Genomic DNA, 144,179 nt, shown 5'->3' with positions numbered 1-144,179 from the left:
AGTGCATAAAACACCATAAATGTCCAAAGATGCAATTTCAGAAGATTGTAGACGTCTTGAGCACGTGGTTCATAACTGCTCCTAAAAATCCCGATAGATTCTGACTTACGTTGCTTTAAACTCACGTTCCAAAGAGTGTTAATAAAACACAAAAAACAATTTATTAGAAGAATTTTTTAGGAAAAAGGTTTTTTTATTATTTTATGCTTTTGTTCCTGTGGACTTTTGCGAACTTAGCTATTGTCGACTGTCGGATCACCAACATAATCCTACATAAGCATAGGCCCCTTTTTATTTTTTTTTGCTTTTTTATACGCCGCAATGCCTTCACAGTTTTTTTTTTGTTTTCTTTGGTCAGTAACACAGGAGTATAGCTTTCGCATTCGCAAACAATATTCACGGAAATGATCCCGGCCATGGGATATGCAGCCAATAAGTCTCATTTTACAATCACAGCAGTTTTATTTCGAGTAGCAGAATTGGCACGCTGTACTTGAAAAGTAGACCCAATATCCAGGCTCTATGATAAGTCTACTTGTTTCCGTAATCCTACAAGATCTGTCCAATGACCGGATCGTTGTCTTCAGCATCGCCACCGTATAGCTTAGGAAATTTGCGGACGTGGCAAAACGTAAGTGAACGCTCACAAGTGGCCCACTTGTAAGCGTCCCAACTGTCCTGTCCAGTTGCGCCTATGGGTTTCTCATAATTATTGCCTAAACAAAAGTGCGTGTACCACTAGGAATATCGTGGTTTATTTTTTAGGAAACACTATGACGTGAAACCAGCTAGAGAGCAGTTAAACACCTTGCCACAGTTTTTCCCTCCAAACGTGTGCACAGAGTCCAAGGCTCAGTCATTGTCGCATGAGATTTGTGGTGTTATGTCAAACAGATCCATCGGCTGGTGGAAAGTGGTGTTATCAAGGCGTGGATGGAAACTCAGTGGGGTGACTGGCAGTCCTGCCTTTTGGCAAAACGTGAAGAGACGTACACCGCGCTGTCCCTTTTCGAGACGCAGTCCGTGTTCCTGCTGTTTCTTCTTGTTGCCGGTGTCTCCGTCGTCGTATTCCTGGCGGAAATTTTTATCGGAGGTAAATATCGAAGTTATACTTAGCCTACCCAGCTAATGTAGCCTAAATCTTTAGCCGCTGGTTGTGTACTGTATTTGATATTAGTTAAAAGTAGTCCGATTCTGGAGGCATCGCAAAACCACGTTGGATGCAGAAACCGCATTCGCTTCAAACGCGTTTTGTAGAGTTACGCGAGATCATATCCAAAGGAGCTATACGCAAGCCTAACACCCCAATTCGTTGCTAGCGCGCAATCATTGCTTCGTCCTTCCGACGAAAGCGTGATTTTTTTTGTGAGAGAAAAACTGTTAATAAAATGTGTTACAGAAGAGTATATCAGAAACCACTCATTTGGGCACTATAGTTGGCTGCTGAGAACGAAAGTCACCTAAACGAAAAAGTTTGAGAGCTGAATAAAAGAAGGTTAGCCACTAATTAAGGCAATGCTACCAGACTTTGATTCAGTGGCGCCTATCATTTAGTGAACTCTAATCAAGTGCAACTTGGCCAAAGCTACCATATCAGAAGAATAACGACGTTCAACATTCTCTGACAGGGTCTGTCAAATTCTTCAATCTCTGATGTAATAATCAGTGAACAAACCATAAACTATTATACTGACATCCGAGGAACGTTCTTGCAAATACACGTGTCTAAAATGCCAAAGTTGCGGCTGTGTATTATCATGAGGACATTATGAAGCAAGTGCATTTTCCCTGAGAAGAAAGAGATCCTTGCAGTCAGGTTCTCATTGCTGCTTCGTTCTCACGAAATAAGACATGTTATACGTCCTTGTTACCGGCTCAAAGGACGCAACTGAAAAAAGATTCTTGGTGAAGTTCTAGGCGCGGACATGAATATTGTTTTTCTAACGTACTTTACTGTTTACGACCGGATGACGAGAGGTGAAATTTCAAACCATGAGTATTATCTTCACCACGAGCACTGCGGGAATTTGAGAGTTATTTAGTACTAGGACGTGATATACACAAAAAGAAGACAAATACAACAAGCAGAAGCAGTAGAGTTTTTTTACTTCTTCAAAGTGGTATCAGAACATTTAACAGTTTGGATTAAAAAAAAATAATCATTATTTTTCGCAAATCACTTAAATAAAACATTAAACAATCGCAATACTTTTCTATTTTTTTCGACGTTTGTTTAAGTAGAGTCTACTTCTAATAAATGAGTATTGACTTTGCAGTCGTGTTTCTTATGTAATTAAAAAAACCTCGCATTGTAGAAATCTAGCCAAAACGAATGTATTATGGGTGCTTATGTAGGTTTGCTGGTTTTGCATTTCTTCTCTGGTACTTTTAACCTGGTTAGTTGGCTAGTCGTCCAGTGTCTTTCTATTGGAGCTTTAATTTTTGTAAAAGAAAAACAGTACCAAAAAACCCACCCAACTATACACTTACAGATAAATCCATGGGATCCCCCCCGGCGACTGCGTCCCGTTTAAGGGTTGCACGCATATCATATAAGCCCACTAGGGATCCATATCCTATCAGCAAGTGCATTTATGCTCAATGAAGGTTCGAAAAAGGTTGTAGATGAGGTATCGATGGAAGATAGCGTCGCTCACTTCACTTACCTTGCTTCAAAATGTGCGAAGATCATGTTTAAGCTTTTCCCACTGAAGTTTACCGGCAGTGTACAGTCTCTTCTTCAGCTTGTCTACTCCCACTGCAGGGAAAAGGCCTCTCCCATGTTCCGCCGATCAACCCAGTCCTGTGTTGCTGCTGCCACGTTATACCCGCAAACTTCTTAATCCCATCACCCCATCTGCTCACCTAACTTTCAATCTCCCCCTCGCACGTTTGCCTTCTCTTGGAATCCAGTGTGTTCCCCTAATGAGCAGCGGTTTTCTTGCCTACGCACTACATATTCTGCCCATTCGCATTTCTTCTTCATGATTTCGACTATGATGTGCTTAACACGCGTTTGTTCCCTGACCCACTCTGTTCTCTTGTCCCTTAAAGTTACACCTATATTTTCCTTTCCATTGCTGGAAAATGATAGTTGTAAACTTGAAGGAAAAGAAGAGAGCAGAGGGCAGAGTCCTCCTACATTTTAGCCACGCAATCGCTCGTGGCTGAGCTTCATAGACTAACAGACGCCACGGCCCATGACTGCGATAGGCGAAATGAAAATATAACCGAAAGTGCGACGCATCATTGAGAGCACGGTGAACAGGTTCTGCAATAATTGTATTCGCACAATTATGTCTGTAGTTCGCCAACTTCAAATAAGACACCGAAGATATATACATATATTTTTTGTGCACTTTATGACGCCAACGCTTCGATTGGAAGCTTTCCAATAGTTTACGTCTTCAGGATTCACTCATATACTGTTGGCTAAATTAGGCAAAAAATAGAGGAAAGCGAAAATGCGTGGAATGTGCGCGATAAGGAGGGAGAAAAACCTTTTCTAGCGTCCCCCTGCAGAGCACTAGGATTGTCTTGTACTCTGATAAAAAAAAAAAAGACTGAGATGTCTCGCGAGCCGAGTACGATCCGCATTTCATGAATAAACGATGTATTTAAAAGTAACGTTCTCGATAGTTTTTAGATGCAAAAGCATCTAAAACTATCGGGGCAGTATCCTTCTGCGGCGCCCGAACCCATATTGCGCATGCGCCAACTCTCCCCCTCTCCTCACGTGAGTGCGAGGAGGTGGCATGAGCGCTGTCTCCGCTTTGTTTCTCCTCTCCCGTTTCTCTCTCTCCGCCACAGCTGTGCGCTTGTATATAATGCGGCGCGTGCTCGCTCCCGTTGCACTCTCATTCGCAAAGGCGCTATGGACGCTCGCGAAGCTGAACATAAACGGCAACGCCGGCAAGCGAATCTCGAAGCTCCGAAAGCGCACGTTCGCTGTGCTTCTGTCATTCTCTCTCTGTGCAACGGTGTGCGAAACGCCATGAAAACGTCAACGTCGGCGCTAGTTGCAGCGGCAGCGCCACCGCCGCGGAGCAGAGGAAGGCTCGGAAGCCGAACATAAACGTCAGCGTCGGCAAGCGGTAAATCAAAAGCCTCGACAACCACGTCTCATAAGTCGCATAAGAGAAACGGAAACTCGATGCGCAGGCCGCGCGATGCTTTCCCCACTATTGTTGCCCGTAGGGGAGATGATGTGTTTTTTGCAATTTTGGTTTTATGGCTATCTCAGCTGCAGCTAGCTTCTAAGATGGTAAGTAATGATATGATTGTCGTGAAAACCAAGGTTGAAATTTAAGCTGCAGTTGACACGAAGCCTTTCGCGATAAGCTTTTTTTTTTCACTCGAATTCGTTACCGCTGCTGCTTTAACAGTACTTCCGGTAAGGTAGTAATGTTAATTGTTGGGATTTAACGTCCCGAAACGGCGGTATGCTTATGAGGAACGCCGTACGTATCAGAGGGCTCCGGAAATTTCGAGCGCTCGGGGTTCTTTAATGTGCACATAAACCAAGTACACGGGCATCTGGCATTTTCGCCTCCACCGAATGCGCGGCCACCGCGTGTCGGCATTTCATCCCGCGACCTTCCGATCAGCAGTCGAGCACCATATTTACTAGACCAACCATGGCGGGTTTCCGGTTTGGCAACTTGGACTATATCTTTTTCCACTGCATCTAAAAAGTGTTTTTATTTCTATTTACTTATTCTCATTCGGTATAGTACTGTAATATATGTGATAAGGCTTAAGTGGTGTCCTTATTCTTCGCAGTAAATCTTTATAGGCGCCAAAGGAATGTCAAATTGCTTTGCAGTTTCACAGTTAGGGTCTCAATTTTGTGGAAGCCTTCCGGCGAGATTTTCCCGTGAAATGACAGAGTGCCAATGAATTCGCATACAAGTCGGATCAATTAGTTTGTTCAGAGGCTCTCACACAAAAAAAAAATAGATTGCATAAAACGGTTAATGGTCTCGTTTGTATGAACAATGCACCCGAGAAAGCATACGAGATTTCACAACAGCGACATCTACGCAAGGAACAGAGTTAAAACAATTTGGATATTTCACAGCGGAATGTAAAGCGAGCGCTTAAAATGTTTCTAGAGATCCAGATAAAATAGATTTCGTATTGTTCTTGCAAACATTTTATATGCTTTATATTTTCAATCTTTCCTGCTCCTTTAGGTTGGAAAAGGCCTGGTCCAAAGCTCGTCGCATGCCCAATGTGTTGCTTCTTCTGAAATCTCCATCCACAGCAGATAATCGGCCTAAGAAAATGCCGCGCGCACAATTGTGGACCACGACTACCAGAGTTTCACATGGCAACGGGCGTCCTAACTGTTCTGGCACAGAAATCCGGAGTAAGGCATGCTGAAAGCACCGCACACAAATGTGACCATACGATGGTCTTCACGATATAACCTAATCATGCGCTACAAGTTTCCAGCATGGCAATCGTTTCGAATAATTAGAAAAAAAAAGAGAAAATCATGCAGACGATCATGTGACGATCTTGAATACAGAAACAGAATTCGTTACAATTTTTTAAGGGGGCCCCTGTTGCATGTCTTCTAATTATTCATGTAGTAGAGACATAGTATTATGGTAGTAGTAGGCTTCTCACATTGCTGTACTAGTTGGGAAAGCAAAAAAGATAGCTACTCTCGCTGACATTACCAATCACTTAGCCAGCACTAGTCACAGCTACAAAATATTAACAAAAACGGCCGTCATTTGTACGTGCTAGTGATATGCGACCGATGTGGCAGGGTTCACGAAAACTATCGCTGAATTCAATACTAATGCAAGTTTTTGTAGCGTAATTCGTCTCAATAACAGCCGTATGATGTTTTCTGCATCGTAATTTGCAAAATATAATAGATCTTATTACAGAATTTTAATGCGGAAAATATCCTTTGGATCAGGAACTGCTGCTAAAACCTACTTTACTTTTCAATACAATCTTTCTCAATAGAAAGATCTCGCGAAGCCTTAGTCACGTACGAAATGCACTGCGCTAATAAATGGCATGCCATATGGCGAACGAGCACTGTAGTTTGTTGTCGTGCTTAGAACTGAAACTTGCAACCATATCTACGCATTTAGCAAGCGTTATACTTTTAATGGGCCCCTGCAACACTTTTGCAAGTAATAATCGAATGACCTCACTATCGAAGTTTATCGTCTCTAGTGCATGACACGATTTCTAATAAACAATTGTCTTTTTGAAATACACTTGGTAATCAATGTAAGTAAGTTAGAGGCTCTAGTTCCCACGAAAAATTACTTTCTACATTGCTTGAAATTACGTGTGGTCTTAAACTCTCATGTAAAATATTCCAGAAGATGCTAATTTTGAATTAGGAATAAATTGTTCGCGTGTGCTTTAGTAGCTTATAACCTCACAAGTTGCAATTACCTGTATTCATGCAGAAGCATTTGTCAGAAATACAGCTCGACGTCTTCACTTAGAATACGAGTTTGGAGTTTGCTTTGCAGTGCGTCCGGTGTTGTACTTGAAAGCGCATGTAGAAAACATCACTGTCGAGCAATGATAATAAAAGTGTATTTCTACCATGAAACAGTATGACTGTGTCCTCGCATTGCCTCTATTTCATACGCACGTAATTAACGACTGATATCGGTGCAGTCAGTGGAAAGGCTACGTATCATAGGAGGTACGGCAGCACGTATTTCTGCAAAATGTCACAGTGGATTACTTCGTCGTGTACAATAAAATTTTAGGCTCTTACAAAGATTATCTTTCTCTCTACTGCTGAATTATACATGCACTGGAAGCTACTATAACGGAAGCGATACAAAAACTCAGCTTTTAAACTCCAAAGTCAGTTAAACCCCCTAAGGCGCCTTTTTTCACACAGTAATGGTATTAGTTCTTACGTGCCTTTCTTTGCTGTACGCCGTGCGCGCGGAACTCTCAGGCCACGAACGGCGTGTGCCCTATCGGTGAGATGACATTCTTGATAGGAAGTGGTGAGTGGCGAGTTTTCCGGACAGTAAACGCAAAAAAAAAGCCGATGACGATTCTTGCTGTGGAGCAGAAACAACCCTAAATGGCACAAACCGTTTTGAACAAGACTGTTTTGAGCAAGAAAATGCACCTTTACTGGGCAAGTCCCGGGATCGACTGCTGGCCGCCGTTCCGCCGTGAGCGCGCGAGCGCGCGAGCGCGTGCGCCCGAGCTACACATCGTCTTCGCTAAAGCCAGAGCGAGGAGCGATATCCACATTGATGTTCTATACTGCAGACCTGTGCATTTTTCACTCCATCAACACGTAGGTAGATTTCTCAGGCACCCAGAGGTTGAACTAGACGTCCACTGGAGCACAACGAAATAAATGAAACCAGTAGCTGCCGCGTCCGCGCTCCGATCTCTCCTGCGGCAGTTTCCTCGGCTCTTCGAGGCGCAGTAGTCGTTCACATCGGGCGATTCTACCTCCATCGCTTAAGTGGTTTACGCTAGTATGGCAAGGCTGCAGTCGCTGTCGAAGGATCGACCGTGCGTGCTTACTTCGGAATGAGCCGGCGCCACGGTAGAGGCTCAGCAACAGTGACATCAATGCATTCCGCTCTGCTTTCAGGATGTATAGTGTGCCATTACCAACGGATTAAGCATGCTTTCTGCGGACGTGCTCGACCGAATCGACTGCAGGCTGAGGCAAATCGCTTACAAGTAGGACAAGACATCGGGGGGCTCGACCTTGACATGATTCACTTTATCCTACACACTAAATCCGTCGTTTCACTTTACGGTATACACCAAGTCATCAGCAAAAACAATTCAAATATTTTTACAACCTCTATAAAGAACTTTACGTCATATTTTATTAACGCGCCTCAGTCTTCCTATTGTTTGCCTAGATAAACATTGTCGTGAGAGCTTCTTATTTGTTTTCGGCCACGAAGCCTGGTGCCGTTGAACGGCCGTTCATTGTTTTTCTGCTATCCTCGTTTATGATATTTGATTTGTTTGCTTCACGAGCGCAATATTCGCTCTTTTCTATTTTGTCACGTTGCAGTGCACGTAGAAGTTCGCCTGTGAATGTGCACATGCTTCTGCTGCTCAGTTTTTTTTTTTTGCTATTCCGCCGCCTCCTGCACTTCATAAACTACCCTTGTAGCTTTTCGCTCGAGGCCCATGCATTTCCTGTATTTCGCTGGAAATAAACATTCATGAATTCATTCATGTGCGGTGATCTGCATCTAAAGCTACCATCTGTGCCGGTGAAGTGTATAAACGTGAGCGGGAAAATAATTACACATATATTGCCGAAGTGAAGTGGCACCACATTCCCCACTTCATGTTGTGTCGGTGGTGCCACGAAAGGACGCCACGTTATTTGTCATTCTTCCCAAGAACAAAGACGATTTCCCCTATGAGCAGAGGCGCTTTAAGCGAATGCGGAGATAAGTCTGGGAGCGAGGTTGCAGAGGAGCGAAGCGAGCGCAATGCGCATTTCACCGCAGCTCAAAAAAAAAAAAATAAAAGGCGCTCGTATCTCATAAACAATTGCACGGGCCCGACGTGTCGGCATTACTTCTTCCTTGAAAGCATATTGGACGACTATCTGGTGCATGCCACGGGGTAGCGGTGGCACATGTGCGCCAGGAGACATCAGGATAACAGTGGTGAACAGGCTGCTGGAGAGCTGCTATAGGCTTCCCAAGCAACGCTTAGCGGCGCTGCTGCTCTTGACAGGCAGCGCCATCTCTGGCAGAAAAAGAAAACTGGGTGTGCAGCGCGCGTTTTCCCTTCTCTCCACCGCGTTGCCGCTCGCTTCTGTGCACGTGCAGAGCTCTCGCGGTGCACTTGCGGCGCCTCGCAATGTACCGCTTGCAGTGCGGCTTCAGAAGGATTTTCAAGCTTGACTGGCACTTCCGAAAAGCGAACTTGATAAAATGAGAAAGGCTAGTCAATCACGTTAACGGTGAAGAGCAGACGATCGACGACAACGACGCCCGACACAGAGCGAAATGCATTTCCCAAGTCGCGATTACACCGTGTAGGACGTATACCTCGAGGTAAGTCTCGTTCTGTCTGTCATGTTAAAGATGAATAATGGTCCACATGCACTCCAAAATGAAGCCGTACACGCTATCGATGTTCTGCGGCGTGGACTACGAATCTATGATTGTTGTTTTGATATGGCAGCTTACAGTGCAGCCGTATACTTTCGTGAACAACGTTTGCGGCGTGCGAAAAAAATATTATACGCCATGGCACTGCTTCCTGAGAAGGTTTGAGTCAAGCCCTCCGTGCCGCTGGAGAATCCCCGCCGATTAAGACGCGAGGCAGCTAGCTGAGCTTTAACCACTGTCAAGCAAGATGAACTGCTCGCCTCGTTTTTTCGGTTCTCGCGCCATGCTTGCAGTCTCTTTTTATGATATCGACTTGACAGGCCTATAACACCTGTTGCTTGAACGCGGCTAGAAAATCGCACAAAGTCAGAAGGTGGTTACTTCAAGGTTGCAATTGCAAAGCATGTATTAAGTGCCAGTTATATCTATCGGCTTAAATATATATCACCCTAATAGAGTGACAAAAACAAAGCAAACCTGCAGAACGATGTCAAAGCTTGCTGAAATGCCAGACGTCCGTTCCGGCGTGCTAAAGCAGCCTTCCCGACGCGTGAAATGCAGGCTCCGTACATCTGACAGTGCCGAGTTCAGTTGAATTCAACCAACCGCGCAACGCTAACGGTATAACGCGAATGTGAACGTTCAACAAAGACGGTAGGTCTCACGAGCACGGGAATCAAAACACAAAGTTGCTTCACCTACAACCGTAACTGGCTTTAACAATGCGAGAAGACAGCGAGTAATCATTACTGTAGTCGCTGCGTGCATGCGCCGCGTTACTCACCGATTCAGGTAGTCGAAACGAACGAAAGCGATGAACTCAGACAGCCAAAATAGAAGGCGAGACAGCGCTGTCAGCTATCCACGCTTGCCGCCTTTATTTCTCGTGCGACACGCCCGGGAACCGATACAGTTTAACGTGAATTGTGTGCCTTGTGTTGTCTGCACTGTTGTGGCTGGCCACTAAGCCGCAATACTTCGGACCACGCTGCGCTTCCGCGGGGTCGCTTCTGCCTCGCGGAAATGCGCAGCTTCACAGCAAGCCTCTCGGTTCAACGTACCCAGCCGACGGCCCCCCAGTTACCCGCACCGAGGAAGAACGCGTTCGCACGTGCGCTACTCCGCTACCGTGGAAGGGGCTGAGTCGGCCGCGCTAAGGTTCAGAGCTTTCCGACAGAGCCGCAGCGCGGCTGGCACGGCGCTGTCGTCGCGCCGTAAACTTGAGCTTGGGTTCCCTATGGGTACGTTGCGGGTAGGCATGCAAATAACCGAAGCATATGTAGACGAATCAGCCAAGCGTTTCTTTATTAGACGCAGTAAAGCCCCCTTAGAAGTGTAATGAAGGAAGAGAATTGTTTGAGGGCTCGATTCTTTGTTGGATACAGCGTTGATGAAAACCAGCAGATAATGAAGCCAAGGAAGGTCCGGGGACGTTAATTGTACTGTTTGAAGTGCACTGCAGTAAATGTGATATAAATGGCAGTTGGCAAAAGAGTGTTCCACACGGTCCGTCATGACTGCGAGCGGCGCTGACTAACACACCCAGTGTTTACATGTACATCCATACATCACAAAGTGAATGAGGGGTTGACCGCCTCTGTCGCTCAATTGGTGAGAGTATCGGTCGGGCGCGTAATCCTAAGGTTGCAGGTTCGGTTCCTGCTGGCGGCAAGTTGTCTTTTCGTCCACTTTACTTTCTTCGCATCTGTATCAGAATTCTACAATACACTTAAAACAGTAAAATTAACGTCCCCTGCGCTTTCATTACCTTCATTATCTGCTGGTTTCACTTGAAAGTGTAAGTGTTTGCTGTGCTGCAGGTGCTACAAGAGTTAGGACGTGTCCTTCAACGTTTTTCCAAGGAAGCATTACCGCCGCGAATAGCTCAAGCCAGCTGCACTGTCGTTTGCAGCTCAGGAGCTGTGGTCCGCCTGTAGCTCAATACGACCGCCCTCTATTCCTTTGTTTAAAACAATGTCCATTGGCAGGTAGCTAACAGCTGCTCGTAGTGAGCGGGTCCAGCTTTGTCTCTCTTGGCGCCGTAGCGATGACGGTCTCCTTCCGATTGCTCTCCGCGGGCTAAACGCCAGTGAGCACCTTCTTTCGTCGTAGGCCGTATTTTTTCTTTGGAATTTTAACCGGGTCACGTGTATCTAGAGGAGTTTGCACTCGTTTTGCCCTATTCCTTTTGTCTGAAACGGTGGCGCCGCGTTTGCAGTTACTTTGGCGCTGAAGAACTACTCCTTCACGAGACCTTTTCAAGATGGCGCCACCATCCTGAAAAATGTGTTCGAAAAAGATATCATTGCGGAAAAGCGCTTCGAACAGTGCAATAAATATTTGTTATCTGTGCTCTTCCTCACTGAAGTTGCCCTGCATAGTTCACAGATAACGAAAGAGAGCTATGAACTACAGTGGATCATGGCCGCTTTTAAAAGCGGCATTCCAGCAGCGCCGTGCGCAGATTACCGCTCGTAGATGCCGTGCACTCACGAAACAATTTCTTCAAAAGATCGCGCAGCTATTTGTCTCAGTTAAATTTCAAAAAACACTGCTCAGTAATGACTACAAATCGTAGAATTAAAAATTTAAAACTTTCTCTGCAGGATTTAAAACAGTAATAAGACGGTGCAGAGGAAGAGACATTTTATTTTTATGATATGTTGCAGGATTTCTCCACCGCGCCCAAAAAGAACATATCCGGCGGAAGTGAAACAAGACAAATATGTGGGCTACATAAGACATTCTACAAATCCCTCGTCTGATTTTTCTGATGAGGTTTTTGGTTTTTGAATAATCAATAAATTTTCGTGTTTTCATAAAGTACAAGAAAAGTATGGCGTCACATTTACCCATATTTATGGTTCAAACATAGGTCTAACCCCGCCTTGTAGCGCAATTTTCTCATCGTACACTGAAAAATATAACTCACATATTCTTTAGCCCAACCGCACTTTTTAGCCATTACTGATTGGTGTACATGTGGTATCTTGAATGTCATACGCTAGGTTGGGCAAACTCACTCATGAGTCGACTAACTCAGACCAGATCGGGTGGTGAGTATCAGTCCGATGAGTCCGGTGAGTAAGATTTTGCGAGTTTGAGTCCGATGAGTCCGTTGAGGAAATATTGTGATCCTGAGCCCGAGTGATCCTAAGCGCCAAATATATTTCTGAGTGCGTCTGAGTGAGCACTTCCTTTTGTTGACGATTATGCTCTATCTCATCTCAGCATTACTATCAGCCTTATCGGCTTACGCTTATACCCAAATCTATCACGCATATCTCAACACACTAGCTTTCATGCCCCACCTCAAAATTTAGGTCAGAGGCGTTGTTAGGATAGAGGTGTCATGACCTCCCACCGCAAACTCTTTCACGGGAAGTTCTTGAAGAAAATCTCGAGTGAGTCGCGTATTTCATAACAATACCCTTCTGGCTGAAACCACTGAAAACTTGTATTTAAAGGACCAAGATAAAAGCAAGTGTTGAAGAACACCGACTATGTAAACATTAGCGTTAAATAGCATTGAAGCCATGACCGAAAAAGTGAATTTTACGCGAATGGACTAATGAGTCGTCACACGGCTCACTCCGATTCAGGCCAAGCCGTGAGTCTGAGTTTTAATGAGCCCGGGTGAGTAATATGTTGGTGAGTTTGAGTCCGAGCGATTTGATGAGAAAAGTTCAGTGAGTCTGAGTCCGAGTGAGTCTGGTTGAGGAAAGTTTCGATGAGTCTGAGTCTGATTGGGCCCTGAGAGCAAATGTATGTTTTGAGCGAGTCTGTGAGCTCCAACTTTTATTGCCGACCTATCGTTATACGCAAGTCGCTTTCATCTTTGCTCAGGCCAAAATTTTCATCTGATCGCACTGAACCATTCCGCAATAATTAATACCATATATGTGGCGTTTTCTTTTTGTAAAAGAGCCAAATGCCCTTCTAGTGAAACTGAGAAAGACGCACTTTTATGCTACTGTCAATATGGTCGGGCCTGCTCCAACAATTTTTGCCAGTGTGTTCCTGTCCCTCATGTTCCTCATATTTATACTGCGGCTAAAATCTATATAGCCCACTATCGACGGTATTCAGGAGTAAACTTTGTATTGGCTTTATAGATTGGAACATTTCACTTGGGCTCGAATTAGCACGTAAAAGACGTCTAAAATGTTTCGAATGTAGGATAAAGCAATATTTTGCGATAAAATTAACACCATCCTTATGTTGCCGTCGGTGCTATCCTACGTCGCATGCGCGTAATGGCGATGACTAGACTTTAAGAACGAGTGTTCCTCCATGGCAAAAGGCGCACCATTCTGGACTGGCGGCTGCGGTTTCTTGTTCCTGGCATTTATAGAAGGCCTTGAAAAATGTTCCAGCTCTTGTTCTTCTTTTGAGCACGTTTTATGCCGTGCCGTTTCGGATCACTCTTCATCTTCAAGGAATAGATCGGTGCCCAATATCTTAATTTCATATATCTTTATGTCAAAGTATGCCGTGTTGGAGCGAAACAAGGACATGACACTGGAGTGCTAAACTCGAAAATAAACGCTAAGAGGAAAAAAAAGTAGTAAAGTCGGGCCTCTAACTCTTTATATTCGAGTTTTGCCTTACAACATCATGTCCTTCAGTAAGTGCCAACTAAGCCATAGAAAGACTAGATGTGGAATGTAAACGCGATAGGAAAGCAACGAGGACACAAATGAAGGAGATTGGATGAGGCAATCTTGATTGCTTGTGGTCACGATTGTTGACGCAGCGCTGGGTTTAATGAATGTGGTTCAGTTTGAAACAGATGCAGCATTTGGCTCATTTTTGATTAGAAACTGCCTTTTGAGTTCACGTTATTATCAGGAATGACCCCATTTTGGATTCCAACTGTTTTAGAAGTTAAAGGTACTTAGCACGCTTTACGCTCCCGTGAAATTCTGACAGAGTGTCGGTTCCTCTATTGGCCCTTTTCTCCAAAAAAAAAAAAAAACAAAAAAAAAACACCACATATGCCCTAAGTGAATTGAGGAACATTCCAAGATAGCACCCCTAAAAACGCCAATTTTTTTCCAGATTTTAAACAAATCACCTATCTTGCAGGCATCATACTAGGTTCAATAAAGGTCATTATTGGTACCATGTGTTGCGGAAGGTAAATGAATTCCAGCGATGGTATTTATTCCATGAGCAAACGACTGACAAAACGACTGCATTATTCCATGAGCAAACGACTGGCGATTGTGTGTTTGTCTGTATGGTTTTCCCTCTAAGATGAATTTTCCTCTTTTCCTGGCATGCAGCCATCCACCATGAATACTGGTGCTTGTGACATTTCCAGTAGCTTTTTTTGTGACACGTGTATCGTTTTACACAGCGTCTAAAATTCCAGCGCTCCTTTTGTGCAAACTTAATTTAGATAATGTCATTAATGTTTATCACAAAGGTTGTCAACTGTGTCTCTTCTTTCACACGATTTCTCTTGCTTAAAAGGGCTAGCTTGTCGCAGTTATCACATTTGTTATTATTGTTTGTTTAATCACAGTGGAGAATTTCTTCCCTGGAATGGCACTGATCATTTAGCTTTATTTAACTCTTCTAAATAGTTTTGTACATGTGGCGCTCCATACGTCCGAACAGATGTAGAATTTTTGCAGTCAAGCGTTTCCAGCAATAAAGGAAAAGTACGCCTTGTTTTGCCTCTAGGTATACACTTAAACCGTAGGTACGGGAGTTAGTATATTAAGCACCCTGCCCCATTTTCGCATTTTGTATGTATACATACACACGCGCACACACACCCAAACATACGTCTGAAGATACATAAAGGGGCGTTGGACGCCATTCAATAAATAGAAAATTGGCTGCGTCCCTTCGTACCGTGTGTTTGTGATTACCTTGATTTTTCTTGAGGTTTCAATATTGCTGCTGCGAACTAACGTCTTATGCCCAATTTTTTGCTTGTGACCTCATCCTCCTGAGCGCCTTCAAACATTCAGCTCAGGAAAATGTGGGCATCAAGAAGGCAAGTAGGAAACTGGAGTCGTGTGCAATCATTGGAAGAAGAAAGGCAGCATTAAGAGAACCGGCAAAAAATTCGCAGGCAAGTGACTGGAAGGTCATTACAGTGTAAGGAATCATGAACGAAAATTGAACATCTCAGCGGGAGAATTGGAGCTCAAAACAAAGAACAGGAGGACGTTAACATTTTCTGTGAGCTGCAGCTTTAAGAAATTGGACGCTAATTATTTCATTAGATATCAGCTGAATGAGGTCAATGTTAGGAATTATAGCAGTGCTGATAATGTGTCGCCCACGCTACAGGGGCATCTGGCGCCACCATAACAAAACATCAAAAGCTTGGCTAGAACATATCGGTTTCAACTTACGATCGAGTTGCGTAGTTTAAAGCTAAGGCTCTCATATACATTTTAGTAATCTTATGGAATAGTAATTAACAAGAAGACATGAAACACGCAGATCACACAAACCGTCTGCTTCTGTGCTAATGCGAACATTATCAAATTGTACAGATGCACCCTCGTTTCGAAATTAATTCGGCTGAGGGCCAATGGTCTAGAAGTAAAGGTTGTGTCAGCGGGGAAGCGACAAGATCGTGCATATGAACAATTATTCCGTAACCTTAATTAGCGCAGAAACAAAGTTAAGCAGCCATGTTGTACCTAAAGCCTGAAACTTAGTCAAGTAGCGCCACACTTTCTTGAAAGCGCGCCTACTCTCTTCTCACCCTCCTCCAACCTCTTCGATTGTAACGGCGTGTCGCTATTCGTCAACTGTATTAATGAGAACTAACAGACAATAATGCCAAAGAAGTATAGGGGGTGTTATTTGTAGTAATTAGAATATAAGTGTGAATAAAGTAAAGTGGATGTAAAGATAACATGCCGCCGGCAGGGACCGAACTGCCACCTTTGAATAACGCGTCCGATGCTCTACCACGGAGCTACGGCGGCGGTCATCCTCCCATCCACTTTATGGGGTATATATGTGGATTTAAACCTAGGAGTGTTATTCAGCGCCGATCGCAGCCATGGCGGCGAGTGTGGAACGCTCTTTTTTCTGCCTGTTGGCGTCACGTAGCCTGTGATCTCTTTTTACAAGCGGGCAGCTGACCAATAATCCCTCGCATACTACCTGAAGGCATCAAGTCTGCCAAACGAGACCCTCACTATGAATGACGCAAAGAAGGTGACTTTTAAAGGCTCGTTTTTGTTTGTTAGACACAATGATAATGAGAACTAAGTTCTCATTAATATTGTCTCTAACAAACAACAACGAGCCTTAAAAGTCACCTTCTTTCCTGCATTGGTGAACGGGCGTTACATGAGATCCGCACAGAGTTCCTCCGCGTGCTGGCGAAGAACGCGTGTACCGCCGGCAGACATAGTTGCTGCTCCGTGCGCGTTGTGTTGCGAAATATGTTTTCATCACAAGGGCGGCGTCGCTTGTCATCGCCATGAGCGGGTGCTGCGCTTCCGGTGGCCAAGCAGATATAGCGATGGTCAAGAGCTCCTCGCGACACCGCGTTGTAGGAGCGACGAGTTACGAGGAAATGCATATGAGTGCGCCTAATCGGAATGGAAAGATTCAGTCCAATATATTCTATGCGAGTGATGAGTATGAATTGGTTTCGAGGTTTGCGTAATTTTCTGCGCGCTAGAACATCCTAAACAGGCTATATTTCACTCAGCCTTTTGCTGTTTCTCTTGGACGCTCTAACACAGCTGCCGTGTGACCTTTATTTTGTATCAACAATACATGGTCTGCTTTTCCAGCGTGCCCTAATTGGAAAAACAAGCGCTGTTCCAGTACCCCCAGCGTGATACCAGTATGTTTTTGGCACTGGATCGCACTGGGAACACTGCTGCACGCTCGGATTCACTGGCACTTCGGTGAGTGCACAGGGAAAAAGCTGGGTCGCACTGGTAGGGACGCTGACTTTGCCGCTGTGATGCTAGCGCTCAATGGGAAGCACTGGAAACGCTGGAATTTTCACTGGATTGCGCTGGCGCATACGGGAGCCTGTACTGCTTCTGCCAGTGCCGCTTGCTCCTTCTAGTATTGTATGTACGCGGCGGAATGTTTCGCTATCGTTGAATATCCATTGTTTAATTCGATAGTGCCGATAAAGGCTATCCTAACAGATCCCAAACGTGTGCCAAATTTCTAACTTGGCAGTGAAAGAGGATTACATGAACACTATTTTCACTTTGTACGTGATATGTGAAATCACTGTCATTTGTGAATCTCGAGAAGAATATGTTCATAACTAAAACAGCCAAGGCTGATCATTTCGCTTTCTACCGCGCTTTTTTTATATTCATGCAGTGTCAATAACGGCACTGATTGTTGCGCGAGGTCGTTGAATGCATATTTTTGTGCATGCTCCGCGAATATATCAGTTTTGCATCCGTGATGTGTTGCTGTAATGATTCCATATTTCAGCATTTATAAGTCTGGAGGCATTGGTCTGAACAGACAAAGCAAATCGTTACATCGCCGCGCAGATGGCGAGATGAGCTCTGGCTTCGCAACCCCTCCCAACGGCGGCCAAAAAACAGCCTTCGTTCGATATTGCCACACCGGAAACGCATCTCGGGCAAATATTGCACTTCCACTTACTTCAGCTGCACTTTATGTAACAGTTACGCAGGTGCCGAAGCTAAAATGCAGAAACGGGAAACATCGCAACTGACCTGCGCCTACGTCGGTCCTACCCAGTGTGGCTTCCAGGGAGCTTTAGGTCTAGCGTACCGGCCGAGTCCATCTACATGCTAACGGCGCTTCTTGGTTTAGGTATACGCAATTCCAACGTTTAAGAATGACTGTAGAGTATAGATTAGACACAGGTTAACCCAGATGAACCATTGTTTTCTTGTGTACGGCGTCCGCACAGGAAGCGATGAATGTTGCGACGTGCGTTCGGCAGCGCACACGTGCTCACCGAAAGCTGCCGGCCACACTCGTCGGTACTTCTCAGACTCATATATAAGGAGACATACTTGTTAAACGGTACGCCGTAGTGAACTAGCATACTGGCATATTTTTTCAGCACATTGTATTGTTTTTCCCAGCCGTGTTATAGTTGAAGATGTCGATAGAACTGTAAATCAGTACACTGGCGCGCCCGCAGTACTGACATATCGTCGCTTGCACGAGAAAGCTACTTATATTCAATCATGCGCGCGCGTATTTATCGAACGAGTTATCATCAAGCTTATGTTCATGTTAAGAGTGAGAAACGGCTATAAGATCGACAGCAACATTCCGCAAATTGTACACTGCAGCTGCTCCTCAGTCTGTTTGATAGTTTTCGGAGTTAATATGCGAATTCATAAAGGAACTTAGCGCTCTTACCATTATTACATGTCATCCGTTGCCGGCCGCCGTTCACTTCTGTCTGATAAGGACGCAAGTTTTATTTGGAAAGAAAGATAACGTCTATTTCCAGTATGCGACAACTGAAGATGAAGCCATACGGTGCTTTCGTTCGTTGACAGCGATTTTTACGCAGTGACAGGCATTTTTGGCGTTGCTTAGCGGTAGCGTTTCTCAGTTGGAAAACAGAAGGTGGCGAGTTTTAATCCTCGTGGCGTAGGCGTTTGTTTATGTTTTTTTTATCATAGGGCCTTTTTTTCTTATTGAGCAAATGCGTTCCATCAGTCTTGTAGTCAGGGGGTGGCACACCGGGCCCGTGCCCTCCCTCCCCCCCATTTTTTTTTTCTCCATAGCATACAGAGCACGAAACGGCACTCGACCGCACTTGCTTGCCCGGTCCCCACTTCAGGTCAAGCAGGTGCCCTCCCGGAAGGAAAATTCCGCCTATGCCCCTGCTTTCCACATCACTTTCTTTGCTAATATATTTATGTATGGCATGTAGCACCGCCGTTTTAACGCTGTAGAGTAGTTTTGCGTTTTGAGTACCCAGCGCCTCCCAGTAAAACGCCGCTCAAGCACCCCAGTGTCCCAGCGCGACACTGGACCCATAATCAGGCATGACACTGGACGCTGGTGCCGAGATGCAATGGGTTTTTAAATAGGGTGCTTAACCTTATACATGCCAAATACTTCGAACTCACCGTTATACAGTTGTACATCGCGCGTCGTGCACAATAAAACCCGACCAACTAATTTGCGGGCACGCGTGCACTCGTGTGAGAATTTCGTTACAGAACTTTAGAAATTCAGCACAGATGATCTTTTTTTCCTTTGATAAAACATGAGGCTCGAGCCTAGACCTACCATGAGGATTGCAAATTTGTGCGTCTTTTTGTTACGTACTTGCTTTTAAATCTAATTCGGCCTTTGCTTCTTTACCGCTGATCGTCAGGCGGTGCATTCGCGATAGAGAGGTACACGTAGTATTTGTCTTTACAAGGTGCACACCCGACCGAGATACGTCGTGTGGTCGTCGATAGATTTCACGACGCACGTTGCAATTTCGCAGCGCATACTCCTCTGATGTTGACGCGTTAAATACACAACAGCCCCGGTGCCACACCATCTGCGCGTTTGTGTCTGCTTGGTACTGTTGTGCCAGAGCACCTGACCGAACGGGGAAGCGAATAAACACCTGCATGCTTTGTCTGCAATCCCGGAAAACGGCGTCTTCGCCCAGCCGGCCCCGTCAACTGACGCCAGGTTCTTCCAAGCTACCCAGCTATGGAAAGGCTGCTCAACATCCTAAAAGAGCATTAACACCTGCTACCTAAAGGGACGTCAACATACTAAAAGAGCGTCAACAACTGCTACCTAAAGGGACGTCAACATACTAAAAGAGCGTCAACACCTGCTACCTAAAGGGACGTCAACATACTAAAAGAGCGTCAACACCTGCTACCTAAAGGGACGTCAACATACTAAAAGAGCGTCAACACCTGCTACCTAAAGGGACGTCAGCATACTAAAAGTGCGTCAACACCTGCTAACTAAAGGGACGTCAACATACTAAAAGGAGCGTCAACATCCTAAAAGTGCGTCAACACCTGCGGCCTAAAGGAGGGTCACATCACAATAGACTGGGACCTTATTTAAGACCGGCCTGGTCCGTTGTTAGAGAGACGCCCCAGCCGACTTGGTCGAGCTGGCAGGCTCTGTTCTGCTATAACCTGCTATACCTGCTATAAACGTTGTTACTGTTTTATAAACGTTTTGCCTCCCTGCTCTGCTCCTCAACGATAAGTACGAGCTTCAGCTACATCGGCTCGCCATCCTCCCGGCTTTCATCGACACGAAACCCTCATTCGTAACAGTGGTTGGCAGCGCTGGGATACGCTACCTTCATCTCATCGTTCGACACGCTGGGATACGCTACCTTCATCTTATCGTTCGACACGCTGGGATACGCTACCTCATCTCGTCGTTGGACCAGCTGGGATACGCTACCTCATCTCAACACTTGGCTGCACGGGATATGCTGCACTGATCTCAGCGTTTGGAGAGCCGGATCGGATCCCTGCAGGCCCGAGGAGCGAGGACGCTCAAGACGCCGCTCGACGGCAGCCACGAGTTCGACCCGAGTCAGCTACTTTGGTTGGGTGAGAGCCCAACGTTTACTGGTCATTTCGCCAGACCTCTCTAGCACAGGCAGATGTTAGGAGAGAATTTTATGTTTTTTTGTTTGATTCATTTTACTCAATTTAAACCATGGTATTCGTTTTGTAAGAAACCATGGTATTTTGTAAGAAAGCATCACGAGGGACGAGATCGCGATGGAGAAGTACCTAGAGCAAGACCTCCTCGAAATTTGTGAGGACTTGGGCATTTCCGCCGGGTCCGCAAAAACAAAGGAAGCGATTCTCGAGGTGATGCGGGCAGAGAACGTGACCGTCGAGGAGGCTGACGAGACTTGGGAGGAGATTTGCGAGAAAAAGCGGAAGGCAGAGGAACGCGAAAGGCGCGAAAAGCAGGAAGCGGAGGAACGCGAAAGGCGCAAAAACCGGGAGGCAGAGGAACGCGAAAGGCGCGAAGAGAGTCAGGCTCAGAAGCGTCGCGAAGAGCGAGTACATGCTCTTAAGATGAAGGAGCTTGATGATGAAATTGAGGCGATCAAGTGACAGCGAGCACGATACTGTCTCCCCGTCTTCAAGTCAGGCTTCAACATTGAGACGTTTCTCGCTGGCTTTAAGACTGTCTGCGAGGAGGTTGGCGTTAGCCGAAACCTTTGGTTGGAGAAGCTTGTCACGTTGCTGCCGCGCCAAACTGCATGCGTTTTCGAGCGCTTATCCGCTGAGGAAGCGCAAGACTTTGATAAGGCCAAAGAAGCCTTGTTGCGCCACTTCGCAGCTCCAGGTCCCGCTAACTGCGAAAGTCGAGACAGTAAAGACAGCGCTGAAGCGCGTCGCAAGGCGCTAGAGGCTCAGGCGCGCCGCAGGGCCATAGAGGAGAAAGCACTTCGTGATGCGCTCGATGATGACGCGCGCCGTAAAACACTTGAAGCCGAGGGCCGTCGCGAGGCGCGTGAGGACGAAGCGCGTCGAAAAGCGCAACAGGACGAGGCGCGCCGCAGAGACCAAGAGGTCGAGAAGCGTCGCCAAGAGCGAGAGGCTGAGGCACTTCGAAGGGCGAAAGCGGACGAGGCGCTTAGAAAAGCGAAAGAGGCGCGACAACGACATGCGCTTCGCGTGGCGCGAGAAGCTGAGGCGCTCCGCAAAGAGAGAGGATAACTCGCGTCGCATGGCGCTAGAAGATGAAACCCGTCGCGAGGCGCTAGAAGCCGAAGCCCGTCTTGAGGCGCTTGAGGACGCCGAGGCGTGTCGCAAGGCGCTAAAGGACAAGGCGACTCGCAAGGCGAAGGAGAAAGAGGCGGTTCTTAAAGCGTTTGAGGATAACGCCAGCCGCAAGGCACTAGAGATTGAGGCCCATCGCCCGGCGCTACAGGCCGAGGCGCGCCGCGAAGACCAAGAGGTCGAGAAACGTCGCGACGTGCTGGAGGCTGCAGCTCCTCGCGAGGCGCAGGACGCCGAAGTGCGTCATAGTGATGAGAAGGCCGACTTCGAAGGCCAAAGAAAAGATTGTACTCGTGACATTAGTACACCGCCACGAATTGAGACACCTCAAGGCGAGCCGGCGAGGTTAGAAACCGTCGGAACTATCGTTCTGCCAGAAGGGCAGACACCGATAAACGATCCCGAGGATCAGCTGGTTGAGCAGTCTCAAGCTTTGGCAAAGCAAATCGAATGCAGCGTACTTGCGAGTACGAGGGCCAATGCTGCGAGCGTTGCGAGCCGTTCGGACAGAAAAAGGCGTTGGCGAAAACGCGTGAAGGCGAACGCGAGAGCGACGAGTGGCGTTAAGCGCACTAAAGTGGCTAGGCGCGATGACGCCATCTCTCGAGACGCCAAGCTCCACGTTGGGCCTAAGAAATCCAAAAGGCCCGCTAAGAAAAGACGTAAGTTGAGACCGCTGCGGAGAGTTGGCGTCAGGCACACTAAAGTGGCCAAGCGCGATGACGTCATCTCTCGTGACGCCAAGCTAAAGGCAACGCCTCAGATCACGAAAAGGCCTAGCAAGAGAAAGGTCAGGCAGGATATTCCGAAAATGCCTGCTAGAAAAAGTGTCAAGTGGAGACTCCTGCGGAAACCGAGATTAGGCGTGAAGCGCGTCGTGAAGAAAAGAATTTCAGTGAAATTCAGACGCCGAAGTCTTCACCTGGTCTCATCCTTTTCACGGCCTAGTCGGGGCAGGAGCGCAGCGAGGTGTCGCGTACACCTGAACAGCGACAAAGGCTGTTCCCCACAGTCGCGAAAGGGTACCGGCTTAGCCCAGAGGGGTACAATGGGCAGACAAAACCGCTGGTATGCCGGTTTGTCTGAGTTCGGCGACCGCGGTACAAAGGTAGCCGCTACTAAGTGTGTCGGACGGGTTTATTCCCTGTCCCTTTGTCGAGATTGGACCCCTCGAAATATGTGAAATGCGTGGCTCCCCAGAGTTCGTCTAAAAGGGTGCGTTTGGAGACACCCCAGGATAACCGCAGCATAAAGATAGATTGACATCTTGAAAGAACTTAGTTTGTTAATGTTTGCTAACGAATTGAGGAGTGAAATTTTGTAATTTGTCACTTTCCTCCTCATTGTGGCAGACATTGAGACATTTGTTTAGTTATTTGTTTCTTTTTTTTATTATTTAGAGCCATGACCGTCAGCGCTAGTGTAAAGAGCTGTGAATGGTTTTAAAGGAGATGTAGGCTCAGTTAAAAGCCTCCGTTTTAGATACCTTGTTTGTCTTTTTTCTATAGCTAGGAACATAGCTATTAGTGCTCGAGTAGAGCACAGCCTTTCGTAGTGGTTACAGAGATGAAGGCTTAATAATAAAAGCCTCTGTTTAACGTACTACTGATTTGATTTTCAGTACGTGTTAGTATGCGCGTCAGTGTAATTTTGGTTTCTCCTTGTTTTGAAGCGCTTTGTTTTCTTAATGTAGTACTTATTTGCCCAAGGGCAATGAGCGAAAGCGTTTCAGCGGAAAACTAGTGTCGTTTATCTTGAAATGTTTTGTTGACAAACATTTAGAACGCTTGCGAGTGGTGCCAAGGCGCACGATTTAGGGAGCACTCAGTGAAGTGTTTGTAGTTTTGGGGCAAAATTGAGTCTTCCCCAGCTGCTTCGGTCGTCCCCAATATGCCGATGTCACCATTGAGAATCGCTCGCGAAGACATTCTGATTGATTTTAGCAGTGTCACGTAATAACACTTAGCTAGAGGTACGTCCTCACTTTGTTATTCTTCCTGAGATACGTTGCTCGTGATGTTTTAATTTTAGCTTAGCGTAGTCTCTAGGAAATGTTTTGTTCTTTTATGCTGGTCTGGCGATTTGATCAGCATTCGGAGGGCACTTGCTTTGGCCGGAGTGGTTTGGCTTTGTGTTGCTTCTTGGCAGTTCCAGGAAACTGTTGCTTTGCCGTGGAGGTCACTCCTGGTCACTCACAGTTGACAATGGTCAACCAGCATCGCATCGTCCGAGCTGCGTTTGACAGCTCGAACTCTGGATGCATTGTCTTGTGGCGGGGGGGGGGGTGATTCTTAAAAGGAAGAAGGAAATGAAAATGAAAATTGGGTGTAGAGTGCACGATAACTGTCTCTCAAGTGAGGACACCTCAACCGATACACTCACGGGGGACTGGGGATTGAAGGGACAGTGAGAGTGAAGAGAGATGGTAAAAGAAGAAAAAAAAAAAGAAAAAAAAGAAAGGTATGAGTGGAAAAAAAAGGGTGAGGGGGGGGGGGGGCAGGAGAACGGGCGTCCGAGTCACCGTGGTGAGCGGCTAGAAAATTCGTTCGACTAGGCCGGCATCCTCGAGAAAAGCGAGTAGGGCCGCAAGGGCTGATCGGCGACGGTGCACGTGGCCGGTGGGATGGAGCAAGTCCTGTAGGGTCGCACACGGCAGTCCGACGAGTCGGTACTTCATGACGAGCTACTTCCGCGCGGTGTTGAGAGAAGGGCAGTCAAACAATAGGTGGCACAGGGTTTCGATCGCGCCGCAATCGGTGCAGTTCGGTGCAGCGGCGCCGCGAAGACGATGCCTGCGTTCCGCGGGCCACACTGACCCGGTCCTCAGGGCAAGAAGAAGCGCGCGCTCGCGGCGAGTGAAACCAGTGGCTGGGATGGGAGGAGGGGGGTGTCCGGCGGCGACCCGTGCGTCCGGATGCTCGCGCACCAGCTCCCGGCGAAGGTTGTTGCGTGCCGAGTCGAACGAGCTGGCGTAATCTGTCAGCGAAGTCTCGGCGGAGTGTGCTCGTTTTGCGAGCTCGTCTGCAGCCTCGTTGCCCGCGATGCCGACGTGTGAAGGGAGCCACTGAAGGACCACGTCACAGCCTCGTTCCTGGAGGGCCAGCAGGCTGAGAGCGGCGCGCTGAGCAAGAAGGGGGCCCCGTTCCTCCCTCGCGAGCTGGCGCAGGGCAGGTTTCGAGTCGCAGAAGATTGCTGCGCTAGAGACGGCCGGCGAATTGCGCAGGAGGTCTGCAGCCAGCTGGAGCCCGACTAGCTCAGCTGTTGTTGAGGATGCACAGTATCGCAAGCGGCACTGTCGTTCCGAGCTGAGCTGAGGGGCTATGCAGGCGGCCGCGGCTGAGCGATCCTGTAGGACGGACCCATCGGTGAACACTTGCGTCCTCCCGGCCAGGTCCTCATACATCCGCGCCGCGGCCTCCTGAGCAATGGCACTGAGGGGGGTGTGGCGTTTGGATCGAATGCCCGGCAGGTGCAAGTTCACTCGAAGGGGCACTCGACGGTGAGGGGGTGGCCAGCGCGAAAGGCGTGCGGGATCGTCAGCCACAACACCGTCGTACACGTCGATAAGTTGACCGACACGTGAGTTTGGCACAGCACGTAACCGCGAGAGGAGGGGACCTGCATCAGGCGCTCGGTGGAGACGCTGCAAGTGGCACAATGCGCGCAGGTCCGCCGTGAGCGACGCAGGCCACGCACGAGCCTCCGCGAGGGTCTCGGCCACACGAGAGCCACGAGGCATTCCGTGACACATGCGGATGACTCGGCGGTGGTCCTGGTCGATCAGTCGCCACTGTGGCGCCTGGAGTTTGCAGATCGGCAGTGCGTAGTGGATGGCAGACAGAGCCATCGCCTCGTAGATGGTGCAGGCGAAGGCAGCGGGGCAGCCGTTGCCACCTGCGAGTAGCTGGCGCACGGCCGATTCCACGCGACGCGTCGTCTGGCGTACACGTCGCACCGCCGGGAACCATCGGAGGCGATTGTCTATCGTCAGGCCGAGGTAGCGGACGTTGCTACTCCAAACTATTGGTGCACCATCCAGCTGAAGGCACGGAAGACGTCGTCGGGCTTCAGCACGGGGGTGGACGACTAGGGCCTCGGTTTTCGGCGCCGAGATCGTGAGGCCGATGTTTCTCACGAAGGCGGCCACACATTGGAGGGCCTCCTGCATGCAAGCGCACACCACCGAGCACTTTCTAGTTGGTCCACGCACATACAATGCGACGTCATCAGCGTACACCACTGCGCGAACAGGGAACACAGCCGTTTCTGGTAGGCACTTGACGAGCGGCGCGAGTACCAGATTAAACAGAAACGGGCTGAGGACGCTGCCCTGTGGCACGCCACAGCTGACAGATCGCGGCGCACTTGTCGCCCCGCCCACGCGCACAGTAAACGTTCGGTCAGTGAGGAAGGCCTGAACGTAGTTCAAGAGTTTGCCCTCAACTCCTAGCGCGCGCACGGCACTGAGGATAGACGAGTGGGGGAGCGAGTCGAACGCCGACTTTATGTCAAGGAGGAGTAGGATGGCCATTTCTCCATCGTGAAGGGCTTGCTCGAGGGTGCTCACGACTGCAGCAATGCAGTCGATGGTCGCGCGATGTGGCCGGAATCCACACTGCTCTGGTGGGAAAGCGTTGCGCACCTCCGCGATCCACTGTAGCCGGCAAAGGGCCATCTCCTCCATAGTTTTGCCCGCCACAGAAGTGAGGGAGATGGGCCTGTATGACGTCACCGAACGCGGCGGTTTGCCTTGTTTGAGGACAGGGATCACAGTCGCGGAACGCCATTCTTCCGGGAGGACAGCACTGGAGAAAACTCTGTTGAATGCATCCAACAAGAGTGGGCGCTGGGAGGCATCCAGGTTTCTCAACAGCTGATGTGTGATTTTGTCCACTCCAGGGGCGCTGCGCTTGCGCTTTCTGAGGAGAACCCGTTCCAGCTCGTAGAGGGAGAAGTCTTCCTTGCAGAGAGAGCGAATGTCAGCTGAGGTGATGGGATCCACGGGAGGCAGGGGAGGGAGCGGGGGTGCGGCGTTTGTCGTGACACCGCCAGCGCTCCCCGCTCTAGAGGGGGAAGGAGGCGCGAAAGAGGCGGCAAGCAGTTCAGCAAGCTCCCTTTCAGTGATGCCCTGCGCAACGGCTATGGCGAGCACTGGGTAGCGCGACACTTTCGGGTTTATCAGGACGCGCATGATGTGCCAGCCGCGGCGACGTCGGCGTGGGTCACTCAGAGAGGAACAGACGCCCGTCCAGCTGCGGTCGCGTAGACGCTGCGCGTGCCACCGGCACACAGCGTCGAGTCGGTTGTACTCTGTCCATGCGCCGGGGACCGAGGAGCGCAGCGCCCGCCGCTGTGCTCGTTGGCGCACTGCGCGGAGGTTGAGCAGCTTGATGTCAGGGCAGGGCGTGCCGGCGGGAACAACACAGCGCGTTGTCGCACGCTCAGCACAGTCCGCGATGCGCGAAAAGAAATCATCACTGCTCTGCACGCTCGCGCACAGGTCACGGAAAAGTGGCCACCGTACAACACTGTATTCACGAACGGCACCACGGCTGGGGTGGCACGGAAGGAGTGTGATCGGGTAGTGATCAGAACCAGCAGTGTCAGCGTGGCGTTTCCATTCGTAGGAGCAGCGTTCTGACACCAGCGCCAGGTCAATCACTGTCGAGGCCGCACTGCGACGGATGAAGGTGGTTTCCCCGGAGTTTAGTACGAGGAGTCCCACCGAACTGATCGCGTCGCATAGGTCCCTACCGCGCGCATCCGTGGTACGGCAACCCCAGGTGACGTGGTGCGCGTTGAAGTCTCCACACAGTACGTGGTCACGCGCGAGCACGGCGACAAGGCGCGGCACAAACGCGCAGCTGGCCGCGACGACTGGGCACCTGACCGGAGCACCTGACCGAACCTGACCAGAGCACCTGACCGAACGGGGAAGCGAATAAACACCTGCATGCTTTGTCTGCAATCCCGGAAAACGGCGTCTTCGCCCAGCCGGCCCCGTCAACTGACGCCAGTCGTTCTTCCGAGCTACCCAGCGATGGAAAGGCTGCTCAACATCCTAAAAGAGCGTCAACACCTGCTACCTAAAGGGACGTCAACATACTAAAAGAGCGTCAACACCTGCTACCTAAAGGGACGTCAACATACTAAAAGAGCGTCAACACCTGCTACCTAAAGAAACGTCAACACACTAAATGGAGCGTCAACATCCTAAAAGTGCATCAACACCTGCGGCCTAAAGGAGGGTCACATCACAATGGACTGGGACCTTATTTAAGACCGGCCTGGTCCGTTGTTAGAGAGACGCCCCAGCCGACTTGGTCGAGCTGGCAGGCTCTGTTCTGCTATAACCTGCTATAACCTGCTACAGCTGCTATAAACGTTGTTACTGTTTTATAAACGTTTTGCCTCCCTGCTCTGCTCTTCAACGATAAGTACGAGCTTCGGCTACATCGGCTCACCAGCCTCCCGGCTTTCATCGACACGAAACCCTTATTCGTAACAGTACAAACATTGGCACGTAAGCGGTACTGGAGCTGTAATACCGTTTTGAGCTTTCCGAGCGGCGGCCACTCGTGTTTCCTGTCAGCCTTCGTGCGTCTTAACTGATACACCCTGTGAATTCAGCTGGTATGATGCACGAGGATTATCTAGGTTTCAGAAGGTTCGCTGTATACGTGACGTTATAACGCTATAGCGTTCTCTCTCGAACGAGTCATTTACAATTTTTTTTTTCGCAGCATCATGTAGCGATGCGGGCTGCTTACAAAAGTTGCGCACCGAATTGTACAGTACACAGTATCGGTGGGTATGTCATGTGTCATCATTACGCAAGTTTAGACGCCTTCATTGCGGAATAGGTATAAAAGTAGTGGAAAGCGCAGTTATTATATTTGTATAACCCGCCCGCGGGAAATACTGGGCCGCAAATAAAGATGCCCGCAGCAGGAATGCAAGCGCGAATGCTTGTAGCGCGCGGCGCGAATTAACTTTGCGAAATGTCGTTTGCTGCGCTGGTAATACATGCCTGGAGACATTTAAGCAGTCCTACTCAATTACAGAATTTGGAGTAGCAACAGGGAGAATTATTTATGATATTATGCCTAAGCACATTTATAACCGTATTACTTATCATGCGGTGACACTTTCCACCAGCCCTGGTTAGCCACTCTGTGTGTGTATTGAAAGGTGTGCACTGATGGTTTTCTCTTTCTCTCTCTTTCTGCCTAGCTATCTTTTACCCCCTTATTCTTCTCCCCATGTGTAGGGTAACACACTGGACGTAGTCCAGTAAACCACCCTGCCTTTCGTGTATTACTTCTGCCTCTTCTCCTCTCATCTTCCTATCCCTCATTTAACCGACTCTAGCCGACATTAGTCATCACTCAGCGAGCACGGTTGGTTTTCTCTTTTTCTCTCTCTCTCTTTTTTACTCCCTTATTCTTATCCCAATGTGTAGGCTAGCAAAGTGGACGTAGTTAACCTCCCTGCCTTTGTTGTATTCGGTCTCTCTCTCTTGTCCTCTTATCTTGCCATTCGGCATTTAGCCAACTCTAGCCGACATTAGCCATCACGCAGCAAGCACTAGCCTTTGCATATTCGCATAAGTTAGCAGCAAACGTAGTGCATTATTATTGTTTTTGTCACAGCGCCGACTCTTCTGTTGCTACGCTTTCACACTGTTGAACGAGCATATACATCGCCGCATTTCCCTGGAGGCATGGCCAAAGAATATTGACGCTTCAAACATTACGCAAATCTCGCGTGCCCCCTTGTGTTTCTAGACGGCGCAGCTTAAAGGAACACTAAAATAGAAAATTGGCCGCGTATCTGCGTGCTTCGCTGCAAATGTCGTCTAAAGACGATAGAAGAGGCACTGCGTGAGATATGGACGCCATCTGGCAATACGTCGGGAAACATGAGTGCTGTGTTGCGGGCTGGTAGTTTCGGCGCATCAGCAGGCGAAGACCAGCGGTGACCAACGCGACCGGCGGAGACGCCAGCCACCCCGAACACGCGGTTTGGCGCGAAGCGCCGAAGCAGAAGAAACGTCCGCACTCAACGAGTACTCTCCACACACTCGTTTATGTACACGTCGCCTGGGTAAAGCAGGAATGCCAGAGCGGCGCCCCATGGCGTTCGTACAGTGCAATACTGAACCGAAACCGAAACACAACAATGAGCTCGTGCAGAGGGCACGGAGGAAGGCAAGTTTCAGCGCAGTCGCATTTTCTGCGCAGCTTAAGAAAGTGGGTCTCTAGAATTACGTATCTATGTATTTTCTAGTAAAGGAGCACACCACCTAATACCTGCCTAGTGATGTTGGGCCTGAGATATGCGTAATGTTTGCTTTTTGATCAACAATGTACACAAGTATGAACCTAGTCAGCCGTTCAAGATGGCTGGCCCTTGGGCAAGTGGTTCAACTTTGGCTGGGTGGCTGAATCGAGTGACGTGCCGACAAAGAGAAAGACAGACCAAAATTTCTGCGTTTAAGTTCCCCAAGAAAGACTGTCGTCTTTAAAAATGTAAACTATTTGTCTCTAACTAATAAATTACCGTTTAATGATACCTCAAGCAGCTCTCTTGCCGCGGGAAGACGCTTGATAAGCGTCTTCCTGCGGTAAGCGAGGAAACACACACACACAAAAAGCAAATGCAGGTCACATGGCCGTCTTGAGGTTCCCGCTGCACCAACTCAGCGTGACGTCGTAGATATTCACGGCGTCTGCCAGGAACTATAGGCGAAATAGGCGAAAATGAAGTAGTGTAGTCTTTGGGTAGCGCGCATAAAAACTATTAGGACAGCAATGAAACATGAAGTAGAGACGAGACGTAACTGCTGAAACAAGAGACATCAGCGCTTACGTCTCGCCTATTTCATGTTTCTTTGTAGTCGCTGGTCTTTTTTCGCTCTGCCACACGACGTCACGAGTAATCAACTAACCCACCAGAAAGTCTCAATGAAATATATTGTCCTCTATGGGGCGACTACCTCCGGTATCACGACAATGTCATGTTATGACATCACATAATGATGTGATCATTTATTGGATGATGCCGTCACAAATTCCAGAGATCGCCAGAAATTTCTACTGAGGAAGTAAAATTTTGCATTACGTCAGAACATGACGTCATGATAACGGCACATGGTGAGATCGCGTCATTACGTAAATGGTAGCCTAGGTAGGGTCGGCTGTGTACAACTTAATGTGCCTGCCGTGCCGCGATATATTTGAGGCTTTTGCCTTTAAAATATAACATCCTCCTTTCTGTACTACACACGGCCGGCTGGTAATAAATCGTAGCACATACAAGGCGAGTCAACTTAAACATGACTGAAAAGAGTGGTGCTCAAAAAGTTCAAGGTTGTAGCCTATTCTTGCTTGGCTTCAACATTTCTACGCACCAAGAGAAGCTCTGTCACACTTCGGGATCCATTCATCTGGACTTTGCTCATGATAGCGTAACAGCAGTTAGCAGGCGAAGTGTTCTAAATGCGACCGAAGTTTAACGCTGGTAAGTGAGCTGATAGCTTTGCATAATTTTTTCATGTTCGCGTTCGCCAGATGTAAGTTCAGGAGACCTCAGAATCGTTATGCTTATTGCTAGCAGTCGCTGGTAAAAACACCAACGACGGCCAAAACAACTACCTATTTTCTGCATAAAAATTTTGTTTTGATGTCATCCTGTAGCAATCACCATTGCAAACATAATGAAAACACCAGCTTGATGCAGTTTTTTTTTCTGCGAGCCGTCTATAAAGCCAGAAGCTTGAATTTGTGCGATATTGATCGAAAACGATACACGCCAAAGCGCGCACATGTCTCCGCATTAAGACGGGAGACACCGCTACGCCTGGAGCTGACATCTACTTGCAGTATCGAAGTAGCTCATTTCCATGTGCGCGATATCGAGGGCAAGTGAAAATCACCTTCCTATGTTATTTCTGATCTAAGTAAGATCAATAAGTACTTGGACACAGCTGTGTGTCATTGTTGGGGAACTGGGTTTTTCGAGTCATGGGAGGCCGCTGGACAGATGATCATTTGTTGTGCAGATTGCGTGCTGCACAAAAAAGAAAGATCAACTTCAGCCTAGTTTATTCGACAGTATGATGTGGTGCTTTGAATGGCAATACATTAGATTGCATACATGATCACATCGTGGCTTGAATTTGAATTCGTTTAGTAATGCGGCCTCGTGCATAGTCAAGAACGCATTCGTGGCGTTATGTATTGACACATTTTGAGCAGTAGTTACCTAAGGCCGATTTGCAACTCTATTTGCCTAATGAGTCTTAGTGCCACATGACAGTAAGTACAAAAGTTTCACAGCGATGGAGAAAACACATCGAAATGATCACATTACGTGAACAAAGCGTCTATGTGGTAGAACGGCCGATGGTCGCCTACACAACACATCACAACTGCGTGCGGCGCCCTAATTCGCGTAATCACAGTGTTTTCTTTGTAAATTCAATGGGTAAATTTAGTGATATTACAGTATTTTAATGTAACAAAGTACCTTGCGTTATGATCTTGTTATTTTTATTTCTTGTATTTCCTGTTTGTCTGATTTCTGTCCTTGGTTGTATTTTCCTTTGCTTCACTGTATTACTGAACCATATCTTCTTGGGTTGTAACTTGTGTTTTGTTTATTTTTAGAGCGCAGCTCTTTGGCGCACGTTTCTGGGTTGAGCGGCGTCGCCGTAGCCGTCACCGTTGCCGTCGCCGTTGCCATCGCCGTCGGTGGCGTAACCGATAGACATGAAAAAATAAAATGAGAAAGAATTACCCAGTATTAAATGGGATGTCAACTCGAGCCCTCTGCGTGGCAGTGGAGTATTCTACCACAGAGCATGCTGGTGCTTCAAACTGATTTGCGAAAAAAATCGGCAGATCCCATGCCTTTTGGGAATCGGTTGCATGCGAAGAAGACCGCGAGTTTCCTACGCTGCATTTTTTGGCTTCGAGCCAAGTGTTACGAGGTGGATCGAGGTGTTTTGTAAATGGAGTAGTGTGCATACCGTGGGCTTACCAGGAGCGTCCACTACGCTGGCGTTTAATGGCTAACTTACGGCATGACGTAACGTCAGCACTCACGTTAGGGCATAGACATCACTATTATCGAAATGAAGTCCACTTTACGGTGCGATGATACAAATATCATACGTAACTTTCGTTGGCGTATTTCTTCGGGGTCGACAAACGCTGTAATATAGGTTGCTGAATCATATGAATAAAATCTGGTGTTTATATATCTGCTATAAAAGTGGAGCCAACACTGGAATCAGAACTGACGTTACCTCGACATGGCACCTGTGTCATAGGAGTACATAACTAATGTTCTTCCTTTGTTATAAAATTAGATAGCCACCACTGCAATCTCAATTCATGTTGCACCGACATTACGCCTGCATATGGTATTTATCCAAAGCAGTTTATAGACCTCGCGCGGCTCTGTGGCAGAATACCCCACTGCCACGCAGAATGCCTGGGTTCGGTTCCTGCTGGGATCCTCATTTTTATTCTGTGCATTCGTGGGGTCAACGCTGCCGATGTCGGTTTTTTTAACGCTCTGGAATTTAAACTACCAATGTCTGTTCTCGCCGTTCCTGAGTAGATATAAACTGTCAATCACGTGTGGCACATACCCGTACGCCGCGGCCCGTGGTAAACGGGTATGTGCCACACGTGTCTGGAGCAAAGGGTTGGACGACTTACGTGACAGGATTTTCACGTTATTCATGCCATGACCAGACAACTATATTCGTCAAATGCTCTTACCCTCCCATGCCAATATTGGTGTACACCAAGTTAAGAAGGCGATCATGAGAGCTCCCAGACGTAGATGGATAGATAGATAGATAGATAGATAGATAGATAGATAGATAGATAGATAGATAGATAGATAGATAGATAGATAGATAGATAGATAGATAGATAGATAGATAGATAGATAGATAGATAGATAGATAGATAGATAGATAGATAGATAGATAGATAGATAGATAGAAACGCTCAAATTGCCTGGGGTTCGGAAAGAAATGTTTCGCATTTAAAAGACCCTATACATGCGTCATGTCCGGCAAGGAATCTTGTTAGGCAGTGTAATATAGCGTGGCAGAAGAGTAAAATAACAACGAGACATCAGACAATGCTAAAAGACGAATAATGGCGTAGTGAGTCCTGTCCTACTTCACAAAATATCGATTTATAGCGTGGACGATACTTCAAACACAGTTGTCCAAAGCTTCAAACACAGTTGGCCTTCCCCGAACATGAAGCTGTGCTCAGAATCCGCGTTAGGCAGTATCGTAATCGTCGCCGAATTTTTTTCCTGTGTAACAAAGAACATCATCACTGAGGTATAGATCTATTAATGGGCACTTGATGGCTACTAGATGGCAAGCCTGCTTACGAAAAGCTACATGCTTTCTGGATACATGGATACTAGATGGGAAACGTCCTCCTTCGATCCGTGCTTGTTGCGTTGCCAAACTTTTATCAATCCGGGGGTGAAGCATCCTTGCACAATTTGGCCACTTCGTCACGTTGGCCCAGGGCCAAAGTAACTTAGTGGGCAAAATTTTAAAGAAATTTCGACAACAGTGAAGGGGCTGTCCTTCACGCATGAGCTAACTACTAACGAGAAAAACTGTTTTTATATTTGAGCCTCAATCTGAGGGAAGAACACATCTACTGGGCCTACTGGCCTCGTTCGTGCAAAGAGCTGATGACCTAGGATGATGCCAATCGAAAGGAGTTAAGAGAGGTATTGGTTTTATGTGTTTGGAAGGTGCGTTGCACGGCTAAGCCTTGCCCTCACAGAATGCAGGAAAGCTTTGATAACCAGGTCAGCCGGCTATATTCAGCTGGGTATCCTCGCTGGGTCGTTGCATCAGTGCCTTAATTCCCGCTTCAAAAGATTAAATAGAAAAAGAAGGAATGTCAGTGGTTCAGAAAAAAAAAAGACCAGAAGTTGTCCCTTACGCCCATAATGTTGCACACAACCATAAAAAGTTGGGCAATGGGTGCGAAGCATCTGTGGTGTTTTCTGCGCCAAGGAAACTACCGGGCCTGTGCCCACAGATTTCAGGAGGAGCCGCGCCTACCCCCTGTGGTAACAGGCATGCGAGGCCCTACGTCACCTGTGCGATGGGAGTGGTCTACGAAATTCCGCTCTCCTGTGGAAGGGTTTACATCGGCTAGACCGGCCGATGCGTAAATGATCGAGAGAGGGAGCATGCTCTTGCGATCAAGAATAATTTTTTGGCACATGTGCCTATACACTGCAGCGCGTGTGAATGTGCGGCAAGATTTGCCAGCATCACCATCTAGGTAGAAACAAGGAGGTGATTGAGCGAGGGATGCTAGAAGCATACCTCATCCGAAAGAAAAAAAGTTATCCGTATTAGCGGTACGTCGGGGGTACTGCGTTCAGCTGAATTTTGTTTTTTGACATGTTTCTGAACTAGCACGCGCATTGAGAGTGGCTGATTGTTGGATGTGACGCATGGTGTGTTATTACGCATGTGTGGCATGATGTGCATAGGGCGGTGGATTTGCAAGAATAAAGTTAGTTTCGAGTTGACGCTATTTGAATTCGCCTTTTTTTTCTCCGTTGTTTGAGTCGTCGAATTTTCTTGTAGCACGTAGGGAAACTCAGAATGCGGTAAAAAGATGCGATAAATTGAAAAAAAAGTAATTTCTGGACAGAGGTTATGGTTTCAGTTGCAGGGTGTTTGACCGGGTACGGCTCGAAATTATTTGTCATTTCTGGGTGGTCTGCCAACAGCTTCACTGGCGATTCACCTTCAAAAAGTGGTATGACCCTGAATTTTTTTTCTTTATAAACATCTGTAAGTGAATGAAGTAAAGTAATCCGTTTGCTTTCTTTACGAGAATTTCATGAATATCATGTAGGCAGTGAAAATTGCAGAAAACAGAGACGTTAAAAGCGCACTACATCACAAAGATTTCAGCCACGTAAAGGAGTCGATAATGCATGGCTTCATCGCTTGGCGACATATAATAAGACGCATAACAAAATTTATATGAAGAACAGCGGTTCTTTTCAAATAAAGGCGCACACTTGTAGTGTTCGTACTGCAGCAATGCGTATGTTTTGTAAGACTGAAACAACAACACCGCTCTGTGTATGCAGCAGTGACCGTGAAGCTCTTGCGAACGTGACTGAATGCATTATTGTGTCAGGCTCGCGAATTCTTCAGGAGCTAAGGACCAGCCATAAGGCATTCTCTGAAAAATATCTGTACTTAGCCTTGACACGACAGCATTGGTATGCGCAGCTACATTGTTACAAGCGCAGTCAACGTTTGTGTTTCAGGGACGCAGAAACAAGCCCGCCCGCCTTAAGGCAAAGAAAAGACTGCACAACAATCATCGTAGCCGGCCATATGCAACATTACGTTGAAGACATATCAACACGTAGCCACTTTAACGTTATCATGCGAGTGATTCTTGCGTCAATCGTGTATCTTGTTTCAAGTGTACATGGTAAGTACAATGTATTGTTTAACACAAGATGCTATAATATCGGGTTTTATAAATGCGGTTAAAAGTTATTATTCGGGTGGCGCATGAAGTTCCTTGGTTTTACTTGCTGTACACTGTACATGTTATTGTAAATATATTGCACTGATTATTAGAAAATGCAAACCATTATAATTAGACCATATCCATTTTAATCACTCATACCTACGTCCGTATCACGTCCCATTGATCATGCACATATGGTTATTGTTCCACGCTGTAAAACTGTTACCTGTTCGAACTTAGTTCATCTTAAGACTTGCCGCGAATGAAATCAGGTGCGTCATAATACTTTCGTATCATGGACCAATGCCCCTTTAAATGTGTCGTAACAAACCTCGTTACACCTGAATGAGACATCTAGTTTTAGGCTTGTATTGCTGTTATTTTACTACTAGCACGACCACCGAGTTACACTCTTGTTTCTATTCCCAGTACTTCCCGTCGATCATCTATTTCCTGTTTTGCGAATATTCAGAAAAAGCCTTCTAGCATATAAGACTGGTACGATACTGACGGTTCCGATTCAAGATAAGGTGGTAGGCCACTGAAAAAAAATTTTTTTAGGAGACGCCAGCGTTGAAAAAACTTTTTCTTCAAAACAGGCATGCCTTATTTAACTTACCCAGCCACTTATAGTGCAAAATATTAAGTATTTATTTTTTGGGAGGTGACCTTTGTCAAAAATTGCATTAAAAGTTGTAGTCACGTCAGCCGTGATAAGAGACAAATGGGTGGCGTAATTAAGTATATCTTTGGTATTTGTGTAACTAATGGTTGGAGCTATGCAATGAACTAGGATAAATATTATGAAGTAAATATCAAGGAAGTAATGCTAAAAACACCAAGAAGACGGGGCAAAAGAGCCAATTTAGAGTGAACCTGTTTGAAAAATCCGCTGTAAAATCAAAAATATTCCATTGATTTCTTTTATTCTAGTTTACTGCACAGATATACACGTTGCAAAGTATTATACAACATTTCAGTTCGAAGTACGCACAGAGAAAAAGGTATGAAAGTTTGCGTCACATGATTTGGAGCAAATTCCTATTTTGCGAAAAACGCAAAGATTTCAGAGCTTGCAAGAGGCGTGCGTGCCCCTTGTGGCCGTTTTTAGAGATTTACAACAATTAGAAACACAAAGTTATATGTAATGACATCCTGTTATGTAACAGTCAAAATAAAATTTATAAAGTTTTTTTAATATTATTAATATAGAGGAAAGCACACTTACTTTCGAAAAAAACACGACGGGGTTTCGGTTTCGCTATACAAGCATAGGGTATGAAAAACTCGCTGTAACTTGCAAACTCTTGAAGATAGGAGGATAATTTTTGTCGCAATATAATTTTGAATGTTTGGGCGAGCGCAAAAAAAAACAAAAAAAACTAAAAATTTACCTCGTGAAAAAGCTCCACTTTAGAAGCTGGCCTACCACCTTAAGATTTATATTGGATACATATGATATCGGAGCAAAACTTGAGATAAAGTTAAATTAACTATCAGCGTATCTATTGAAAATTACTCGAATGAGTTCACTGAAAGACCATATGGTTTCCTTGTGAGCAGCTGGGATTGCTCCGGCACCTGGCGGAGCAGATCTCAACCACGCGCTTCATTCTACGTGCAGTAAAAAAAGTTTAAATATGGATCATTCTGCGTGGCCTCCGAGATCTGTTTCGGCAGCGCGACGTAGCACAATGTTAACGCAAGAAATACACCAGGGCACACGCCGACGTGCTAGTGCCTCTACCAGGCATCTAAGTCAATGGTTAGGGTCGCCTGCATATTCTCTTACTTGTGCTCAGGGTAATAACGTTCTACATTGCTGTTGTGTTATGATTTATTCGGTCAAGTATTCAATAATACTCTCTCCAGTATTGTCGAGTTACGATTTATTCGTGTTAATATTGCGCTCATTGAGCATGTATGCATCTGCGTAGTATCAAGTTGCCTGGGCGACGTGGCGGTCCCCATCTGCAATTCTAAAAGGCCCTGGTGCAAAAATAACTGCAATGAAATAAAATGAGGTGGACAGGTGACTATCGCACGGGTAAATGCCGGCTACATGAGATGTACCGTGGTGACTACCATAAGACAAATTTTATCAAAAGGAAAAGAAAGAAATACAGTCGGAATAATCTAGGGAGCAAATTGGCCCTGGCGTTTATCTCGTGTAACATATTATGCAGTGTATTATAGAACTGGCAGGAACTGGAGGGGGCTAACCTTAGAAAAAGAGATCAAAATAAATGAATATAGTAGATAGGCGATGAAATAAATGTACAACTCCACTATTTTTCGGATCATGAGTGTTGTGTGAAAATGGGTGCTACGGCAGGAGCAAGTTCTTTGTTGTGTTATAATAGACAGAATATTAATGAGAACTAACAGACAATAACGCCAAGGAAAGTATAGGGGGTGTTATCTGTAGTATTTAGAACATAAATGTGAAGAAAGTAAAGTGGAGCAAATTGGCCCTGGCGTTTATCTCGTGTAACATATTATGCAGTGTATTATAGAACTGGCAGGAACTGGAGGGTGCTAACCTTAGAAAAAGAGATCAAAATAAATGAATATAGTAGATAGGCGATGAAATAAATGTACAACTCCACTATTTTTCGCACTTGCCGGCGGCAAGTCATCTTTTCGTCCACTTTACTTTCTTCACATTTATGTTCTAAATACTACAGATAACACCCCCTATACTTTCCTTGGCGTTATTGTCTGTTAGTTCTCATTAATATTGTGTCTAACAAAGATAAACGAGCCCTTAGAAAATCATTTCCCTTCCTTCATTAATAGACAGAATAGAATTTCTTAATGAACTCGTGTGACAGTCATGCTCCTGTCGCGTTCGCACACACACTCTGCATTGATACGGAAATATTTAGTCCCAGCTAAAATGACATTCAAGTGCCCAGCAAGAACTAGTTAAGTAGCTTTTTTAATTAATGAGTCGAGGGCAGTTGTTGGTATGGGAGAGTTGTAGTCCTTGACAGTTTATCGCTCACGCATTTTTTTTCTAAATCACGAACGTTGCATGTAACTTGAGATATTCATCTAATTTTAACGGCTATATCGAAACGGACCGCGCTCAACGCACAGTAAATGAGGCCGCTCTATTACGTCAGTCGAGAACTTCTTGTGACAAGAAAGTGACAAAATTTTAACAAAGATGCGTCGAATCAGAATCTGGTGAGCAAAAACTACAAGCAGTGTGAAACACACAAGTAGATCGCTTGCCATTCGCGTGTGATATTTAGTGCTTACCTGTTCATCTTGAGCTGCGCGCATGTGAAACTCATGGCAGACACCGCGGCGCTTCTTCTCGCCGACAGGGAAAAGAGTGCTTTGCGCCTATTCAAACTTGAAGAAAGAAACAGACGAGCGCCACACATCGCGTTCAATGAAAGAGAGATCTACTTGTGTATGCCAGACTACCTCTCATTTGGCTAACGTGACACGGCTCCGATGCGACTTGTTGCGAATAGCGTCATTACCTTGACAAGTCACGACCCGGTCTCACGTAATCAAGGGAACGTATTTCCTGCGCGCAGGGCGCGGTCAGTGTCGATAGCGCCACTGAATTGAGATGATGAATGTCTCAAACTACGCGCAACATTGGCGATTCATAAAAATGGTACGCCCTAAATTGTCACGGACTACAAGTTTTTGTACACAAACAACTGCTGTCAAGTGAATGACTAAAAACATAATTAACAAGCGTGTGTTAATTAGTAAATTCGATATAACTTTAGCTGAGGAACAGTATTTCCATCCCGATGTTGAGTTCTCTTGCGAAAACGACAGGAGCCTTACAGTCGCACTATTTTTATAGAAGATATGTATTGTCCAAATGAACGCCCTGTACAGAATCTGCACTAAGATTTATGAGATGAACTAATGGTATTGTACTTGACGATGTGCAAAGACGTCCGAGGTTTCATGTCAGTTAACTCAGATAATATTTACGAAGAATCCTTCAAATGCAGTTACTTTTTTAAATCCCTTTTCTTGAAGAATGTATTCTAACAGGAACCTCCTTCAGCTAAGGAAATTCGAGGCAGATCTGTCATATTTCAGATTTGTCAGATCTGTCATCTGTCATATAGCAGAGTAGCACAATAAATCTGTGCGCACTTGCTGTTTCACACCGCAATATAACGAACAAACCTGTTGCCGCAACTTCACTAATTATAATATACTTTAGGACAAATATCAGACAATTGCAAGGCAATCTGGTTGATACAGATTTATGTTTTTAGGAGTGCAATCCATACGTAAATGGTGGCGCCCAGTAAGAATTCGGTGGAATTAAAATATATCCACAAAAATTTAGATCCGTGAAAAAACATCAAGAGAGGCAAAATGTGCTGGAAAAGGTTGTTAAAAATTTACCTGCCTTACAGGATGAGCGTCCGCACTCTTATGCTGATAATGATGGTCAACTCACACACATATTTATGTTTTCTTTATAATAAAGCAACAGCGGTCTCCCTTGTTCTTGGGTCATGCAGTGCACGGCAATTTAGGAACACCGCCACATTTTTAGCAGTGAGCCGACAGGGAGAAACATGGGGCAGCCTCTATGCCCTACTTAAAAATTCGCTTAAAAAATTGCTTTGTAATCTGGAGAAAGAAGGAAATCTGCACGACCTGCCGCCTGGCGCGCGTACTCTTGTGAGTCCCTGCCTTACCTTCTTATCTGCCCATCTCCTCAAAAGCGACCCTCGGACCCCCGTTTCTTGAATAAATCTATTTACCTACCTTCAAAGCCTACTGAAGATAAATACAGAGCTCGTCTAGATATAGCGTCGTCTTTCTTTTTTTGTATTCCTCTGTTCTCTCGCGCTGTTTTGCGGCTCCATCACAGTCACAGCTTAGACATTTCATTTTGTCCTGCGGCAAACGGAGGCTCCATTAATGTTTTGTGCATATATTTCGTGGTGTCATGTGTACAGGCGGGGTAGCTCATGCGGCAAGCGTAACGGCTGGAGGAGCGCCAACATAGCGTGTTCCGTGAATTCGAAGAAAATAAATACGCTAGGGATACATTCCGTACCTTGCCTATAAAATTTTGCAGAACAGCAGCTACCTATAGGTGCCCTCGCGCACCGAACGATCATATGGGCTCCGGCTCACACGGGCCTCGATGGTAATGAGACGGCTGATGCCGCTGCCGCTGCCCCACTCTCCAGGCACCATCCTCGACCCCTACCGATCCGGACCTCGAACCCAATCCCGCCTACACCTTTAAGGAGATCACACAATCTTATCAATCTAGCCATAATATCTATCCAAAACCCTGTAAAGGCCTAACGAAGGCGGAGGAGCGACTCCTCCTTCGCCTTTATACCAAAACTTTATTGTGCCCGGCAATTGTAAAACACTTTGACCCCGCTTGCACGGGGAAGTGCCCGCATTGTGAGGAAAATTCCTGACATTTTCCACATGGTGTGGACATGCCAAAAAACCCCGAACCTTACTCCACTACCCAACCCTTCGCGGGAGGACTGGGAGGCAGCCCTGCTCCTAGGCCGCGGCCCGGGCCGCGGCTATCGCCAATGGGCTCCCGTAAGAGGGAGCCCACCTAGTGTTTGTACCGGGCGGTCCCTTAAGGACCGCTCCCACCCTCCCTGTAAATATCTGTAAATAAATGTTGTCCAGCAGCAGCAGTATCAGAATGGCATTTTGAAGCATGATATCTCTACAGGAAGTCCAGCATATCAAGGTGTTGCAACGGGCCAACCTGCCCAAGTTCCTGCTCTCGTAGTTACGCCAGGAATTGTGCAAGGAGTCAGCCAGCCTGGTAAGTTTGCTGCTTGACGAAATTTACTTTAAGACCTGAACATGTCTTCTATCTACAGTGACAACATACAAGATGGTTGGGTAGTTTAATTTAAGATAAAGTAACCTAACGGCAGTGGTCGTTAGTCCAGCCTAGCTGCCGCCCGGTTGAATAAAAGAGTAGACACAAACTCAACGGCCTCCTCTCCCCCACACAGAGCCTCACCATTCCCCCTCCACCCACCTTTTTGTGCATTTGGGGGCCATAAAACATAGTCTACTAATGTCTAATGAGAAACGTTGCTTGTCTTCTTTCAAAGGATCTCCAGCATATCCTCCGGCTGCACAATATCCAACGCACATGCCCGGTGAGTGATGCTACCGTTTAATGTGTCTATAGCGTCTGCGTTGACACGATATGATAGTTGTTCATTAAATTATTATATCAAACTCAAGCTCACTGATACTCCCTGCAATTGCGTGGATTTGTAATACTAATTCAAATGAGCAAATGGTATAATATTTAGTGGGACAGTTTTCAAAATCATTCCTATACCTATACAGTTTCCTCATACGTCAGTAAAATATTTCCCGCGAAGAGAAAAATTGGTATGACTCTCTAACATATTTCATTCAAACCATGCAGGCAAAGGCAGCGCGTAAGATGCAGATGTCGGTGGCCGCCCTGTGCTAATTATTCTCCTTGACCTGTTGTTTGGTTTTGGCTGAAAGTTGATCAGCAACGCCATCGTTGAATGTCCAATGGTATACTTTGCTCACACAGGAGCACGCAAAGCCCATGTACGTGGTTATCGCCTCTGTGACCGACAGAAAAGGATGCAAGCAAGAGCCGTGTTTACTTCGGTAGTGTTTCATCATGAATTCGCTACTCAAGCGGGTTGAAGCCCTTGCACAATCTCATGGGAGGGACAGAAATGGGACAGACGAAGTGACAGCAATAGCCTACGCCAAGTACAACGTGCCCGTAGACCTATGAGAGGTGCAAACGCTTTGTTTCAACGCGACATTCTTTCTCTGGAGTTTGGACATCCGTTTCGTGTCTATGACTGTCTGTGACTGTCTGTGGTTTGACTCGAACCTCTCTGCGCTGAGAATCAACGTAGAAAAACATAGCATCGCCTAGCGAAAGCCTAGCAGCGACTTCGAAGCAACCTAGAAACAACCTGCATCACCAACCTAAGGCCAGGAAAACACCTAGAAGCAACCGCACGCTGTTTAGTGCGAGCTTCGTCAATTGTTTCTTCGTTCTGGCAGGAGATAAATTCGATTAAAATAGTGTTGCTTTGTTTCCGGCATTATGAGGTCTTGGCCTTTTCCTCTACAGCGCACGAAGCATTGGGTAGTCATCGCAGAACGAATATGAAAGAATTACACCATCTTCCCGTAGGGAATCCTGAGTAATATGCGAATCAGCATGGGGTCGACTCAAGTTCCCATTAGTTTCAGTTCGTCGTTTCCGTTATGTTGAGGTTCCAAGCAACCGTTTTATTTACCGTTTGGTTTCCATGAGGGGTGCGGAGCGTGCGCGCAGGTAATTTATACCGCCGAGCTACAGTGGCGCCCCCAGTGGAGTGTGCAGCGCTTACCGTCGCGCCTGTAACCCTTCGCAGTAACGCGCGCGGAGCCGCGGGTTCGTTGCACAATCCCGGAGAGTAGAGGAGCTTCGGAGAGGAGAGGAGCGTCGGAGAGGAGAGGAGACAAGGAGAAGAGGGGAGGAGGATGTACATGCGCAGTGGGGGTGTGGATGCCGCACTGCGGAGGGAGGAGTGACATAGCCCCGGCCATAAGCTGCTTCGCACCTAAAATCCAGTATCGAGTACCCAAATGGCTGAGAAATGCGACTAGCTTCGTTTTCGCGCCCAACAAAACATGGCGGATTGAGCTTATGATATTGCTTATGATATTGTTGTTGCAACGGCGGCAGCGAGAAGACACAGAAGCGATGGAAGGCCTACGCCAACGACGACGTGCCCGTAGATCTATGAGAGGTGCGAACGCTTGGTTTATGTCTCCGGATTTAAAGGGACACTAAAGAGCAAAACGATTTTTCCCGCATTAGTAAAGTAGTCTTCCACGATACCAAAAACACCACGCTTGCAGCGAGAAGACGCTTAATAAGCGAGAAAACGCGCAAAAAAAAATACAGGTGGTGACGCCACCTTGGAATTCCCACACCATTTGCGGTGACGTCACATATTTTTGATGGCGCCTGCTTGGGCCTACGTAGCTTCTAATCGGTTAAATCGAAGTACATTGTCCTCTTAGGGGGCCAGAGACTTGACAAAACGAGTTTGTGGAAATTTCGTCGAGCCAGTGGCGCCAAAATACGTTAAATGCTCTTTGAAATCTTTTACGTCACGAATTACAAAGTTCGGCACGAAATTTAAATATGAAACTTTGAACTTGATTTTCTGCGCTAATAATAAACCTATGGTGGTGAAATAAACTACACAAGAGTTCTCCGAGCACACTCTATTAATCTGAACCAATTCATTGTTTCTCTTTAGTGTCCCTTTACCTGCCATGGTGGTCTAATACTTATGGTACTCGACTGCTGACCCGAAGGGCGCGGGATCGAATCCCGGCCGCGGCGGCTGCATTTTTGATGGAAGCGAACATGCTAGAGACCCGTGTACTTACATTTAATTGCACGTTAAAGAACCCCAGGTGTGTTAAAGAACCCGCGGTGTGTTAAAGAATCCGCGATGTGTTTTGGGACGTCAAGCCCCAACACTTATATTATTATGTCTCTGGAGTTCGGACAACCGTCTCGTGACTGTGGCAACAGCGGTTTATGTCGAACCTCTATCTGCGCTGAGTATCAATGTATAACAGCCTTGCATCGCCTAGCTAAAGCCTAGGAACAACCGAAAAGCAACCAAGAACCTGCATCACCTAGCTAAGGCCTTGAAATAACCAAGAAGCAACCAGACTAGTCTTCAGAGTCGTCCAGGTTCACTCTTTCAAGCCTTTCGCGGCTTCGTGCAAGCTGCGGCAATTTTTTACTTGTTTGGGTGGTAAGTAGCGTATGTAATGCGGTCATGTACATAGGGTTGGGGATAATAGACACCATTTTCCAAATTGTTTACTGGTTGTACGGATCACATTGTTGTGTTCTCGCAAACATTTCTGGTTGATCTCATTTGACTGTGGATAGCGGCTCTGGCTTTTGGCTCAAGGTAACTTGAAGGTCGCCAACAACAGGAGCTAAAAGCATTTTATGCCTAAGAGTGGCCAGCACCTTTATTCGCCTTGAGGGCGGGACTTCGTCTTTATGAGTGGGACATGGCATTGTGCTTGCCATCTTGTTGACCAACTGTGATACAAAACGTTTGTCGTGGGTGGACGCGGTTAAACCAAGTTTGTCGAGTGATAGCTCGGTTTCGCATTGTTTTGGGAAATTACGAGACAGATGGTTCACCAAGATTTAACTTTATTTCATAACCTCGCTTTGAGCGGAAAGCCGCTCTTGCAGCGGCAACTGCCGCATCTACAATTGTACCACACAACACAGACGCCGCTCGGCGCCGTCGGCACTCTCGGCGCGACTGCTCAATGAACTTGCATGCAGCTAGCCCCTCTGGTAGCCACGGCATGAAAGAATGACCTGAAGCCATTGTTCGTTCACGCGAACGCGTCGCACTGGCGTTTTGTTAAAGTTCTCTCTCTGCCCGGAGTTGCGACGAAGCACTTGATAAACGTGCTTATATGCTGGGGAAATGTAGGCGTATACTCGCTGGCGGGAACTTTCTGCCATCTCGCGGACAATACACAGAATGGCATGACATTGGCTGGGACCTTCGCTGGTTAGGTTCATGGAACCAGATATTTTGTGGGTTTGTACCTGGAGGAGTAGAGCTATCTCTCTAAAAGCGACATGCTTGTGAAGCATCAGTACAGCGAATTCAGGAGTCATTCTACTGTGTGAATGTAGACGATTAGGAGAGCTATTTAGCACAGTGGACTAAGGCGACTCGGCGGGGGGCCAGTTTGGTTTGAAATATCAGGTCATACGTCAAGCGAGATGCCACTGTTCTGCTGACTACAAAAGAAAGCTATCTGCTCAAGTGAAACGTGCAGATAAGCCTTCGAATAAAGAAAAGAAGCGTGCTGCCCTGCATTACTAATATAGAGGCTATTATTCGCGTACACCATCACAAATTATTTTTCGAGACATTAGTGAAGACAGAAAATATAAATCCGTATATAATGAGAAAAACAGGGATTTCTTTAGCCAGCACAATAAAGAATTTTTCCATTAGTGGGGTTATCTGAATTGATGTTCTGAGTAGTTCTCTATGCATTTACGCAAGCACTGAAACCTTACCAGAAGTTGATGCCACACAGCTGATTAAACAGTACCTCCATCAAAATATCGTGTGTCTAAACGAAGGCGCAGTACGTGTTTGCCCTAAAATATGTTTTTTTTTGCATTGTGCATAAGTCAATATTTTGCTTCCCCAGAAAGCTCCCAATCATTGACGTTGAGCATTTTCATCCGCTATCTCATCAACTTGCTAGCAAAAGTTTATGCAGGCAATTTATTATGGCAAAAGTTTTCACAAACCTAACCTGTATTTCTTGCTATTTTCATCAAATCGCAGCCGCAGGAACTTATCCTTCTCCAATGCCACAGTTACCCGCAAGTAAGTTATCACACATATTGGACATTCGCCCTTGATGCGTTATCTGATTTATGTTTATAATAACAATGATTTCAGCAGATTCCCATGCGTATCAAGTTTTTTTTACTTTCTTCGAATTCTTTTTCGATTAAATCGTCTTTTCCATTCTTATCGCATGTATTTTGATGAGCATGTGAGGCGATATGCGCGCACGTGTTTGCGACCGCTGTATATGTCGCTGATGTTCCGAGAATAAAGTTAATTCCTAGTGGCGCCCTTTTCTGTTATGTCTTAAATTTTTCCTCGATGGTACGTGTCATCCATGTATTTCGGTAAATAAAACGTTAACCATCTTTTTCTGTTGAACCGGTTGCAGAAAATGCTGGATCCATTAGAATTAATTTCAAGGGACGTTCTAATATGGCACTGGTGAAAACGTACCATCCCTTTCCATGCAATCATGGTTTTTGCATTACGTGGTTCACGAATTCACTGTCTTTTTGTTGCCCTTGACTGCCCCACTCTTCTAAATGCGAATCATTTCTTAGCGAACCCAAGGCACCTTAAGCGCTTCTATCTACGTATCTGTCTATCTATTTAGCCAGCTGCGTCTGTGTGTTCTCGTCGTCGCCTCCTCCCTTAGTGTAGACCAAAGCTGGCATAGGAGAGTAGCGGGCTTTGACGAATTTCACTGCACTGTCTGGTCATAACATCAATAACGTGAGTATCCTGTCGCGTACGTCGTCACACGCTTTCATCCAGACGTGTGTGGCGCTTACCCGTATACCACGGACCGTGGTATGCGGGCATGCGCCTCAGGTGATTGACGGCTTATATTTTCCCAGCAACGGTGAGAACAGACATTGGTAATTTAAGTGCGCGAGCATTAAGAAAAACCGACACTGCCATGGGGCATACTGGCGCCAATAAAAAAAACAAAAAACGTTATCCCAGCAGCAAGTAGACCAAAACATTCAGCGTGGCAGTTAGGTCAAAATGGGCAATGGACCCTGTCAAGCCTTGCTGGCTTTTAGTTCATTGTCCACGACATCGCTTGTATGTTGAAATAAAATTTGATTTGATTTGATTTGATTGATTTGATATTTTAGCACAGAGCCACGACACGCCTGGAAACAGCTTTGGAAAAACACCCGATGCAGGCGTAATGTCGGAGCAACGTCAATTGTGGTTGTAGTGCTGGCTATCTTATTTCATAACAAAGCAACTAACACTGCTCCTTTGATAAAGGCACCATGTCGGGTTAACGTGAATTGTGGTTAAATTGTTGCTTCCGCTTTTATTGCAGTGTAATAAACACTACATTTGTATTCCTATGATTCAGCAAGATCTTTCAAGCGTAGCTCTGCCCTGGAGAAATGAGCTAACGAAATTTGCGTATGATATTCAAATCACTGCACCGTAGCGTACACTTCGTTTCGATAACACAGATGTCTGTGGTCTAACGTGAGTGATGATACTATGGAAGACCATATATTACCACTTAATCCTAAGTATAGTCGGCGTGGCTCATAAGTCCACTATGTGCACACGACTCCTCCAATTATAAAAAATTCACCGCCATATCCACGAAGTGAATGATGTTAGAGGAGCTTGCTCGGAGGTGATCGGCTAACCCGCGAATGCTCGTACACATTCCTCTGCCATCACATATAGACGTGACAACGTTGTTATATATGCATTACATACACAATGTTTATTGATGTACGGTTGGATGCAGTGTATACATTTTGAGGTAGCAACCGCTTTTGGCGCTTAGCCGCGGCATCCCGCGCCCGCACTTCGGGGTTCTCTTGCCGCCGCTTCCGATCTGCTTCTGCTTTTCGACCTCTCACCGCGGGGTTCGCTCGACGGCGCGCGGCGCTGGCCCGCACCTCCGGGTTCGCTTGACGGCGAGCCCTCTTCGCTTCGGCCTCCCGGGCTCTCACCGCAGGGTCTTGGCGTCGAGCCCGAGCTGCTTCTGCTCTGCGACCTCTCACCGCAGGGTCCGCTCGACGGCGCGCCCTCTTCGCTTCGGCCTCCCGGGCTCTCACCGCAGGGTCTTGGCGTCGAGCCCGTCGCGCTGCTGCCTTGGCTGGGGTGTTCATGCTGCGGAGATGTATCCAAGCGGAGATGTATCCTAGAAGAGTCACCTAACTAGCGCTTGCGCCACTTGCACCGAGCGTGGTGTGCGCCGCCTTGAGTGGCTGGCGGTGGCGCGCCATCTAGTGAGCATTCTTGAAATCACCGGAGAAAGCGCAGCTGCGCCGAGCGTAGTGTGTGCCGCCTTGAGCGGTGGCGCAATCTAGTGAGCATTCTTGAAATCACCGGAGAGAGCGCAGCTGCGCTCCTGGCGGGACCCATGAGAAGTAGGGAGCCGACGGTCACAGCGGTGTGGACATGGCGCGAGCATAAGAAGCTTAGCGAGCAAGCTCCTAAAAAAAAAATTCGGCACATTGCACGCGTTCTGCGAATCGGTTTCGTGCGAGGCATTCAGCGAGTAGTTCTATGCTTCATTTTTTGGCTTTGAGCCAAGCGTTGCTAAGTGGATCGACGTGTTTTTGTAAATGGACTAGTGGTGTGCACATCGTGGGCTTACCAGGCACGTCGAAAACACTGGCGTTTGACGGGTAACTTATGGCCTGATGTAACATAAGCACTCACAATACAGCGCAGACGTCAGTTCTCTCGAAATGAGGTGTACGCTACGTGGAGACGATGTGAATAAAATACTTAACTTTCGGTAGCATATTCCTCCGGGGTCCACCAGCGCTTTAATATAGCTTGCTGAATCATAGGAATACAAAGGTAATGTTTATTTGACTGCTATAAAAACGGAGCCAATGCTGGAACCACAATTGACGTTGACCCGACATGACGCCTGTATCATAGGAGTACATATGTAGTGTTTGTTGCTTTACTGTCAAATTAGATAGCCAGCACTGCTGCCAGAATTTACATTGCACAGACATTGGGCCTGCAGACGGTGTTTTTACGAAGCAGTTTCAAGACGTGGCGTGGCTTTGTGGTAGAATACCTGACTGCCACGCAGAATGTTTGGGTTTGATTCCTGCTGGGATCCTAATTTTTATTCTTTGCATTCTTCGGGTCAATGCTGCCGGTGTCGCTGTTTTAGGTTACCAATGTGTGTTCTCGCCGTTCCTGGTTAGATATAAACTGGCAATCACCTGTGGCACATACCCGTCTCTCACATCCCGTGTTATACTGCTATTGCCACACGTGTCTGGAGGAAATGGCTTGACGAGGTACGCGACAGCATTTTCACGTTATTCATGTCATGACCCGACATTCATATTTGTCAAAGCCTCTTACCGTCCCATGCCAATTTTGTCTCCACCAGGTAAAGGAGGCGATCCCGGGAGTACCCAGACGTCGGTGGCTAGATAGATAGATAGATAGATAGATAGATAGATAGATAGATAGATAGATAGATAGATAGATAGATAGATAGATAGATAGATAGATAGATAGATAGATAGATAGATAGATACGTATATAGAAAGGCTAGAAGTGCTTAGGTTTCTCTAAGAATTGCTTCGCAATTAAAATACTTCGATCCATCTCGTAATCTTTGGCTGAAAGCCGAAAATTCAGCATAGAAATACTGGCTGCCTGCTTCGCATGAAACCAATTCCCACAATGTGTTGGATCTGCCGAATTTTTTCAGTAAGTCTAGAAAAGTTTCAGTGGTCGAACGGCCTTCATACATTCACACAGGAAGGAATACATTTTCAGGATTGCATCTTTAGTTCATGTAATAAAGGAGCACTGGCATCAAATTTACGCATGTCAAATTTCTGCATCCACGAATAGTTACGAAACCCTAGTGGATATTCGCGACCCAGAATGGAACTGAGGGACGAATAACTGTTTCTTTTATTTAGTTATATCCCCGGTATCTAGCATGATTGAAAACGGTCGGCAAGCCCGCCATCTTTTAGCGGTGGCAGCACTTCCTCACGGTCCCCTCCAGACCGCGCCCCAGCTCATCACTTGTCCACAGAAAAGAGTTACGTGAGGCTCAGCTGCTCAGCTAGCATTTCGTCTGCTAGGCGCACACGTTCAGTCATACCTTATCACCGGCATCGGCGTCGTCGCCGTCAAAAGTGTCGACTGGTGTTGAAGACGACATTCTGGAACTTGGAATAGCCGCGATACGCGAGGTCGCGTATCAATTTCAGCTTCGACCATTTGCAAAAAAAGAGATCCAAAATGGACACCGTTTCAAGCAGCAACTAGGAGGTACTCGGGGACGCACGCTTGGTCCATGCTCGCGGGTGTGTCTCAATTAGCTATCTTAGAGAATATAAGCGTGCACGGAATTCCGGTATACGCGAAGGGGTCTGTGGAATATCGGTATCGCGAATGCACACCAGCGGAGAAGTAGAATACGTTCGGTTTTTACAATAACAATTCTGTGCCGGCCAGGTTCTTCTTTGCGCCACCAGATGGCCCCGCCTATGCGGCCTTTCTCTGTTAGGTCTGCAGTTACCCGGCATTACGATAGCGAAAAAAAGCTGACTGACGCGTGTTACATGTTAGCGGTGATATTCATCTATACGCTACTCCACTTTGGTACCTTGTGGTCGTGTTGGCGGGTACCGTTCGTGTAACGAAACGACTCATTCATTCCACTTTTTCCGCGCTTCAAACAACACAACTTTAAATGCAGATCACAACGGTTCCCCGACATGCTGAACTGAAGAACACACGTCGAATCATGCTCTTTTCTTTGGACTGCCTTTTCTTGGTGGTTTGCGTCTTTTATTTGCATGAACTCATTCAAAGCGGCGCAGCGAAGATCAGGAATGAAGAGTGAGATCGTTTCCAGGCATTGGCGCCACTACAAAATGACTCGGATCGTCGGCGTCATTACTACTAGCGTATCGTCACTCAGGATAGTATGCGCCACACCGAGCACGTCACAATAGTTTCGTTTCGCAGGGCGCTGAAAGACCATTTGAGTTTTCGTACACTTTTGCCCTCGAAATAAAATAACTTCCAGGTGACGGACGCCATTCAAATTTGCTCAAAAATACCTATGCATCTCGAGCTTCAAATTGATGTCAGTGCCCCTTTAAATTATAGTACAATGAAACTTATCCCTCAATCTTTTTTGTGAATGCTTAATAAGTACTCCGCTTACAGCTAATGCCATTCCAGGTGCATATCCAGTAGCTCCAAATGGTAAGCTAATGATTCTATACTTGTCGACAATATATAATATACCAACAAAAGACCAGCTATGGGTATACAACATATGAGTTGGCATTGACAAGCAAAACTCTAATTAAATGGCGGACAAAACCATCCTCATGATCTTCGGCACAGTGCTAGTTCTAAGAATTTATTGCAGGCATCCAAAGGTTTGCTGGCAGTCGTGGCGCTGAAGATGTTATTCTGAATGAAAAAAGTACGATCTGAACGTATAGATCTTAGTTATATCCCCACAGCTATTCATCACGTGGAATCACATGACAGTCACATGGCAGCTGTCCCACTGTAGACATCATTGACTTAGTATTTGACATTATGAGGACCGACATGATGATAGCTTCTCTGACAGTGTGATACCATAAACTATAGTTCTAAAATAAGAATCAGCACCATATCAGAAGGGTACGTCATCTCGCCGACGGTCACACATTCTCTCTCACGGATTTTCAGGCTGGCATTTCAGAGATGGGAGTTGTGAAACGTTCCGTTCAAGGGCGATAGCATAAATCTCCTGTACGCAAGGTGGTACATCTGTACAGGGAAGTAGGTTGCCTAATGGCATCGCGAACTCGTGGCCAAGATGTATTTCTAAAGAAGAACACCTGGTTCTACGATTGTGTGAATTCTTCGTATATCTAACGGGAATTACAAATTTTTTAGCGTATGGTGTGCTAAGAAGCGTCTCACATGGCAATGTGAGAAAGCCTCTAGCTGAGATCTTGTCTGTAACGTTATTGCGAACTTTAAGCGTAGAACCAGACGAGGAGAGCGAAGAAGGCAATCCACTGCACAATACACGGTTCAGGTTGAGCGAGCGAGAACTCTGGGGCGACAGAAACAGAGCCACTAACTCAGTTCGCCCACAAGAAGCTTCCAAGGCATCATGGCCAGCGTCGATTGAAAGTGAAATGAATACGCGATAAAAAGAAACAGTGCAAGGAAATCGCAACAAAGTAAGACATCAGCGCTTAATGGTCGAAAACATGCACACTTTTCTGGCTAGCACGCACCGAGTGAAACCCCTGAAGACTATGATGTGACTGCGTTGTTTCAGACACTATATACCCTCTCCGAAGAGAAGGCCCACGCGGAGATTGCATGCTACACTAACCGCAAGCGACTCATCCAGGAGAAAATGGCTGCACAGCGTCAAGTTGAAGTTCAGAGTAACATGGCGTGTTATTATAAAACGACGCCACATAGTTCGAAAATATCACGGAGGACACACGAAACACAATCGCCGAGCTCTCAAATGCACTTTTATTCAGCGGTGCAGAGCACAAATAATAAACCATACGTGAGTACGCACCAATCACATACAAAATTATAGAGAATATGTTTTCTATATGTTTTTGTATGTTTTTTGTTTGTTATATGTGTGTAGCCACGTGTGGGTACATACATGTGCTCTGCACAGGCGAATGAAAGTTCACTTGAGAGTTCGGCACTTGTCTTTCGTGTGTTCTTCTGTGATTTTGTCGTACTTCGTAGTGCCGTTTCATAATTATCAATAAATACCAAGTCGCCCACTTGTCACTCTTAAAAAACATGAAGCATGCAGCGTCGCTGAAGGCCAAGAGGCCAATCAACTATCGAAGTTGCGTGAGGAGAAATGATTCGAGAAGTTTAATACAGCGACATTGTTACTAAGCTGAGGGAACTTCCACGTCTGCTTTCCGAGGGGCGACGGCATCGTGAGAAATTCGAACGCAAATTTGAGAAAGTCATGAGGAAATCTGCTCACGCATACTTGGTAAGGACTATGAGTCAGAAGTACAAAGGTTGACTCAGGAGTTGAACGAGATGCGGAAGCGGCTGCTTGCATTCAGAAGAGAAAGTACCGCAGACATTCCCCCTGGTCCTCATGATACTGCAGATTTTGGTTGCAGCACAAGATCAGGATAAATTGGAGCAAGGACAAAAACAGCGAGAAGAAATTCTCGAACCTCTCCTTCAGTAGACAACAGGAAGAAATTCGCGATTGACTAGCTTGGAGGGCCTTTACAGGAGTTGACCCTGGCAGTGGGAACTTACGAGCTATTTGTGGGAACGTACGTGGAAGACCATATGGTCTTCCAGAGGCGACGAGGGCATCTTTTGCAGCTCGCCAAAGAGGCTCCCTTTGCTAGCACTCTAGGCATCGGTGCCAAGAAGCAGAGCTTCCTCACCAGGACACCTACATTCATACGAAGACCTATCTGGACTGTTTTTGCTGGCGGCCGCACTGCTCGCGACCATATGCCTCAACAATGAACATATTCCCTGCAACTGTAGATATTGATACGCACTTTTCGCGACGCGCAATGCGCGCACAGTGTAAAATACCACATAAATAATGGCAAACACAATCCACTACGTCAAAGAGGAAAGCCTTAGATGCCTGACCAAACAGAAAAATTGAATGTCGACTGCATCCCGCGGTGTCGGCGTCAACATGAGTGATGCAAGAAATCCTCACGTGACGACGTCACCACATGACGTCAAAGATCACAAAAATTTGTGACGTCATTACATGGCGTAATTGCTTGGTCAAAGATGGGCCGATCACAGAGGCAGTGTAAAACCAGGTGAGGTGAAGAGAGCTTCAATTCCTCGGATCCTACAAGCAGTTCAAAACCAAGTTGTGAACAAATATCTCGTGAAGAAATGCTGCCGCCTTGAATACGTAGGGAACCCCGTGAGATTTTTTCCGTCTACAGACGGACAAAATACTCGAGAGAGGCGAAATTCTTGAGGCTTGTGCACAGTGCAATGTCAGTTCACGTAAAAAAAGATCATGCGGTCAGATTTTCCGGAGAACTACACTACGTTGTGCCTATAATCATATAGTGGCTTTCGCCCATGAAGCCCGAGGCAGTATTATTATTATTATTATTATTATTATTATTATTATTATTATTATTATTATTATTATTATTATTATTATTATTATTATTATTATTATTAAAAACGAACAAAATTCAACAGAGGTATTGTACAGGTTTTCCGTCCGGGCGAAAGTGCGTTAGCTAGGCCTCCGCATATAGGGCTTAACGAAAAATACGTCTTACGTCACATGTGTCATAAAGTACGCAATATTTGGTAAGCACTGGGTCATTCCACGCCAACTGTCCCAGCCTTGGCGCTCGACCATCTGCGATTTCAATGAAAAAAATCGAGGACTATCTATCCAAAGCCAGAAGCCTTCCGCCAAAATATTTTTGGCAAAAAAAAATGTTTCAGTGCCTCAAACCCTATGTGAAGTTTTTCGGAAAGCTCGAAACTGTGGCTCGGAAAATGAGTTTTCAAAAAATATCTTCTTCATATATTAGGCTAGGACAAATTTTTCCCCACATAACAATCGTAGGCTTCTCACTTAAAATAAGTTTCACGAACGTTTAGCCTTTCGTGAATTTTTCATGCGGCCTTAAATATTGATAATATGACCCATATTGGGGATTTTTTCATAGAAAGGCGACATTCAGTAAAGTGTAATATTTTGATTTAACTGATTGCCAGAAAGTTTTACTGTAGCCCAAAAATAGTTTAAGACGTATATGGCGTGAAATGGTGTGTAGAGCTGACGACAAAGTTGCAAGAAAGTTCATTTTTGCACATGTTTAGTCGTAAATTTAACATTGAAGTGCTCCTAGTAAAATATGCTAAATAGCGCATTTACTAGCAACATTAGTTGTGTACTGATTGAGAAAGTTTTATCAAAAGCTTTTTGTTTTAAGGAAGAAAAGATTTTTGAAGTTGTGTTCTGCCGATGTCTATTTTTGCTCGTGTTTTCTCTTCGCAGAAACGCGTCCAGCGGTTAGTACAACCTACATGGGCGCGAGGTTCGCCACGGAACAGCTAGACAACATAATAATCTTTGCGCATGCAACGGGTTGTTGCACGCATCGGTGTCACTTCCCGCTGTTGCGTAAGCTCACTATGCCGACCTTCAATGGACAGCTGCATGTGGTTAAATTCACTCTAGCGGAGTTCGTATTTCTCTTTTACTCAGGCCAATACTCACTAGTAAATCATTCAAATAAGCACGGGCAGAGATTATTATGTTGTATAGCTGTTCCGTTGCGAACCTCGCGCCCATGTAGGTTGTTCTAACCGCTGGACGCGTTTCTGCGAAGAGAAAACACGAGCAAAAAGAGACATCGGCAGAGCACAACTTTTAAAATTTTTTTTCTTCCTTAAAACAAACAGTAATTTGATAAACCTTTCTCAATCAGTAGACAACTAATGTTGCTAGTAAATGCACTATTTAGCATATAGTTTTACTAGGAGCACTTCAATGTTAAATTTACGACTAAACATGGGCAAAAATGAACTTTCTTGCAACTTTGTCGTCAGCTCTACACACCATTTCACGCCATATACGTCTTAAACTAGTTTTGGGCTACAGTAAAACTTTCTGGCAATTAGTTAAATCAAAATATTACATTTCACTGAATGTCGCCTTTCTATGAAAAATGCCCAATATGGGTTATATTGTCAATATTTAAGGCCGCATGAAAAATTCACGGAAGCCTAAACGTTCGTGAAACTTATTTTAAGTGAGAAGCCTACGATCGTTATGTAGGGAAAAATTTTACCTTGCCTAATATATGAAGAAGAGATTTTGTGAAAACGCATTTTCCGCGCTATAGTTTCGAGCTTTCCGAAAAACTTCACATGGGGTTTGCGACACTGGAAAATTTTCTTCGCCAAAAATATTTTGGCGGAAGGCTTCTGGCTTTAGATGGATAGTCCTCGATATTTTTTCATTCAAATCGCAGATGGTCGAGCGCCAAGGCTGGGACAGTTGGCGTGGAATGACCCCACTATTATATTTGACCCTTAGAGGTTACAGCTGCTTAGGATAGCTCAGTTCGCTGAAGTTGTCGATTTGTTCATTTCACTCATCACGGGTGCCTGTGACGATGAGGGATTTAAGTGAAGTGACAGTTCTAAACAAGCCGCTTGAGAGTTGGCATTCGTGGGGTTTGTTCCTAGTCCTCATGTTGTGTTGCGCCTCCAAAATCAATGAATATCGATTTCCCCAAAGATGAGTACTTTTGCTATGAATTTTCAATTGCAATACGCGCCGCAAAATAATGATTACCAGCCAATTATTGAATGACTGCTATTTAGTCATTATACGTTCGCTGCACCTGACAGCTAACACCTCAGACAATTTCCTCTTTTTTCCGAGACATCCCCATACACTTACAGTCTCGAGAAAAAATACTGCTATGGCCTAAAGGTGCTGATCAACGATTTTGTTTGTACCAAGATTGTACTGCGCAACGGAAAGCCCCCTGGGTAGTGCTTAAATCTGCAATTGGTTGATTCCATAGACACGTTAATATTTTGAAAGCAGGATTTTTCTATCTGAGGAGCATCTAAAAACTAGAGTCCCTCCTTCAGCAACGCTCAGAAGTGATAGCAATGCCGATCGACAGCCCTCCTCGCAAGCTCTTCATTATGCTCAACGTTCTGCTTTCACAGAAGTACGTGCGACTGGGTTCAACCACCTTCGCTTTCACATTTTCAACAGTTTTGAATATAAAAACCAGGTAGAATAACTTTTCCGAACACTCGTCGCCACGTCAAGTGCCTTTACCATTTCGCGAGCCAGGCACTCCTACTACTGCTACAACTCGTCGGCACGTGCTGCAAGTCCCTCAGCTAACAACTTTCACGCTGCCGCTCGTGAACATCAGATCATACGTCAAGCGAGACGCCACTGTTCGGCTGACTACAAAAGAAGGCTGATCTGCACATGTTAATTGTGCAGATAAGCCTTCGAATTAAGAATGAAGACGTGTCCTGCACTGCATTACTAATATAGAGGCTATTAACCACGTACACCTAGTAAAAGGTCACGTCCTTAGACTCTTCTGCACTTCCTTTGTTGCTGCGTTGGGCGCCACAAATCATTTTTCGAGACGTTAGTGAAGACAGAAAATATAAATCCGTGTCTAATGAGAAAAGCAGGGCTCTGCTAAGGCAGGACAATCGAGAATCTTTCCATTAGTGGTGTTACCTGAATTGGTGTTCTGAGCGGTTCTCGGTGCCTTTACGTAAGCACTGAAACCTTACCAGAAGTTGATGCCCCACACCTGATTAAACAGTACCTCCATAAAAATGTGAAATGTGTAAACGTAGGTGCGGTACATGTTTGCCCTAAATATCTTTTGCCTTGTGCGTAAGATATTGTTTTGCTTCCCTAGAAAGCTCGTAATCATTGATATATTATTCCTCGTTGAGCATTTTCATACGCTATCTGATCAGCTTGCTAGCAATAGCTTATGTAGGCAATTTAATATGGCAGAAGTTTTCGCAAACTTAATCTGTATTTCTTGCAATTTTGATCAAATCGCAGCCCCAGGAACTTATCCCTCTGCAACGCCCTATTCACCCGCAAGTAAGTTATAACACATATTGGACATTCGCCCTTGATACGCTATGTGAGTTATGCTATAAGAATAATGGTTTGAACAGTTACCCATGGGTATCGAGTTTTCTTTTAGTTTCGTCAAATACTATTTCGATTAAGTCGTTTTTGTCATTCGTATCGCATGTATTTTGACGAGAATCTGAAGCAACGTGCGCTCGCATGAAAGCTACCGCTGTATATGTAGGTGATCTTTTGAGAATTAAGTTAATCGTTCTTGTATTTCAGTAAATAAAATCTTAACTGTCTTTGTCTGTTGAACCGGTTACAGAAAATGCTCGAATCTTTAGAATCACTTTCAAGTGACGTTCTAATATGGCACTGGTGAAAGCGTAGATACCATTTCGATGCAATCATGGTTCTTGCATTACGTGCCTCACGAATTCGCTGAAGTGTTTTGATACCCTTGACTGCCCCACTCTTCTAAATGCGAATCATTTCTTAGCGAACCCAAGGCACCTAGAGTGTTTCTATCTACGTATGCCTCTATCTATCAATCTAGTGATCTGCGTCTGGGTCACGGAGCAAGAATTCTTAAGGAGGAGAAACTGCGCTCGCTCGGGCGTCCTAATAAAGTCACGGAATCGGACACAGCGCTCACGCGCCCTCTGTCGTGAGAGTCCGCTAGCGGAGAAGGAAAAATGCGCGCGTCCCTCTCACCGCGCTCTCCGACGAAGCTCGTCGGTTCAAGGCCAGTCGTCGCCGATTCGCCGTTCGCGCTTCACGCCCGAATTGATGTGTTTTCGTGCGTGCTCGCCGGCTCCAAATTTTAACGCGACAGCGTTAAAGAGCTCGCTTCGCAAAAAATACCGGTGTCGGCGTCGTTGAGGCTATCAACTGAGAAGACGATGCGCACGGGGCCCGATTACGCTATCGCGTTCTACTCTTAAAGGTGAAGCTCAAGCGCACTCCAAGCTTTTTCGGTAAATTAGCGAGAAAAATGCCGTCACATACAGGAAAATTATCAGCGTGATACATTTTGTACAACGCGAAACCTATAATTTTTGATAACGTGAACTCAATGAGTTAGGTATAATTTATTTCAACGAATGATGGGACTTACCCTATATGCCATCAATTCAGATTTAGGTAGTTGCGGCGGGCGCATTTAGATGGAGGCGAAATGCTAAAGGCCCGTGTGCCTACATTTAGGTGCACGGTACAAAATCTCAGGTGGTCGAAATTTCACGTTGTCTTTTTTTGAGAATAACAGACGAGTAGCTGGGACAGCGCGGAAAGATTGAAGGCACGGCGCCTCGTAACAACACTGGCCGTTTCGGTTTGTCAAAGAGAACTTCGCCACCAAGCTCGCCATAATAGCGCGGCCTGTGTATGTCACTGTCCAAGAAGTGCTTCTCGCAAACGTAGTCGCGAGGCGTCAGCTGTCGTTCTTTTCTTGGTATGGCGCGAACCCGCGCTTCCAACGTCACTGGGTCACTAGGAACTTTGATGGTAAATACCTTCTCCTTGCAGGACGCGTACCCACTGCTGCTGTTCGCAACGACACATTTCCGCCCCATCCTGAAGAAGCACTGGTTGAAATCTGCAAAGCACTCTCCTTTGTCGCGACTTGAAAAGCGCGCGCAAACATCAAGGAGTCGGCGCCCCCGGCGCAACGCGCGTAGCCACGGAGAGCGCTAAATAGAAAGAAAACCAGCAAATTGCGAAGGGAACTTTCCCACGCACAAAATGCGAGCGAGGAGCGAGGGGCGCGTGCATGCGGCGGCAGACGTCGTCTGCTCAGGCGCCACTACTAGCAGTTCGTTTCAAACGATGTAAGGCCTATAATTCTGGGAGTATCCATTAGCAACTGCAGCTAAAATATCTGTCATATCTACCGATTGATGTTACAGACAGAAATCTTAGAAATTTGACATTGTACGAGGCGCTATCACGATTTTTATGCTTCGCGTCCATAGAAGACCATATGAAAGATGGCAACAGGCCGAAAGCGTCATCTGTCGTGCTTCGGCGTAAACCGCTTTGCGCCGTGACGCCATCGCGCCGCCCTCGCGCGCTGCCGCGGCCTAGAGATTCTCGTCCTCAAATACTTCTTTCTCCGTGGTCTGGGTGCTCTCATAGTCGCCTACCCAACTCAGTGTAAACCACTACTGGCATGGGAAGGTAAGAGGGTTTGACGAATATCACTGTCTGGTCATAACTTGAATAACGTGAATATCCTAGGTCTTGAAACACTTTCATCCAGACGCGTGGGGCGCTTACCCGTGTACCACGGACCGTGGTATGCGGGTATGCGCCTCAGGTGATTGACGGTTTATATCTTCCCAGGAACGGCGAGAACAGAAATTGGTAATTTAAGGGCGATAGCGTTAAGAAAAACCGATACCGGAAACGATATCCCAGCAGGAATCGGACCGAAGCATTCAGCGTGGCAGTTAGTTATTCTACCACATAGCCACACATGCTCTAGGAACTACCTTGGAAAACCACCCAGTGCAGGTGTAATGTCGGCGCAGCGTCAATTGGGGTTGTAGTGATGGCTATCCAATTTCATTACAAAGCAATAAGCCCTGCTCCTTCGGTACAGGCGCCATGTCGGGTTAACGTCAGTTGTGGTTCCTTTGCTGCCTCCGCCTTCATAACAGTGTAATAAACAGTACATTTGTATTCCTATGATTCAGCAAGCTGTATTCAAGCGTTGGTCTAAACTGGAAAAACAAGGTAACGAAATTTATGTACGACATTCAAATCATCGCACCGTAGCGTCCACTTCGTTTCGAGAACACACACGTCTGCGGTCAAACGTGAGTGATGATACTATGTCAGAACATAAATTACCACTTAAACGCCGGTGTCGTCTTCATGGCTCATAAGCCCTCGATGTGCACACGACTCCTCCAATTATAAAAAAGTTCGATACATCCCACGCCATGTGCGAATCGGTTTCATGCGAAGCATTCAGCGAGTAGTTCTATGGTGCATTTTTTTGGCTGCAGCGAATCATTGCGAGGTGGATCGACGTGTTTTTGTAAGTGGACTAGTGGTGTGCGCATCGTGGGCTTGCCAGCACGTCGGCAACACTGGCGTTTAACGGGTAACCTACGGTCAGATGTAACATAAGCACTCACGTTAGAGCGCAGACGTCACTTTTTCTCGAAACGAAGTGTACGCTAAGTTGAGACGATGTGAATATTATACGTAACATTCGCTAGTGTTTTCCTCTGGGGTCGGTCCAGCAACGCTTGAATATAGCTTGCTGCATCATAGGAATACAAAGCTAATGTTTATTATACTGTTATAAAAACCCAAGGCCTACGCGGAAAGCGCAGCACAGTCACAGCGAAAGCTGGAAGAGCGGCATTTCTAGAGCCCGTTTGAGATCTGATGATGATGATGATTTCCTTTATACATGGCTCACACCCACTCTGGGGGATTGGCCAAGAAACGATTAATTTAAAGTAGAAGTGGCCACATATGATTTCTATGACTAATGAATTATAGAGTAGTTAGAAAATATAGCTAATTTAAATTCAGAGTTAAAACCGCCCTGATTCAATTAAGAATTTTTGTACAGTGGAACAGACATCCCGGTGGCAATGACCTAATGAGGAGGCTCCCAAGGATAGCATATTAGAAGTAATGCAATCCAATCTAATTCGATTAAACGCTGCTATGAGAATATTTTTCCTTAGTAAATTGAAACGGTTACATGATAAGAAATAATGTTCAACTGTTTCGTCCTGTTTACAAAACGAGCAAAGATCCACTGTGGCTACTAATACAAGTACACTAGCAATGTACCCACTACGCCACGAATCATAATTTTTGTGAAGTTGGAAAGCACCCACCCCGACTATATTTGTCATTCTGCGGAGAAGCGAGGTACGATTTGTAAGTCATTAGGTGGAGTTTCTTGATGCGACGGCTGATGACGATGAAGAATTATGCCTGTGCCTTTTGTAATGGGATGGAATCTTTAAAGGACCCACGAGTTACGTATTCGCATTATGTGACGTCCGGTCGTTATTTAACTCTCTCACCATGGTTTGTAACATACGTTAACGTGAGATAGAGAGAGAGAGAGGGGAATTAACTTTATTGAGACCCTGAGGAAATGCATCATGGGAGTCTTATGGGCTTCCTTGGAAACCAATAGAATTTCACTTGCGAGGAACCCACTACGCCATAAATCGTCATAATTTTCGTGAAGTAGGGAAGCAGTCACTATGCAATTTTTTGTCATTCTGCGGAGAACCGAGTTACCCGCTAAACACCTGTAAGGAATTATGTGCACTTTGTTGATGCTGTGGCTGATGAAGATGAAGAATTATGGCAGAGCCATTTGTAATGTGTTGGAAGCATTCAACGACCCAGTAATTGCGCAATTCACAAAGTGTGGCCCCTCGTTAGAAAATTCGCGTTATGTGACGTGAGTGGTTGCAATTTTACACTTCTACCACACCATATTACATATGTTAATGTGGTTCCTTCCCGTTATTAAGCCTGTAGAGGGTCTGTTTGCAAGGCCGTTTCAAGCACCGGCATGGCTCTGAGGTAGAATACTGGGCTCCCTCTCAGAGGGCCCAGGTTCGAACCTCGTTTCATATCGGCTATTTTTTCTTATTTCGTTTTTTTATTTCGCGCGATAGTGGTTACGGACACCGGCGGCGGCGGCAGACAATAGGGCGCCAAAAAGCGCCCTTGTGATCTCATAACAGCTTTCGCTGCAAAACGGAGCCAACACTGGAACCTCAATTGACGTTAACCCGGCATGACGCTTGTATCGTAGGAGTACATATGTAGCGTTTATTGCTTTACTATCAAATAGATAACCAGCACTACTACCACAGTTTACGTTGCACAGACATTGCGCCTGCATAGGGTGCTTTTACAAAGCAGCTTCTAGGCGTGGTGTGGCTCTGTGGCAGAATACCTGACTGCCACGCAGAATGCTTTGGTTAAGTTCCTGCTGCGATCGTAATTTTACAGCGAGAGCTGTTATGAGGTCAAAACAAGGGCCGTTTTCTGCGCCGTAGTTTTCCGCCGCCGCCTGTGTCCGTTACCGCTATCGCAAGAAATAAAAAAAATTCCAGGATGGAACGGTATTCGAACCTGGGCCCTCTGCGTTGGAGCCCAGCATTCTACCTCAAAGCGATGCCGGTGCTTGAAATTGCTTTGAAAAAACACCCTATACAGGCCTCATGTCAAGAAGCATCCACATTGACATATGTAGTGCAGCGTGGTAGTAGAGTAAAATAACAAATAGGCGTTACAAAACGCGAATTCTATAACCAGGCGCCGCATAATATGAATTGCGCAACGAGTGGCTTGTTGAATGTCTCCAACCCATTACAAATGGCTCTGTCATATTTCTTCATCGTCATCAGCCACAGTATCAACAAGGTGCACGTAATGCCTTAGATGTGTTTAACGGGTACCATGGTTCCCCGCAGAATGACGAAAAATGCAATGGTGGCTGCTTCCCTACTTCACAAAAATTACGATGATTTATAACGCAGTGGGTTCCTCGCAAGTGCACTTCTATTGGTTGCCGGGGAAGCCCATCAGTACCACATGATGTACTTCCTCAGGGTCTCAATAAAGTTCTTTCCCTCTCTCGCTAACTCTTTCTCACGCTCACATATGTTATATGGCGTTGTGGGAGAGTGAAGTAACGACGGGATGACACAAAATGCGAATTACGGAACTAGTGGGTCGTTTAAAGCTTTCAACCCGTTACAAATGGCTCAGCCATAATTCCTCATCTTCATCAGCCGTCGCATCAACAAAATGCACATAATGCCTTATAGTTTGTACATTGCTTCTCCACAGAATGACGAATAGCGGTGCAGTAGGTGCTTCCCAACTTCACAAAAATTATCTGTGTCATAGTGGGCACGTTGCTAGGGTACTTGCCCCAAAATAGTTCACAACGGGCTCTCGAAATGCCGCTCTTCCAGCTTTCGCTGTGACTGTGCTGCGCATTCCGCGCAGGCCTGGCGTTTTTTCAGTAAGTCTAGAAATCTAGCAGTGGTCGACCGCCTGCATACGTGCTCACAGGAAGGAATAAATTGGAGGATTGCACCATTATTTCATGTATTACGTTTTACTACAATGAAACTTATCCTTCAATCCTTTTCTTCAATGCTTAATAAGTACTCTGCTTACAGCTAATGCCATTCCAGGCGGCTATCCAGGAGCTCCAAATGGTAAGCTTATGATTCTATACTTGTAGACAATATATAATATACCAACAAAACTCCAGCTATGGGTATACAGCATATGAGTTCGCATTGACAAGAAAAACTCTAATTAAATAGCGGACAACGCCATCCTCATGATTTTCGGCACAGCGCAAGGTCTAAGAATTTATTGCAGGCATCTAGAGTTTTGCTGGCAGTCGTGGTGCTGAAGAAAGTAAGTCATCAGCGCTTGATGGTCGAAAACATGCAAACTCGTCTGGCTAGCCCGCACCGAGTGGAACCCCTGAAGACTATGATGTGACTGCGCTGTTTCAGACTCCATCTACCCTCTCCGAAGTAAAAAGACCCACGCGGAGATTGCATTCTGCACTAACCGCAAGTGGCTCATCCAGGAGAAGATGGCTGCACAGCGTCTAGTTGAAGTTCAGAGTGACATGGAGTGCTATTATAAAGCGGCGCCACATAGTTCGAAATTATCACGGAGGACACACGAAACACATGCGCCGGCTCTCAAATGCACTTTTATGCAGCGGTGCAGAGCACAAATAATAAAGCATACGTGGGTACGCACCAATTACATACAAAATATAGAGCAAATTTTTTCTATATGTTTTTGTATGTTTTTTGTTTGTTATATGTGTGTAGCCGCGTGTGGGTACAGATTTGTGTTCTGCACAGCTGAATGAAAGTTCACTTGAGAGTTCGGCACTTGTCTTTCGTGTGTTCCTCTGTGATTTTGTCGCACTTCGTGGTGCCGTTTCCTAATTATGAATCCATACCAAGTCGCCCACTTGTCACTCTTAAAAAACAATGAGCATGTAGCGTCGCTGAAGGCCAACACGGCCGAGCAACTATCGAATTTGCGTGAGGAGGAAATGGTTCAGGAACTGGAATACAGCGACAACTAAGCTGAGGGAACTACAACGCCCTCTTTCCGAGGGGCGACGACATTCTCAGAAATTCGACCGCAAGTTTGAGGAAATAATGAGGAAAGCTGCTCAGGCAGACTTGGTAAGGACTATGAGTCAGAAGTACAAGCTAAGACTCAGGAGTTGAACGAGATGAAGAAGCGGCTGCTTGCATTCAGAAGAGAAGGTATAGGACATATTCCCCTGTTCCTCATGATACTGCAGGTTTTCGTTGAAGCTCAACGTCAAGATAAATTGGGGCAAGGAAAAATCAGCGAGAACAACATCAGGAAGTGAGGCGCGATTGACTAGCTTGGAGAGCCTTTAGAGGAGTTGCCTCTCGCAGTGGGAACTTACGAGCTATTTGTGGGAACGTGCGATAAACACCATGCAGTCTTCCAGGCTCGGCGAGGGCCTATTTTGCAGCTCGCCAAAGAGGCATTGTTTGCTAGCACTCTGGGCATCGGTGCCAAGATGGCAGAGCTTCCTCACCAGGACAGCCACCTTCATACGAACACCTTTCTGGACTGTTTTTGCTGGCGGTCACACTGCTCGCGACCATATGCCTCAACAATGAACATATTCCGTGCAACATTAGACATTGATAAGCGCTCTTTGATATCCGCAATGCGCGTATAGTGTAAAATACCACATCAATATTGGCAAACACAATTCACTACGTCAAAGAGGAAAGCCTTAGATGCCTCACCAAAAAGAGAAATTGAATGTCGACTGCGTCTCGCGGTGTCGGCGTCAACATGAGTGATGCAACAAATCATCACGTGAGGACGTCACCACATGACGTCACAGATCGCCAAAATTTTTGACGTCATTATGACGTCGCCGTGACATCACATAGCGGGCTGTCACATCACATACTTCATTACATGGCATAATCCCTTGGTCAAAGGTGGGCCGATCACGGAGGCAGTGTGAAACCAGGTGGGTGCAGAAAGCTTCAATGCCTCAGATCCTACAAGCAGTGAAAAACCAAGTTGTGAAGAAATATCTTCTGATGGGGCCCCCGTGGAGGATCACTACACCGGATGAAAAGAAAAAGAAAATGGCTGTCGCCTTCGAGTCTTCCTAAGTCAATACGTAAGGAACCCCGTGAGATTTTTTATGTCTACAGACGAATCAAATACTCGACAGAGGTTAAATTCTTGAGGCTTGTGTACAGTGCGATGTCAGTTCACGTGAAAAACATCACGTGGTCAGTTTTTCCGGAGCACTAAACTACGTTGTGCCTATAATCACATCGTGGCTTTCGCTCGTGAAACCCGAAACATTATTATTATTATTATTATTATTATTATTATTATTATTATTATTATTATTATTATTATTATTATTATTATTATTATTATTATTAGTCCCGCACCATGGCTCCCAGTCGGGATGCATGCTTGCTATGTTCCTGCCCGTTTTTCGGTAAGCAGCTGTTTTTCCGCTGTGAAAGTTGCTCTGAACGTGTTCATGCGAAGTGTGTAACCCGGCCTGATGAAGAGCTGCAACTTGTGAAGTCTGGATCGCGCTCATTTTGCTGCAATTTATGTGATCTGAGCAGTTCTTCTGGTAAGCCTAGCGAAGGCTACTCGGCGGCGTGCAGCGATGAGCACTGCAGCTCTCAAACTGGTTCCCTCTTCACGTGTGCCCCTCCGGGTGGTGATCTCGCCGGGCTGCGCCGCCTCCTCCTCGACGCGTTGGAGGGAATCTCGTTCCTCAGCGACGAGGTATCCCAACTACGCGAAGAAAACGAGCGCCTCCGTAAGGATCAATCCCGTGGTGTTGAACAACAAGCCCGTGTGGTCGCCTCCCTTCGTGCAGAGGTCCGCTTTCTGCGTGAGGAGCTGACGCGCCGCACGGCCGCCGTGTCAGTGAAGGCACCTGTGATCCCTCCAGAGCAGGTGACCGTTGGCCGATCTGTGACCTCCAAGCAACCTGCGTACTCTGAACAACCTCTGTCCAAAATTCTTTCCTCTTCGAATTCGCCGCCAGGTGACGTAGACACGTCCGAGCGTGTCAGTGTGATGCCTGCGACAGCCTCTTCTGCAGCGGTAACTGAGGGTGTAAGAAAGAAGAAACCCGCCTCGTTTGGAGCATTGAAGACATCCACTATATCTGTAGCTCAGCGGCTACAACGGCCACAAAGGCCAAAGGCCATTTTTGTTACGAAGCTGAGCCCGGACACCACTGCTGCTGACATCAAAAACATATTGCTTCATTGGATATGTCTCCCATTTCCTGCCGGCGACTTCAAAGAAGATTCCAGTCATATTCTTCATTCTATATCGAAGTTGACGAGGAAACGCTACAACGCCTGAATGACCCTTCGATGTGGCCCCTCGGATGCCTCTTCAAGCCATTTCGTGGGGAGCTGCGCAATGACATGCTTCATCCCTCTGAGCTAGTGCCTGGAATCGAAAATGCCGTGTAACGTAGACATATTCTACCAAAATGCTCGGGGTCTGCGTGCCAAGACACTCGAGTTTCTCTCTAATGTTGTTTCGTCTTCTTTTCCTATTATTGCTATTTCTGAAACCTGGCTCAGCACTGAAATTCTCTCATCGGACTTTTTTCCCCCGACCTACACCACCTTCCGCCGTGACCGAGATTTCAGTGAAACCAAACAGAAAGGCGGTAGCGTGCTGATTGCCATTGACAATTCACTGAAATCCGTTAGACGGAAAGACCTAGAAACTATCGAAGAATCGATCTGGCTAGAAATCAAGCTTGAGCGCCGTGAAAAATTGTTGATTGGATGCTTCTATTTACCGCCCAGCATTTCCCCTGCCTCGTTTCACGATGTCATGTCTTCTATTGAACTTGTGATATCTTCTCATTGTGGGCACAAAATTATTGTTCTTGGGGATTTCAATGCACCTGGAATTGACTGGAGCACGCTTACCTTTTCTCATTACAATCATTTCACAGAGAAAAAGTGCAGCCTGCTCTTGGACTTTCTGGCGTTTAATTCCCTACTGCAACATAATTCAGTCGTCAATTACAGTGGCAACGTCTTAGACCTGTGTGTGTCAAACGATCAACCCCTTGACGTTTCCCGCTCCAACATCTCTCTTGTACGTCCGGACAAATTCCACCCACCACTTAACGTAAGATTATCTGCATCAGCCGAAACAACGAGCTACAGCAGTTGCGTAAACAAATCTCCAAGATTTGCGTTCAGGCGAGGTGATTACACTGGCCTCTATCATCACTTGTCCACTGTTGAGTGGTCACAGGTTACTGACAAACCTAATGTTGATGACCAGGTTGATCGGTTTACGGAGCTTGTACTGAGCAGCATGCTTATTTTTATTCCCCAGTATACACCTAAACAACGTAAATATCCCTACTGGTTCTCATCTGAACTTATCAATGCACTGAAGCATAAAGATCAAGCACACAGGAAATCTAAATGTTCTCCAACCAGCGATCGGAAGGAAGAGTTCAGATTTTTTCTAACTCTCTCTAAACGCCTATATAAACAGGATCATAGTTCGTATATTGAATTTGTAGAAAAAAGCGCCTCTGACAGGCCGGCTGAGTTTTGGAAGTATGTACGTAAGCGGTCTAGCAAAAGCGGAGAGTCCTTCAGACTACTAGACTCAAATGGGGTAGAAGTGCATGCCGTCGCTGACTGTTTTGCCGCACATTTCTCATCCGTTTATAAGGCCTCAGACTCTAGCACTGATATCAGACAACAGCCCAAGGCAGTTAGCTCATCCAGTGCTTTGTCGCTGGATGAAAACCTTATCAGCGAATGCATTAAGCGCTTAAAACCATCCTTATCATGTGGCCCAGATGTCAGCCCCTCCGCCATACTAAAAGCTTATGGTAGTATTTCCTAGCATGTGGAAAACTGCTCGTGTTTTCCCAGTATTTAAGTCGGGCTCTAAGACAGATGTTTCTAATTATCGCCCGATTTGTCTACTATGTGCCACATCAAAGATCTTCGAACTGGCTCTTCACAAAATATTGTCTTTTGGTGTGAAAAACTCATTGATTCCAAATCAACATGGTTTCCTTGCTGGCCGCTCAATTACCACAAATCTTGCTAGTTTCATGACGCAGATCTCTACACCTATTTCTCAGAGAGGACAGGTTGACGTAATCTACTGTGACCTGAGCAAGGCTTTTGACGTAGTCAGCCACACACTGATTATGGTTGAACTTGCGCACTTTGACGTTGACTTGACGATTGTGATGTGAATCTCTTGCACAGCTATCTGCTCAATAGTTCTTGTTATGTTGCCGTAAATGGCCAAACCTCTTCTCTGTATAAAGTGACTAGTGGGGTCCCTCAAGAGTCGGTATTAGACCCACTCCTATTTTTAATTTACGTTAATGATGTTTCTTTTGCCATTCGTAATTCTTCTTTCCTCTTGTATGCCGATGACATCAAGATATTTAGGGAAATTCATTCAGTTAACGACTGTCGCTTCTTGCAGTCAGATTTGTGTTCTTTTTCCGAATGGTGCAACGGCAATAACCTTTCTCTGAATACCTCAAAGACAAAATTCATGTCTATCACTCGCAAAACATCTAGCGTATCATTTCAATACTCTGTCAATTCTGTGCCGTTATACAAGGTTTATGAAATCAGTGATCTTGGTGTTGTTGTTGACAGCGCGTTAAACTTCTCACGTTAAGCGTGCTGCTATGCGGGGCCTTAGTTCTCTCGGATGTGTTTGTAGAATATCTCGAGAATTCAGGTCTCCCATGGCCCTACACAAATTGTACACGGCAATATGTCTTCTGCAACTTGAGTATGCGTCCGTGATATGGAATGGCATTGCTCAATCCAGCGGTAACACCATTGAACGAGTCCAGAAAAAATTCCTCAGCATGTATAACCATCGCTTTGCTAAAAATGACTCTCGATCTCGTTCAAATACTGCTGAATCATTATCACTGACATCACTTCTCTGCCGACGAAATCGTTCTGATCTCTTATTTCTTTACAAGCTAGTCCACGGCATCATATCTTGCCCTGTGTATCGAGCGTCTTGTAGAAAGCGTCTGCACACGGTGGTGGACACAAGAACACTGGTTTATTGATAGCAAAAGGAACGCTTGCGTACAGCGTTGCCAGGCGTTGCTCTGTTGGTTGTACACAGTGTTGCCTTGTTGATCGCCCGTTACATCCTCCTTTCTTTGAAGGCGAATCACACAAAAAACACTGAAAATACAGAAGACATTTAACGCCGGTCGGTAACTGTCCTCTCTCCTAGGCTGTTTCACTCTGCTGGAATCCGTGAGTGTAGGCCAGGCGAGGTGGTGGTCTTTGTGGTCTGGTGGATCGTCGGTAGAAATCGTCACTGTTCGGTAAGCCTGATGTGCCGGCTGGCGGTCGGTCGTGCGTAGCCTGCGGAGGTTCTGGCCCGTGCGGTATGGCTCCACTTGTAGATGAATCGGAGGTGTCGTCGCTGTCGTCGGCGTTGTAATGGGATAATCGACAGAACGCTTCTGGCGTTTTGCGGAGGTGTTGTCTATTTCGACGGAAAACCCGGCCATCTTCTGTCAGAACGGTGTACGACCTTGGCGCCACGAGATCTTGGACTTGTGCTTTTATTTCCCATCTACCATCATTGAGAACGCGGACGACGTCTCCCTTCTGTAATAGAGCAAGTGCCCTTCTTGGGGTCTTTGTTTGCACATGTTTTCGCACGGGCCTTGGGGGTGACACTGAGAATTCTGGAAGCAGCGTTCTGAGACTTCGTCCCATCAGCAGCTCTGCTGGCGACCGGCCATCCTCAAGAGGACACACCCTGTAGTTCAGAAGGCCTAAATAGAAATCCTCTTTACTCCTCTCCATCTTGTCCAGAATCCGCTTGACCACTTGGACGCCCTTCTCGGCGAGTCCATTGGATCTGGGAAAATGCGGACTTGAAATTGTATGTTTGAAGTCATATCGAGCCGCAAAATCTTTGAACTCTTTTGACGCGAACTGAGGGCCGCCATCACTACAAACTTCTAATGGTAACCCGTGCCTTGCAAAGATCTGACGTAGTTTCTGAATGACAGCTGTTGCTGAGGTCTCCTTTAGCTGTTCGACTTCAGGAAAATTAGAGTAGGCGTCGTAGACAACCAAGAAATTCTTTCCAGCATGCTGGAAAAGATCTGCACCAACTCTAGCCCACGGCAAGTCAGGGACGGCACGCTGAAGAAGGGGCTCGTCAGGTTGCCGATAAGCAAAGTTCTTGCAGACGTCACACCTGTCAATAAAATGGGCAATATCTGCTGCCATTCCTGGCCAATACATCAACTTGCGGGCCGTCGATTTGCATTTCCCTAACCCGAGATGCCCTTGGTGCACTCGTCTCAGCATCTCCGTTCGCATGCTTGCAGGTACCACTACTTTGGTTCCCTTTAGCAGTATTCCGTTGACCACAGTAAGCTCTGCTGTGGAGGACTTTAGTTCACCCTCTACTGGGATTGACGACTGCAATCTCAAAATGACATCTTGCAGCGTTTCATCACTGGCCGTTGCTGCCTGCAGACGGGAGAGGGTGGCTGGACCCACACTTGAAGTAAGGACGCCAACAGCATGAATTTCAACATCTGTTGTGCCCTTGCCTGGGTGTTCCTGGGCTGGGATGCTTGACAAGGTGTCAGCAACAACTAATTTGCTGCCTGGAACATACTGCAAATCAAATTCATATTTCAGCAGCCGAAGAAATAGCCGCTGCAGACGCGGTGGCATGTCACCTATTTCTTTCTTTGAAATCGCCAACAATGGACTGTGGTCAGTTTCGATAGCAATATGTCTTCCAGTGACATAATCGTTAAACTTTTCACAGCCGAATGTTATGCCTAATGCCTCTTTTTCTATTTGAGCATACCTTCGCTCGGTTTCTGTGAGTGCTCGCGACGCGTATCCGACGGGACGCCAATCGCGTCCATGTTGTTGGAAAAGGACCGCTCCGAGTGCAAACGCAGACGCGTCCGTCGACAGTTTCGTGGGAAGCTCGGAATTAAAAACAGCCAAGACTGGCGCTTTCGTCAGCATCATCTTGAGTTGTTCCCACTCACGCTCGTGAACCTGCGTCCACTCGAAAATTGTATCGTTCCTGATTAGGCTGCGCAAGGCCTCAGTGTGGGCTGACAACAGTGGCAAGTACTTTCCAAAATAGTTAACTGCTCCAAGGAAGCGCTGGACGTCTTTCTTGGTCTTTGGCGCAGGTTGGTTTAAGATGCACTTTATCAGGTCGGGATTAGGCTCAATACCTTTGGAGCTAATTTTATCGCCCAAGAATGTGATTTCAGTTTGTCCGAAAATGCACTTTTCCGCATTCAAGGTAAGGCCCTCAGCCTGTGCCCTTGCTAGCGCTTTGTGCAGGCGTTTATCGTGTTCCTTTTTGCTAGAACCCCACACAAGCACGTCGTCAATGTACACACGCGTTCCTGGGAGGTCATCGAATATCTGGCTCATGGTACGCTGGAAAACTTCGGGTGCAGATGAAATACCGAACGGTAATCGGAGATACCGATAACGACCGAACGGGGAGCTGAATGTGCAGATTTCTGAAGTCTTTCTATCTAAAGGAATTTGATGAAAACCGCTGTTTGCATCAAGTCTGCTGAAAAACTTTGCTTGCCCTAGCTCACCCTCGATTTCTTCCCGGCATGGCAACTGAAAGTGTTCTCTTTTCACTGCCCTGTTAATTGCCCGCGGGTCCATGCAAACTCTTAAGTCTCCATTTTTCTTCCTCACGATAACCAAGGGGCTTACCCAGTCCGACGGCTCTTCCACTTTCTCAATGATGTTCGCGGCACACATCCGGTCGAGCTCTTTCTTGAGTGGCTTTCTGAGTGCGTAAGGCACGCGCCGGGTTGGCTTTACTACGGGGACAGCGTCCTCTCTAAGCACCATTTTGTACTCGTGCCGCGTCCTTCCAATGCCGGTGAATAGTCTTGGATATGTCAGCTTTAGGCTTGCGTAACCGTCGCTGTTGTCCACCGCGTTGACTCTGTTGACCAGACCAAGTTGCTCACTAGCCTCGAGGCCCAAAATTGCTTGCTTCTTCTTTACTACGAAGAACTCCAGCAGAACGTGTCGCTTGTCTAACTGCACGGCGAGGCGAACCTTCCACAGTGTGGTATTTCACCACCCCCATAATGACGCAAGATGCTCCTCGTGGGGTACGGCTGCTGTTTAGTACCGAGCCTGTTGAACAGCGAACGCGGCAGCAAGTTGGCCTGCGCTCCGGTGTCGACCTTCAGCTGCACCTGCTTTCCTTCAATGTTCGTTGTTACAACCCAATCGCGACTTTCGTGACCACGCTTGCTTTCCGTTGACCTGATCTCCAGAACGTCGAAGTCACCGTCACTCTCCACTCCGTCGACCACGTCACCAACAGCTGCTCGGTTGCTCGTACAGCAGGCGGCGAAGTGATTAGGCTTCATGCAGTTGTTGCATATTTTGCCGTACGCCGGACACTTTCTTGGCGCGTGTGACAAGTTGCAGTACCGGCATTTTTTTCGTACCTTCCTAAGTGGCGTTCTTGAAACAGGTTCAATCTTGTTTTCCTCAGCCCACGCTTTATTTTGCGATTCAGCAAGTTCCTCAGCCTTGCAGTATTCCACTGCTGTGACGAGGGTCAGGTCCTTCTTGCGAAGAAGTTTTTCACGCAGGGAAGCGCTAGAAATGCCATACACGATTTGGTCCCTCAGCATGGAGTCTCGTAAATCACCAAAGTTGCACGTTCTTGCTTTGAGCTGCAAATCCCGAAAGAACTGTTCGAATGGCTCTCCGTGTGCCTGACGACGCGAGCGAAACACGTAGCGTTCGTAAGTCTCATTACACTTGGGCAAGCAGTAGGCTTCAAACGCTTTAACCAAAGCGTCGTAGTCTTTAGCTTCCTCCGGCGTCAGGTTCAGGGTATTGAACACATCAATTGCTTCTTGCCCGGCGACGTGCAAAAAAATTGCAGCTTTCTGCTTCTTACTGCGTGGTTTGATGGGCTCCGTAGCTATCAGGTACAGCTCGATGCGCTGCTTGAATGTCTGCCAGGACGCCGCTGCGTTGTCGCCTAATTGCAGTGGCTCGGGCGGGCGTAGTTCAGTCATCGTGGCGTCCCACTTCTGACACCATGTATCAAGCGTCTTGTAGAAAGCGTCTGCACACGGTGGTGGACACAAGAACACTGGTTTATTGATAGCAAAAGGAACGCTTGCGTACAGCGTTGCCAGGCGTTGCTCTGTTGGTTGTACACAGTGTTGCCTTGTTGATCGCCCGTTACACTGTACTTCTCAATTGTGTTAATTTTCGAATTCCGCGTAAGTTAACCAGAGAGAACAGACAGTTTCATGTACCCGCCTGCTTCTTCCAACACTCTACCGTTCACAGAATACAAAGTCTTTATAATATTAATTTTCTTGATCTTGACGCTTTTCATAGTCCACAATCATTGTTTTTATCCGAGCTTTGCACTGTTTTGACATAGTATGGCACAATGTACAAAGTCTTCCCTTCTACGTCTTCCCGCATAGTTGTATATGTGCAATCTAGTTTTTTATTCCCCTTCAATATTTCTCATATTGTCCTATTTTACTCCTCCTCTTTTGTGTTAATTTCTCTTTGTCTACGTGTTTTTGCCCTTTTTATTTCTGAAGACTGTCTGTATTGTATTGTTTATTTTTATTATTTTTTTTTTGCGTGCGCCTGCACAAAGACCTCACGGTTGTTCCTGGGCACGTTAAATAAATGATTGATTAATTGATTACTATTATTGTTATTATTATCATCATCATCATCATCATCATTATTAATATTATTATATTATATTACGTAAAAAACTGCTCGTGTTCCCAGCATTTATGTCGGGCTCTGAAAGAAATGTTTGTAATTATCGCCCGATTTCTCTACTATATGCCACATGAAAGACCTTCGAACTGGCTCTACACAAAATGTTGTCTTTTAGTGTGAAAAACTCATTGATTCCAAATCAGCATGGTTTTCTTGCTGGCCGCTCAACTACCACAAATCTTGCTAGTTTCATCGCGCAGATCTCCACACCTATTTCTCAAGAGGACAGGTTGACGTAATCTACTGTGACCTGAGCAAGGCTTTTGACGTAGTCAGCCACACACTGATTATGGTTGAACTTGCGCACTTTGACGTTGACTTGTCGATTGTAAATCTTTTGCACAGCTATCTGCTCATTAGATCTTGTTATGTTGCCGTAAATGGCCAAACCTCTTCTTTGTATAAAGTAACTAGTGGGGTCCCTCAAGGGTCGGTATTAGGCCCACTCCTATTTTTAATTTTCGTTAATGATGTTTCTTTTACCATTCGCAATTCTTCTTTCCTCTTGTATGCCGATGACATCGAGATATTTAAGGAAATTCATTCAGTTAACGATTGTCGCTTGCTGCAGTCAGATTTCTGTTCTTTTTCCGAATGGTGCAACGGCAATAACCATTCTCTGAATACCTCAAAGACAAAATTAATGTCTATCACTCGCAAAACATCTAGCGTATCATTTCAATACTCTGTCAATTCTGTGTCTTTATGCAAGGTTTATTAAATCAGGTGTTGTTGATAGCACGTTAAACTTTTCTGCTCACGTTAAGCGTGCCGCTATGCGGGGCATTCGTTCTCTCGGATGTGTTTGCAGAATACCTCGAGAATTCAGTTCTCCTATAGCCCTCCACAAATTGTACACCGCAATACGTCTTCCACAACTTGAGTATGCGTCCGTGATATGGAATGGCATTGCTCAATCCAGCGGTAACACTATTCAACATGTCCAGAAAAAAATCCTCGGCATATATTACCATCGCTTTTCTACATATCGCTCTGGATCTCGTTCAATACTGCTGGATTATTATCATTGGCATTACTTCACTGCATACGAAATCATTCTGATCTGTGATTTCTTTACAAGCTAGTTCATGGTATCTATCATGCCCTGTACTACTCAATAGTGTTAATTTTCGAATTCCGCGTAAGTTAACCAGAGAGAACAGACCGTTTCATGTACCCGCCTGCTTCTTCCAACACTCTACCGTTCACAGAATACAAAGTTTCTATAATGTTAATTTTCCTGATCTTGACATTTTTCATAGTCCACAGTCATTGTTTTTATCCGAGCTTTTCACTGTCTTGACATAGTATGGCACAATGTACACATATTGCCCATTCGCCTTTGATGCGCTATGTGAGTTATGTTTATAATAATATTGTTTCAGCAGTTACCCATGCGTATCAAGTTTTTTTTTGGATTGGTATTCATATATAACTGCGGCATTATTTATTGTATTTTTCGTAACTCACGCGTGTCCCAGTTGCCGACAATTTATCTTAACTACCATAAAAGTGGTATAAATAAAATTTTCGAAAATTCAATCTGTAGTTGCTCTAGTTTTCGTAAAATCGCACCCCAGGAAATTATCCTCTTCAAATGCCACAGTCACCAACGAATAAGTCGTAATACATATTGGACATTCCCCTCTGATGCCCTACGTGAGTTATGTTCATAACGGTAATAAGGTTTCAGAATGTCCCAAGTGTAATAATTTTTGTAGTCTTCTGTTTGGTATTACTATATAACTACGACATAATTTATCGCATTCTTCGTAGCTTGCGTACGCCTCAGTTGAGCAGAATTTCGCTTAAGGTTGGTTGAGACTTCGTTTGGTCAGAAAATTTGAATTTTGGGTTTTGGAATCATCTGACAAGAATTTTTTTATCTTTCGCAAAATATATCACACTTGGGTACTCGAGGCTTCAAAAACATTCCTCACTTTTTTTTGACACGAGGATACCAGATGTGCGTGTACCCCTACTTAATGCTCCGCAGTTTTTCTCGAAACAACATTTTCGGAGATTGTGTACCTTTTTCTCTGGAACTGTCCGGCATGAGGAAAGAAAATTTTTCACGCATATAAACTATTGGCGGTTACATAACTGGAATTGTAATCAGTAACCTACGTGTATTCGTCTAGTTTTGTATAAAAATATCATTCATAAGGGGCAATTGTCAACATTGACAAACGTTAAAAACTATAAGAAATCAAGTTTTTGCTGTACGCTAACAATTTTAGTCCACTTCTGTAAAGCATTAGTAGCTACACTTGTACGAAATTGCAATGTTCTGTGTATGCAGGTAATGTTAGCAGACAGCAGATGTTTAAAAAAGCACGTATTTAGAAAAATTATTAAATCAAAAATAAAAACGCACAAATAAAAAATACAATTTAAAACTAATTTTTAAGACCAACGCAACCTGCGTCTAGCTTTAAAATGCTTGCAAATTTTCTAGCCATAGCTTTTATTACCACTGCTGAACAGCCATATTTTGAAACTCACTTTCAAAGCCTCACCCCACGCTAACTACCAAGGAAGGGGTGTAAAATGTTTTTTTTTTCAGAGATCTAATGTCTATTATTTCCAATTTTGATAAAATTGTAGCACCAGGAAATTATCCTGCGCAAACGACGCAGCTACCGTCAGGTAAGTTGTAACAGATGTTGAACTTTCTGGTATTCTAATAGCTCTTGGGGTATTAAGTCCCACACTACGATATGATTATGAAGGACACCGTAGTGGAGGCCTCCGAAAATTTTGGCCGAGTGGTGCATTTTAACGTCCACCTAAATCTAAGTACACAGGCCTCTAGCATTCCAACTCGATCAAAATGGGGCCGCCGCGGCCATTCAATCGCCTTTCACGCGCTATATTTGTGAGTAATGTTCCGTATAATAATGGTTGCGGCATTTTGCCACGCGTAATGGATGTTCTATCTTGTGTTTGACATTCTTATATTACGACGATATGATTTATTGCACTTGCAACTAGCGTCTTCCCAGTTGCCGCGCATTTGGCTAAACTACCAAAATGAGCTATAAAAATAAAATGTTGCTTAGTAAAACTTGTTGGGCTAGTTGGTACATGCTTATTGAAATACAGAAAAGTCAATGCGATGGCGAAGAATGTTAGGTATGTTGACGATTTTATAGTCATTTTTAAAGCTAACCCTTATTTGACAACCACTAACTTAGTGGATGAGGTTTTAGCTCTCTTTAGACAACATGCCAAGGGACTTTTTTTCACTCGTTCTTTCTGTTGGCGGCGAGTTACAGTTTTTAGACCTGAGTGTCACTTTCTAGGAGACGCCCACATGTTGGGTATATTTTTCGCGTTCAGGCAAGGCGCTTCCATATTTTGATGCTTGGCATTCCAAACATGTCAATAGCGCCGTTGCTTCCATGTGCCTTGAAGGAGCACTGGGGAAAGTTGTCCTCATAGAATGCAGGAAAGTTTCAACAATAAGGTCACGCGGCTGTGTTCAGCTAGCTATCCTAGTTCTGTCGCCGTCGCAGTCGCAGAAACCCTAATTCAAAAATTGAAGGGATCGAGAAGAAAGAGGCAGCCGATGGCAAAAAGGCCCATGGTTATGCCGTACGTGCACAATATTGCTCACAACCTTAAGAACGTGGCTAACAGGTACAAGATACATTTGGTGTTCTCGGCGGCCTGCAAGTTGGCTAGCCTGTGCCCAGGAATTTCTACGGCACTGAGGCCCTAACCGTGTGGGAAGAGGCACACGTAAGGTGGTATGTCGCCTGCTCGGTTGGCGTGCTGTACGAGATCCCGCTTAGTGGCGGTAGGTTATATATCGGCCAAGCAGGCCAGTGCATAAACGACAGAATTAGGGAGCGTGCACTTCCCGTGAAAAATAAACTTTCAGCACATTTGCCCGAGCATTGCTGTTCCTGCAAGTGTGAGCCTGGGTTTTCCAGTGTATCGGTTCTTGGAAAGAGGAATGGTACCTTAGTGCGTGAAATCATGGAAGCACACTACAATAGAACGAAGAGAGATATGTGCGTAAGTGACACAACTGTTGTTCTGCGTGGTGGTGACTTTTGTTTTCTTCGAATCTTTTTTTGATTAACTCGTTTTTGTCATTCTTATCGCATGTCTTTTGACCAGCATGTGAGGCGATGTGCGCGCGCGTGGTTGCTACGACTGTATATGTCACGAATGCTCTGAGAATAAAGTTAGTTGCGAGTGACGCCCTTTTCTGTTCTCTCTTAAATTCTTCCTCGATGGTACGCGTCTTTCTTGTATTTCAATAAATAAAATGTTACCCGTCTTTTTCTGTTGCACCCGTTACAGGAAATGCTAGCTTCTTTAGAATTTCTTCCAAGCGGCGTTCTAATATGGCACTGGTGAAAGCGTAGATTCCCTTTCGATGCCATCATGGTGTTTGCATTACGTGCATCACGAATTTGCTGAAGTGTTTTTGTTACCTTTGAGTGCCCCATTCTTCAAAATGTGAATCATTTCCTAGCGAACCCCAGCAAATTTGAGCATTTGCATCTACGCATCTGTCTATAATCTATCTAGCCGCCCGCGTCTGGGTGCTCTCGTCGTCGCGTCCTTAAGTTAGTGTAGACCAGAAGTGGCATGGGAAGGCATAAACCTTCATTCACCTGAGGCGCACACCCGCATACCGCGGCCCGTGGTATGGGGATGCGCCACACGCCTGTGGGTGAGTGTTTGACAACGTACGTGACAGTATTTACACGGTATTGATATTATGACCAGACAGTCATATTCGTCAAACCCTCTTACCCTCCCATGCCAATTTTGGTGTACAACAAGTAAAGGTGGCGATCACGAGAGTACCTAGACGTAGCTGGCTAGACAGATTAATAGATAGATACGTAGGTAGAAACGAGCGAAGTGCCTAGGGTTCGCTAAGAAATGCTTCGCATTTAAAATACGTCGATCCATCTCGTAACCTTAGGCTGAAATCCGAGAAATGCAGCGTAGGAGTACTCGCTGCCTGCTTCGCATGAAACCGATTCCCACAATGTGTGGGATCTGCCAAATTATTCCAGTAAGTCTAGAAACGTAGCAGTGGTCGACCGCATTCATACGTTCTCAGAGGAAGGAACACATTGGAGGATTGCACCTTTAGTTCATGAAATAAAAATTAGTACAATGAAACTTAGCCTTCAGTCCTTCTCGTGGATGCTTAATAAGTACTCTGCTTACAGGTAATGCCATTCCAGGTGCATATCCAGCAGCTCCGAATGGTAAGCTAATGATTCTATACTTGTGGACAATATATATCGCACGAACAAAACACCAGCTTTAGGTATACAGCATATGAGTGGTTAGAATACCTGGTTGAACGATTGTGTGAATTGTTCGTATGCGTAAGGAGAGTTAGGAATTTTTCTAAAGTATGGGGTGCTAACAAGCGTCTCACATGGCAATGCGAGAAAGCCTCTAGCTGAGATCTTCTCTGCAACGTTATTGCGAACTTTAAGCGTAGAACCAGACGAGGAGAGCGAAGAGGGCAATACACGGTTCAGGTAGAGCGAGCACTGTGGAGGAACAGAAACAAAGCCACTAACTTAGCTCACCCACAATAATCTTCCAAGACATCATGGCCTTCGTCGATTTTGCTCGCATCATACAAAACCACGGCCTTTGCGTGGTGGAATCTAGCATTACCCGATCTTGATCGCAAAGGTGAAATCGAACGCTTACACGGCATATTTTAGCCGCATGCGCCAAGATGTTTGAGGCTATTCAGCGAGGCTTTCCCATATCACTGCCACATTGACCTACAGCGTGCCTCGGAGGCGAGGAAGAAAGGCAGAGATGAGATGCGATTCGAGACTTGGAGTGGTTTAGCACTGCCACTCTAGACTTTGCGGCATCTAGCTCCGTTTGCGCGGCTGCTGTGATAAGATCAACATACCGCGTAGGGTTACTCGTGCCTCTAGCTGGAGGGAGGAGAGGGTGACGGTAACGAGTGGTGGACACGGCGGCGGTGGACGATGCAATTGAAGCCCGCACACTCCTCGTCGGGCGATCAGTCCTGCGCACCTCACCGCATTGTCGCCATAGCCGATACTTTAGGGATGTTTTCCTTAAGATCGGAAAATTATTCATAACTCCTTCTCGTCCACTCACAGCATTTATATTTGATTTGGGCACACTTGGACTCATATTCTCTAGAATAATATGAACAGCGGGGCTTATGACGATTCAAGCCTAACAAAATTTTGCTCACAGGGGTTCCCCTCTTCATTCATCGAAAAAATTACTCAGCCGAACCCACCGGTAGCAAACTCACACAACTTGAACCAGGCTCAATTGAACCAGGCTCAATTGCACTAAAAGTTACGAATGGGTTTGATTCTGAGCGAATTCATACATCCATGAGTTCGACAACCCCTTCCTCGGCTTGAGTGTGACTGCGTAAACGAATAGGAATCGATCAGCAGCCTGTTTTTTTACACACCTACTGATGATTATGTAACTATTGGTCACTGCTGATGACACACCAATTAATGAACTGTATTGCTACAAGAAGAACTGTATTGCTATAAGAATTGGCAGGAGCAATTCGGCAGACAATTTCAAACAGCGCCAGAAAATCTGCCGTTGTCATTAAGGTGAAAAGTATACAATCACTGCATGTTGCCAGTTCTAATATATCGGGCTGAAACATGGAAGATAAAAAAGAAACCAGAGAAAAATATGAGGACCACGCAGCATGCAATGACGTGAATAATAGTAGGAATAACATTAAGAGATCTGATGATGGCAGAATGGTTCAGGGTACAAAGAGGGGTAGCACGTATCCCAGTTAACATCAAGCGAAAGAATCGGGCCTTCGCTGCCCACGTAATGCGTAGGACAGACAACAAATTGACTGTAAAAGCAACAGAATAGTTACCTAAGGATGGGAAACGCAGTCAGGGAAGGCAGAGAGTTAGCTGGAGAGACTAAATTAAGAAGTTCACAGGGGTAAAATTGAATCAGCGCAGACAGGATAGGGTAAAATAGAGATCATTGGGAGACGCTTTCGTCCTGCAGTGGACCTAAATACGTTGGAAGTGACGAAAAATTATGACCTTTTACACAAGCATAGGAATTCAAAAGGCAATAAATCCGCGCAAAGAAAGTATATGGGCGGTTATTTCTACTTTAGCGTTGTTTCAGCCGTTTGCTTAACGAAGTCTGTCAGATAAGACCTGGGCAAAGGTTTCTTCTTACTAACGCGCATTGGTTTCATGCTGTATCAAAATTACGCGTCCAGCAGGCAATACCCTTCAAAACAGTAAGTAATATCTTGGGCGTTTCATCTATACACACTATGTGAATCGATTAGAGTCAAGGTATAAATAGTTGCAGCGTTTCGCATGCATTTTATCCTTCCTTATTTTTACCCCCATTGGTTTGCAGTTTTCAGTCAGATATTGATGAATAATTTTCTAAAGCTTCCGTAGGCGATTTGTGTGTCCCGATTTGTGTATAATTATTGGGTGTAAGGCGCACCACTGAAAAAGCTGGCACCACCATCGGCGTCACGTGATAGGCAGGATCAGCGGTCGCGTCGTCTGCTTGGGAGCACCAACGCGCGCTGACAACGAAATTTTAGAAAGCCATCTGCGCTGTAATTCTGATTAAATAGGGAGATTCCTGCTTCGGCTGTGCGCTTTACAACAATTAAATGCACTGCAATATGCAGTAACTGTCTTTGAAGGCATCTTAAATGTTAGACCAGTGCTCAGTTCTGCAGTGTAGGACGTACGCATCGCATCCCGGCGTCAGCTCTGGCACGTGTCTTGAAGGTAAGAAGCCGTGTTAGCTCGGATTTTGAAACTTAGAAATGGTTAACAGGGCCATCGGATACAACACGCGCATGCAGCCAGCTTTTCCGCGAGGAAGATTTCTCCACGGTTGTGAGGATTCGATGTTCGGTGAGCAGCAATAAGCGCTCACCCAGACGCTCGCCCGAGCACGCTGGCCTGCTAATGATGCCTTTCGCCCGCAAGCTGGCCCATATGTTGCCCGCTTCCACAACGACCACAAAATTAAGTTTATTCACTTCCAGGTTCAAGCTGACCCATCCAAACCTTATTTGTTTTCTACTCAGCCGGATGTACTCGTGCCGGAAAGGAGCCACGCTTTTTGTGTTATGTAGGCACCCTTTGGCCACGAAAATTGCTGGAGAACTTACCAAGAAGAGTTACGCATTGAAATCTGACATTGCAGCCTCTGCATATTGTTCTTACCGCGCTTTGGAGCTACTTCATGCAATAACTTCTCTGTTTTTGACTGCAATTCCTAACTCATGCGGGCCATTGTCAACTGCCGTTAAGGGGAGGACTAGTCCAGCGAGCGTTGTTAGTTGCTTACTGTTCGCCTTCGCGTTGCACGATGTCATGTGTTGCGCCTCGTAGTCGGCTTCTCCTTCTCACAGCGGTCGCGAAGATTATGATTTTAAGCTTTGGTCAATGCACGTTTTGACGCTCTAGATTCTGGCACGTTTACGTGAATGGAAAGGGAGCAGAAGGAATCATGTTAAAAAAGGCGCGGCACATGCTCATGTTTGCCTAGCCCTAACCCATGAATGTACTGAAAAAAATGAAACGACGGGAAATTTTTGGATGAGCAGACCAGTAAGCTTGGAGTGCGACACTATACCTGGGTAACGAAACGTGCAAGAACTCACAGGAAAAAAATAATACATCTTGCTGACGGCTCACACAAATCGCGGTAGGCACCAGTTACCTTCAAGTATTCAAGAAAATATTAAAGCGTTGATAAGGTCCACTCAACAACGGTTACTTGTGCATTGTCTTATAAATGCTCACATATGGCGCTGCCTCGCGACTGCTTAATTGAGACTTCATCCTGGTGTGCTGCGTTTTGTTATAAAGACCGATCACTGTAAGAGTGTCTGTAACGTAGTTCGCCCTCAGAGACTGCCTGGCTTTGTTGCGAGAAGCTTGTTCGCGGAACCCCATCTCGGCGACCGCGCGCAGTGTGCTCACACTTTCTGTGAACAGATAGCGCCTGTAAACAATTCCGCGCTTTCTTTTAGTCCATGATTATTCTTTTGACTGTCAAAACGTGCCTCTTTTCGAAAATATTCACACAAATTCCAGCAAGGCTTCGGCGTTGCGTTCTCATAGAGTGCTGACAGTAGGACATATCAGGAGCGCGCCAGCGTCAACCAAGCACGCAAGAGTGGCGCTTCCGATGTAGGGCGACTCCGTAATTTGTCGCCTCCAGAGCTCAATTGTCAAAGTGCAACTGTAACAAATCTGTACTGGAGAGACATTATCTTCGGTCTTAGCGATCAATAGCAATGTTCGGCAGCATAAATACAATTGCTGCCTGCTTCTTTCAAAGAACTACATAAATGAAAGCTGACTGTTTACGTGTGTGTTCCTCTTGTTCTGTGAGGTATATACTTTTTTTTAGAAAGTATTTCTAAACAACGTTGAAGCCTGGCGCAGAACGAAGATGGTTCTTTATTTTGGCAAATAACAACAATTTCTGCATTAGGAACCCGTTTTCTCCCCAGGCATCTTTCTCGTAAAACGTCGTATACCACCTAGTGGGAGAGGACGATGGAAAACCGTGATATTTCCTATTGAGATATATCCTAATTGACAAATTTAGCATGTGCCAGTGTTTAACAAGTCAGAAAAATTTTAGTCAAGAACATAACAATTATTCGTATGTAAATACACCGGATCAGACGCCTCGGAAGGTATGCAACATTAGTTTTGCAAATCACAAACACAGTGGATCGTTCCCTGTTAGCCACGGTGTGGCTATATTTGCACAGGTTGGTAGAAATTTCAGGAATCAGTCATATGTTCCTTCCTAAGGAGCATCGTATATAGTGGTCTATTAGTATTCAATAAAAACTGTGTGAAAGCTTTGCATTACACAATATTTTTCGTGTTTTAAATCTGCTACACTCGGTATTATCATCGCTTACATGGTATGCTTGTAACCTGTCTTGGCGAAGAGCACTGTTTTTTTTAATGCGTCGAGCCCTTTTGTAAGGCACTTGAATTACTCTTGGAATATAGAAGTCTAAGGGAAGATGGAATCTTGGAGCGATTAGAAACCGTTGAACTTGGAATGTCGCTGCAGGCATTGTTTCAACGAGAGGACTTGTCTCCGTAAGGGCAACAGCTGTTGCAGAATCTTTGTTCCAACGGCGTTCCTTGTTTAACGATTTGTCCTCACATTAGCATTTGTAGTAACACACTATTTTTCATAAGGGCAAAATTATCCCGGAAAGAATCTAGGCGTTCTCATAAAAAACACGGCCTTAATGAGGAAAAATACAGAAGTTTTAAAGGAATCAGTTGTGGCCTTACAGAGAGCTGAAAATTGTACCTTCCGCCGCAAGTTTACAAGACAGACTCATAAATAATCATAAGATCAGTGCTACATTTCTGAAAACGGCATGCATATGACTATAAAGCATCTAATACTCAGTGACATCAATGCTATTAGCAGAAAAGGTCAATGACAAATGATCCAGAATCTTGGAGAGTTTATATTGCGCTGGCGTAATATAATAAATGACAGGTAAGTTTTATTGTAATGAATGCTATTTTAGGGGGTCTTGTATTTAGCCGATCATCATTACAATGGAGGGTGTTTCCTGTTCTTCAATAACTTTTTAAGAGGGATCATACCCCAGAGTGAGTAAATTTAATATTACAGTATAGCAAAGCTTTCAAGACTTATATTTTATGGTAACAAACAACAGATTCCCCGTACATGTGTTACGCGAAGCCTCGCAATTGGACACTCGCGCCTCACCAAATGTTTGGCCGACTGACTGAGCCGGCTCCGCTGCGGCGCCATAACATTAAACACTTGACATAGTAATCGGCTATACATAAGATACTTTCCCAAGATCTGAGCCTTAGCAACTGCAAAAAAAAACTGCGTTTCTTAAGGAGGCCAGACGCATGCATCAAGCTCAACCATACTACCGAACGCAATGTTTTCGTCATAAAACTGCTTTTCTTGCTACCAAGCATTTGGGGCAAATTACCAGTGTCGATGCTGGCGTTTTGAGAAAAAAGCGATCGCTGTTGTCTAACTGGGCATCTTGGGCCTTCGCACCCCTGAAAGAAACTACTCTAGCTTTCAAAGGCCGGGTATTTTAAAACAAATATTGGTTGCCGTTTTGCTTTACCTTTTGACTCAGTTGTCCCCAACTAGGCAGATGTTTACCTTTGATGTTTCTGTGTTCTTTTCTAATGACAAAACTACAAGATTGAGTGTTTCGCAGGTTTACCAGGTGACATGAAGTTAGACCACTTGATTGTGCCGTTTTACAGCGAAAGCTGTTATGAGATCATTTCACCGGCCGTTTTTGGCGCCGTAGTTGTCCGCCGCCGCCGCCGCCACCGCTGCCGCCGCCGCCGGTGTCCGTTACCAGTATCGCTCGAAATAAGAAAAAAAATTGAGACAAGAAAAAAATTCCAGGATGGAACGAGGTTCGAACCTGGGCCCTCTGCGTGGGAGCCCAGTATTCAACCTCTGAGCCATGCCAGTGCTTGAAATTGCTTTGCAAAAACGTCCTATACAGGCTTCATGTCGGGAACGAACCAAATTAGCATATGCAATATAGCGTGGTAGAAGAGTAAAATAAGCACCAAGCGTCGCACAACGCGAATTCTGTAACCAGGCGTCACACAATGCGAAATGCACAACGAGTAGGTTGTTGAATGCTTCCAACCCATTACAAAGGCCTCTGCCATAATTCTTCATCGTCATCAGGCACATCATCAACAAAGTGCGCATAATGTCTTACATGCGTTTAGCAGGTACGACGGCTCTCCGCAGAATGACGAAAAATGGCACAGTGCCTGCTGCCCTACTTCTCAAAAATTAGAATGATTGATAGCGCAGTGGGTTCCTCGCAAGTGCACTTGTATTGGTTGCCAAGGAAGCCCATAAGCGCATGATCCATTTCCTCGGGGTCCCAGTAAAATTACAATGATTTAGAGCGTAGTGGGTTCCTCGCAAGTGCACTTGTATTGGTTGCCAAGGAAGCCCATAAGCGCATGATTCATTTCCTCGGGGTCTCAGTAGAGTTCTTCGCCTCCCCCCCCCCGTCTCTCTCCCACGTCAACGTATGTTATACAGCATGACGGGAGAGGGAAATAGCGACCGGGCGTCACCCAATGCAAATTACATAACTGGTGGGCCGTTTAAAGCTTCCAACCCATTACAAAGGGCCGAGCCATAATTCTTCATCGTTTTCAGTCGTCGCGTCAACAAAATGCATATAATGCCTTACAGACGTGTAGCTGGTGCCTCGCTTCTCCGTAGAATGACGAACAATAGCTTAGTAGGCGCTTCCCAACTTCACAAAAATTGTGATTTATGGCATAGTGGATACCTTTCTAGTGTACTTGGATTTAGCCCCAAGAGAGCTTACAACGGGCTCTAGAAACGCCGCTCTTCCAGCTATCGCTGTGACTGTGCTGCGGTTTCAGCGCAGGCCTGGTGTTTTTCATATCTATAGTGCCATTTATTTGGTCCTTCTGAAAATCAGTAACACGTACCGAGCGAGCGTACCAAAATTATCTTGCGTAAGAAAGACGGAGCGGCGCTCGGGCCCGAGCTCACTTAGCACGAAGCAGAGAAAGGCGAGGCAGAATTAGAACAGTCGGCCCAGCATGCGGGCGTTGTCTCATGTTTATTTCGTTACAATGGCCCAGTCGTCGAAAGTTCAGTGTAAAGACGGAAGCTGCCTATACTTCTTTATCACGTTGCAGGCCCCGACATCTGAGGAAACCGTCCAGGCTTCCTCGTCCGTGTAACCGGCTAACCTGCCACCGCGGTAAGCACTAGTTGAGGACGGCCTCCAGGCCTGCTCGGCACCTGCTAACCTGCCGCCGCTGCATCCACCGTTCGGGGACGGCGTACACGCCTCCTCGGCGGCTCCACGCGGCTGCAACGAGCTATATTACCGCTTCACGACAAGGGACGCCGTACTAGCGATCCTTGTCGTGCAGCGTCCCATGGATTCCGCCGCCGCGAGCACCGGCACCGCCGCATTCTCCGTGGAATCGACCCCTGTCTCGTCGGGAGCCTCACTCGAGAACGGCGCGGAGCTCTTGCGTGCCCTTACGCAACTGTCACAACATCTCGACCGTTTAGCGTCGTTGAACTCCTGGTTCTCGCATGCCGCTTCACTATCATCGGCTATTTGAGCAGTACCGGAGTCTCGAGGCTTCCAGGACAAGGTCTCCCGATGAATCGAGGCCATTGATTCTCTCCGCACCCTCCATGCCTGACAGGACTACCGAAAATGGCTAATTGCCATCGACCACTTTCGCGGTGGCATGGCATGCCTACGAAGGCATCATGCAACGATCATGACCTGAATGGTGCGCAAAGCTTGTAAGTATTATTCCCCCGCTGTGAGATGCTTGGAACCCTCAAATCTACCAATGCACTGTTTGCCGCGTATCTGAGCTGTGAGACGTACAAGCTCAATGGTGCAGCTAGGGCCGCCACTACCATGCCCTCACCCTTAACCGATATCGTCAATATTGTCACGTGGTCGGGACGTCGACGAAGACAGCAGTCGGCGTTTTCAAGATGAAACTGTTTATTGGCCGACCTTGTGGCCGGGAAACGGAAAGTTAATTTACAACAATACGCACGGTATGCACTGATAGCGGCGAAGAGAGTGTCGACCGTAGATCAACTGACAAGCAGTCAAGCGCGTCGGCTTTTATACAGGCGCTATCGAACTTTGCAGCGATATCGCTGGTGGCGGCGTTATCTCTCAACAAAGCTGGAATACTTGCGTGCGGCGCGCAATCTTAACGGAACGTTCTCAAACAATCGCGAAGCTTCTTACACATCGCGGCGCGGCCTGCGCAGCGCGTTGCCCACAGTCTTTGTGGGTGAAGCTTCAACTGATGAAAAAGAACACGCGCGGCAATCTCGTCAAAAGCACAGTACAAATGGTATAGCTGCGCCCCGCAGCACCTTCACAGCAATCTTCGTGGAAGGTCCCGCGACAGACGCAGACACCGACACAGGCCGCAAGGTGGGCTTCGCGGTCGAGAACTCAAACTCCTTGTCACGACCCGCCTCACTAGCTTCAGTGCCCGAGTCCAGAACCGCCTCCAAGCAGCAAAAATCAGTGAAGGGGGTCCCAAGTTCATCATCACTTGGGCACGTGGAGGCGCCGGTTCATTCTGCGAAGACGCCAGTTCCATCTCAGCTAACAAAAAACGAAGAACAAGGCACCCCTCCCATGTTGATCCAGCATCGAGCGGACTGCGTTGTCGCTCGTGGTCCAACGCAGTCGGAGATGCAGCCCCCAGTATCGCCTTCACTGAGGCACATGCAGGTGCCAGCTCCTGCCGTGTCTGGGGCGCCACCAGTGAAGGAACTGGAAGAACGTATTGTTGTATATCAGGAGCGCTGGATCAGAGGGTGGAAGAGAAATTTTATTGAGCTGCTCGTAGTTACAGAGCCTCGAGCAGACTGCCCCGATGGAGGCAGGGTGCTCGAGGAGAAGGAGGGTCGTTACGTCACTCTCCGTTCACAGTACATGGCGAGAGCGGCGTCCCGGGGAAACGTGACTCCGCATGTCTTGAGATCACGGCGGCTGCATAGTACATAATTCACAGCCGCACACAGATGTAAACATGGAGAGGCCATGTGGTCCCTCTTTCTCGATTTGCGCCTAATGGCGCTCAGTTGGGGTCATTGAATGAGAAGCAAAGGCAACAGGTTTTTCATGACCATCAACCACATGAGACAGCACTGCCCCTAAGCCCTATGCACACGCATCACATGTCAAACGCAAATCTTTTCTGAGATCATAAATCTGGAATAGCTGGTTATTACACAGCAATTCTTTGCATTCTCTGAAACACTTGTCACACTGTCTTGACCATTTCCATGCATTTGCTTTGCGTAGCAAGTTGTGTAATGGCTCAAGTAGAGTTGCCAGATTTGGCACGAACTTCGCATAGAAGTTAACGAGGCCAAGAAATGCTTTGAGCTATGTAACATCCTTTGGCTGTGAAGCATGCATGATAGTTTCCACCTTGTCTGGTGCTGGGTGCAACCCATTCTTGTCAATTACGTGTCTCAGATAGCGTACTTTGCTTTGAAAGAACGAGACTTTTTCTGCATTAACGCGGATTCAATGATCCTGTAGCTTCCTAAGCACTCCTTCGGTTCTTTCGTAGCACGCTTGCTTATCTTTTCCTAAATAAGTACATCATCTATGTAGCACGCAGTGCCAGGAATTCCCCGTAAAATCTGGTCCATTACTTCTTGGAACATCGCCGAAGCGCTTGCTGCTCCGTACGGCAGTCTTTTAAATCTAAAATGTCCCAAATGAGTGTTCACTGTCAATAGCTTCGGTCTTAGCGATCAGTAGCAATGTTCGGCAGCTAAAATACAATTGCTGCCTGCTTCTTTCAAAGAACTACATAAATGAAAGCTGACTGTTTACTTGTGTGTTCCTCTTGTTCTGTGAGGTATATACTAGTTTTAGAAAGTATTTCTAAGCAACGTCGAAGCCTGGCACAGAACGAAGATGGTTCTTTATTTTGGCAAATAACAACAATTTCTGCATTAGGAACCCGTTTTCTCCCCAGGCTTCTTTCTCGTAAAACGTCGTAACTTCAACTTCAACTCATTGTTGTGTTGCAACTTCAACTATTGACAGTGTTCACTGTCAATAGCTGAAGTTGCAGGTAAGCCTTAGAGAGATCTAGAGCTGTGAAATTTGTGCCTCCTACAACAGATGCAAAGATGTCATCCGGTAAAGGCAGTGGGTACTGATCCACATCTACACGCGGATTTGCAGTAATTCTGTAGTCCCCACATATGCTAACAGGATTGTCTTTCTTTGGCACTATCACAAGAGGGGTCGTCCATTAACTGCGCTTGACTCAATATAAGATGTCAGCTCTCTCAAGGTCATGCAATTCGTTTTCATCTTGCTCCAACACGGCGTATGGAACTGGTCTAGCCTACAAAAAAGGGGTGACACATTCTCTTTCAGAACAATGTTTCCACTGAAGCCCTTGATTGTACCGTATCCTCTTGCGAACACTTCATGGTACTTTTTCAAAACAGAATTTTCTGTCTGAATGTTGTACACAGCTATGACTTCTGACCAATGAAACCTTACCTTCGACAAACAGTTACGCCCAAAAAGTGTTGGCATCCTCAAGCGCGATTCATGTTTTACTATTACAAGCGGCAGCTCATGGCGCTGTGTGCCATTGCTCACATCAACTTGCAAGAAACCCTTCATATTTACAGGCGTTCCGTTGCATGTGACCAAACGAACATCAGTTGCGGACCAATCAGCACCGGGAAAACACTTTTTAATTCGCTTTCCGACATTAGAGACACTGCTTATCCTGTATCAAGTTCCATTGGAACCTCGTTGCCATTTATGTGTAGCTTTACTACTAAAGGAGATGTCTGACCATATCTCTGGTTATGCCCTATTGCCAACTGTTTCGCCCATGTTGTGCCTTGGCCAATGCAATGCGTTTGTTTAGTTCGACACATTTTAGCAACATGGCCCTTTTTCGAACATTTAAAACATTGACTCTGCAAAAACGGACATGCCCTAGCAAAATGCTTATCAGCACACCTGAAATATTTTGCTTGTCCCTCGCGAGAAAGTTCTTCTTTCCGCGTCTTCCCTGGTTTACAGGTGGCAGTCACCATTGTGGACGCTGTTTTGCTTTTGCTCGTTGGCGTCCGTTTAGGCGTTGGCTTGTTCTGCCAGTTGACGTCCGCAGGAGCTGGAAGAATTTCTTCGGCGTCGTTCTTTGCGGTTTCTATGGCGGTGGCGATGTTTAGAACTCGTTCCCATGTCGCCTCCTGGTTCGGTAACGACAGCAGACGGCATCGGATGTCCTCGCTGCGATGACCCGACAGTAGCCGATCCCGAAGACTTTCTTCAAGGAGAGAGAGAGAAAGCGAGAAGAGGAAAGGCAGGGAGGTTAACCAGACGAAAGTCCGGTTTGCTACCCTGCGCTGGGGATAAGGGAATGGGGAATAGAAAGAGGAAGAGAGAGAGAGAGGAGAGCGCTGCACATGCAAAGGAGTATAATCAGTCACTGAGGAAGGAGATTCTCTGACCTACGTGACATCAGCGCTCTGGCATTCCATTGGGGAATCGCGGCATTTGAAAGGACCATGGGCGAGCTGTGATGATTACTGAAGCGCTGAAAACAGTGGATCGACAATCTCCAGCAGTTGCAGGAGAGTTCGGGCTGTCGGAGTGTTTAGACATTGCTGCGATGCTTCGCTCTCTTCTGGACACCATACTCATGCTTTTGAACAAGCTTTCTTCAAGGAAGCTGCAAGGATGTTGCGGCTAGCTTCTTGAGCTCGACGACGAATACTCCAATTGTTTCGCTTTGGCCTTGATCCCTGCAATGGAACCTCTACCGTTTCGTGACTATGGATCTCCGTGGTGTGTAGTGCTCGCGCAGCACTTTCGTGATATCAGCATACTTGGTGTCTGCAGGACTCATAGGCAGCAGAAGGCTTCGTAGTGTCACGTAGGCTTTTTCACCTAGGACGGTTAAGAACACTTGCGCCTTCCTCGGCTCGTCAATGTTGTTAGCGCTTGCGAAGACCTCGAATCTTTCGATGTACACTTCGATGCTTCCAGTGTCGGGACTGAACTCAGCAAGCCTTCCAACCGGCGTCGCAACCACGCTGCGATCTCCTGATGCTGCTATTCGGTCTCCCGATGTTGCCATAATTCATCAGTTCAGTTTCACCACAGCAAGATGTCGTTAACACTTGTCTTGTGATTCAATCGGAGATGCCATCTTCGGTCCCATCGGATATACCATTTGGCATCCCATCCTCGTCTCCAAAACTGTTGTATATCAGGAACGCAGGATCAGAGGGTGGAAGAGAAACTTTATTCAGCCGCTCGTAGTTACAGAGCCTCGAGCAGACTGCCGCGATGTTCTTACTGCGTCTTGGAGGAGAAGGAGGGCCGTTACGCTGCTCTGCGTTCATAGTACATAGTGAGAGCGGCGTCCCGCAGAAACGTGACTCTATATGTCTTGAGTTCACGGCGTCTGCAATAGTGCATAATTCACAGCCGCGCAAAGATGTAAGCACGAAGGCCGTGTGGCCTTTCACTGCACACTCACGTTGTTAAACACGCACACTTTGCCAATCCTTATATGTATGTGGCTTTTTAGTTCCCAACACGTATAACCATCATCACCGCTCACGCGAACAATAAGGGTGGCGTAATAATAGTCCCGTGAATACAGCCCACGATTAGCGATGGTTTCAATAATGACCTAAGCTCCCCTGACCAGGCTAGCCCTGCGGCATTTGACACCCCGGCAGACACAAACTCGGCCTCGCAGCTAAAGACTGCCGAGGATCTCACAGATAGTGAGGTCATCTTTCCTAAACATGAGATTTCGCAGCCGGTCGCCATACAGTCTCAAAGGACTTCTACAGTGCGTTTAGAAGTGCGACTGGACAATCCTCGCAGGCACATTATACTCTTTTCGAATATTCAGTGCAACCCGCTAGTGCCATCTTCTGCAGAGCACAAGGCCAAGTGGCAGCGTGGCCGAGACCTGCAGCCACAACGACACAGCCGATATCACCCATCAGAGTGTTCGGCAGCCCAGCAAGGCAGGTCGGGGCGTCCACAGCGCAGACCACCCAGGCACAGCCAATCCCGCCCGTCTGAGACGTTTGCGCTAACGATGGCAGTTAAGGGTCTAGGTCCGGTGGGCCTGCGACGACCAATGCGTCATACCCAATATAAAATATGAAATACTAATACTAAATATAAGATACTAATAGAGAATGGAAAATTTCTCAGGAAATTATTTGAAGTATTCAATCGCTGCAGCGAATTTAAATATGGTGTGACAGGCAACAAATGACTGGCGCAATTAGACAGCCAGGTCATCTGTTCTTACTGCGTCTCCAAGTCTTAAGAAATTTCCGCAAAGGGAAATACAAGACAAGCCTTCTTACAGCTTTTTCTCAACGAGGATTTGAAATCTGAAATCAGCAATGCAGCTTAATTACAATTTTAAAGGAGGTAACTCGAAATTGATCCGCTTTTTCTGTACCGTGTATAAGTCTGCCTATGTGACGTCGTCTTCCTTAGAGCGGGGCAATGTCTTCTTAACTAAAGAGCACTGGAGGTAAAAATCGGCGCCCAAGCACTCTGTGCAGTCGCCGCCCAAGCACTCCGTGCAGATTGTTAACCAGAGAACCTGAAACGTGCGTCCCCGGTGTTAAGCTGTGGGTTAATCCCGACGGCGTATTGAAGCCTTTCTGAATTATTGGTATTCTTTGAGCGGCGGAATACGCCGGTCTTTCATGATGATGAGGATGAAGTCGCAGAGCGTTTCGACATATAGCGCACACGCAACAGGATCATTATTCCAAAGTTCGACGCCTTCGAGGAGCACCGTCTGCTGCACGGACCTGCGTTGCGTGTCGTCGCCGTGTACCCTGAAGCGTTCGAGCAGTTCAATTCAGCGGTCCCAATGAACTTCGGAGTCCGTCAAAGTTAGAAATGCCGTTGGCATGCCGAGTTGCCTGGTCATTGCGACCTTTTTGTGGTCCTGCCAGTACTGGACCGTGTTTAGGACTCCACGCATGAACGCCTTGTCTCAGTCAAGCGCATCTCTAACGAAGTCGCCAATGACTGATGGTGCTCGTAACATCGTTGGTACGGAATGTGACGGTGTTTGGTGGTGGTTCTAAAAATAAGCCTCGCATTTTCCCATGGAGCGGTCTTGGTAACTGGGCGTGCTTGAGCGCTTGCCAGACATCAGCTGAGTTTAGTCACATATAGAGTTACTGCATATGCTACGTTTAGGTTACTGTATGTGCTGTAACCTAAATCCCCGCGTCAACGGCGATCTGTAGCCATAGGTCGGCAAACTCACTCGTGAGTCGACTCACTCACTCATTCAGACTTAGATTGGGCTATGTGTCTGAGTCTGAGTGAGCCTGGCTGAGTAATATTTTGGTGAGTTCGGTTGAAGAAAATTTTAGTGAGACTGAGTCCGAGTGAGTGCAGCAATAGGTCGGAACTCGCTCATGAGTTGATTCACTCAGACTCAGATCGAGCCGTGAGTCCGAGTGAGTCCGGATAAGTAATATTTTGTGAGTTTGAGTCTCAGTGTGTTCGGTTGAGACAAATTTTGTGAGTTTGAGTTCGGTTGAGGAAAATTTTGGTAAGCCAGAGTCCGAGTGAGCCCTAAGTACAAAATATATTTCTTAAGTGAGTCTCAGTGAGCTCCAAGTTTTTTGGCGACCTATGTCTGTAGCTGGTACAGCTGTTTTATTTACTGTGTCCTCTAGAGCTAGAAATTTCCTGATTACAACATCATGACAGCACGACAGGCAACGCGCTCCCTTGATTCAGCTGTCGCTCATACATTGTGTACTTTGTGAGGAGACGCCAAATCATGCGCAGAAGAGCCATCGATGTCAATACAGTGCTGTTGAGTATAAAAGCAAGGGACTAAAGATTTCAGGGACAGAATGCAATGCAAATTCACTGGAGCCAGGAAAGGACCAAATGAAATAGATTAACCAATATCTGTTGAATTCATCCAAAATTTTATCAGCAATTGTTATAATCTACGAATAGCGATGTTCAGGGCCTAATATACATATTCTTAGAGCTTAAGTCCGAAAAAAATCAGCAACCAATAAACAGGTTCATGCCATACACAGAACGTCTGAGAAAGTGTGAGCGACTGCTGTGCAGCCAGTTTTGTCGGACTTGCCGTGCACTGCGGTCACTACGCGAGGCCTCATAATTGAAGCCCTACTATGAATGAGAAGATTAAATTTGTCACATATTTTCAGCACTTATTATTCGTTTGCTAGGGTGCAGTACACATTGTGAATATTGTGTACTAGATTATTTCAAAGTAGACGTAGATATGAATATGGGCAGTTCGACTGCAAGACCAATAAGATTACGACGTTAATCGGTTCTATATTCAAATTTTCGGAATGTTCTTACTTTGAGGATATCACGACCGGGAATACACGTACCTCACATAGCGTGAGACTTGTCGTGGTACGACTTATTTCCCATCGAGTCTGTCAATGCGTCTGCACAATGTGGATGGCGCAGTGTCCACCCCATTACGCTTAGTTTGATACTGCGCAAGTGCGCCATATCGGCGCTTGTGACATTGCATGTGGCAAACACCTTTGAAGCGGTTCCGTCTTCAGCAGCTTGCGAGCGCTCTCGTTGCTTAATGGTAAGTTATAGCTAATTCGCACAGCGCAGTGGGAGGATTCAATAGCCGCGAGAGATGGTACATATATTTTTTGGAGGCGAAGCACCTTAGGGTATGGGCGTGTCGGCGTGCATCGTTGTTTGCTGTCGTGACGGTCCATTTGCTGGAGCGCAAGGGAGGCCGCCACCGCCTCAGCGCTCGCAGTGTGGAGAGAGAGAGAGCGAGACCCGACCACACGTTCGGCCACAGCTGCAAGGTCTGCGACCGCTTGTGGTTCGACAACAACCTGATCACAATCGATACTATAACAACGTGTGACGTCTTTATATGACAGTAGAGGAATTGTACGGAGCATTCACGGTTTACCCGAATATCTCAGAGCCAGCTCCTCAATCATCATTCACTTCGTGGATATCGCGTGATTTTTTTAGGTTTTAATCTTAAATTGATTGATTTTTTATGCCTTAAGAAGGGCGGTTTAAAAAGACACTTGAAGTATGTTAGGCAAAAAATGGAATCTAATCACAATTTAATTACTGAAATGATCTAAATTATGCCCATCAAGCGAACAGTCATAGGTGCCGATGCTGTGATGCAAAACAAAAAGGCTTGGCTGCAAGGTAGCTCTTCATGCAGGCTGTGCAATGAATTTGAATCTTTACGTTGTCGCCAATATTAGATGAAGTGTAGCCAAAAAACCTAAAATTGTGTAGTTTCAGGTGGTTGTATGTCAGTTAAACCTTGTAACATCAAGGTTTATTCGTGGATTTGAATTATCCTAGTTTATTGCACAGAATAAGCATTCATAATAAGCTTGCGAAGTTTCATCGAAAAATATTGGTTCATTCAAAAGTTATGACATTTTGCACAATAATAAACCGCTGCAAATAAAGTTTTTTAGAAAAACAAGAATGAAGTTTTCCGAGTGTGTTATATGCATCATTGAAAGATTGTGGGACATCAAAAGCCACCCGGCTCGTAGCTGGGACATTCCTTAGCTCCCACGAATTCACCGTGAGATTGCTTAGCAGCGCCTCGTTTTTTCGGGCTTGTTTCAGGGGAGAATCACCTTAGGATCTCGGCGTGTCGGCGTGTGTCTTGCATCGTCGTCTGCTGTGGTGACGGTCCATTTGCTTGAGCGAAAGAGAGGGCGCTACCACCTCAGCGCTCGCCGTGTGGCAAGAGAGAGCGAACGGCGCGCGTTGACTATAGAAAGGCTCTTTCTGCGATGAACGCTGAACTACCAGCTCGCAAGGAACGAGAACGCGCCCTCGCCCGCGAGAGACAACGCCGATGGAGGCAGCGTCTGCTAGCGAGTTTCTTGATTGAACAACCGTTCAATCACAACGGTTCACTGCACCACCGTTCACCGGCCACCCCCTATATATAGGCATTAGATCTTGGCCTGCGATGTAGTGCCTGTGGGAGATTTCGCTTGTGCGTGGTTGAAAAATAAATATTCGCAGCACGTGCGTTAACTAAAAGCGGACTGCGTGTCTCTGTGCCTAATCTTTCTTCTGTCTCTCGTTGCCCATTCGCAGCGATATTGCTGTGGGAAACATCGGCGGACACTGCATGCTTCGCCCCTCCACAGGTTTCACGTTAGTAGAGCTGAAACAACCTTCCCTACATGCCTCGCCCCTCGCGAATTTTTCGTAAGCCGTTGACTTCCGGCTGGCGTCCTTCAAGCGAGTTCTGTCCCTGCTGGGGGAAATTACTGTGCTGTAAGAGCCATAATTGACACCAGCCTGCCTCTAGCTATCCAGCGTGCCAATATTTCCATTGTTAAACTGACACATACAATCTTATAGTCCAAACAAAACAGTGCCCGGGCCTACGTAGACATCTTTAGGCACACGGTGCTAGAGCATTCCATTGAAGCATTCATTCTTGCTTTGGGTTTCTCAGGAGAGACACTTCGACAAAACATGAACAGAAGTCTGCATGCACAGGCATCACTTCGTTCAAGATGTCTTCGTAAACACCTCCCTTGTACTTTTATTTTCCTGTGCCAGATCTTTCACTCGGTTGTAGGTGGACGAACTTTTCCCACTTTTCGCTTCGGCCTCTCTTTCACTCGGAACGTAGCCATATCTTGTTATACTATGTATGACACAATCTAGGACACTGAATTGAGGAAAAAATAGCTTTCACAATGGTAGTACACGATGTCGGTGCAGTGTAAACACGTTGTCACTTCATGTGCCCCCATGTAGCAATTTTCGCAATTGAATAAAAAATGGTCGCGATTACTATTGCTTAATTTTATGAAGCTTTAGCATACTTAATCAAAAACTGATGTAAGTGGATCCTACGTATTTTAGCACAAAGATAAGTTTGTTTTACTGATTGAAACGCAGTTTTCGTTTTCACAAAATGTAAGTTTCAGTTTCAGGAATGTCTACAGGTAGTTGTAAAAACCAACATAACTATGGAACAGAACCAGAGACGTCATTTGTGCTGCAGCACAATTCTGAATGTCTGTAGGTTTTCAAAACACCAAAAATTGAAGTTTCCTTTAAAAAAAAACCCTCGTTTTGGAGGGTGGCAACATACCGTAATTAATGTGCTGGAGAAGGTAGCCCGAAACTAAAGTACTTCATTGGGCAAGATGCGTAGCATATTCGATTCCTACAACCTTTGGTCGTGTCCGCATATTCTAAGCAGCACGATGTTCGAATTTCCCCCGAAGGCAGCATAACTAAATTAGGGCAGCTTCGCTCTAGCGGTTTCAAGTTAAAGGAACAGTGAAATTGGCAGCCTTTCTTAGAAAATGTAGGCTTAACTTGGATTGTCAAGCAAGCGCCACCACCTGGTAATGCGGATTGACTTATTTTTTTTTATCTTCTCGTCCTCTTTCTTTCATTTGTCCATCTTTCTTTCCGTAGCATATACCCCCTTTCTGGGACCCCCTCCTCCTTCATTCATACTCACCCTTGCACCACTCCTCCACATCCTCACTGCTCTTTCTCTTCCCCTTGCTACGCTATACTAAGCATGCCTATGCAATGATATGAGCTGTGTGGCACATATACCCGCGTTCTCTGGCACATACCCGTTCCTATCTCTCTCATCTCCTCCTTTCCGTCCTTCTCACCCTCCCATCATTCCTCCTCATCCTCACTTTCCTTTGCCACCTCGCACTACATGACGCATGTACAGCGGATTTTCTTTCCGAAGCATTGACAAGCACTGGCGTAGCTGAGGTGGAACCCCTGCCTGCTGCGCAGGTCGCCTGGGTTCGATTGCCGCTCCAAACCAAGATATATTTTATGCTATGCTAGAGCTGCTTGAGTTTTCTGGTGACGCGAAGCGGCCTAGCGAAAAGCCTAACGGTTCCGCTGTAAGAATCGTTGCGCTTGAACATTCTTAAACTAAGCTTATCGTGCAAAAGCTTGTGAGCCCAGGGCTCGAAGTCTACGTTCCTACTCCTTCTTCCTCCATGCCTGGTTCTGGCGAAGCGGCTGCCATACAGCCTGCTTGGGCGGCGTTGCAACTACACGCGACGCGCGTGGAAGAATGTATGTCATCAAGGCGTGCATTTGATTGAGAAACATCGGCGCGTACGGCCACCTCATCGGTGAGGATTTCGTCATCTCCCGTTCGTGGTTTAGACAAGGATGATGCGAAGTTTACACATTTCGTCTACACACCGCGAAAAGAAAGCCAACGCGTTGCACTACAAGGCGACACACAGACTTGCTGGGCTCCGTGCTTTAAAGGGACACTAAAGTGGAATAATGAAACGGTTTACATTGATAAATCGTACTCTGAAAACACTAATGCCGACAATTTCACCATGACATGCATATTTATAGCGGAGAAAATTACGTTTCCATTTTACATTTTGCGCCGAAATTGCGGCGCATGACGTCGCGGATATAATAGTGAATGTTTCGTATTTTGGCGACTCTGACTCAACCACATTCCTAGAAACTTGATATATTAAGTCTCTGACTCCCTCAGAGCTCCGTATACTTAATTTTTAACGATTACGAACTATATACGTATGCCCTAGTAGACGCCGTCAAAATCTATGACGTCATGACGAATGGTGCGGAACCTTCAAGGTGGTGTCGCCACGGACATTTTGTTTTTGCGCTTTTTTTCGCTTACCAAGCTTTTTCTCGCGGAAGCGTGGTGATTTTCGCATTGTAAAAGAATAATTTACCAATACGACAAAATTCATTTTTCTCTTGAGTGTCCCTTTAGGTGCGCCGTCTGGAGATGGCAGAAATTTATGATTAGTGTCTCTTTTTTTTTGAAGCCAATGTCTTGCTGGGCCACTTCCACCCACATCCTGTAGGAGGATATGGTGAATGTTTGTTAATGAAACAAAGATAATGAAAGGTAATCAAGAAAAAAGGTATATAAATGATGAATTGGCTAACTACATAATAAAAACAAGAATTCAGTATATACAATATGCGTAACGACCAAACGAAAATGCAACCAAAGAACTACAATTGAGAAATACAGGAGTCTAGATCATGCCAATGGTCAATGTTTCAAAATAACTCAAGACGCGACATTGTTCATTTAGGTATGAAAACGCATGAACGTTGGTTGCGTTACAACCGGCTATACCAACATGATAAAATTTATATTGAACATCAAAAACTGCCAATAGTAATGTAAAGTGCACCCTGAACACATAAGTTCAACTGCTTACAAAGAATATGTTTTTGGGCAGAACCAGAGATGTACAGGCTGCATTTTTCTAGAAAATACAGCTTTTTTTTATAAAAATTCCATGACAATAAAGGTCGAGTCCTTTTTACCACACGCACTCTATGTGTAGGTGGAAGTACTTCGCGGCGACGAAAATGGTAGTGTTGTGATTATTTAACAAACACTCGTTAAATATTTTTTTTAAATATTGACTTCAGGTCAATTTTTTATATTAGAAAGCTGGGATGCGTGCCATTATGCATACCCACGTTTTTAGAAATCACGAAACTTGCACGTAATTTAACATATTCATCATAAAATTTTAAGGGCCCCGTCACGTTGGTCCAGTGGTTATGGCGCTCGACTGCTGAACCAAAAACGCCAGGCCTGCGTTGAAATCGCAGCACAGTCACAGCGAAAGCTGGAAGAGCGGCGTTTCTAGAGCCCGTTGTAAGCTGTCTTGGGGCTACAATACAAGCACACTAGAAAGGTAACCACTAAGCCATAAATCACAATTTTTGTGAAGTGGGGAAGCACCTACTAAGCCATTATTCGTCATTCTGCGGAGAAGCTAGGCACCAGCTACACGTCTGTAAGGCATTATGTGCACTTTGTTGACTCGACGACTGATGAGAATTATGGCTCAGCCCTTTGTAATGGGTTGGAAGCTTTAAACAGCCCACCAGTTATGTAATTTGCATTGGGTGACGGCCGGTCGCTATTTTCTTCCCTCTCCCGTCATGCTGTATAACATACGTTGACGTGGGAGAGAGACGGGGGCACGGAACTTTACTGAGACCCCGAGGAAATATGGATCATGCGCTTATGGGCTTCCTAGGCAATAAATACAAGTGCACTTGCGAGGAACCCACCACGCTATACATCATTGTAATTTTACTGAGACCCCGAGGAAATGGATCATGCGCTTATGGGCTTCCTTGGCAACCAATACAAGTGCACTTGCAAGGAACCACCTACGCTCTAAATCATTGTAATTTTAATGAGACCCCGAGGAAATGAATCATGCGCTTATGGGCTTCCTTGGCAAGCAATACAAATGCACTTGCGGGGAACCCACTACTCTATAAATAAGTGTAATTTTTTAGAAGTAGGGCAGCAGGCTCTGTGCCATTTTCCGTCATTCTACGGAGAGCCGTGGTACCTGCTAAACGCATGTAAGGCATTATGCGCACTTTGTTAATGCTGTGCCTGATGACGACGAAGAATTATGGGAGATTCTTTTGTAATGGGTTGGAAGCATTCAACAACCTACTCGTTGCGCAATTCGCATTGTGTGACGCCTGGTTACAGTATTCGCGTTGTGCGACGCTTGGTGCTTATTTTACTCTTCTACCACGCTATATTGCATATGCTAATGTGGTTCCTTCCCGACATGAAGCCTGTATAGGACGTTTTTGCAAAGCAGTTTCAAGCACCGGCATCAGAGGTTGAATACTGGGCTCCCACGCAGAGGGCCCAGGTTCGAACCTCGTTCCATACTGGAATTTTTTTTTTTTTCGTTTTTTTTTCTTATTTCGAGCGATACTGGTTACGGACACCGGCGGCGGCGGCGGCTGCGGCGGACAACTACGGCGCCAAAAACGGCCGGTGAAATGATCTCATAACAGCTTTCGCTGTAAAATTCGCGCCATTGAATCCCCGCCGCGGCATCTGCTTTTTAGATGGAGGTGAGTATGTTTGAGGCCCGTGTACTTTTAGGTGCACGTTAAAGAACGTATTTACGTGCACGTTAACACAACCGAGGTAGTCGAAATTTCCGGAGCCCTCCACTACGGCGTCCCTCATAATCATATTGTGGTTTTGGGACGTTAAACCGCAGATTTTATTGAATAGAATTTTAAGAGTGAAATCGAGACTGATTTCACCCGGTGCGCTGAAAACGCGGCCTCTCTCTTACGTAAGACCGGAGCTACACCTGACAAGGGTGCGACGAAATTTGAATCAAGTGGCACCGAAGCAGAATATGGTCGGCAAAATCGGCAAACATTCTGAAATGCACAAGTAGACAGCTTATTGTTTGGGTGCGATGTGTGGCACTTATCTGTTCCATGTCAGTTTCCTAATCTATAAACAGGAGCAAAAGACTATTTCTCCTGTCTGCAAGAGGAAGCGCCGTAGTGGCCGCCCCTGAGTTTTACGCTTCACAGTGAAATAAAAGCTTGATATTGCGGTTTTCTTGCGCACGGCTCGAGAGAAACCGATAAACACTAAACACCACACGCAAGGTTAAGTCGATTCGTTGTCGCCAGTGAGATGACTTGCCGTTTTTCACGAAAAGATACGGTCACGACGCGCATTCATTCAAATTTACGGCCATGACGCGCCTTCATTCTCTATTACGTCAGACCAGAACTACCCGTGACAATTACCGTTGTCACGAGTAGTTCTGGTCTGACGTCATATAGAGGCCAAGTTTTCTGGGCACGTAAAATCCTATGTTCAATATCTGGAATTACGTGCCACTTTCGGGATTTCTGAAAAATGGTACGGCATAAATTGTCACGCACTAAAACTTTCTTATATAAACAACTGCCCAATAATAAAAGTCAATAATAAAAAACGTAATTAATGAGTTTTTGTTATTCGTTTCGTCAATGTCATTTTTGCTGCGGCAATACTTACCACTACACCTGACCTAGCTTCGCCTTTAACTCATCTACCGGGCATTAGCGACCACTGTATAATCCAATTCACTTTAAAAGCACGGGTTTCCGTCAAGAAAAAAAACACCGTTGATCCCTCCGTCATAGGAATCGGAATATCACGAAAATAAAGCGTGCCCTTACAGAAATAACTGAATGCTTACTGTATATTGATATAAGACAGTTTGCACAATGTATATTGATGTCTGGCAGCTAATGGCGCCGTTTAGCGTGTATGCACCCACTTTGATGATTGGTGGTACATCTCCATCCCGACGACTAACGTCCACGTTAAATGATTAAACAAACCCTTGTGGTAGCTGTAGTAGTTAACGGTGAAAGCGTAATCAGAGAACGAGGTGTGATAGCCAGAAGAGCGTCACATATTGGACGCAGAACTTGGTCGCCATCCCGCGGCATGTTAAAATGTGTGAACACCACGGCCGGACTAGAGCGAAACGCAAAGCGCGTCCTGCCGCCCCGGTAGCCCTGCCGCGATTTTTCTCGGGGCGAGCGCGTGAGCATGGAACGCGGTGTTACTGCCAGGTGAGGCAGGCGCGCGTCGCAGAGCTATTTTTGGTTTGTATTAGCACGGCCGCTACATTTTTTTATGTAGCGGCCGTGGTTTTAGCGTGATGCTGAGCGAGGCCGACGCTTTTACGACGCTTGGGCAAAGGTCGCCACCTCGCGGTGTGTAAAGGCATTGACAAAATTCAACTTCTATTGAAAACGCGCCGAATGGGACGGACGCGTAACGCGTTGTAGGTGCTAGTCGCGGAGGCCACAGCAATGACGAATTACTTTACCTTACCACCCCCAGAGGTCAACACCACCCAGCCGACCGGGAGAGTGGTAGATATAAAAGGCGCGTTCGTAAAGCCCCCAAATTCTGTGACCGTGGCGCAGTGGATAGCGTGCCCGGCATCTGTTATTGCGGACCGAGCGGTCGTGGGTTCGATGCCCGCTGACGGTACTTGTTTTTCTTTGCCATTTGATTGTGTATATTTTTTTCACGTCATTTCCCTGACGGAAATACGTCACTGAAGTCTTGGTGGACCCCGGCATAAAACACTTTCGTGTTAAAAAGCAAGGTTATCCAAGACTATAGACCGTTGCATCGGGTGAGGAGGACCGGACTGGCAACCAGCGCTTTCCTCATTTCTGGCTCGTGCGCGACGGCGCGGAGTGTGCGGGCTGGTGCTTGGATGAGTGGCGTTTTCGAACAATTTTTGCGTGTTTTAGGTCGACCTGCGGATTTCGTTCTGTTTTATTGCGATGTCAGTCAGCGAAAGGTCAACAGGAAACCACTGTGCCGTTTTTTATTGTTCTAACAACTAGAGAAAAAAGGAAACTGCTGTCTGAATAAGTATGCGACGTGCATCACCAAACGCGGAGTGTGTGCGGTTGCAAACACTTCAAGGTACATCGTTTTTGTTACGTTACAGGTTCTAAATCGGCAAGTGCCGCAATATATCCGGAATCTCTTGTATTCCACGCAGTCAAATGTCAATCGGACATGGCCAGATATGCGAACAAACATAAGCGGTCAAGTGCGGCCCTGTCCGGTAAAGTGCAGAACATCTGAGTACCACTCGAGTAGCCACCTGAGTTGTTTTCTGTTCGTTTTATTGTTACATTTTAATATGATGTGTTTGGTCTAACAATTAGCTTTGTAGCTCGGCTCAACACGGTGGTCGCTACAGTTGATGTATACCGGTATTAGCGTGGACGAGAAATCCCTAACTTCGCAGCGGGGCAACCGGCACTATACATTTAATTACTGCTGCGTACCAGCTTTGTAAAACCCGAACATTCAGTGAACACTGCATCAAAAGGACGTGGCGAGATCTTTGTCGTGAGGTCGCAACTTCCGTAAGACAGCGGGGCGTATTGTATACGATGAGCGGTATGAAAGCCGAATAGTTAAAAAAAAAGAATTCTGTGGCTCCGTGTGTAGCATTACCTCAGGAAAACAAATTTTTAAGTGGTCAAGAACCGTGTCCGACAAGTCGCACAATAATATACAACTCAATAATATATATATATATTATATTATATAATATATATATATATATATATATATATATATTATAATATATATGATATTATAATATAATATAATATATATATATATATATATATATATATATATATTATATAATAATAATATATATATATACAACTCAATAACCAAAATAAAGTTTATTCATCCATCCATAGTTAATTCTCTACTAAGCGCGATAGAAAAACCACGTTGTTACGCTTGTCTAATGTTTCTTCAACTGCCAATTTTGCTGTTTAGCTTTGCGAACGACAGAAAGAATTTCGCACGAACAGTACTTCTGGTATATGAAATTATAAAAAAAGGAAAAAAAATAACGCGAATCACCTGCGATGCCTATCAAAGACTCGAGCCCGGGCGCGCTTCGTGCCTCACCGGCAGAAGAAACTCTCTAACCATCGTCATCTTATCGCCGCCGAAGCCCAATGAAATATCACCGCTCTTAAAAGAAAAAGGAAAAAGAAGCGCGCCGGCGTATAAACATCAGCATAGTTTTTATGTACCAGCACCTCCCTGTAAACAGCTCTAACTTCGTCCACACCGGTGGGCAATAAACAAGTGAGTAATAAGCGGTCACTTAAAAGTTGAGAAACAATATAGGCAACTGTTTGTGGGCAACAAACAGATGCCGTGCCACGAAATCGAGACTGCGTGTTCACGCATGACCGCATGTAGTACGAGCGTCGTCGCTGCGACAGCATAAACACACCGTGAATGAAAGAAACTAACTAAAAGATTACAGTCCAAGAAAAAAATTCATTGTATACCCTAAGAGCGGCGGAACTTGCTTGCCCTGCTAGAACGAGTCGAAATATTTGCGTGGTTTTCCAACAGACAGTGCCGAAAATATATGACATCGACCACTTGCGACACGTTCGCACCGCCGTATATTAACATCACGGACCCTCAACGGATCAAACCTTTTCAGGACGTCTTACAGACTCATTTCTTATGTAGGCCGCATCTCTTGATACGAAATACAGCGCGCCAGAACGAAAAAAACCGACTGCAACTGCAGCCGCAAGCATACCTTCCATACAAACGCGGTGCTTCGCACATGCCAGTGGGTTGCCAGACCAGAGACGGCGCCGCCCGCTACGCAATATGGCGGCGCCCACGAAAAAAAGGTCTATAGCAAGGCGGACTTTGATGAAATGAACAGAGAATTACAATGTTTTGTTGACTTGTTTTTTGCTGGTTTTGAGCAGCGATCAGTTGAGCAGAACTGGTTAGAATATAAGAACAAATCGCTCTCACTTATTGATCGCTTTGTACATAAAACAAAGGTTTCATCAAATCCTCGTTCTCCATGGTTTAATAACACGTTAAAACGCATGCGCAAAAAAAAGAAGCGGGTATTCAGACGCGCGAAATTAACAGCCAGAAGTGACCATTGGTCATCCTATCAGATATATAACAGAGAATTCTGCACTACACTTTCGAAAGCCAAAAAAGAATTTTTTGATAAAACTCTTCCTTCGCTACTCCGTTTTAACCCGCGTAAGTTTTGGAGCATCATCAGCGGAACGAAAACGCGACAAATTCAATTAATCGAGTCTAATGTCCCAGTTGCTCTTAGCGAGTGCAGCAATGTTCTGAATGAGTCATTTGCGGCACACTTTCATCAGAGCCCCTCTACGATATTCCCGCATTTCACAAGAACCAATTTCTTGCCAATGAACCCCATCATCATTGACGCAGTTGGTGTTGAAAGACTGATTGCCAATTTGAAAGTGTCTTCAGCGGCTGGTCTAGATTGTATTTCGTCAAAAATGTTGAAGTGTACACAAGTCTATTCTGCTTTAATATTGTCAAAACTTTTTGAACAGTCATTGCAGACGTCCACACTGCCATCTGACAGGAAGGCTGGGAATGTGGTCCCTGTACATAAATCTGGTGATGTACATTCCCCTAATAACTACCGTCCGATGTCATTAACATCCATCCCAGTAAAAATCTTGGAACATGTAATATACTCGCAGCTTACAGATTTCCTTGAGTCTAATTCCTTCTTTAGTATTTATCAGCATGGATTCCGTAAAGCAGTTCCATGCGAAACGCAGTTGTTGTGTTTTACTAACGGCTTATTTATTAACGCAGATCTTGAACTTGATACTGACTGCACATACTTAGATTTCGCTAAAGCGTTCGACACCATCTCACTTGAACTACTTATTTTCACACTTAACCAGGTCAATATTGACCCCAACGTACTTGCATGGATTAAAGAATTTCTCTCTAACCGTAGCCAGTATGTGACAGCTAACAATTTTTGTTCACCTAATTCCGCTGTAACCTCTGGTGTACCACAAGGGTCCGTTTTAGGCCCACTGCTTTTCCTAATTTATATTAATGATCTTCCTTCTGGTGTTTCTTCCTCAACAGTCCGACTATTCGCAGATGACTGCGTAGTTTACCAAAAGATTACTCGCCATGCCGATCATCTTAACCTCCAACGCGATCTAGATGCAATATATGAATGGTGCAAGAAATGGCTTATGACACTTAATATTACTAAATGTAAGAGCATGCGAGTTTCACGCCACACTACTACCCACTGTTCGCGTACATACTCCCTCAATAACATTCCGTTACCATCTGTTGAAAATTATAAATATCTTGGTGTTCATATATCTTCTCATCTTTCATGGAATATGCACGTAGAATATGTGAGTAACAATGCTAACCGCACGCTTGGTTATCTGCGTCGAAATTTTTCCTCTGCCCCATCGTCCATCAAGCTAACACTGTACAAAACATTGGTAAGATCAAAATTAGAGTACGCATGCGCCATATGGGACTCAATTCATGCCATTCTCATTCAAACTCTCGAAGCCATTCAAAATCGCGCAGCGCGTTTCATCTTATCGAATTATTCACGTCATTCCAGTGTCACATCCATGAAGAACACCCTAAACTTGCCTGACCTTTCGTTGCGCCGCAGATTGTCTCGCCTTAGCCTTTTTCACAAAATCTATCATTACCACAGCTATTTGAAGGACGCCCCATTTCATTCACCTCGTTTCATATCACCGAGGAGCGATCATCGCTATAAGGTGGGCCTGCCATTCTGTCGCACCAGATTGTGCAATGACTCGTTTCTTGGACAAGCGCCGCCTGGAACCACCTTCCCGCCTCCATCGCCTGCAAAACGGACGACAAAGATTTCAACCTCGCCGTACAAGATGCCCTGTAACTTCTTTCTGTTTTTTTCTTTTTTGTTAACTGCACTTGTAATTGTTTTCCCCACTCCTTTCTGTAGTGCCTTCGGGCCTTGAAAGTATCTTTAATCAATAAATAAATAAAATAGCTGCACCTTCATATAGAGTACTTGCACGAAAACGACTGAAGCGTGAGTGCATTAGAATTCCTATAAATGACCTGTTGTGTCTTAAAAAAACACCGTGTATAGAGCGCTCACCCACGCTGCCGTGGATAATCGCTATTTTAAGAACTGAGCTCATTTTAGCGATATTACTTTGCTTTTTTTTATTCCTTAATAAGTGCAGCAGTTTTCTTTTGCTACACGTTATTGGCTTTCTCAATAAAGTCAGTGTTTATATTACGCGTGCGCGGCTGTTAACAAACTGCTCTTTTCCAGCTGCTTGGACGAAGATGACTTGCACTCAATATGGCCATGGATGCATGCCGCTGCAGTCTTGCCCTTTGAAGTTGAGGCTGACACTCACGGGATGCGGTGCAGGTTCTGTCTGCTGCAACATCCGTAAGATGCACACATTTTTATTGCAACGCATAATATCACAATCTTTGTAAACACTCAATCAAGACTCCGGAACATTTATTTCTTGCTGAACGTGCATATTTATGCGGGGATATTATAAGCATAAAGCATGCCAAGGGGCTTAATTTCAAACGCATTAGCAAATACCTAATCGTACAACTGATAATATATGGGTTATTAAGTGACTTCCTCTGCTGCAGAACAAAGTTACCGCTTGGAGTATCACAGGCAGACGCTCTTCTTTTTTCCGCAGGGACACTAAGGTCCTTTTATATGGACAACAGGGATATGACAGAGCATGTCTAAGTAGGTCATAACTAGTCTTCAAATTTAGAAGTCCCCGTAGCAAAAAAGAAACAAAAAGATTCTCAGTATGCAAATTGACATAAAAGCACAAGTGGTGCATGTGTCCTTAGAATATATTGTTACTGAACTCAGGTATGCGTTTTTGAAGCTAATGCGCTGACTGTGTACATGTGGACCTCACGATTATTAGCAAATTTTATAGTGATGTGAACATATATTACAGATTTTAACGTTCTAGGCAAATTTCATGAAGCCGGCTTCAAAAGAAGAGCTGAAAAACTATAACGCTGCCCCAGAAAAAATTTTGTTCCTCTTCATGGACACTTTTTCTGATCAGCCCCTAGGCATTACAGCAAGGAAGTTACAAGCTTAAAACAACAAAAAAACGCCCGAATTCAGATTGCATATTAGCTCCAATAACAGACAATTTCACTAAGCGAGAGTTTCTACATACAACGACATCCACACAGGTACGTCCTGGCCTTGTATTACGAAATTTTGCACTTCTGTCTATGGGGGTATATAAATTGACGGTTTAAGTAACTTCCGCGAACTATTGCAGGTATTCAATTGACTCTTTTGTACAAAGGGTTTTCGCGCAATTATATTTGGCGTCATGGCTTCACTTTCTGGAAACCTATTCAACATGCGTAAAGTGCAGCGCGCACGGGAAAGGACGGGCGAAAGGGAAGAAGCAAACAGGACTAGCGCTAGTCCTTCTGTTTCGCCCGTTGTTTCCCGAGCGCGCTGCACTTTACGCATGGTGAAGATATACCAACTAGCTCAAGTTTATATCTAATTAAGCGAATCGAAGACTGATCACTTAACATTCCGTTTTTTGGTGCTGATCGTGCAGCGAAAACTATGCTTGCTTCACAGCATTGTCTATGTTCAAGCAAATCATCGAATAATGACGTGTTGAGTCACAACAAACTGTGGACGCCAGGAAGTCAAAGTTATTTTCAAGTAACCACTTACCGCACACAAAGGTTTGCCCTCCGCGTCTGCTAGCACGCATTCTAAAGCTACAGGCACTCGATGGCTGTTGTAAGGCGCCAGCAGTGCCCCAAGCGGCGGCATGTGAAGCAGAAAACGCCGAGAAGGCTCTGTTACTTTGGAGACCGCATTCGAAGACAAGCGGCGGCGTTTTTTTTTATTGCGATAGCAATTACATGGACAGCCTCGGCTGGTTTTTGCCGTCTTCGCCGTCATGCACCGTATATGTATAAGTATATATATATATATATATATATATATATATATATATATCCCAAAGAAAAATAATCCAGAATAATGCTGCCCAAGCGCGGAATCGAACCAGCGACCTCTCGCTCCGCAGCGCGTGGCGCTAACCACTACGCCACAAAACTCAAATCCTTCACGTAGCTAAGGGCGAGCGTTATATACACACCCTTTACCGCTACATGTACGCTTTTGCGTTAGTGGTTTGGCGCCCAAGGCAAATAGAAGCGGCAGCAACAGTGTTTTTTTGAACAATGAACGTAGCGTTGAACTGTCGAACGTGCGCTCAGATAGCAAAGCCCATCGCCGGGATTCTGGGGGACTCTCGCACAGTCGTTTGCTGTAGTGGGTGCGCTCAATGGCCGACAGGTCATCTAGAACAGATGACACGGTTTCCTTTCATGTCTTTCCACTGAAAAGTGCTGTCGGAACATCAAACGAGTCAGGTTCTTTGTGGGATGTTATGCTTTTAGGCGTTTGTTTTCGATCGGAGGCGGCCCAGAGGGGGCACGATGCCTCCTCCATTTCGTGACTGCAAACGATACAGGTCCGATTAGCGACACATCGTAAAATAGACTACTTTGCTTTTTAACTGCCGAACAATGTTCCTCACTGCTGTCAGGAGGGCATCTGGCCGGAAGACGAGTCCTGACAGCGTAAGTACACCCGTGGCGATGTCAGTTATTTTGCGCTGCGGTTTTAAAGCCTTGACCAGCTGGCGTACTCGTTTTCGTGCGCGTGCTCTGGAGAAGGGTCACCGCTTGCACGAGGCAGGTCACGTACACGATATCACGGAATATAAAGGCGACCGCGAGTGCAAATTGCGTTGCAAGTGCGCCCCGCAGACGAAGTTTAATGCCATAAGCTACGATGTGGAGCTAGATGTAAGTCGCACCTTGTCTTGTTTTCTAACACTTTGTTATTAAGTGCGAGGCATTTCTTAGCGAACCTCAGGCACATTGGCGCTTTCTATCTATGTATCTATCTATCCATCTAGCCGCCTACCTCTGGGCGCTCTCCAGGTCGTATCCATACATTGGAATATACCAAAATTTGGCTGGGCAGGGAATCAGTGTATGACGAACACGATTCACTGGTCATGACAGGAATACCGCAAAAACGGCTGTGGCGTACGTCATGAAACCCATTCTCTGAGTCACTTGTGGCACAAACCCATATACCACAGTGAATGTTATGCGGGTATGTACCACAGTCTCAATGATTCACAGTCTCAACGAACACAGTAAGCGCCAACATACACATTGAAACGCAAAGCAAGTGAGGGAGCTGAAGGCAGAACTACCTTGGAACACGCTCGACTGCCATGCACTCGTCCACATGGTCCGCCAGAATGACGCAGTATTCTCTTCAATTCTTATGAAGCTAGGCGATTGCCTCATGCTGACCAAGTATGACATCAGATTGGTTGATAGCCGCTTCGTGACACACGAAGAAGCCGCCGCTAAATGTCCTGATGGCATACGGCTATATTACAGCAATGCGGACGTCGACCGCTACAATGCGCGTAGCCTCGACGCTGCGGACAACGTGTTATGTCATCGCGCATGCGATAACTAGCTATAAGAACGAGGAGGTACACAGTGATGCCATGACCAAGGTGGCCAAAATGAACGCAAGCGACATGGGCGGCTTGCCGGCCTCAATTTGCTTAAGCATCGGCAAGTTGTACACGATCAGAGACAACATCGGTGTAAGCGCCAGCCCCGTCAATGGAAACATGGGCACCTTGTCGTATACACCGATATTGTATATCAGCGTTGGGACAAGGAGCGAATACGAGGAGAACGAAGTGGCGCCACCGAGGACTCTGAGCTCGTGACCAGGCTGCCTGCTTTTCAGTGTGTTCTGAAAAGATAATAAAGGAATGTTATAATACTGGCGATGAGGATGGGATTCGAACCCACGCCGGCTTTCCTGTCGGCTTTCGCGGTTTTTATTCAAGCAGCATACGACACCGCACACCACAACGCAGAAAAGGCCTGCAGAACTAATGTTCGGAAGGCAGCCGCCGTCTCACCTGGATGCGCTACACCCGCGAAAACTTACTCAAGAGGGGAAGGTGGATGACATGGCTGACATGGCAGAACATTATGCGCCAGGCGACAAGGTGTGGCTTAAGAATTTCCTCAACAAACCCGCATGGCTACCCGCTGTAGTAGTTGAAGCATGCGGCAAAAGGTCGTTTATAACCATGACCCAAGATGGCAGAAAGCACAGGCGTCATGTGGATCATATGAAGAGAAGGTACACGGGGATTGCAAACGCCGTTCAAGAATCACCCTAATATTCTTGGCCAGAAGACGATGCACATGAAGACAGTCGCTACCCTACAAGACTAAGTTCAGGTGCCGAATGTGAGACGGAAGATGCGCCCGCAGCTTTTGGTTCGTCTCCTAATGCGGACGCGGATTCGGCCTCTGAAGCGAGGACGCTGGAGAAAACGCAGCCCACACCAAGCTCGCAACCCGTTTCAGACGGTAGGCCACGCAGCCGCTATGGTCGTATTCTGAAGGCGCCAGATCGACTGTCTATGTGAAGATGCCGTCATCGAATTGACTTCAATAAGGATCACTACAGGGGGGAAGTATTGTATATCAGCGTTGGGACAAGGAGCGAAGACGAGGAGAACGAAGTGGCACCACCGAGGACTCTGAGCTCGTGACCAGGCTGCCTGCTTTTCAGTGTGTTCTGAAAAGACAATAAAGGAATGTTATAATAATCGAGCGTGACGAGCAAGGCAACCTCGTGCGACTGTGGCTTGAATTTCCAACGTCCACGGTAGGCATTGTCGTCCCAGCCAGCGCGAAGCACATTACTACCGCACACCCCTCAAGAGAACTGAAATGGGTGCCCGTGGTAATGTGAACCACATCAATTGCGATATACGCTAGAAAAATATCTCGTGTAAGAGGACACAGTTTCCCCTTGCGCAAGCAAACGCCATAATTATAGGTAAGTCACAAAGGGCCACACGCGCCCAGCTAAACTACGGATGCGATAAGCGCCAACCACTGAAGTTGGTCTACCTAGCACTTTCCAGGGCTACCATCCTCGACAGCCTATACCTCATATTTGAAACTTTTTTAGCGCGCACAGAAGACGAAGACAAAGAAAGGAGGTACAAACAAGCGCTTACTCAGAACTGATTTATTTTTTGAAAGGGACTTAACATATAGGCACAAATAACCATCACAAAGCATATGCGGAGCAAGTCATGAGGCATATTAGCGGAATACAACAAGTTAACCACAGTTCAAAAAAGACATTTCTTTATCAGTAAGCGCCACCGATGGTTGACTGATACACGTTTTCCCACACCTACTTACATTTAAAGCTTCCATGACTTCACGTGTAAGTTTATCACTGTGAGCGAACAAAAATGTCTATGTCACTGAAAACAGGATTACAATGACACGATTTACAATGATTGGACAAGTGCGAAAACATTTCTTTCCTCGGAGAACTTTTATGTTCTTATGTTTTATGTTCTTATCGGATACCGCTAAATTGTGGAAATATGTATATAGAACAGGCCGCTGCATCAATACGCGTCTAAAAGAACATAAAATTTATCTTGGGAAAGAAACCTTTTCGCACTTGTCCAATCACTGTAAATCATGTCATTGTAATCCTGTTTTCAGTCACACAGACATTTTGTTTGCTCATTGTGATAAATTTACACGTGAAGTCACGGAAGCTATCCGTATAAGTAGGTATGAGAAAACGCGTATCAGTCAACCATCGGTGGCGCTTACTGATAAAGAAATGTCTTTTGAACTGTGGTTAACTTGTTGTATTCTGCTAATATACCTCATGACTTGCTCCGCGCATGCTTTGTGACGATTATTTGAGCTTATATGTTTAGTCTCTTTCAAAAAATAAATCAGTTGTGAGTATGTGCTCGTTTGTACCTCCTTTCTGTGTCCTCGTCTTTTGTGCGCGCTAAAAAAGTTTCAAACACGAATTCATACCAACTCGCCCACCTATCAGTTTACAGCCTATAGGAAACCCAAGCTCAAGTTTGCGGCCCGACGACAGCGCCTCACTGCAGCTCTGGAGAGAAGCTTTGGCGCAATTGGGGGCAAGCGCAGCCGACTCGATTTGTTTGTCGGCAGCGGGAACATGCGCGCGCGGACGCTGCTCACTCGGTGTGGGGAACTGGGGCGCCATGCCGACATCTTGACACGCTGACCCGAGAGGTTTGCTTTGCGAAGCTGCATTTCCACGTTGGCAGAGCGACCCCTCCGGAGCGCAAGCGAGGTCCGAAGTACTGCGGTGTCGTGGCCTGCCACAACAGTGCAGACAACACCAAGGCACGCGATTCACGTGTGAAACTGTATCGGTTCCCAGGCATGTCGCACCAGAAATAAAAGCGGCAAGCGTGGAAAGCTGACAGCGCTGTCTCGCCTTTTATTTTGGCTGTCTTAGTTCATGGCTTTCGCTCGTTTCGGCTACCTGAATCAGTCGTAACGCGGCGCATGCACGCAGCGACTACAGTAATGATTACTCGCTGTCTTCTCGCATTGTGAAAGTCCAGTTACGGTTGTAGGTGAAACAACTTTGTGTGTTTATTCCCCGTGTTCGTGAGACCTACCCGTCCTTGTTGATCGGTCACACTCGCGTTATACCGTTAGCGTTGCGCGGTTGGTTTAATTCAACCGAACTCGGCACATTGTGAGAAGTTCGGCGCCTGCAATTCACGCGTCGGGAGAATGCGTTATCAAGCTGGAACGGACGTCAGTGCATTTTCAGCAAGCATTGAGATCGTTCTGCAGGTTTTCTTAGTTTTTGTCACTTTATTATGGCGATATATATTTAAGCCGCTTAATATAACTGGCACTTAATTCATGCTTTGTAATTGCAACCTTGAAGTAACCACCTTCCGACTTTCTGCGATTTTCTAGGCGCGTTCGCGCAGCAGGTTTTACACGCCTGTGAAGTCAATATCCTCATAAAAAGAGTGCAAGCATGACGCGAGAGCCGAAAAAATGAGGCGAGCAGTTCATCTTGCTTCACAGTGCTTAAAGCTCAGCTAGCTGCCTCGCGTCTTAATCGGCGGGTGATTCTCCAGCGGCACGGAAGACTTGACTCTAACCTTCTCGGGAAACAGTGCCATGGCCGCATAATTTCTTTTTTTTTTCGTACGCCGCAAAAGTTTGTTCACGAAAGTACACGGCTGCTACTGTAATCATGCCATATCAAAAAAAAGAACAATCATATGATTCGTAGTCCACACCGCAGAAAATTGATAGCGTGTACGGCTTCATTTCGGAGTGCATGTGGACCATTATTCATCTTTAAAATGACAGAATGAGACTTACCTCGAGGTGTATGTCCTACACGGTGTAATCACGACTTGGGAAATGCATTTCGCTTTGAGTCAGGCGTTGTTGTCGTCGATCGTCTGCTCTTCCCCTTAAAAGTGATTGACTGGCCTTTCTCCTTTAACCAAGTTCGCTCTTCAGAAGTGTCAGTCAAGCTTCAAGATCCTTTTGAAGCCGCACTGTCGATGTCTTTATCAATTATCGATGTCTTTGTCAATTCCGGGAAACCCGAAAAATGCCCGAGCCAGATTTTTCATCGCCGTCATGCCTTGATGAGTGTCGTGCAGCAGCTGCAGCACTAATTTCCGAACTACGGCGGGTATCACGGTTCCATGGCCTCAATGAGCAATATCGTTGCTGCAAATCAGCTCGTCTTTCTTCTGGAAGAAATGCCGCAATGTTTCTTGTGTTGACGGCAATTTCATTGGCCAGCCTTAGCGAATGTAACGCATAAGCGACCTGCGCAGGCCATCAGGTGCTGTTAATTCGGCGAATTCATGCAACGACACCACTCCGGTGTTTAGATGGTCTGCGAGCAGCACATACTCTCGTTCGTCTTTCAGCATTGACTTCACTGTCATGTCATCGTGCGGCATTTGCACAGGAAGACAACTCAATGTGTCGGCCGCAGTCACGTCCTTTCCCAGTTTGTACTGAATGGAGTACTTCTAACCACCATGTAAAAGAGCCCAACTCCCTATCCTTGCTGCTGTCAAAGGTGGTGTCGGCTTATCGGGACTAAAACGGCGCATTAGCGATTCATGATCTTGACCAATATAAATTTGCTTCCCACCAAATACTCGCAGAACTTCGTCACGCCAAATACCACCGCTAAGGCTTCGCGCTCAATCCGGAAATAATTTCGCTCGGCTGAAGAGAGTTTGCGAGATCGAAACCCGACTGGGTGGTTTACGCCATTCACTCTGTGATACAAGACTGCCCCATACCGCATGAGGATGCGTCCATTTCCAGGATGAGTGGTTTGGTGGGGTCATAGTGCGTCAAAAACTGCACCTCTTTTATGAACCACTTCACTACTGCCTCGAATGCATCCTCTTGCTTAGCTTCCCATTGCTAAGGCGTCTTCATAACAACTCGTATACCGGCGTAAGTATTTTAGCCAAGTTGCACAAGAATGCGTCGTAATACGCAACCAGGCCTTACAGTGCGTGCAGTTCCGTTACACCCGTACGTCGAGGCATTCGTAAGAGAGCGTCGATGTTTTCAGTCTTTGGCCTCAGGCCACTTGCGCTAATGCGATGACCAAGCAATTCCACCTCCGGGTGACGAAATCTGCATTTGAGCTTGTGAAGCCTAACACCGGCTTCCCTGAACCGCTGGAACGCCTTGCGCAATTTTTCACAATTTCCTCTTTCTCCGGCGACCGCCACATCTTCCAAGTATACTTGTGCCCCTGGGAGACCCTTCAGTATCGCTGCCATTCGCTTCTGAAAAACCGCCGATGCTGGCGCAACACCAAACGGTAACCGGTTAAAGCAATGCAACCCTTTAGGCGTGTTTGCCACCAACAGCTTGTTGTCGCGTCATCTATTAGTAGTTGGCTGTATGCATCCTTCATGTCCATTGTACTAAATACTTCCGCTCCACTGAGCTTCACAAGTACATTCGTAATCTTTGGCAGCGGATGCTGCTTGGTGTGGCATGCTGGGTTGACTGTCGTTCTAAAATCGCCACACAAGCGGATGGAGCCGTCTTTCTTTACGACGGGAACGGGTGGCGCTGCCCACTCGGCGCTGGCGACCTGTGTAAATATGGCCGTGTTGACCAACCTTGCGATTTATTCATTTACACACTCTCGTTGCGCGCATGGCACAGAACGGGCCTTACAGAATCGCGGTGTGGCTCCCTCGCGAACTGCATGTGAACGGGATAACCCTTGATTAGTTCCAGCCCTGGCGAAAACAGATCTTCCATATTTTTTTCTTCAGCATAGCTGCAATGGAAATTTCGTCAGTAGTTGGTGGCTTACTGTTATTGATGTCCAGGTTGAGCACTAGGCCTCCGGTACGCTGGAATGCTTGAGTTATGTCCCGCCCACACAGATTTCGGGCGGAACATCACAGACTCTCAGGCCGCATGCAGGAATTATCAGCAAGGAAAAGGCGGTGCCAAGGCACACCAGATACTTACCGAAATCAGCAGAGAACTGGACAGTAGCTATACCCAAACAATAACTTGAGCCCCGGGACACGAGGGTGTTACTGGGAACCTCTATGCAGATGAGGCGGCTCGAGGTTTCACTAATTACCGAGCTGCCGATAGCAACATCGTGGAGGACCCCACACCCATTGATCCTAGTTACAAAGCGGTCCTGCAATATTCCAGGGATTTGAGGAGACTAATCAGCGCCGCACAAGAACCTTTCAGCCATGGATTCTGCGGCGTTACGTAGGCTCCAAACGGACACATATACAAACATTCATAGATTACATGTGTACTAACCCACAGCATACAAAGACATATGGCCATGGCGTGGGAGCACAACGCTCTACCACATCATATGGGAGTGCACGGCTCATACCGAAGAGCAAGAGGTTGATAACACCAGATTGAGGTGGGAGGCATTGCTGTCCAGCCCTGCCCTCGGTGACCAGCTCAGGCTGGTCCGGAGGGCCAAAAGGATGGCGAGGGCCAGCGGTGCCCTAGAATAGGGGCCTGACCACGCAGCGTTGCCTTGTTTTAGAGGCAACGAAGTCTTGCGCAAATAAAGTTTTGTTCTTCTTCTTCTTCAGCCGAGGAACACTAGCGTCGCGTTGACGGTTTTTCCAGCGTATGTGACCGGGACTTCCATCTGTCCTTTCACTGGTAGTCTTCCGGTAGTCTTCCGATTAAAACGACGACTTCTCAGCTTGCTGATTCCTTATGGAAAACCGATACCATTCCGCTATCTCGTTGCCTTTTGGCGCAACGTACTCGGCCAATTTTTAAACTGTCTTCGTATGTCATATCCTGAATCTTCTCAGGTACATAACGGCCTGCCAGGCGGTATACCGTCTTGGTATAATGGCGCTAACCAGTAAGGCCGACCCCGCCATGGTGGTCGACCCCGCCAAGATCGCGGGATCGAATTCCGGCCTCGGCGGCTCCATTTTTGATGGAGGCGAGAATGTTTGAGGCTCGTGTACTCAGGTTTAGGTGCATCTTAAAGAACCTTAGGTGGTCGAAATTTCCGGAGCCCTCACGGTGTCTCTCATAAACATGTCGTTGTTTGGGACGTTAAAACCCCAGATATTATAATTATTATTAACCAATACGGCCCGACGCTCCTTCGTATCGACAATCTTATGAGCTTCGAAGAAAGCTTCTAATCGCACCTGGATGCTTCCCACTTGTCGTCACCTTCATCAAAAACAGGTGGCACGCCATGCGTCGCCATGCTGTTCCCTGGCCGCGGGGGTTAATCAACTCGTCGCCACTGAAGCAACCGATGGCTAAACAGGAATGAACGCAGGTTTATTGAGTTAGTCGTTTAAGTAAGCAACTCCGGTGTGACGTTATGTCACTCATACGCATGCGCTCGTGGCATTTTCTGGCGTCACATCACAACCAAAACAATCAACTCAAGCACGCCGCTCTCAACGTAAAGTCTGTGCAAGCGCACGTGCACGGCCTCGTAAAAGGCGCTCTGCTCACAGAAACTCGCGTGTTAGTGTTTTCACTAGATAAAGTTCTAGCGTTATACGTAGCCAAGTTCAGATTCAGAGCAGCGCTTTGCGGTAGGTGGCGAGACACTGGAAGTTGTAAAGGAGTACGTCTACTTAGGACAGGTAGTAACCGCGAAGCCGAACCATGAGAGTGAAATAACTAGAAGGATAAGGATGGGATGGGGCTCATTCGGCAAGCATTATCAAATCATGAATGGTAGTCTACCACTGGGGCTCTTCGATTTTCCACTTCTGGCTACCCGCGGGCTGCCAGAGCCAGCCAGAGCGCGCTCGTTTTTCTCGGGTTGCTCCGACCCCCCCGCGGTGAACTTCCGGTTGGCGTTCGTTTTTCTCGGGTTGGACGGTTCTGGCGACCCGCGGGGAGCCCGAGGGTCGCCAGAACTTTCCAGGACAATTTGTCTGAGTCTGAGTCTGAGTCTTTATTTCAGACATGCATACAAAAAAAAATATATATATACATGGCTGAGGAGGAGGGAAAAAAAGCCGCACAGTCGCGGCTTGACGTGGAAGCTCTCTGGAAGGTTTCGGGCTAGCAGACGCCGAAAAGAGACGATACGCGCTCGCCGCCATCTTTGTGAGGACTCGACGGATTGCAATGCGGGCGCTTGCGGACTACACCTTTGCTTGTCCTTACGCTCGGGCCGCTCGGCGCCGTTCCGCCGTGCGAGATGGCGCAATTACGAGTGGCGGCGAGCACTTGGAGCTAATGTTTATTGCTTTTCTTATGTGTCCGGTGAAGTTTCCTTCCGTGAACAACGCGGCGAACTGTCGCGTTCTAACCATTCTAACTGCGTCGTGCACATGTCCCGAAAGTTATGTACACGTACGTACGAACGCATGGAGACCCCTTTCGAGTTTATTTTTTCGTAGTAGTATTCGATTGTGGTGTCGTGTGTGCTTTATGTGCATTTAGCTGAGACGATTGTGATCGAACTACCTATTTCGCTCCGTCTTATGTTTGCGTGCGTGAACCCCGTCAGAACTTATTTCAGCTAGGCCTTCGATGTTGATAAAATGCACTGATCGAATAAAAGCGATCGCGACATTGTTTTTTGTGTGATCCTCGTTGGTCGCGAACGGCGTGCGAGCGTACTTCGATCTACGGGCCAGTATATGAGGTATGGTATTATGTTATGCTACGACGCGTCGATGTGAAAAAACGAAGATGAATTCAGAAATGTATACATCCTTTTGTTGCTTATTTCATCGTCGGCTTTGTCTTTTTCCACCTCTTAGTAATAATTCCATGCAGTATGTACGCGGTTATCACCTATCGTAGCTCAAATAAAAGCTGAGCTAGTACATCTTAGGACTGGAAAAGAGGCTCAGGCAGCATCTGCCAAAACGAGTCGAAGACGCGTCACACAGAAGTTTATCTTAGATATGACGCGCACTCGTGGTACCCATACCGCCGCATGTCTCAAGTTATGACAAAACGCAGCTGGTCAACGCGTGTGTGCGACGTAGTACGCGATAGATCCTCGAGCTCTTTTGGGAACACGATCACTTTCGCGAGATTTTCGCGTCGTGTTGTGCAGCGACTGTTACACGTGCTAAGCAGACGTGATCGAGCTGGTTAAGCCGTTAGCGGCGCGGTAGCTCACCTTCCATCGCTTTCGTGGCGCCGTGCGCCAGCTGGCTGTTTTAATTGTTCGCGGACGGGGCGAGTTGCGCACGATTTTGCGAACGTACGTGATCGTATCCCAAATCCGTATGCTCGAGAATATCACTTCAGCTCTTCAGCAAACCTAGCCACATATTTTCAAGCGGGCAATGCAGAAAAACCAACGCGCATGCGGCGCAAAGTTTCGTTTGCTGCCACGGCGGTAGCGTTTGTTTACGTTTACGCTGGCTGTCCCAGCGTTCGATTTTGTAATCTTGGGGCAGCTTCGGGTTGTCTCGGGCTTCCCACACATGTGACCAAGACGCTGCTTCCTGTCCCGACCGGAACTTGCTGGCTGACCCTCTGGCTATCTCTGGCTGCCAGAGAACTGCCAGAAGTCCGAAAATCGAAGAGCCCCACTATCCCTCAAGAGGAAGGTATATAACAGCTGCATCCTACCGGTTCTTACCTACGGAGCAGAAACCTGGCAACTTACAAAGAGGGTTCAACTTAAGTTGAGGACGACGCAGCGAGCGATGGAAAGGAAGATAATAGGTCTAACCTTAAGAGACAGGAAAAGAGCAGAGTGGGTCAGGGAACAGGCGGGGGCTAAGGATGTCATAGTTGAGATAAAGAAGAAGAAGAGATGGATATGGGCCGGGCACGTAGCACGTCGGCAGGATAACCGGTGGTCATTAAGAATAATTGACTCGATTCCAAGAGATGGCAAACGCGTGACGGGGAGACAGAAAATTAGGTGGGTAGATGAGATTAAGAAGTTTGTAGATATAACGTGGCAGCAGAGAACACAGGACCGGGTTGATTGGCGGAACATGGGAGAGGCTTTTGCCCTGCAGTGGGCGTAGACAGACTGATCATGATGATGATAGATGAGGTAATCATTAGCAGATATTTGGCCTCCTTGAATTGAATTCACAGCGTTGTAGCACCAGGATTTTCGTGGACTATGTTTTACAAGGGCTCGCTGGGAGAAACTGAAATTTTCGTCTTTTGGTATACTTAATTTGTATGCGATTTCATTCTTAAGCCACTCTGTTTTGGTGTGCTGCTTGTTGCGTTTCAATGTGCTCGTGTTTACGGTGTGTGCAAATGTGCTACCTTGTGAAATAATATTTATTTTGCGAACACACATTTTTGTATTAAGAACAAACTCTTTTGTACAGGTTTATGTAGTAGCGGATTTTCATGTATCCAAGGACAGCTAGAAACTAGTTGGCAAATCATTCCAAGTGTTCCACAGACGATCAAGGACAGACTGATCACTAGGTTTAGAGCAGTGTTTAAGTATCTGTCGACTCACCCGCTTATAAGCCTTGAAGATGCCTAGTGAAAATGATAAAGGGGCACTCTTATGGTCCGAGATGCTGTCTCGAGCACACAAACTGTATTTTGTCACTTAATAGAACTTTTTGTTGGGCTAGTTGGTACATGCTTACTGAAAAACGAAAAAGACGCGTACCATCAAGGAAAAAGTAAGGACAGGACAGAAAGGGCGTATACCCCCTTTCTGTCCTGTCCAAAATACCACCTGTATTTTGTCATACCTGCTTCTTGAAAACCAAGTAAATCTTCAATTCTGTAGTGGCGGCGAATATGGTGGACATAGCAACCGCTTGAATAAAGTTCCAAGGCAACGTAATTACAGTAAAGCGATTGAGTACTCCTGAGGCAGCACAGATTTTACACTAGTTGATAGCGGGAGAGTTACAATTACTGCTGAATGTAGCATAATCGCCTTGAAATGAATGCAGGAAAGTGCTTACTTTAGTCATACAGTCAGGTAAGACGCGTGCAGCAGGAAATGTATTTAAAAATATGTGGCCCCAACAACGTATGCTTATGCGAAGCCTTTCGGAGTCTTTGGTAAGGTTAATAAGCACTCCAATAATCGGATGTTGTGCCACCACCTGGAATAGGCCGGTTGTCTGTCAATGTACGGTGTGATAGAGCGACGAATGGCACCAGTAATGTTGGCATATGGCAAATATTCAGTAACAAAACAATGTGCGGATGGTTGTTAGAAGCAAATATTTGAGTTTGTCAATAATATTGTTCAATCTTTATGGATTTGCGTGTACAATTATTATTTCTTGTTGGGCGGTATTATGTTTTTTTTCAATGAGAACTCGCATTACAATGCGGAAGTGCTACGCACTTGATCTTTGCAACATCTCACACAGGCCACGTATTGTTATATTTTAGTTTCTCGCCGAAAAGGAGCCCGCGTTTCCTGCTATCGCTGTCTTCCTTAATGGTGTCCTAAGGCAATATTTGCTTGCGCAGCCTACCTCTTCTCAAAGGTGTCTCGGGAAAAGTATATTTTTCCATTATACAAATGAAGCATGTATTCGCACCACCTGGCACATTGCTGCACCATCAAGTCATCTATGTTGTCTATGTGAGAGTATTAATTTACTGGTCCCGAGAAACAGCAGAACTATTGTCTTCTGGGCACAGTAATTTAATTCCGCTCCAAATGCGCGTTTATTTTTTATTATCTCTTTTTCCCACGAGAAGGGTAGGCGAGACTTTATACAAGTAAGATGAGGCATGCGGAAGCGAAATACTGAAATATCCGTCCGCCAAATACAACAGCCCAGTATCACACGTTTTCATACAATTATTTGCAAGCTATGTAACTATGATATTGCAGAGAAGAAAACAAGGACACTGATATTGTAGCACGTTTAGTGGTTTGATAAGTTGTCAAACAGCGTGGCCCTAAACAAGGATGTACTGTATGCAGCTACCACTGGGAATCCAACAATCCCAGACAAATACAGCTCGTCATACAAGTACAACCTACAATAAGCAGTAGTAAGCATTGATCACTGGTCGCTGATCAGTCATCAGGCGGGAGCACAGGTCGGTCGTATGAAAATTGATGTGGCTGTCGATTCTTTAAAATTGATATAGAGAAGGATTTCATTCGCCCAATTACAACATATGCAATGCCGTCATTGCATCATAGCCATGTTGTACATGAGTTGTTTTATGCGCTTCGAGATCAGGCGTATTCTTTTTCAGCTTTGGCTCAGGACATCGTACGCTTACAAGACTGAAAAATGTGACCATAGCAATTATCTGTATGCAGTCGCAAGAAGTTAGGAACGGAATGTGTAACCGCTGGTAGAAGGAATTCGCACTAGCCTCTAATTTTGTATTTAAAACTCAAAAGCCTAATATATGTGTTGAGGATGTATGTTGTGTGTGTCGCGACCCGTGAAAAATTCTCGTAAAATGGAGCTAGTTCTGCTAACGCAGCCACAATTTCAAATTATGTCCTCATACATCATTTCTCCGTGTGTGGAAGCAAGGTAAGGCACTTTCACAGTTAAGCACACGACAGTTAATACGATAGCGAATTTAGGAAACGTGTTTTGTCTGCAAATAAATGATAAAAAGTGCTACGCAAAGTGCCTGGTTACTCGTTTACATTTCGCAAACATTTCATTTTTAGTGAATGCCAGGACACTCGTTAGCGTACACCTTTAGCGCACTTGTGATGCTTTAATGGACTTGTAAATACCAACTAGTGCTTTATTGTATGTCTTGTGATGTTCTTATTTCTTTTCTGCAGTAAAAACCAAAAGCTGCTCCCAGGTTGGCGGTCAATGTCTCAAACGTTGCCGAGGATATGGAGTTCGGAACCACTACGCCAAATGCGACATAAAAGGGCTAAAGTGCTGCGTATACGTGCAATAGTAGGGGTCTCAAAAGCCAATGGCACGCGCAGAGTAATCCTTGATGTCATGGGCAGTTTACCACTGCTATGATAGATACGGAGCAATAAAATGGTGGAGGAAATGCTGGAACAATGTTATTTTGACATGACGTAGTGTCCCTTGTTGGTTAAATATTTATTAATGTAAAGAGAATACACATTTCTTCATTCAAACGTTCTGCAGATCTAAGGTGGCGGGGCTCTTCGTCCAGGGTTTCACTTGCTATTCCGAATCACTGGGCCTATTACAACATTACCAGATGGCTTACCAGCGCCTGTTCGGAGTTTCGCGCCTCCAACGGCCTGTGTGGTAGTTTGTTTGTCTGTCCTAACGCGGAGTTCGGTTAAGTTTCGGCATGTGTTGGTTGCGTTCAGTGTCAGTCCGTGGACTGCGACCTGCCCAGCTTCCGGTTAGGCAGTCCCATATAGCCTCATCCCAATCTTAGGGCTTCGAGGATGTCAGCTCGACTGATTGGTAGCTCGTGGTTGTTAGTGATTATCGAATCGTCATGAGGTGCGTCCGTCGCCCGCTTTGCGGTAGCGTGAACAAGAAGGTACACCCGGTATTCTCAGGTACACCCAGACGGTGTTCCCAGGTACACCCGTGTAGGCAGGGCACCAAATGATGACATGGTCTGCTGCGATATGTGAGCCGAAGATTTCAGTAACAGTGTTTGGTATTGTGCCACGTAAGTAAAGTCAGCATGCCACCTGTGAGACCGTGAGCATTTTGGAATGCGTACGCCGTTTGTCCGTAACTTTGATTATCAGGGCAACATCGGCAGCGTCGACGTAGCCACGGAATGGGCTCCGGAGGATCAGGCATCCGCGTTGTATATGTCGAGGCCGGCACTCCGGTATTAAAGGTTGCGTGCACGAGTTTGACGTCTTGCACTGTGAAATTCCAGGTTTATATGGAGTGGTAATGGAGCCACGTCGATGTATGGGGGTAGTGTTCGATGGAGTAAGTCTGTATTGCCTCCACTGCACTACTCTCTGAGGGGAAGACGGAGCTTGGTGAGCAAGGCCTCGCCTTGTGGCGTAGTGTTTTAGCAGTTCGCGTTGCGCAAGGAGGGCGGCTGTTACATATTATACATACGTGTTTAGAATCGCAAGCTAAGTGAAAGCTACGGCACTGGTATTTTGTGGTAGTCCTAGCGCTGCCATGCAGGCGATTCAGAGGAGCCGATCACCTTGTTCTGTCTCCTCTGCGGAAAGCAAATATAATGCGAGTGTATACGAAGACGTCTACAACCGGCAAAGTGTCACTTTCGCGCATACTTTTTCTGTTGCGAGCGATGTGGCCCAGTAAATTCGTAATCCCCTTCGCATGGTGTCGCAGGAAAACGTGCGTGCAGTGTTGGTGGTCGGGATAAACATACACACTACGAGATGTTTGGCGGTGAGAAGGCGGAACGACGGTAGGTATAGCGTCGCGTAGATGGTATGCATAGTCGTAAACGTCTGCAGATACCGTGGGCAGGTCACTGAAGAATTCACCAGCAACTCGAAGAGTGGTGGCAAGTCTCAACTTGGCGGCGCTTATGAAGGAGTCGCTACAAAGAGACGCGTGGATGCCAAGCATAACGAAAGGAGGGCGTTCGATTCGCGACGATGAAAAAGTGGAAGCCATGATTGACGCCTTCAGCTGGAGATGCAAAGGTTCGATGCTTCCATTGGCGATGAGATGGTACGAGGTATTCTTGATGTGGTTGTACCGAGGAGCCGAGATAGATTGGCGAACATTGTTGAGTTGAACTGGCATACCACGGTCAGTCGTAATGGTGCAAGGGACACCGTAGCGGCTGATTCACAGAGCGATGAGCGCTCGGGCTGTCGACTCCGAAGTTATGCTTTGAAGAGCCATCGCTTCAGGCCATCTTGTGAATCTGTCAGTGTAGGTTAACAGGGAGCGATGGTTCCCGCATGGAAGTAGTGGACCAGCAATGCCGACGCGTAGGCGGCTGAAGCGTGCGTCTGGAGAAGGGACCGTTCCAAGAGGAGTGACAGTGTGACGATGCACTTTAGACTGTTGGCACCTGAGGCAAGCACGTGACCAATGACGGACGTCTACATTAATGCTCGCCCACACATAACGTGAAGTGATAAGTCGCTATGTGGCTCGAATGCTATGGTGAGCCCAGGAATGCAAGGCATCGAATACTGATCGAAGGAACTGGAGAGGTACGTAGGGACGAGGACGTCCTATCGACGTATCACGAACAAGGGGCACTTCACAGTCAGGCGCCAAGATGTCAGCCAAGACGAGAGATGTGCCACGTTTTGTAGCAGCTGGGGCTCCTTGGCATTCTTCTGGGCGGCAGCCATGGCTGTGAAGTCGGTGCTCGTTCGGCCGTATTGTGCTGCATGGACAGCAGCACGAGATAGCGCATGGGCAACGGCGTTTCTCGTGTGTATCAGCGCGTTAGTCACGCGCTTTGTGCCACGTGTCTCGCGTATCGTCGCAAAGCCAGCTAATGAGAACGTAATAGTTAAGAGCTCACGTTAAAATGAACAAAACTATCTAGTGATAAAAAAAAACCGGGGCGGTGGCCCCGGCCCGGTCGCGTGAGTGGTGATGAGCTCGAACGAGCCATACAGTAGCGCTTAGGGCCTTTAGAACATACCATTAATGAGTTAAGACGAGAAAAGCGCTTCTTAGAGAAGAAATATCCAAATTGAAAGGCGGGGCTGCACAACGGCAGCAACATAAACAGCAGAAACGACAGGAGATGTTATTAGAGCCACAACATCTTCCGCCACAGCCCTTGCCGGTCGAGGTGAATACGGTGAACGACAGCTCGGTGGAGACAGCGGACGAACGCGAAGACCGCCTTGTATCTTCCAAGAGGGCCGCGTTAGACCCCGAAAGACCCACAACCGAACCGCGTAGCACTTCCTACGAAAGGCTAAAGAAGCGCATAGAGAATATTGAGACAAGCCTAGACGAGCGTTTCGCGAGCCAGACGGAACAAATTAACAAAATGTTTACCGTGGTCAACAACTCGGTGGCCAAGCTCGCGGAGCAAATGACTCAGGCGATTGCGGCGCTCACGGCGCGAATGGACGACTTCGAAGCGAGGCCCCCGCCCCTTGCGGGCAGGCCGTTGCGAGCGACCGGGAAACCATACGCGAGACCGCAGCAGCAGCAAACTCCGATAACAGACGCAGAAACGCAGCACCAACAGCCGAGTCTATCGGGCGACGTGCTACATTAACACACACGCTTCACGATGCCTATACGCGACAAAAAACACACACGCACTAGACAACATCCACAACAGTACATGATCTGGCAGTGGAACTGCCGGGGTTACAGAAGGAAGCGGGGCAATCTCCAGCAATTTGTATGCAACTGCGAGAGAAAGCCGGACGTGATCCTGTTACAGGCGACAAACGATCCGGTCAAACTGGCGGGCTACAAAGCCATAGATGCGGCCGCGTCTAGCGAGGGGCAGAGGCAGAGACGACGGCGAGTTGCGTCGACCGGCGTTATTGCGACGTTGCCGGCCGCCGCGGTGCTCGTTCGTCGCAACCTAACAGTGGCGCAGCGTGAGCTTCAAGGGGTGAAGATACCGCACGTCTTTGTAGAGCTAATTCCGAGGAGGGGTCAAGGGCTATTCGTATTGAACGTATACAGCAAGCCCTCGCTGCAGCACAGATTCCGGGAGCTGTTCCGCAAGGCACGCGCAGTCGCCGGCGATGGACCGCTCCTCCTCGCGGGAGACTTTAACGCGCCTCACGCGGCCTGGGGATACGCACGAGAAACACCCAAGGGCAGGCGCCTGTGGGAGGACTCAGCAGACCAGCGACTGGAACTCATCGCGAACCCTGCCGATCCCACGCGCAGGGGCAACAGCGCATGCGTTGACACGCTACCGGACCTTGCGTTCGTGGCGAACATAGCCAACGCGCAGTGGCACAACATGCAGGAGGATCTCGGAAGCGATCATTCCATAATAGAGCTTCAAATAGATACAGGGCAGCATACTAGGGTGTGCCACTTCGAAAGCGCAGGGAAAGCCAGGGGACGTAGGCTCCGTCTCGTGGAATGGGACGCATTCCGCAAGACACGCAAAGAACGCGAGCGAGGCGACTGGCCGATAACAAACATTGACGAATGGACCGAGACGCTCAGGGCAGACGTGGACGCGGCAACGCACGAGGTCCCTCCCGAGGCAAACCTTCAAGTGATCGATAGCAGGATCCTGCACATGTGGGAGGCCAAGTAGGCTTTGCTGAAGAGATGTAAGCGTCAAAGGCACAATAGGAAGCTGCGCAGGCGCATAGCCAAACTGGACAGGGACACAGAAGAACACGCCTTACAGGTATGCCGCGCGCAATGGGAGGAGACGTGCAATGGCCTTGAGACTCAGATGCGCGGTGCGAGCGCTTGGCGCCTCTTCCGGCACCTTCTGGATCCGGAGGAAACCAAGACCGCTCAGGGGCACAAGATTCGCAGACTCGTACGCGACTTTGGGGGCACGCCAGATGAATTTCTTGAGGCCGTTCGCGAGCGTTACTTTAGAACGGGAGAAAGACTACAGCACGCAATGTACGACGGAGACGACAACGAAAAGCTAGACGCGGAGTTTAGTGAAGCAGAAATCAGGGCGGTCCTAAGCAGTCTCAACACCAGGTCGGCCCCTGGCCCGGATCGGGTGACCAACAAGACCCTACGCAACCTGGACGACGAGTCAATTACGCGACTGACGGCCTACGTTAACGAGTGCTGGCGAGAGGGCTCCCTCCCCAGTGCGTGTAAAAGGGCCCGCGTGGTCATGATTCCCAAACCGGGTAAGCAGGTGACGATCGATAACCTAAGACCAATCTCGCTCACGTCCTGCGTGGGCAAAATCATGGAACACGCTGTCCTGACTCGCGTGACTGATTACCTCGAAGACGCCGACGTCTTCCCCCCCACGATGTTGGGATTTCGTCGCAACCTTTCCGCGCAGGACGTGATGCTGCAGCTCAAACACCAGATCGTAGACGACACTTCTCGTTCCACCAAGGCGATTATCGGCCTCGATCTGAAAAAAGGCTTTTGACAGTGTCAAACACGCGGCGATTCTCGGCCGTGTCCGATCGCTGGGATTAGGCCAAAGACTGTATAACTACACTCTAAAAAAAAAGGGAGCGAGAATGGAGCAACGGGCTCCGTTCCTCCTTCGGAGCCGCGACTTTCTCCTTTGCGGACGATTTACTCGTCGCGCCCTCTTGCGGCAAGCGCCAAGGGAGAAACGTTTCTCCTCAACCACGTGACTTGCGCGCGCGCGCATGCGCACGCCGAGTTACATCGTGATTCCGTGCTGCGGAGAGCGGACGCTTTTTCGCGCTCGCTCGGCAGTCTCAGACCAGATTATCCAGTGCTACCGATCTCGGCCAGTCGCGTGCAATTACTTTTACCTAGGATTGATGCGAGCAACACACGAGTGACGTTCATTGTTTTTGTTCTATGTGTTGAGTAACGTGTGTGGCGTTTTTTTTCCTTTTTTTTATAGGCTCGGCGTGTGCGCGATGCGCCGCATACTTTCGTGTGTCTCGTGTTGTTTGTATACGTTTGCGCACGATCTGCTTTGTCATAAATACAGTAAGTCCCGCTTCACAAAACAGTCTTGTTTTAATGAATACCTTAGACTGTACACCAATAATTCAATTTTTTTCGGCGTTAACATACTTGGCAAGAGCACGCGTTTTACACAGCACTTATCAATACAACAAGCAATATAAAGAAGCATAATAGCGTTTGCTGTCGGGCTAGTTGGTGCATAGCTGAACTTCAATTGATGGCGCAAATGTTAAGACAGGAACGTAGAAGACACGTAAGACACGGACAAGCGCACACTCGCAACTAAATTTTATTCTTCCGAAAGCTTAGCTTAAGAACCCTCAAGCAGCATGAAGTTAATGAAGTTAATGAAGTTAAAGAAGCATGAAAGTTAATTTTTACAACATTTTAGCAAACGTGATACCACTGGACAGCGCATGCGTGAAAGTACGATAACGTATATTTGCTGGAGTTTGACGTGTCGAAACCACCGTATGATTATAAGGCACGCCGTAGTGTGGGACTACGGATTAATTTCAATCAACTGGGGTGTGTTAACCTGCACCGGAACACATGGGTGTTCTTTGCCTTTCGCCCCCATTGAAATGTGGCCGCCGTGGCCGCATTTTAACGTTAACCTGCATCATAATTGCACATATCTGAAAAATAAGTCAATGATTTCTGTCAATTAAGCCAAAATTCTCAATCACATGCGTTTTGGAATACGCATGCAATCACTGAGAATTAGGACGGACTTACGCACGCGTGCAGTATGTATCTCTCGTTCTCATGATTTTGCTTTGGCGTGCGAAACTCAACACAAAATGCGCTTCTAATCTAATTCTAAATCTAGTTCTAATGACAGCTGTGCACAGTAGGTAATCACTAACACTCTCACTCACCTTTGTGAAAAGAGTATTCCAAATCCAACGCAAGAATAACCACCGCCACAACGACAACTACACAGTTGTCGTACAATGACCACAATTTCACACGCCAGGCGAATACCGTGACGTAACAGTAGCAGAGCAGCATGTAGGTACAGCGTACTGAAATATTACAGAACACGTAGTGTGGGTAGCGTTCTTTTCCATAATTCGCGCGGTGTAGCGCCAGTTTCTCTACTCAAGTAATCGAGCTGCCGCGGCGCCAAGAGCCACTGACATCGCTCTCGAAAGACCACCGTCCGGTGCGAGGCCATCTTGTCTTGTTTATTCGCACGACCCGCGTTGTAATGTACGTATACACAAATGGGACGGCCGTACCGCATCAGAAGCATTGTCACTGAAGGGCTAGCAGTTGAACGAATCCATGGCCCATCGTCATACTTGTGGTCAACGCATAAATAGAATGTGAACCGATGTCAACGCCAAACCACTCAACAAAGTCGACGCGACGAAGGCGACGGAGTCTGAACGGCATGTTGCTGATCTTGCGCCCTCCCACAGTAACTATTGAAAATAAAGACATCAGAGAGAGAGAAATTTCATCTGTGGCCGCTGTCGGAAGATGGCGCTACTTCAAAATGTCATCGGAATGGTATGAACGTACGGCTCTCAATGTGGTCGTTTTCGCACTAACTTATTCAACTCTGTAATTATATCGTTCATTATTATGCGGCTTTAGATTAACTGGTGCGCTTGGCTAAGCCATAGCTGCTATTTAATAATGTCGGCGTATATTGTGACGCAGCCATGGAATCGTAAAGAGTTGAATAAAAATGACGAACCTTTGTGCCACCATGGTCCACTGTAATTCAGTGACTATATAAGGGCCAGCGCTTCATAGAGGGGTATGTGTAAGCGTCTGTAGTGAATGGTTATATACATGCGAATAAATTGTGTATGTATTGAATTCATTGTGTGTACTATGTATCTGCCAAGTGAACGTGTGCGTATTAATAAAAGCTGTATCAACTTTCCGGTGTGCTTGAGTAATCCATGAATGGGCCTACCTTCCCGGAATGCAGTGTGCAGTATCAACGTACGCCGCCTCTGACAGAAACATCTTTTTTTAGTATTGTTTAATCCCTCTAGATGGCGCCAGCTAACACCTACTTCACGGCCGCGGCGCTCTCACAGCTCCACCTACTTATATGAAGTTGAACATCTATCTATCGAAACTATATGCTCTGCTGCGCCGGGATTGTTTTGATGCTACAGAATGTACATTTTGGAGGCACAAACGCGTGGATAACGTCGCTACACCGTGTGACGCTTCGACAAATAAAGACAGCAAGCCTAACGTACAGTCTCCGGGTGAGAGCCCCTTTGCAGTATCCGTCCCTTTTAAAGTGAACGCCGTCTCGCTGGCCGAGCGAAACGTACGAGTTCCGTCATTCCGTTTCGCGAGGTTTTCATCACAACAGGTTTGTCTCCTTGATTTTATTGTCATATCGTTCGATATTAAGCTCAGCGGGACCGTTTTTTGTGATTGCCAGTGCCGCATACTCTTTGTCAATCGAGAATCGATGCACTCGCTAGGCCTAAATCTATTGCTCGCTTCGCTGACTTGGCGTCAGCCATCTTGATTTTGACGGTTTCTCCATTGAAAAGGGAGGAACGGTTTCTCCATTTGAAGACGAACATTGGGGACATCGCCGTTTCTCCCTTATAGGAGAAAGGGTCACTCCATTTTTTTAAGAGTGTATATACGCGATTTCCTCACGGGCAGGCGTGCGAACGTCGTCGTCGGCAACGCGGAATCAGAGGAATTCGAGACGGGCCCGATGGGTACGCCGCAGGGCTCTGTCGTGTCGCCCATGATATTTAATCTCGTCCTTCTTGGGCTTCCGGAAAAACTAGCTACAATAGAGGGACTGCATCACAGCCTCTATGCGGACGACATCACCCTCTGGGTCCCCCGAGGAGGATGTGACGGCAACGTAGAACGAACGCTTCAGATGGGCGTGGACGCGGTCCAGGAGTTCTTGCGAGGCACGGGCCTCGAATGTTCGGCGGCCAAGTCCGAGCTATTGCTCTACAGACCCACGAGCAGGGGCCGCAAAACCGTGCTTCCCGGCGGAGGGAGATCAGACATTAGAGTAGTAACGGCGGACGGCGTTCCCATACCGAGCGTAGAGCATATAAGGATATTGGGACAACACCTGCAGGCCAACGGTCACAGCGGTGAAATGGTACGAAGACTTAGACGCTCAGTAGACGACACGATTCGACTACTCCGCCGCATAACGAACAGACGCAGCGGTATGCGGGAAAGTTGCGCGATCCGCCTCGTACAGGCGTACGCGATCAGTCGCATAACGTTCGTAGCCCCTTATCTAAAGTGGCTGGCGTCTGAACGAAACAAGATCGACTGCATGATACGCAAAGCGTTCAAGAGGGCGGTCGGCATCCCTGTCAATGCGAGCACGGACACGTTCTTCGAGCTGGGCCTGCACAACACCCTGGGCGAACTGATCGAGGCGCACAACATCGCACAATACGGCGCCTGTCCAAGTCCAAGACGGGCAGGCGCATCCTCGAGTCACTCGGCATAACATACCACGCACAGTGCGGGGAGAAGACGATGGTTCCGATCACAGTCCGCGACCGTCTCACCGTACCCGCTCCCCAAGAACATGCACCCGACGCACCACGTTGGGCGCCGCAACAAAAGAGCGAGCGACCTGCAAAGAATGTATGGCAACAGCTAGGAGGCGGTGTACGTGGACGCCGCGCGATACCAAGAGGGAAGGTGTGCTCACGCGATCGCAGTTGTGAATCACACGGGCAAATGCATCGCGAGCGCCGCGGTGCGTACGAAAGACATAGAGGCGGCCGAAGAGGCGGCGATCGCTCTAGCACTGGTCGCGGCACCGAAAGCTGCGGTCGTGATCAGCGACTCGCAGGCTGCCGTCCGTGGCTTCGCGCGCGGCCGCATCTCGTGGCAGGCGGCCCGCATACTTCAGACTCGCTATGGAAGCAGGGACGGCGGCGACTTTCGAGGAGCGATGGCCCCGACGTCACCGTCCTCGCATTCAAAAACCGAAAATGCGACGGTCTTTCTCCTGTGGACCCCGGCTCACACCAGCGTCCCGCTTGCAGGCAACCAGGCGGCCCATACCGCGGCTCGAGGTCTCACTCACCGAGCCGCGGCCGACTCCACCCCAGAGAGAGCAAGAACACACCAGCAACCGGAATGGTCGTGGGGCGATCGCCTGACCACATTCAGCGACATCACACAACATTACAGACTAAACAGACGCAAATACCCTCCACCACACGACAAATTAAACAAAAGACAGGCCGTAACTTGGAGATTACTACAAACAGACACTTACCCGAGCCCGGCGATCCTACGCATCTGTTATCCGAGCTTATACCCGACGGACGCGTGTAAAGCGTGCGGGGAAAGAGCCACACTGCGGCACATGCTTTGGGAATGTGCCGGGAGAGTTAATGTCGCTGCCGCCGCTCACTTCGCGACGCTTGTTAGACAGGGACGAACTGCTACCACCGCGCGAGGGCAGGGGCCGACCGCCGCCGCGGCTGTGGTCACTGCTGAGGATCGGCTGCGTCGGCGTCGCTGCCGCTGGGAGGCGGCACTCACCAGCGACAAGCTGACCGACAAACTTTGGGCCGTCCGGCAAGCCGAGGATGCCGCCCGGGTCCAAGGGCTTCAAGCCGTCACCTGACGCCATCATCGACGGAGAGTGGGACGGGACAGGGGTTAATCCCCTCTTCCCCCCGCCTCGCCCGGACTTTTAATAAAGTTTATTCACTCACTCCAATTATACATGACTATCTCCAGGGAGTACTTGGTACGATTTTTTTAGAGCTTTCGGCTTTTTAAATCTCGGTGCCACTTAGCTAGAACACTGTATATACTGACCACTTTTGCACATATATGCTACGTGTAGGAAGAAGCAGACGAACCTCCGCCTACGTGCATTGGCGCTCTGATGGACCATTGTGCTCGTCAAATCATCGATGACCTTACGACGCGCTGCAGCAGTCTTTTAGCGCTGCATTATCATCGCGTCTATATCGCGTCCCCACGCCAATAAGCCTCCTCAGAATTTTTAGAGGTAGCTGGAGCTTCCTGTCGCTTGCGCCTTATCAAACTCGCATGCTTCCGCTCTTTATTTATTTACTCGAGCAAACTTTATATGGCTAGGGTTCCCTGTACACAAATCGGGACAACTTCACCACTCACTCGCGGTCTATCAAAAATCAAGAATGGAGAAAGAGGGCGGCTAACACCAATTCAGATCTTCCGCGATGTGCCGAGCGCATGCGACAAGCTAAAGATAAGATGCACGTCGCGAAAGGGAGAATGCGGCAAAAAGAAGCAAATACCACGCTGCCTAGATGAAAACCATTAGAGTGGCAAAAACCAACTTCAAAAGTGACCTTCTGGGAAAATATTGCCACGTGCGTTTCTTATTATCCCCTTTGCTGTATTCGTTTTTCGCCCACAAAGGCTCTCAGCAACGCTCAGCGCAAACCGCGCCTCATTGTTTGAGAAGCTTCGCGATTATTGTAGATCATTTTGTTAAGATTGCGCGCAAGAACGCGAACACTCGAGCTTATTCTAGAGATTGCGCGCCAACCACCGATAACGCTGGAATATTCTCCGGCAGATGCATAAATGCCGACGCGCTTCACCGCTTGTCAGTTGATCTACGGTCGACGCTCTGTTCGCCGCTATCAGTGTATTGCTGTAGTTTGACTTTCAATTTCTCGGCCACAAGTTCGGCCAAATAACGAGTTTCATCTCGGACGTGCTTACTGCCGCCTTCGTCGACGTCACGACCACGTGACAATATTTCCGGTTTAGTTGAAGTGTCTGTGATCGGCATTGGTTCAAAAGTCTGCGTGAATTCTGCGTCGTGCGCTAAATAGATTTGCTGTTCATTCACCTTCACGTGGTAGAATGATTCACTATTTATTGAATATTTTTTTACTTATTTTATAAAGGCGTTTATTGACAGCACTAGTCGACGAAGCACAACGGCGACAGTCAAGACAGAGCGCGGGCCCCGAGCGCGAGGAGCGGAGCCGAAGGGGACGACCCACTAGAAAGCGCTCGAGAGGGCGACCCATTACAGACTAACAACGCTTCGCTACAATTACCCCGGGTACGAAAAAGGGAGCCGCCTGGCGACCTAACTGCTTGTCACTATGAGCGGGTCATGATAGGGCTTAAGGCGCTCGACGTTGACAATGTCGCGCCCTCGACGGCGCATGTCCGAAGATGGTTCAATGGGCTCGATCAGGTAGTTGACCGGGGATGTGCGTTCGACGACACGGTAGGGGCCGTCGTACTTGGGCAGCAGTTTGGAAGAGAGGCCAGGTGCAGTGGTAGGGACTGAGAGCCATACGAGTGCTCCAGGGCTGAACGTGGGCGAAGAAGTGGTGGTGTCACCGCGAATGCTCTTTTGCCGCTCTTGGTCATGCGTAGTAAACGTCTTGGCAAGCTCCCGACACTCCTCAGCAAGTCTGGCTGTGGCAGAAATAGGCGCACACTCAGACGGATCCGGCTTGTATTTTTCTTGTAGTGGCAGTAACTTGGGATTCGCTTCGGAGCAGCGGAAATGTGCGCGTCCTTTCGAGCGCAGGAAATGCAGCCTCCCTGGAAATCAGCTGTTTTGTTTGTGTTAATGGCACACCCTGGCGTTGTCTGAGATTGGGATATGTATTAGTCTGCAGTTGTCTCTATCTGGGTATGCTTAAGAAGACTTCTCCGGCAACATATGACAAGAAGCACCCGCTATGCGGGAAAAACCCAACGCTCCACCACGTTACATGGGCCTGCCAAAAGTAGCGCCCATATACAACTTACCAAACCGCAGCAGTATGCGGCTGCGCTGTCCAGCTCAAATTATCCAGAATATCTCAAGCTGATCGAGAGAGCCCACAAGGTGGCAAAAGCCACAGGGACCCTGGCCTCACGGTTTCACTTTTGCAAGGAGAATTTCTTAGAGACAATGATTTCTTATGTTCTTTCATTCATGTGGCTTATTTACCTTAAATAAATAAAATGTCCTGCTGTAAGGTATCCAAGGAGGCATCTTTACAGAAAACTGCTCGAGACAACTGCTTCACCTCTGTATACATTAAAAAGAGAGCGTTATGCCAACGTTTCATTTCATTTTACTTTATTTCGTTAAAGACCCTTCTAAGGGGGTATTGCATAAGGGGTGGATATTTCTAGGTTATACAAACGATAACCACATATGTTAATTGCGTGATAGGTAATGTGCTACAGTTTGCAGGAATAACGCCGGATAGGTAATGGTGGCAGTGCTCTGGGAAAGGTTGTTCCATTCAGATGATACACGTGGAAAGAAGGAGGCAGAAAATGTCGTGGTGCGGCTGCGTGATCTGGTGACTTGCAAGGCGAGACCGATGCGAGGAGATATGCGGGCTGGAGGCATCATAAAGTATGGGCGGTCCAGTGAGCTGTAATAGAACTTATGGAACAGTGCTAATGTGGCAATTCGGTGACGAAGTACAAGCGTTGATAGAGATGATTCTTCTTTCAGTGATGGCACACTGACATTATACGAATACAATGAATGAATAGATCGTACGGCGCGGTTCTGCAATGCCTCAAGTGCATTTGTTAGATAAGCCTGAGGCGGGCTCCAAGTGACATCGGCCTACTCAAAATTTTGATGGATAATGGAGTTGTAGGCTAGCAGTCATAAATGTTTGGCCGCGTAACGTAAATGCCGTTTTTGAAATCTGAGTGGTATGTTAGCACCCGTTATTATGTTAGTCACATGCGCACGGCACGTTAGATTATGTGATAATGTTACGCCTAAATACTTATAAGAGTCGACTCTATCCAAGGCAACGTTACCGATTGTGTAAGGGAAGTTTAAGGGTCTTGAAGACGCGAGAAAGATAATGATTTGCATTTAGTTGCGTTAAGCGTCATGAACTACTGGTCGTACCATACTTGAATAGAGTTACGATCATCTTGAAGTGGTTGCTGCTCGCATGGATTCGTCATAGTATCATAAATGACGCAATCATCGGCGAACATCGGAATGTGACATGAAACATGTAAAGGTACGTCGTTAATGTATATTACGAGCAATCGAGGGCCCAATGCCGAAGCCTGGGGAACACCGTACGTGACTGCAACACGTGCTCAATAACAAAATCTGATTGTGAGCGGTTCCTCAGAAAGGCTTCAGTCTAATTAATAACACTAGGGTTAATGTTTAAGCCGGAATGTTTAAAAAGAAGCTGATGAGACACTTTATCGCGAAAGGCTTTCGCGAAATCTAAGAAGCTAGCTGAGTTTCACAAGAGAGACATTTGCGACACCGTGCTGTGAATATAAGAAATCGTTTGAGTCTAGGAAGGGCATGATTTGTGAATAATTTACATGCTCGATGATTTTACATGGTATACTTGTTAATGATATTGGACGATAATTTAATGGTGACTGCATACTGCCACATTTAAGAACTGGAACAACCTTTCCTACTTACCAGTCATCGGGCAAGTGACCTGTTGAAACAGACTGGGAATACAAAAGACACTAGTAAGGGCAGGAATGTTGTAGCATTTAGTAAAAACTTTGGATTAATTTCGTCAAAACCAGCTGATGATGTGCTGTTGAGATGTTTTATGCGAGATAATATGCCATCATCAGATGATCATCACATTTGCTTCGCCCACAGTTAAACTAATGGCATACGAACCTTTTATACGCACCAAACTTCAATACGCATCCCCTATCTGGAACCCCCATCAAGAGTACCTAATCGAGGCGTTGGAGGCAATACAAAATCGAGCTGCTCGTTTTATAACTTCCAAATATGATTCTAGATTGAGCGTCACTAACATCAAAAGTTCGATTGGTCTAACCCCTTTGGCATCCCGTCGCAAAATAGCAAGTCTTTGCCTTTTCCATAAGCTGTATTATAACTTTCCTCATTTACGCGAGAGCCTAATACTGCCGCCCATGAGATCATCACGCGTCTGTTTAATTGTCACAGTGTTCAACGCATTCATGGTTCAACTAGCGCCTTCAACAAATCATTTCTACCGACTGCCATATCGGATTGGAATGTACTTCCTGACGGTATTGTTAGTGAGGTAAACTGTGTGAAATTTAAAGATTTTTTTGTTACAGCACCACTGTCAGGAGGGCGAGTAGTAGCCCTGTTCTTCGCGGGTTTATACCTGCCTTCCCATTTTCATGTTATGTTTTATTGTTTTTCTTGCTTTTTTCCCCCTTACTGTATTTAATTTTCTTGTTTTTCCAGCAGTATTTATGACATGTAACCATGTGACCGGTGGTTACCTATTGTTACCCCCCCCTTATGTAATGCCCCATGAGGGGCCCTTAAGGGTAAATAAATGATGATGATGATCATAATGATGATGATGATCAATGGTGTATACAATGTCAGGCATCGGAAGTTCGCTGGTAATACGCGTACATTTTAATACTGTAATTAACGCGTTTTTGGATATTAATCGCAAGAGTTTCATTTCAACTGCGGCAAACTATTTCCACCATGACGTGGAGTTCGTTTGCGAAAACGGCAGGAGCCTTAGTGTCATAGGATTTTTATGAAATATCCGTATTTTCTTAAAAATACCTTGTACAGTGAGGGGAAGTAGCATATTTGTTTCCTTAGTTCTCTATCGGCTTCCTATATACACCGTTAGATGCCAGATTTTTGGCACTAAAAAAACTCGTTTTAGATGCCAAGAATAGGCAGGCAAAACAAGGTTTTAGGCTTCCAAATTCGCAAATATAGGCACAATAAATTGTCACATAAAAGCAAGTAATTTATAACGAAGACGTGCGCCACATCTATGTATGACAGGAAAACAAACATGTTATTACTTAAGATGGCACGAAGGCTCCGACATTTGAACATAGCGTGCTTTGTCCCGCACGGTTCGCACTCTTGTTTTCTGTAGAGTGAGTCAAGTGCCTACTGTCGAATCAACACACTCTTGAGTGTCTTTCGGGCATGATTGAGAAGTGCGGAGCAGGAGCAGGCAGCCAGATTGCTAAAAGACCAGAAGGGAGGAATTCCCCCTATAGGCCGGGTCGAATTGCGTAGAGCCAAAGTTCTACCCTGGCACTGAACCACTGGCGTAGCCAGGCGTGGAAGGGGGATAGGGTTCGACCCCCCCCCCTCCTCCTAAACTTTTCAGTTTTGCGTGTGTGTATATACACGCATACATACAAACGCATGCACGAACTTACATAAAGTATGGTTGTCCCCCTGTCCCCCCCACCTGAAAAAGATTTTTGGCTACGCTACTGCAGTGAACACCGTAAAAAGTAAATTACAAACAACACAAAAGGTGCGTGCACATCACATTTTTCTTTCTTTTTTTTTTTGCTGTTCACTCTCCTTTCCGCGGACGGCTCTCCGCGGTTTCGCATTCGCCAACCGCTCGTGCCATGTCAGCGCGGCGGCGAATGTTCGCCGGCGTGCCCCGCTTCACTGCTGCTAGCGGTTGTTGGTTGGTTGACCTAGACGACTAGAGTTGCTTGAACTAGAGAACTAGGTTGAACCCCATAGTTCCCAACAGTCAATCTTACGCGGTAACATGAATAGCGGTCTCAAACAGCAGCCGGCAGCGAAGTTTGAGTCTAAATAGCGTTCATATAAGTGCCAATTTTGACAATAGGCATTTATAGGCACTATAAAAACACCATAAAAACCCTTCTTAACCTCTAATTCATGTTCATATATCAATAGGAGCGCAAGGAACAAAAAAGGCATTTGCCTTAAATCCGGTCTCTATACATCACATACAGATATTTTGCGACAATAATGATTTATAAGAGACCTTTCTTTTCATGAAGTGCTTGTTTCATTGTCTACTTTTTTATAGAAAGCTTGAAAAGGTTAAACGATTTTCTCCAGCAGTAAGAGATACTACGTGTCTCCTAGACACGAGTCAGGGGACACTAGTCGTTTTTATTTTCGTCGAACACATTTCATATTGCTCGAGAAGCTCTTCATTTCACACAAACAGTATTAAATATTTGCGGCCCGTGTTGATCATCCTGCGTATCTATCAATATACTTCGATGAGCCTTTTTCTGTTTTTTTTGCGGCTGCTACAGCAACTAATACGGAAGCAATAAAGAAACAATATGTGATATTGACTGCGTACTTGAGAAATTAGCACATTAATAGTGCGCAAGCCAATCTTATGATTATGTCAACTTGTAATCCGTCCTCATTATCTATTGCTAGGTAGCTGATTCTGCGCGAGTCTAATGTAAATTCTTTTTATTGTCCTTTGCAACATGTGCCAAAAGTACACGCTCTCCCAACAGTGTGCAAAAACATGATCAATAGTTTCAGGTTGGTTACAGATTAAGCAGCCGGAATCCTATGGCATTAAAAAACCTCGCTTCTCTAAAAAGGCTCTTGCTGGAAGTGTTCCTGTAGGTACCTTAAAAAAGAAAACAAGTTTCAGATGGAGCTGCTTCCATTTTTCAACCTGTATAAGTGCATTATGACCATTGCCTGTAATCTACAGGGTGTTTCAAGAAATGTGAATGAAAATCCTCACAAAATACAACAATTGAGATATTTTTACGCTGCCTTCATAATTCCTTTTTCTGTGGTGGCAGGTATCGAAGCTCAGTAGAGACATCAATGATGCCATAAATTGAAAAAATAAGTTAAACATTTTAATGATTGGAGGCAAATTGTCGGGGCAAATGGGAAAATTGTAGCCCTTACTGTGAAGAGCATGTTGCCGTTTTCAGATTTCACACACAGAAAAAAACGCTAGCAATTCTTAGCGAACACTTAAATCTGACAAAATCCGCCGGTGAAACCGAAACACTGTAGAGCGCAACTTCCACACTATTCCGAGACGTCGAGAATGAACGAGCGTCGTGCTGCGAACAATCGAGTGACTTCGTTTCGTGGTTGTGCGGGTTTCGTTTGCGATTAGCACACGTATGGCGCACGTACTATAGGCATTGTAGAAGTACCACCAGTGCAGTCGCCGTCGTGAACAGCGACGTCTTTCTTGCCGTGTCCTAGTAGCGCTCATCGGAACATCGGTGTTGATTTCGACGGTGAATTGGGCTGAATTTCATTTCTCTGCAATAATTGCCAGAGGGCAATTTCCCAAAATCTGAAAAAGTAACGACCTTTTCGCAGGAAAGACCGCAATTCTCCCATTTGACCCGGCCGCCCGTCTCCGCCAATTCGGTAAATAATTGATTTTATTTAATTAATATCGTAATTGCTGCGTCTAGTCACCATAAGATGTCTCCCACCACAGAATCAAAGTAATTATGAAGGCAGCGAGCAAATATTCCTTCTCTTTTTTTTGTCGATTTTCAGACACCTTTCTTGAAACACCCTGTGTAGCACTCTACACACTGCGAGAGGCAACAACGTGTCGCTCGTCCGCGTCTAATGTCGTCATGGTATGCCATGTAGTCACGGTCCTTCATAAAACGAGTACGCCCCACAAAAATTGTGTAAATCCCACTACTCGCCACCGGTCCACTAAGAATGACGAAGGCAGCATTTAGCCCAAACAATAGCCGATGATTTTAGGGTAACTGAAACACCCTTCTTTGCATGCCGTTGGAACTGAAACCGGGCATGTATGGAATAAGAAGAAGAATAAGAAAAATATTCGGCAGATCCCACGTACCATGGGAGTCGATGGTATGCGAAGCATGCGGCGGGTAGGTGACTGTGGCGTAACTTTTTTTACTGAGCGACACGTTCCAAATGACGCTAAAGATTTCTACAAATTTTATACGCACACATATATATGTTGAAGAGCCGCATATGTGTTATATAACCAGTTGTTTACGGTTGGGTAACGTTGCAAATGGCAACGTGGGTATTACCAACACCCGAAGCGGTAAGCTGATATGTAGTGCTTATACGTGTCCCGAGAGCGCACGCACGTTTCACGAACCCATGTGCATGTGTGCAAGAAGTT

General features: G+C 46.4%; 2 protein-coding genes and 1 long non-coding RNA gene across 3 annotated transcripts; 1 reads left to right on the top strand and 2 right to left on the bottom strand.

The window, feature by feature from the left end:
• Nucleotides 1–70,799: 70,799 nt before the first annotated feature.
• LOC119381897 (uncharacterized) lies at nt 70,800–73,445 on the bottom strand. The gene is made up of 4 exons (XM_049412928.1): nt 73,305–73,445; nt 71,996–72,215; nt 71,241–71,464; nt 70,800–70,937 (listed from the first exon to the last, which is right to left on the bottom strand). The coding sequence occupies exons 1-4, from the start codon at nt 73,443–73,445 to the stop codon at nt 70,800–70,802; spliced, it is 723 nt and encodes a 240-aa protein (XP_049268885.1).
• Nucleotides 73,446–73,636: 191 nt separating this feature from the next.
• Nucleotides 73,637–74,641, bottom strand: LOC125757375 (uncharacterized). Its single transcript, XM_049412927.1, has one exon. The coding sequence runs from the start codon at nt 74,639–74,641 to the stop codon at nt 73,637–73,639; it is 1,005 nt and encodes a 334-aa protein (XP_049268884.1).
• Nucleotides 74,642–80,578: 5,937 nt separating this feature from the next.
• Nucleotides 80,579–125,791, top strand: LOC119383696 (uncharacterized). Its single transcript, XR_005181714.2, has 3 exons — nt 80,579–80,620; nt 109,641–109,763; nt 125,565–125,791. It is a non-coding gene; the product is annotated as an uncharacterized LOC119383696 (long non-coding RNA).
• Nucleotides 125,792–144,179: the final 18,388 nt, after the last annotated feature.

This window comes from Rhipicephalus sanguineus, chromosome 2 (assembly GCF_013339695.2).
Source record: "Rhipicephalus sanguineus isolate Rsan-2018 chromosome 2, BIME_Rsan_1.4, whole genome shotgun sequence".
Taxonomy (NCBI): domain Eukaryota; kingdom Metazoa; phylum Arthropoda; class Arachnida; order Ixodida; family Ixodidae; genus Rhipicephalus; species Rhipicephalus sanguineus.
This window is presented reverse-complemented; position numbering and strand designations above follow the sequence as displayed.

Excerpts from the sequence above, each read along its gene's own strand:
- LOC119381897 (XM_049412928.1), bottom strand. The coding sequence starts at position 73,445 with ATGGTGCTTAGAGAGGACGCTGTCCCCGTAGTAAAGCCAACCCGGCGC. Across the intron at positions 72,216-73,304 it reads TGGAAGAGCCGTCGGACTGG|TATGTTCCAGGCAGCAAATT; the intron begins GTAAGCCCCTTG and ends TTTGATTTGCAG. Across the intron at positions 71,465-71,995 it reads GTCGTCAATCCCAGTAGAGG|TTTCAAGTCCGCATTTTCCC; the intron begins GTGAACTAAAGT and ends TCAAACATACAA.
- LOC125757375 (XM_049412927.1), bottom strand. The coding sequence starts at position 74,641 with ATGACTGAACTACGCCCGCCCGAGCCACTGCAATTAGGCGACAACGCA.